Source organism: Lissotriton vulgaris, unplaced genomic scaffold (assembly GCF_964263255.1).
Source record: "Lissotriton vulgaris unplaced genomic scaffold, aLisVul1.2 SCAFFOLD_3243, whole genome shotgun sequence".
NCBI lineage: Eukaryota > Metazoa > Chordata > Amphibia > Caudata > Salamandridae > Lissotriton > Lissotriton vulgaris.
In genome coordinates this window covers 106,315-250,493 of record NW_028242589.1, presented here as the reverse complement: position 1 = coordinate 250,493, position 144,179 = coordinate 106,315, and the positions used below count along the sequence as shown (strand labels likewise).

Genomic DNA, 144,179 nt, shown 5'->3' with positions numbered 1-144,179 from the left:
GTGTCACATGAAATGGAAGATTTTTTTACACCGCTGTTCTATTGGTCTCAAAGTATGTGCTCTTTACCACCCAGAAAGTAATGGTATGGTGGACTGCTTTATACGTGTTTCTTAAAGAGACAATCTCTATGTCAAAACAAAATGGACTTGATTGAAAAATGAATTGAACAAAAGGGTTGAAGCATATAGGTTTACTCCACATGCTACCACTGGCTATTCACCTTTTATCTTACTAATAAACAACCCAATACTTTTGTGGCACCTTTCTAGGTGAACGTTGCTGAATCTAAAAAAAAAAGTTTTTCTTCTCAACTCATGTGGAAATCTAATGAAGAAGAGAAAGCAATTGCTAGAAAAAAAGATTGATTCTAGGAAAGCAGTGAAATCTTGTCATGGTTAGAGCACCTTTGGGAAGAAAAGCTTCAGGTCTATTTTGAAAGCCTCACAAAGTTATTAAAGTTTTAACAAATGCTATAAAGACAGAAGATTCCTGCATCTGGAATCTTAATAGGGTGGTTGTGTTAAAAAAAAAAAAAGAGTTGATGTGTGACAAGAATAAGCCTGACATAAATAAACTTCATTTTAATACTTCTACCAAGACTCCTATCCCTGTCCAAAGGGAACATAGAATAAAAAGTGTACCTTCTAGATTCAAGGATTTTAAGATGAACTTTTTAATATGTATCATTTAATCTTAAATTTCTTTTTATTGCGTGTTCTTTGTGTGGAGGGAAGATGTGTAACATCGTGCTCATTTACTTATCTCCTTTTTATGCTCTAGTTATGGTTTGATTAGCTCCATGGCAATGGAATGCTGATAAGTTCCTAGCAAGTCAGTTGCACCTGGCTGAAGCTAGCTGATGGATGGGACTTATCCTTTCTCTGGAATAAACTTAATCTTGTCATTCTAACATGAGCATTTATCTTGATTTTACAGTCAGCTTGTCATCTATCCATACTCTTGGACATTTTGCCACCTGGACTAGGAAGGGAGTCATAACCCAGTTAGATGGCCAAAGATGAAGATCCCAGAGGTGGGAGTGATTGCCAACTAGCGGAACCTCTGTCTTGTACCCATTAAATTCCAGCAAGTTGATGTTCATCCATGCTGAGACTTGGGCAAGACAAGTATCAAGGGTCTCTGCATTGGGGCTATCCTTGGCGGATAAGGATAGCACAATCTGTGTGTCATCGGCGTACGAGAAAAGTGTGAGCCTGTGGGATTTCACAATCTCTGAATACATTTAGATTGAAAAGAAGTTGGCTAGGGGTAGAACCCTGCAGTACACCGAGGCTAGATGGTGTGGTTTAGTATTATGTGAGTATCAGAAAATGTAGGTTGGTTATCGTCCTAGTTTTGTTCTTTTTTTTTAAAGAAGAAATTTGCAATTTTATCGCTTGGGGCTTGAGAGTGGAGTAGAACAGACCGTAAGAGCCTGATCAGAATAATTCCAAACTACCCCAAGTTTTAGGGCAGTTTTTTTGCCTCAGCAACTCCATCCAAATAATACTTGGCTCTAGCGGGGTAACAATTTTTCTGATAGTCATTCAAAGCCCTCCTACAGCTTTGTTTATCCTTATTGTAGGTTTTTGGCCACGCTCTTTCCAGACCTTTGTACACCCCTCCCCAAGTGGTAGTGGTTCTCGTACCACGGGGCAAGGGTTCTATTATTTTTCCTATGTGTAGTGGGGGCTGAAACATCAAAGGAGGATCTGATCAACGGTTCTAGGTTGCAAGAATCTGCTTCTACAGAGTGACTCAATACGGTACGATTGGCTTCGAGTAATAAATTTAAAGCAGGAAAATCCAACTTCAACCTTCTCTTGCGAGTGGAGCTCTTCTGACAGTTTTGAATATGCCCTCCTGAAAGAGAAAGAGGAAAGAAAGGGACTGCGAAATGGTCATACCATGGCAGGGTAAGTGGCTGGTTAGTCTGGATGTTATTCAGGTTTGTAAAAATAGGATTCAGCAAGTGACCACCAGCGTAAGTGGGGAACTTCATAATAAGCTGCATATCAAGTGCATCAAGATCATCTATTACAGATGTAGCTGTATTCCAGGCTGCATTATGAAAGTATATGTTAAGATCGCCCAAGATGGTGGAATTGGCACATTTGAGAATAAATGATGCAGGAGCTTCTGAGATGCTTGAACTCTAGTCGCATTGACAGGTGAGGGATATATTAGGGTTCCAGACATGGTGAAGTTATGGGCAAGTGATAGTGAAAAAAACAAGAGCTTCACAGTCGGGAATTGAAAGTTTATCAATTTTACATACATAGTGCTCTTTAAAAATAATAGGGATACCACTGCCTTTCCTATTTTCTCAGTACACTCTTGGGATTTGGTAAGAAGATGGCAGAGCTATAATCACACCAGGCCCTGAGGCAGAATTTATTCATGTCTCTGTAAGAAAGATTGCATCTGACCCATGGTCTGTAAGAAAGTTGAAAATGTCCCATTTATGCTTCCCTAGGGACCGGCAATTAAGATTGGCTTATAGTCTCCGAATCCCGTCAGCCGGCATCTTTTTAATTTACTAAATTGATACATATTACTTAGAGGAGCGTTCAGCCAGCCCACTTCATACATTGGTTTGTTGCTGTGTCGTCCGCCTTTTTCCTCCACCTACTAGGTCTTACATAATGGGACAATGGGTGAGTCTACTACAGCTATCGGAAGAGTGACTGCTTCTGTCCTTTTATGAAAAGCACAAATGCACATAAAATAGTTCCCTTCAGTGTCCGGGACTACCAAGGAAATGTACGCTTTCTTTTAACCAATTCATATATTCATGGATGTTGCTGGCTGTGGGCTCCGCTGTGCTCTTTTAAGGATGGCCTGGCTCACAGGCCTCTTTTCTTTTGAGGGCTGAAGTACACTCCATTAAAAAACACAATCTGTCTGCAAGGGTTCGAGGTAGGTGAGAATGCAGATGTTAAGCTTTTATGGGGTAGCAGCAATGCAGTGAGGAAATGATCGAGAAGCTGTCAGAACCTGGTTCAGAGTTCCAATAAATGGGGCTTGGCTAATGGTCCAAAAGAAGTCATGCCTCCAGGATGGTTTGGCTTGTGTAGATTTTTCCATTTTTTCTTAACCAGACTACTGTAAAAACATCAAACATTTGTGGGTCGAGTTTCTTACACAGAATTCCCTGCAAATATCAAAGTCAATACAAGAAAATGCGGTTCCAACACAATACTCATAGTTTATCATGTGTGTTTTTATCTCAGGGTGGTGTGGCCTCCAGGTGGTACCCTTCCACCCATTTCTGGAACATAGACACCTATGAGACCATGGTGACCAACCATAAATGTCCTACTGTCTTATATTCCCACAGTTCTCTCTATAAAATGGTTACTCACATACGTGGTTTAATGAAAGCTGAATGACCTGAAATTATGATTAGACTTTTTCTAGTGATTGGGGCCCCTGTCAGTGTGGTCTTCACAGGCTGACTGTGGGCCCAACCAGTGCAGCCCCCCTCCATGTGGAATCTGAGGTACTAGGGATTAATTGATCAGGAGCAAACAAACTGCCCACCCTCCCTTAGATAAGGCACTCTTTCGGTCAAATGTGAATAGCATTCCATCAACAGTCATCATTCTTGTAAGATAAAGGTAGCTTAGGTAACTAGGATAGCAGGAAATAAAATAACATTTTGTGGAAATAATTAATTGGATGCCACGTGTTTTCTCTGGCATAAATGCAGATAATTGAACAGTAAGCAGGGATAAGTATAACTCAAGAAACAAAGACGTTGAAAACCGCTTGCAACTCATCCCTTCTGTTGTTGTGTAATGGCTCTTTTGTGGACTCTTTGGGTGCATCTGACTTTTTATGTTTGGCCCTGTATTTACCCTCAAGGGCAGAGCCTGTCCTCCTTTCTAATGATCACCACATTGGGTCTCTTTGGGCACCCTAGTGCAAACCAAATGACCTACTAATAACAAATTGTAGAGCCCCTCATAGTTCTTTACTATGCTACCATTTATCTAGCCTTTCAGTGACTTTACAGAGGCATCTGCAAAGTCGAACCATGTCTGAATTGACCCCTTGTGTATGTCCCTGAATGTTGTCTGTACTCCTCTGGGGATAAACCAAATAGCTTGATGAGTGCGTCCTTCATGTGAGTATTACTCTGCCTCCTCATTGTCCAGTGTCGGCAGCCTATCTCTCCCTATTGCTGTAATCAGTTCCCACAATAAAGACCCCTAATATCCCCACCTTTCTCATCCATAGAGCTCTCCCATAGGATGTCAGACATTTATCTATATTATCCCCCATTACATACTTACAAACCAGGGGCCTTATTTATGAAGGCCTTGCGTCAGTTTTGCGCCGCCGATGCGTCACTTTTTGTGACGCACCAGCGGTGTAAAAAATGTGCCCTGTTGCGCCATATTTAAAAAGTGACGCATCTAGGTAGATGCGTCACTTTTTAAACCCCTACACCACATTATGCCTGCGTCAGGTATAATGTATGCAGAGGGGGCGTTCCCCCGCAAAAAGCCTCGTAATAGTGACGCAGTGAAATCTATGAGATTTCACTGCGTCACTTTTAGGACGCTGTTGCATCAAAATCTTGCGCCTGCCTCACAGCAGGCGTAAGACTGACGCAAGCCCTTTCACATGGGGCTTTCCCCATGTGAAATGACGCATTGCTGGAGTTGCGTCACTTTTGTGACACACTACAGCAATGCGTCACTTTTGCGCTTACAGATACGTCAGAAATACTGACGTATCTGTAACTCCTTGCGACATGATGCGTCATACATTAAATATGACGCATCAGGAATGTCGCAAGGAGTGCGCAGTGAAAAGTGACGCATCGCTGTTTTCACGCAGCGATGCGTCACTTTTCATAAATGAGGCCCCAGGAGCGTAACACAAGGCTCTGCATCCCCTGCAATGTGGAGGCCCCCCCAGCTGCAGGGGTCCCATCAGCACAATACTCAGGTCTGAGTGTTCCACATAAAATCCTGAGCGGGGGCCCCTCTGTGTATATTGTAGGGGGGCCTCTCAAACGTTTGTCCCGCCACTGTTACAAACAATAGAATTGGGCAACCTGAGATCATAGCCACTGCATGCATTCACCTCTGGGTCCTAGGCGCTGCCACCATGTCTCCTCCATGGCCATTTTTCTTTGATCTAGAGCCAGCGCCCCCTCCTGGAGCTCTAAGAGGCTGAGCTGGACTTCTAGGTCCTTGGGTCTCCTCACTGAAGTGGAGTTCTTTTCGCTCACAGATGTGGAATAATGCCTTGAATGAACTGGAGGGGCCGCTTTCCATTGTTCTCCATGTCGAAGAGATCATTGCCATCCTCATCCCCCCCTGTTGAGTGATGTCCTCTGAAAGTTGGACCTGGACTCTCTTGGCTTCCTCCCAGGCTCTATAGGCCTTCTCCAAATCTTCCTTCTCGGCAGTCGGTGCACAGCACTCTCAAGTTGTTTATCCTCTGTGTGGCCAGTATGGCCACTTCGATGTCCATGTTTTCCATCTTTGGCTCCAACGTTCACCAATGTTTTAAAAACATGTTGTCGACGTTGTGACTTTTTACTGCCAGTCGGTAAACTCCTGAAACACAGCACCTTGGATATACAGAACTTGGCAATACTCTTAAAACTTTCTTTTCAGTGTTGATGTGGCAGATTTTTCAGTAGTTACTAACTTATTGTCTGGTAAACACAAGTTCTGGATCCCACCGCAAGGCACCGTGAGGATTTGAGTGTATTATACACCTGTGGCCTGTGCAGGTAAGAGCGGTAAGGCTGGGTGGGGGTATTGGGTGGATTTCGACAGAAGATGATACAGGAAAATTATTTAATTTTCTCTCATCGTCCATCGAATTCCCCCAACCTCTCTTACCTGCATGAGCCGTGGCTGGTATTGTATGGTATGGTTGTGTGACCGTACCATGAAATACACTAGCAAAAACTGTCTTGAGTCAAGTCAGGCTCGTTTGCAAAACTTTTAGCGCAACCCTGGGTAGCTGTGGCTACTAGCAGCAAGGCTTAAACAAAGTAACTATTGTAAAGCATTTAGAAGCACCTAACTACGAAATAAGAAAGCCACACAACTCGAAAGCAATCCGACCCCAATTTATAAAAATAGTTAATATTTTTAGAGCTCAAGATTAACCAAACCCACTTTTAAGTAAATGCTAATTTCAGTACTTTTGCAACAATGGCAAACAATCATTGGTATCTGTGAAGTTTGGAAACTTTTGAAGTTTAGAAGAGTTGTGTTCCACTAATCTAGCCCAACTGGGACAACCAAATCCATCAGGGAGGTCTGGGGGGGAGGGGGGGGGGCACTAAGGAATATTTGGATAGCTACCTCTTCACCAAAGCATTCACCATTCCAGTTTTGAACTTTACATCATAACTGCCATAGACTTTAATGGAGTGGTCCTTATGCTGAGGATGCAGGAGAAGGTGGATGCGCTGGGTGTTGTGCGGCCAACAGGGTGTCCTTGAGGTTACTCCTTGGTCCATGGGTCAGGCAGGGCAACTTTGGCCACTGAGGTCTGGGTCCCTCAAAGTCCTTTTTGAGCCAGTAGAAAGCCACCTGCTGCTGCGCTGCAGCTCTTCGACCACAGCAGGATCAATGATTTCCCTCTTGAGTGACCAATCTGGATTCAGATGATACCTCAGGTACAACTTTTGGCTGTCAAGGATCGATCTGTTTGGGCACCCAGCGGCAGTCAGCAACAAATCTCCCGAAATGGTTACTGACTTACCGAGCTGGACTACATCAGCTCAGCGACAAATCTCCTTAAATGGATACTAACTTACCGAGTTGGGCTACTTCAGATGTTATGACCCTGATGCTGGTTCCAGTGGGTCATCTGACTGACCCATGGAGTAACGTCTTTGGATTGGGACTCAGGAGCATCTTTTCCTCGGGCCAGGAGCAGCATGCCCAGTTTTCCCTTTGCTAGCCCAAGGTGCGGCAGGTGCAGTCCAGCAGACAGTGCAGCCTTCCTTTGCTAGGTCCAGGGATCAGCAAGGCAGTCCTTCTTCGGTCCTTTCTGCAGTTCCGTAGTGATCTCATGCTCAGGGTGCCATATGTATGCCCAGAAAGTGTCCTGGGGTATAATGCAGACGCTAGGCAATAGGTTACCAGGATCCCTCCTGCCCTGTGTGACCTCCAGCAATGTGGGGCATCTAGCAATCCCAGAGTGCACTAGTCTGCCAACTCCCAAGATGCCTGAACTGTTCTTGGATGTTGGGAGCTTGGTAGCTCACCCCAGAGGTTAGGCTACCGGAGGGAACTAAACGCTCATGGAAATACACGTTTGGGAACTGATCTCCCCTCTCGGTTCTTGCCCCCGGATGTCCCGTAAAACCAGCAGCACAGTCCAAAATGGTGGGGTGATCATGCAAAAAGAGGCATTTCCTAATACTAGCCTTCATATCTAGTGGAACTTTCAGCTTCCACTGAGTCAGGCATTGGGGATACTCTCCTATCTGCCCTCCTAGAAGAGTTATTGCCTGTGGTTTTGTGGAGGCAAGGGTTTAGATGCTAGCCTGATACCAGGGGAATGCTTCCTTCAAGAAAACAAGCATTGGAAATACAATAGGGCTCGCATTAGGAAAGTTTGAGCTATTGGTCTTATAAATGATTTTTTTTTTATTTATGTGTTATTTTTTAAAATAGCTAAATTAATAGCTTTGTCATTTACAATGCCAATAGGTATAACTTTCGCAAATGTGACACCTATAGCATTTGTAATGCAACATGTTTTGTATTTACGTGACTTAGATGTATTGATATTACAAATAACAATGGCTTTTAATTTTTTAAAATAATTAATACTTAAATAATTTATTTAATTTGTAATGGCAATAGCTTAAACTTTTGTAAATAACTTTTGTGAAGATTATGTTCAGTGTTTTTTATTGTGAAGAAAATCCAAGAACAGAAGTGAAATATTAACATCTTTTTGTGATTTGTAATAAAACGTGAAAGCCTGAAAACAGCTTGAAACATTGAAAGAACATATTTGAACCAGTGATGCTGTGGTGGTGCTGAGTGATGCTGTGGTTGCGCTGAGTGATGCTGTGGTTGCGCTGAGTGATGCTGTGGCTGCGCTGAGTGATGCTGTGGCTGCGCTGAGTGATGCTGTGGTTGTGCTGAGTTATGTAAAATTCTTATAAAGCGCACATACACCCAACGGTTTCTTGGCGCTATTGGCATAAGGAGACACACAGGGAGAGGTAAGGGTAGCTGAACAGAGGAAAAGGGAAGACCTAAACATATGCTGAACGAAACAAATAGGTTTTCAGAAGGGACCTGAAATGGGTATAGGAGGGGGTAAGTCTAAACTCCAGAGGGAGTGCGTTCCAAAAGGAGTGAGCAAGAAATGAGAATCTAAGCCCTCCATGCTTCTTGCATTTAAAAGTAGGTGTCGTAAGCAGGGCCAGATGAGTGGACCGAAGGTTACGGGATGGTAAATAGTGATGGAGGAGGGAGGAGGGAGGAGATGAAGGCAGGGCCAAGCCCGGCCAGGGCTTTAAAGATAATACATCCTAATTTAAACTCACAACGCTTGGCTACCGGGAGCCAGTGGAGGGTTTTTAGCAGGGGGCGGACATGATGGTGCCTGGGCTGGTGGAAAATCAGTCTGGCAGCTTGATTCTTTACCAGCTGCAAATGATTTAGCTGAAAGGCAGGGATGCCAACATAGAGGGAATTGGCATAGTCTATTCTGGAAATTACGAGAGCCAGAAGTGCCAGAGTAAGGGCCTCCATAGTTGAGAAAGCGAGAGATCTTGCGAATCTTACGAAGATGAAAGAAGCCAGAGGAGACCACGGAGTTGATATGGGGCTTCATCGAAAGATCTTTACAGATGATAACCCTGAGGCTTTTGGCAGAGTCAACGAGGCAAGGAGGGGATCCCAGACATGTGGGCCAGAAGTTGGAGTTCCATGGATTAGAGGCATCTCCGATCAAGACCAGCTCGGTCTTGTCGGGGTTAAGCTTCAAATGATTTGCTCCCATCCAGTCACTAATGAGACACAGAGTGGACTGAAAATTCTGGATGGATTGGTCCGAGGAGTTGATGTCAAAGATCAGCTGAATGTCATCCGCGTAATTAAACCCGGTGACATTCATGCCGCATAGGGAACGAATAAGTGGGGTAAGGTACAAATTAAAAAGGTGAGGGGAAAGGGAATAACCCTGGGGGACGCCACATGTCAGCCCAACTCTTTCAGCAGAGAAGTGGGAGAGACGGACAGCCTGGTGACGGTCGCTCAAGAAAGAGCGAACCCACTCAAGGGCCAGCCCCTGGATGCCCGCATCCCTGACCCGGCCGACCAGAATATTATGGTCGACCGTGCCAAAGGCAGCGGACAAATCCAGGAGCACCAAGGCCTGGCTGGTCTTAAGGTCCGCCCCTCTCCGCAACTCCTCCATCACCGAAAGGATGACAGACTCAGTTGAGTGGGCGGGTCTAAAGCCGGCCTGTTGGGGGTCGAGAAACTGAGTGTGTTCGATGAATGAGCTCAGAGAGTTGGTGACATGGGCCTCCAGAACTTTGCTAAGGTAGGGGAGTAGGGAGATGGGACGAAAATTACTCATGAGTGGTGCTGTGGTGGTGCTGAGTGGTGCTGTGGTGGTGCTGAGTGGTGCTGTGGTGGTGCTGAGTGATGCTATGGTTGCGCTGAGTGATACTGTGGTTGCGCTGAGTGATGCTGTGGTTGCGCTGAGTGATGCTGTGGTGGTGCTGAGTGGTGCTGTGGTGGTGCTGAGTGGTGCTGTGGTGGTGCTGAGTGGTGCTGTGGTGGTGCTGAGTGGTGCTGTGGTGGTGCTGAGTGATGCTGTGGTGATGCTGGGGTGGTGCTGAGTGATACTGGGGTGGTGCTGAGTGATACTGGGGTGGTGCTGAGTGATGCTGAGTGATGCTGGGGTGGAGAGGTGGAAGAGATCAGCATAACAGCACAGCAGAAGAAAACATGGAGTTAAAGAAGGAGGCGGGTGGAAGAGAGCAGCAGATCAGCACAGGAGAAGAGAACAGGGAGTTAGAGAAAGAGGAGGTGGAAGAGAACAGCAGATTTGCACAGGAGAAGAAAACAGTGAGCTAAAGAAGGAGGCGGGGTGGAAGAGCAGCAGATCAGCACAGGAGAAGAGAGGGTGACAGATAGATAGAGGGAGGGCGATAGATAGATAGATAGAGTGAGGGAGGGCAATAGATAGATAGAGTGAGTGAGGGCGATAGAGTGAGTAAGGGCGGTAGATTGAGTGAGGGTGGTAGAGTCAGTGAGGGCGGTTGAGTGAGTGAGGGCGGTAGAGTGAGTGAGGGCGGTAGAGTGAGTGAGGGCGGTAGAGTGAGTGAGGGCGGTATAGTGAGTGAGGGCGGTAGAGTGAGTGAGGGCGGTAGAGTGAGTGAGGGCGGTAGAGTGGTAGAGTGAGGGCGGTAGAGTGAAAGCGTGAGGGCGGTAGAGTGGTAGAGTAAGGGTGGTAGAGTGAGGGCATGAGGGCAGCAGAGTGAGGACAGTAGAGTGGTAGTGTGAGGGCGGTAGAGTGAGAGCAGTAGAGTGGTAGAGTGAGGGCGGTAGACTGAGGGTGGTAGAGTGGTAGTGTGAGGACGGTAGAGTGAGAGCCTGAGGGCAGTAGAGTGGTATATTGAGGGCGGTAGAGTGAGGGTGTGAGGGCGGTAGAGTGGTAGAGTGAGGGCGGTAGAGTGAGGGCGGGAGGGCGGTAGAATGATAGAGTGAGGGCTGTAGAGTGGTAGAGTGAGGGCAGTAGAGTGGTAGAGTGAGGGCAGTAGAGTGAGGGTGGTAGAGTGAGGGCGGTAGAGTGATCAATCAATCAGGAGTTTGTTAAAGCGCGACTAGTCACCCGTAAAGGTCTCAAGGCGCTAGGGGTGGGGGGGTGGAGGGGGTGCAGGTTCCATTGCATCAAGGAGGGGGTCTGTCGAAGAGCCAGGTTTTGAGGTTTCTTGCGAAGATGGGGAGCGGTGTTGTCTGTCTGAGGTGGAGCGGAAGGGCGTTCCATGCTTTGGCCGCGAGGAAGGAGAAGGAGCGGCCTCCCGATCTGGTCTTTCTGGTGCGGGGGACCACGGCGTAGGAAAGCTGGGCTGATCGTAGGGTCCTTTGGGGTGCGTGGAATTTGAGTCGGCTGTTCAGGTATGCTGGTCCGGTGCCGTGGAGGGCCTTGTGTGTGTGGGTGAGCATCTTAAAGGTGATTCTCGCCTCAACGGGGAGCCATTGGAGTGTGCGCAGGTGCTGGGAGATGTGGCAGTGTTTTGGCAGGTTGAGGACCAGTCTTGCGGCGGCATTCTGGATGTTCTGTAGCTTGCGGATGAGGTTTTTGTTTATTCCGGCGTAGAGTGCGTTGCCGTAGTCAAGTCTGCTGGTGACCAGGGCGTGAGTGACTGTCTTTCGGTGTTCGAGGGGAATCCATTTGAAGGTCTTATGAAGGAGGCGGAGGGTGTGGAAGCAGGAAGATGAGACAGAGTTGATCTGGCGGTCCATTTTGAGCTCGGAGTCCAGGAGGCGTGCGTGGTCTGTGGGGGTTGGCGGGTTTCCGAGGGCGGTGGGCCACCAGGTGTCGCTCCAGGCGTCGGGGTTTGGGCCCATGATGAGTACTTCTGTTTTGTTGGTGTTTAGTTGTAGGCAGCTGTTTTTCATCCATTTGGCGACGGCTTCCATGCCTTCTCGAAAGTTGCGTCTGGCGGTGTTGGGCTCGTTGGATAGGGAGAGGATGAGCTGGGTGTCATCTGCGTATGACACAATGTTGAGTCCGTAGGTTCTGACGATGGGGGCAAGTGGAGCCATGTAGACGTCGAAGAGCGTCGGGCTGAGGGAGGAGCCCTGGGGGACTCCGCAGGTGGTAGGTGTGGGGTCCGAGAGGAACGGGGGGAGTCTGACCTGCTGCGTCCTGCCAGAGAGGAAGGAGCAGATCCAGTCGAGGGCCTTGTCCTGGATTCCTGCATCGTAGAGTCTGCGTATTAGGGTGCGGTGGGAGACTGTGTCGAACGCCGCTGATAGGTCGAGGAGGATGAGGGCTACTGTTTCTCCTTTGTCCAGTAAGGTGCGGATGTCGTCTGTTGCGGCGAGGATGGCGGTTTCCGTACTGTGGTTTTTTCTGAAGCCGGATTGGGAGGAGTTGAGGATGTTGTGTTCTTCAATGAATGTGGTGAGTTGGCTGTTGATGGCTTTCTTGATGACTTTCGCTGGGAACGGGAGCAGGGAGATGGGTCTGTAGTTTTTGAGGTCGGTGGGGTCCGCTGAGGGTTTCTTTAGGAGGGGGTTGACCTCGGCGTGTTTCCAGTCGTCGGGGAGCGAGGCGGTCGCCAGGGAGCGGTTGATGGTTTGGCGGAGCATGGGTGCGGTGGTGTTGGCGGCTCTGTTGAAGATGTGGTGGGGCAGGGGTCCGTGGGGGCCCCTGAGTGGATTGACTTCATTGTCTTCAGTGTGTCTTCGGTGGTGAGGGCTGTCCAGTCATCAATCGCTGGTTTCCGGGTGTCGGGGTGTGGTTGGTGAGGGTTCAGTGTGTTTGTTGTCTTCGTCGAAGTTGTCGTAGATGCTCTTGATTTTGTGGTGGAAAAAGATGCTGAGTTTGTCGCAGAGGTCTTGTGAGGGAGGGATGTCGGTAGACTCGCTGGTGGGTTGGGCGAACTCCTTGATGATGCTGAAGAGTTCCTTGCTGTTGTGTGCGTGGGTGGAGATTCTGTCTTCAATCGCTTTTTTCCTTGTTTCTCTGATGAGTTGATGGTGGGCGTTGGTGGATTTGGTGTTTCTACAGGCCTTTTCGAGGCGGCGGCATGTGCGCCTGGACTCTCGAAGTTCGGTGGTAAACCATCTGGCTTTCTTGGCACGGGTATTGTTGTTTTTCTTGAGGGGGGCTATGGTGTTGGTACTGTCCGAGATCCATCTATGCAGGGTTCGGGCTGGGGTTTTGGGGTTGTCGTTTTCCGCGATTGTTGGGGTGGAGTTGTTGAGTGAGGAGGTGAGCTGGTCATCGGTGATTTTGGTCCAGTTTCTTTGTGGAAGCAGGTGCTGGTGTCTGTGGATGGTGGGTGTTCTGAAGGTGAAGTGGACGCAACAATGGTCGGTCCATGGGAGTTCGGTGGTGTGGCTGAAGGTGATGGAGTTTCCTGTAGTGAAGAGGGGGTCGAGGGTGTGTCCTGCTGAGTGCGTGGGCTCGGTCACGATCTGGCGGAGTCCAATGTTGTGGAGGTTGTCCAGGAGGCATGTGGTGTTGGGGTCCAGTTGATTGTCGAGGTGGAAGTTGAGGTCTCCCAGCAGGGTGTAGTTGGTGGATGCGATGGCCTGCGGGGACATAATGTCCGTGATGGAGTTGGCGAAGGGTCTGCGGGGTCCAGGGGGTCGGTAGATGAGGGTTCCTCGGAGGGCAGCGGTGGAGCTGGCCAGTATCTTGAAGTGAAGGTGTTCCATCAGTTTTGTGGACTCGTCAGGGAGTGTGCTCAGGCGGAGGCTGAATTTGTGGACGATGGCGATTCCTCCTCCTGGGTGGGTGGGGCGGTCCTTCCTGGAGATCTTGTATCCCTGGGGGATGGCGATGTCCGGTCCCGAGGTGGTGTTGGTCCAGGTTTCGGTGAAGAATGCTACATCTGGGGTGGTGCTGTCGAGGAGGTCCCAGATTTCTGTGGCGTGTTTGTGGAGGGATCGGACGTTGAGGAGGATGCATTGCAGGTTCTTCGGTTGTGTTCTTGTGGGCGGGTTGTGCTGGATCCATGTTCTTGGCGGTGCTGCAGGTGTGCCGGCAGCGGTGACAGCTGAAGGGTCCATGGGTGTCGGCTGGTGATGCTAGCTTGCAGTTGTTGTTGCAGCCTGGGTTGAGTGCGTGGAGTGCTGCTGGGTCGTAGCGTTGGCGGGGCGGAGGTCCAGGGTTCCTGGTGCTGGTCGCGGACAGGTCACAGACGGGTGCAGACGTGCTTGCCTTTGACGCGCCTTCGGTGCACCAGCGGCCGCGCAGTGGCCGCCATTAAGTAGGGGTCGGGGAGGGCTGGACAGCTGGGAGGCGGGAGCGGGGAGGGGAGCTGGATTGGGCCGGTCGAGCTGGGGGGGGGGGGGGGGGGGGGGGAGGGGCCGCGGGGGCAGCAGCGGCGGGGAAAGGTAAAGGGAGGAAAGAAGGGATAAAGAAAAAAGGGAAAATAAGCAGAAATAAGCCACAAAAGAGCAGAGATGCAGAAAAGAGCAGAAAGGTGAAAGATAGAAAGGGTAGAAAAACGAGTGAAAACGAGTGAAGGAGCAGAGGGAGAGAAAGGGAAAATGGGCAGAAATAGGGCACAAAAGAGCAGAGGTGCAGAAAGGTGAAAGATAGAAAGGGGAGAAAAACAAGTGAAAACGAGTGAAGGAGCAGAGGGAGAGAAAGGGAAAATAGGCAGAAATAAGGCGCAAAAGAGCAGAGGTGCAGAAAGGTGAAAGATAGAAAGGGGAGAAAAACGAGTGAAGGAGCAGAAAGAAAGAAAGGAGACAGAGGTCCACTGGACCACCAGGGATGAGGCGCAGGGAAACCTGCGGGTGGAGGAGGGCCTCGATCACCAACACTCAAGAGTGCAGGGGCACCTCACTTAATGGTGGAGCTGCGAGGGTGGGAGAGCAATTTCACTGACAATGAGTCAGTGGTCTTGTGAGGGCAGTAGAGTGTAGTGTGAGGGTGGTAGAGTGAGGGCAGGGTGGCAGAGTGAGGGCGTGAGGGCAATAGAGTGGTATATTGAGGGTGGTGGTGTGAGGGCGGTAGAGTGAGGGCCTGAGGGCAGTAGAGTGGTATATTGCGGGCGGTAGAGTGAGGGTGTGAGGGCGGTAGAGTGGTAGAGTAAGGACGGTAGAGTGAGGGCATGAGGGTGGTAGAGTGGTAGAGTGAGGGCGGTAGAGTGAGGGCGGTAGAGGGTAGAGTGAGGGTGGTAGAGTGAGGGCTGTAGAGTGGTAGAGTGAGGGCGGTAGAGTGGTAAAGTGAGGGTGGTAGAGTGAGGGCATGAGGGCAGTAGAGTTAGGGTGGTAAAGTGTTAGAGTGAGGGCGGTAGAGTAAGGGCGGGAGGGCGGTAGAGTGAGGGCATGAGAGTGGTAGAGTGAGGGTGGTAGAGTGGTAGAGTGAGGGCGGTAGAGTGAGGGTGGTAGAGTAGTAGAGTGAGTGCAGTAGAGTGAGGGCGCGAGGGCGGTAGAGTGAGGGCGGTAGAGTGGTAGAGTGAGGGCGGTAGAGTGGTAGGGTGAGGGCTATAGAGTGGTAGAGTGAGGGCTGTAGAGTGGTAGAGTGAGGGCTGTAGAGTGGTAGAGTGAGGGCAGTAGAGTGGTAGAGGAAGAGTGGTAGAGTGAGGGCGGTAGAGTGAGGGCGGTAGAGTCCGGCCAAGGAAAACTAACAAAGGAAGCTAAGCATGCATGCAGAGAGGCGAGTGAGAGACTAGCGCTGCCTGCTCCTTAGGCATTAGAAAGGAAAGTGCGTGGCAGAAGTACAGGCTACCTGACTCTTCCCACGCACCCATTCAGTTGCTGGCCTCTCAGCTGAGTCTGCCAACTAGACAAACAAGAAAACTGAGACAACATATTTAAATAGCTAAGAAGGGAGTCAGAATAGGGAAGGGACTCGGGGGTGATTTACAGCTATGTTTGGCAATCCTACTCATTGCATCACTTCTGCCGAATGAAAAATAAGTGGAAATAATAAGCGAGTACAGCACAAACAACAATCACTACTAGAAACGCAACAAACTAGTTCCGAGAAAGAAGGGCTGTTTCCCACTCTATATAAAGGCAGTAGCTTCTGGCACAATACAAGCCCCTGTGAATTAGCAACATCTGGGTGTCATCTGACCGTGCTGGCAGCCTTCCAGCAAGGCAGCGCAGGAAAATCAATGAGGGAAAGCTAGAAGACATTCAACCAGGGAGCTGAAAGGCGGACCGAAACACGCAGACTGCATCTGCGGGTACACCACGTGAAATAATCAGAAAAGATCAGGGTGAAGAAAAGAGAGAGCTTGGTCTTGTTTGTTTGGTCAGCTTGCTTTCCAAGCTACAATACCAGTTAAAAAACAAAAATAGTTTCAAAACGGGACCATTACTGGGTATGAAATCTTTCCACCAGCTTACGACAGCCGTTAGTGAGATGTGGCAAGTAAAATAAGAATAGTTATACATTCTTTGCTGCTCGAGTATCTTGCATAAAATAGGCATGAAAGCATTATTTGCGCTGTCATCGCACGTTCTCTGTGGAGAGCTGCGTGACTGAAGCCAGTGAAGAGCTACAGGAGGACCTACAGTATTGGAGAGTGGCACATGTTTAACGTGTTTGTTCATGTCCCCTGTGGAGGGAGACCATGCGTTGCTTTATGAAAAAGCACCTTTCTGGTGTCTGCACTAAACGCCTCTTCGCCTAAGCAGCCACTGACGTTTTATCCTTTCATCAAAGGTACTGCCTGGCTGTGAAAAGACAATGTAGCATGCTTTTAGAGATCTCCAATGGAGGAATAATGCGTTACTATTGTAGGGGATCTCTTAATGGTACCGATAGCATTCGTGTTAACCAGCATAAAGCGAGACACGGCCTGGCGGCCGTGTAAAGTGAAAGTACGGCCGGCCTGGGCAGTGAAAGGGGAGGAGGGAGGAGAAATGCGAGTCACGGCAGAAGCAGCCTTTGATGTGCCGGCCGGCCGTGCAGTGAATAATTAGGGGAGGAGAAATGCCGGCTGGGGGAAGCTTGAGATGCCTGTGGGAGGGAGGCTGGTGGCTTTGATGTGCATGCGCTTTTTGCCAATGCGCTTGCACATTGGGCTTGTTTTTCTCGGGCACAGCAACAAATCGCCGAGATGGTTAAGCTCTCGTTAAGCCACAATATAGCTCGCCAGCTATGCGCAAGCGCATTAGCAGGCGAGCCCTAAACAATTTCAGCTTGTGTGAGAAGTTGGCCTAGCATATGATGTCCACTATTCTAGTGGCTAGTGGGCGCCTGCACCAGTCCAAACGACCCTTATTGATGGTATGTTTAAAGTCAACCTTTATAGAAAGCTATCCTAGTGGTAGCTGTGGAGAGCAGCCTTCAGGCTAAGACTTAGAGGCGAGTTAAGCAAGTTGTTTTATCCGGTTTTAATCTCTTGAATGATCAAATGAAAGCACACCACACAAGGTATATATAAAATATATATGTATTTAATCTAACCACAACCCCTCTGGACTCTTTATGAGGTCAGAGGTAAAAGTACAATACAAGGAACTTAATTAGCATACGATAAGTTGCACAGTATATGTTATGCCCTAGGGGCCTCACAAACCATATACTAAAATAGTGGAATAAGAACCATGTGAGGGTTAGAAAGCAGGCATAGGGCCTGTATAACCGCTGGAGCTATCAGGAACCACCCAAGGTAGGGACACAGGAGGCCCACGGGGGACGCGTGCAGTGTTTAAACACAGCCGCGGATCACCATTGACTTTCTATGGAGAATGAACAAGTTACAATTTTAAAGATTAAGGGCACTTAGAGGTGAACTATGATGAAACCCTTTTAGACTAGGACACTTCGAAAGTCAAGACCCACGGGAGCACCGGAGTACTCGTGTTACCTCACCCAGGGAAGCCGGGTGCATAGGTGTCTTTTGGTGTCTGGTTTCGTTGTCGATTCCAATGGAGAGCTACGAAGAAATGCTGCAGGCGACCAGAGGAAAAGTGTCCGGGTTTATCGGAGATGTGAAGAGCCTTAAAGCAGAGGGGACAGAGTCTGGGTCACTAGCCAGTGACCAGGATGGCGATAGGAAGATGCCAAACAATGTTGGGTGTTTTCAGGTGAAAGAGGTCAATCTTGACTCTTCAGCCACGAGGTTCAGGAGCTGGATTCGAGCTGTCCACAAAGGATGTCGAGTGCTGCAGCGTCGGAATCCGGATTGGACCCAAAAAGCCTTGGCAACAGCAACCCATGCAAGATGACAAGATTGGATTTGGTTCAGACCAGCAAGGTCTGGGGGACTCCTCCTTTGGAGAGGAGTCAGAGCACGTCTGGAGCAACCAGGAAAGCTCATGAAACAAAGGATCGCCTTCGTGGGGGCTCAAAAGGAATCTCTGTAGGGACCCAAGGGCATCTGATATTAATAAAAACAGTGGTCTCCAAAGTATTTACTTGGAAACAATGATGGCCAAATGGAGATAATTGGATCCGCAATAGGAGGTCTCGGTAAAAAGTTGCCTGATGGAGTCACCGAGCCTTATGGGAGTCTCCTAACTAGATATTCGAGACGGCATCTGCATAGACAGGAGTTGATCCATGTATCGCCAGCAGCCGCGTAGCGGAGTATGCGACGGAGTGAGATGCCCTTGGGTCCCTACAGAGATTCCTTTTGATACAATCCCGCGGCCCTATTTTGAAGTACACAGTCGCTTATGTTGCTGATTCGTCTTTATCCATCTGAAATACAGTAATGACGCTTCATCAATCATTCTCCACGTCGGGTTGATACCATAGTGCGGTCCCCCAGCTTGCCTTGTGGGAGTAGCAGTTCCCTCTCCGCCCTCGATAACAAGCATCCCTGGTTTTGTCCCTGTCTCCCGTCCTGATGAAGACCCCAATGCAAGGGATCAATTTCTGCCTGCCTTTTTAACAGGGGTCGAAATGTTGACTGCTTTCTATGTTTTTCAGCTTCATTCCTACAATTACGCTATTGAGTACATCTATGAAGCATGTTATTTTGTAGTATTATCATTGAACTTAGGTCATTGTTAATTTGAATCAGTCCAAGTGTCTTTGATTGATTGTAGCCTTCGGGCTTTGGTTTTTATGTCACTTACCTTTTCCTACACTCCCTTCACTCTTCCCCTTCCCCGTTTCCAGGGCACTTTACTAAAATTGTGAATGTTATATTTAGAATGTTTGCCTCAATAATTGGCTTAGCTACATTGTAAATAAAAACAATGTTAGCAGACTGACCGTCTGTCTTCACGATTTTTCTAGATGGTTTGTAAATAATTTTCTGTGTGTTTACTGGGACCCCTCTTTCTCAGCATTATACATACCCAGGTCCCAGTGAAAATATTGGGTGAACCCCCTTTTTGCAATCTGTTTAACTTTAACCGGGTATATCAGTGTGTACATGTCTTCTCCCTCTAGAAGGGTGGAATGCTACCCCCACCGCCAGAACTGGCAGGGGGTAGTATTCCAAAGTGTTTGACACCAAACACGACATGTTTTGATAAAGCCAACCCAAAGTTAGTATTAACCGTGAGGATTGTCATGCACGTATGAGTATATTGTATGGCTATATCATAGAACAGCTATAAGGAGATATTTCCGAAAGCTGCAGAGGGGCTCAGCTCATGCTAGGGCATCCACTCACACAAAACCAAGCACTCTGCCTTCAGGATTGTAGGATCGTCAAGGCCTGCCATAGGAGTTACTTATTGGTTACTATGTGTCTATATGTAAAGGTAGCTATAGGTATACTATATCTAAGTAAGGGGTGCTTACACCACCTTACCCAGGTTGCAAGTGCAGACCTGTGGTGTCAGTTTGGAAGGCTAACCAGGGGTGGCACAATACATGCTTCAACCCCTGGTAGGCCTCTGGGGTACCTATGCCCTGGGTACCTAAGGTACCATATACAGGGACTCACAAAGGTGACCCAGTAGCCAATCTGCTATGTACCTAAAGTACATGGTATCAATTTAGAAAGAGAACAGCTAGGCTGTGGTCCTGATTAGCAGGGCCACAGCCAGACTAAAGTAAAAAAACGAGTGAAACACAGCAAAAAGTGGGGGTAACCATGGGAAGCCGACCCTACTCTCCTACAGCTTGTGTCTAGTGGGCCTTTCTTGGGCAGGTTGTGCATGTATATGCCCTTCCACCATTCTTGGTGCACAGTAGTCTTACCGTGCAGTTGACGGGGTGCCCAGTGCTTAATTCATTAAAGAAGAAGTGCCAGGGTCCAAAATTTTGCTCAGAAGCCATTGGCCTCCCCTATCAAATGTGAGTGCCAAATACCACGGCTACGTAATGTTATTTCCATCTCATGCCTCTTTTATCGACCACCTGACACTCTTCTGGTATTTTACATTCTTGCTCGTTCTTTTAATCCCTATTTTCTTCCTTTTGTCACTGTTTTTCCAAGATTTTACCTTCATCTTTCTTTTGCGTTTTTCTCTCTCTTGCCCTGGGTTAAAGTGCTGGTTGCCAAAAATGAGCGCTGGTGAGCCCCACCTGCAACCACCCACTCAAATTAAGCACCGCAGCAGCCCACATTTCATTTATTACATTTTCAAATTAAGTATAATTGGGATCTAGTGGGACTTTCATCCTCACAACGTTTGAGGCAAGCCGCTTCCTTTTGCCAAAATTGGAGCACAGCCCCAAGATAATAAACTCCTAAATCCTGCTCCATTTTACTTTTTTCAACATTTATTGTCCCTCCTGCCTAGTGGAGATTTCAGCCCCTTACATTGAGGAGGCAGTTTGAGGGTAAATCCCCCCACCCCTATTCTGCCCCTAGGAGAATGGAAAGCCAGCTAGTGCTTGTGGCTACGAAAAGCCTATCCCCCTGGGAGCTCCACTTCATTCAAAGAAACCCTGGCAGTCTACGGATGGATTCCTGCTCAAGGATTACCCTCCTATGCAAACATAATTGAATAAAAATAATCTCAGGCTGCAGTAGATTATTTTCCACTGCACCAAAAGTTGGGACCTGAAACTAAGAAGGCCTTTGAGACTTTCCCTAAGGGTACCTGACTGTGGCCTCTACATCGACAGCGCCATACAGATAGCATCCATAATGTTAGGTGATCTTACCCATACCATGCTTTGGACAAAAACCTGACAGTAAGTCGAGAAACAAGTTGGTGGTTACTTAATGAGTTGAAAGTTGTGAAATGACCACTGATTGAAGGGCCTTTGTGATCCACAGGGGCCTACACATGACCAGCATCTGTTCTTTTGAGGGGCATAGTTATGTAAGCTATCTTTGGAAATGTTCTCAGAGACGAATTCGGAAATGACCAACATGGTAATGACAGGAAGAAGGTAATAGTGAATATGTTTGAAGAAAAAAGGCAAGGTTCTTGGTGATACGCCTTACCAGAGCCATGGTAAATGTTGTGTGAGCATTTTGTAGGTTAAGAAAGACATCAAATAATTTGAGAGATGTTTTTGGGGAAGCAAAGCAGATAGGCTTGGATTAAATTATGCTGAATCAACATCAAAGTAACAAGGTCCAAATAGGTATTATTTTGGAACCCAATATGCAATACTATATTGCCATATGCATAACACGATATGACCCAAGTAATCTATATAGAAATGTTTATCTTACCAATTATATATATACATGCACACACAACATAGGATACAATTAAAATATTTACAGATAGTTGCTCAGTGTAGTAAATGAACACCCGCCGCTCAAAAGTGATAAAACACCATGTGCGGTGGTGCATGTCCTATGTCCTTGCCGTTGGGTATGGCTGCTCTAGTGACTTGCTCAGGGAGACGGTTCGAGTTCCCAAGGTCAATGAGGCTGACAGCATAAAATAATTAATACAAAAAATTAAGGTGTGTTACAATGCATGTAAGGAGAAGACCTCTATTATGTAGAAAGCTGGCATCTATTATAATGCTCCAAAAATGGTTGTGTGTACCATCAGGCAGTTGAATTGCAACAGACCATAATGATGACCATAGACCATGGCTACCTCAGTTTAACCCACCTTGGGGGAGGTATTAGCCTAGAGGTGGCACACCTACCTGACTAGCTAATTTCCCCGCCTGTTACGGTTCCAAAGGGGGTCGGCTTCCTCTCCTGTGAGGGGAGCCAGATTCGCATTTCAAAAGCGGCAGCTCTTTGAAGCTTGCCGGCCTAGGGAGGCTAATCGGCAGGTCACCCTGTGGGAGGCGGTGTGACACCTTCTTCCCAGACAGCCTTTTGTTCTGGGTCTCCTGAGAGCAGAAGGTTCTCACCCTAGAAGGTCAGAACAGTGTCTCTGGTAGCAGAAATCAGTCAGTGGGCACACCAGAGGAAAGTAGGTTTTAGGGGGCACCACCAAAGTGTCCTCTGTGTGCATGTATTGGTAAATCTAACACTGGAATCAGTATGGTTTACAAATATGAGATGTTTGATACCAAACATCCCTATTTTTAGTGAAGCAATCATGTAGTGGGGAACATGTTTTCACCAGTGTCCAGCACATATTCTAAAATGGCTTCCTTGTTCACCTGCACTGGCAGTAATGGGACTGACCAGCACAGGGGCATATCCGCACATGCACTATGCCCTCACATGTAATGCCAAGCACCCTGCTTTATGGCTGTAAGGCCTGCTGTAGGGGTTGCTTACAAGTACTACATGAAGTGTGCGTGGACCTGGCACACAGGGAGGTGTGTCAGGTACTGTTTTCTCTTCTGTCTGCACCAAAACATGCAGCCTGCAATAGCAGCCCTGCATGAATTTGGTGAGGGGACCCTCAGGGTGGCACAATCTGTGCTGCAGCCCTCTTTAGTGCCTCAGAACCTTTGTACCAAGGGTACCATTTACTAGGGAATAGACGAGGGTGCTAAAAGCATTGCCAATTGGAGGGGCTATTGTACGGTTTTGGGAAAGAACACTGGTACTGGGGACCTGGTTAGTAGGAGCCCAGTACACCTCAGTCAAAGTTGCATCAAATACCAGGTAAAAAGTGTAGGGGGTGGGTACTGCAACAAAAAAACAGTTTCCTATTAGAACCCAGTTAGCATGGAGTGGGCCTTGGCATGACCTTGCTAGCAGCTGTCCAGGGCTGAATCAGCGTTCTAGCCAAAAAAACATGCTCCATCAAAGGACATGTCCTGAAGATAAATAGCTGGTGCAGCAGAGCCCACCAGCCATGATGACAGCAAACAAGGGCCCCACGGACTGCACAACCATCATATTCAGGCCACAGGAGACAATTTGTATGGCTGCATCCTATATATCATGTACCAGTTCAGCAAACACAAACTGTTGACGGAGGTGGTCCGGAATATTTGGAACCCCCAAGTAGGTTATCTCCTACAAAGCACAGGAGTAACAAGCCAGAAGACACATTGCCATAGTCTTTGGGGAGCCTGGCTCACCAAAGACTAACTTCTTCCACGTAGCTTCAATCTGCCTTGACTCCCTTTCGGAAGCAGTGGAAGAAAAAAAATCAAGGTTCTGTTTAAAAGAGACAGAAGCCTGACCAAGACACTCTGATGAAAGGTAACCCATGAAGAACTTCAGGTCACTCAATACAGGACAATGGCAATGGGCAACAGTTATGGGGTGTTAGTTGTGTGATAGGGAAAGTGGTATAGAATGTTTGCTATGTCATGTAGAATGTGGGGCATTGAACTGTGTGGAGCTAGCAGTGTATGGACATGCTGTGCCATTCCTCACCAGTGGGTTATTACCTTGGAACTCATCGTTATCGGCTTCATCTCGTCTTTACAATGGCAATCAGTTTTTTGTATGTGTCAGTCCACTGCCAAGGAAGAATATGGGAAAGCAGCTTAAACGTGTTAGACTACCCTACTTGTGAAGAGGAAGTCCTGCAGCGCCTATTCTGGTTTGGTTAAGTGTGTATTCTACAGCTGGGTTGTCAGGAGTGAGTTTTATTAGGCGTAGCACTTGCTCCAAGGTACAGCATTCTAGTTCATGTCCTTACTGTTGTGGTCGTTGGCAAGTACACTCGTGTGGTATGCACAAGACTCTGGGTTATGGTTTGGAGTTCTATAACTCCTGCACGCATTTGAAGTGCTTGTGGAGCAGAGTATACGTCACACACCAGCCTGTTGGAGTGTTCAAGGTCTACACATGACAGGAACAAGCTTGTGCAACTTTTTGATTCACTGGAGAAGCTTGTTTGTTTCATACAAAAGAGAGGAGGTCCATCATTGCTTTGATGAATGGAAGAAAGGGTTGTACAGTTGTGGAGGCAGGCTGCATGATTTCCATTAGGAGGCTAACTTTGTTTCCTACTGCTAAGGGAAATTCTAGAACTTCAGCAACCTTGCACAACACAGACCTAACTGAGGCCAATTCCTAAGGAGGACTTCCATAGAGCACTTCAGGCCCGACTTCGACTTGTGAAGTATCCAGGCCAAGGGCATTCTGCAGTACCAAACAATCACCTTCGTCCATGCCTGTAGGTTTTCCTCACTGCTGCCATCTTAAACATGGTAGACTATGTTCAGCATTTGGGTGTGGTTAAAATTGGAGCCAAAAATGTGTTTCGAGATGACTCAAGAACTCATCGCGAGGCAAGGATCTGCCGGGTCTGGTGGCTCAGTGAACTAATGCGTCCACTTCATGGGCCTGTGTTTGACCTCACGGTCACAGGTTCTTATCCCGGTGGGTCCACTCAGCCTTTCATCCATCGGAGGTCAATAAAATGAGTACCATTGAGTTGGGTATCAATAAACATCTGTTATTCAGCACCAAGATACCTCTGTGTGAACGTGTGATTTACATATACACGTTATGTTATGTTATCTGTAGGAAGATTACTCATGAACCCCCTCCTGTATCCTGCATCTAAACCTGATCAAATGGCATTCTTCAGAAAATATGTCACTGTCTGTATCAGATCTAAAGACGGTACTGATGACGGTGGCAGAGTAGCTGGTAAGGCTTTGGCGGCAGAAGAGGTACTGCTGATGGCAGAATGGAGTTCGAAAGAGGCAGAGTAGAGCTGACCAGTGCTGGGATGGAGCTGCTGGTGGAAACGCAGTGGATATGCTGAAGATTCTCTAAATGCAAGAAACAAGGAAAAATAGAAAAAGGAGGCACCAATCTACACTATTTTTTCAAAAATAAGAGACAATCAATTCGCCTATTTCTTTGCCATAAATTCAAAGTTGAATTAATCAGACATTCGGGGCATCACCACTCGCACAAGGGGACATGATTACACATTCTATTCTTTGTAATCAACCTAAATTCTTTTTATCTCAATTCTTATTCTCTTTTTTTCTTTTCTCTAGAGTCGAGCCGCATAAAAGGGAGCTAGATTGGAGTTGAAAAGGCCAGCATTGCCTGGCTAAAAGCCCCAATATGAGTTTGGGAAACTCCAGAAAAGGATTGGTGGCTTTGACTCTGAAAGTGGCACTTGTGTTCTCTTCTCCAATATAAACTCAGAGGAGGATGTTGAGGCCTGAGTCGGAGAACACCACTGCTGGCTAGAAGACATTTGCTTCGAGTGAGACCGGCAATAAGGAGTAGAAGAATCCCTCTTGTGGCGGTCTTCCAGAATGATGTCCTTATCCTTGGAATCATTCCATTCCGAATACCTACCTGTCAACACGGAGCTGGATCAGGTCCTGGAACAGAACCTGGAGCGGCGATGGGTCCGGCAATTCATTATGAGCCCACGCCACGAATAGCTTCACTTCTAGCTCAATGATGGTCTTGGCATGCATGAGATCACACTTCTCACACAACCCAGTTTCATGTTTGGACTCCAAATATTAGAGACTGGCTTCACAGTGTCCATGGGCAACACCTACTTGCTGTAGGAATTACACTGTTTAAACCTTGAGATCTTTAACAGAGACACGGTACAAAATATCACATTTTGAGGAATCATTCAAAGGAGAGCAACTCCAGACCTGCATTAAATGATTTATTTTCAATTTCATGTAGCGCGGTTATGGCCAGAAGGCATCATTACTTACTTTACCTCTTCCAATTTTAAAAGAGTTTTTCGTCTCTCTTTGTCTGATCCACTTTCTGTCTGACCATTGCACTTGAATTTCCAGCTGTTCCTATAGTGGAGTAGCTTTCACCCTAGGAAGGGACACCTACTCCACTAGCAGATGCTCAACAGTCATGCAGTATGTCTGAGGCAAAGGGCAGTGCTAAACTATTTTTGCTGCAGAAGCAGTGCATGAAATATATTGCAACTCATGCCAACATCCACAGACGAGGCAGCCACCACTCTCATCCGCTGCAAATATAAAACAAAGGACGCAGTAATATTGCACAAACTAAAAATTATTTTATTTTATACAGAAATAATGACTATATTTACTTATTCATGTATATAATATATATTAAAATATTTTTACAGACCTTGGACCATGGTCTGAAACTTATACTTGAATTTATATTTAAATTACAATCATAACAAGGCACGGCCTTTTATTTAAGCAAAAGAAACCTGGATGGCAATTTAACCAAGAACAGGGAACGTTTGTAAAAATAGCAGCATCCAGAATTTCCAGTTGTAAAGTTGCAGACTGGGAAGCTTGAGAAATCCTTCATTTTTTGGCATCAATCATCCACACATGAACGCTACGAAAGTTGTTGGCCTGTGACGTGACTAGAAAGAGCGTCTGTTAGTGAGGTGGTCACTGGCTGCACAATGAAAATATCTCTTATTAAATATTGTGAGGAGGTTTGGTTGGGTTTGCCTTAGTCACCTATGCCACCATTTTTATTCGACAATGAACACTAGAGACACACCCAAAAACAAAGTGTATGTTTGTGCAACAGTGGGTACAGTTGGATATGAACATGCTCCGAAAACAATTGCACTTGGGACAATAAAAAAATGAAAGCATTGTTGTAATTTAGAGATGGTTTCGCTTGTGTGCTTACAAGAGGAGACAAAAACGAGTGTTCTTGACAGTCTATGAAGAGCAACTCCTCTAAAAGTCACCTCTTTCTGATTGAGGCACCTCAGCTACTACCATAACTTTAGGATCACATGATGAATGTGGGTTTCCCAAGAACAGGTGGTGATGTCCCAAGTTATAAGACTATTTACTTTATGTTCTACTTTTAGTTAGGCAGGCATGAGTGGTGTTAAATTACCACCAAGCTGCAAAAATATTCTGGAATGAGAAAGGTCCAGCTCTGCGGCTGCATAGTATTACAAACTCAGTAAAAATACATCATGTGCCAATAGTGAGTCAGGCCTTATTACACCTTCTTCTTTCTTACCTGCGTAACCACAAAATTCATGCTTGCATTTGCCTACATTAGTTGCACCCAACATAGATCCTTTCGGCCTAGAGTCATGTCTTATTTTGAAGATAACAAGAGCCTATGCAAATGAGTAATTAAATTAATTTCATTTGAATTTATGTTGCTAACCTGAAAATCTGGAACAGATCTAACTAAATTCGACAAGACTGAATGAACTCTACAAACAAGTGTTGTGCTAAATGTTCGACTGGCCTGGGTTGCTCGGGAAAATGAGTGATCTTCCAACAGGTTTAAAGTATCTAGTTGGTTCTAACACGTTTGCACAACAGACTTGTCACAAGTCTAGCTCCAATTTCCAGCGTTTGCCAGACATTGAACTGTTAATCCAGGCTTTATTTGGCATACGTTTCTCTAACTTCCTGCAAAGCTTCCATGGCCTATAATCACGCCAAAGTTTCCATGGTCAAGGGTACATATGCTTCTTTAAAAACATTTTTCCTCTACTTTGCCCAACAAAAACTCTTTATATTGCTCCTATTTGTTAAAAATATTTTCCAAGCATTTGCGGTTTCCTTCAGATTTTTGATGGCACGTCGAAGTTTGAAACAGGGAGTGCAGTGTGCAGATACAGTAGAGGCAAAGGTGCAAAATTAACCTGCACTGTGCTTCCTAACAAGGTAATACAATCTGTTGCTTTGCACCTTTCTCTCTGTAATTAATCTAAATGCAATTTCTTTAAAGTCTCTAATGTCTTTTTACGAGGCAAGGGCAGATCACAAAATGGAAAGCTACCTGAGTTTGGAAACTGCCAACAAAAACATCTGCCACAAAAAAAGGGTTTTACTGTGAAACTAAAACAGTATGGAAAGAATTAATAGTAAGGAACATATCTAAACAAAAAAAATGTATGTGCTCTTGAAAAAGAGAAACTTCTGAAGGGGGTCAAAGCGAACCTAGATGGTTCTTTTCCATAGGAGAAGTAGCCCTACCATATATGGTTAAAAACTACAATTGAGTTTTAGGGAAATGCCCTGGGAAGGAGGCATTTTCCGCATCTAGCAGTACTGTAGCACCACAAGTTGGAAACAGGCCAATTTTGTACTGTGGGGTTCCCAGAGAACCTACACAGCCTTTCATGACACAATCCAACCCTGCTGACCATTAAATTCCTAAGGGCCTCATTTATGAGAAGTGTCGCATCGCTGTATGAAAGCAGCAATGAGACACTTCTCAGTATGCCCTCCTTCCGGCACGAATGATGCGTCATATTTACTGTATACCACATCATGTTGCAAGGAGTGACAGATACGTCAGTATTACTGAAGTATCCATCGGCGCAAAAGTGGCACATTCCTGGAGTTGTGTCAGAAGTGTGACGCAACTCCAACAACGTTCCTTTCACTTGGGGCAAGTCCCATGTGAAAGGGCCTGCGTCACCCTCACACCTGCCATGAGGCAGGCGTAAGGTTTTGACACATTGGCGTTCTCAAGGTGGTGCTTTGGAATCTCATAGATTTCATTGCCCTACTCTTATGACCCTTTCTTGCAGGGGAACGCTCACCCTGCATACATTATACCTGACGCAGGTATAATGTAGCACAAGGGTTTATTAAGTGACGCATCTGCCTAGATGCTTCCCTTCGTAAATATGGTGCATTATTTATGCTGCGTCTCTAAATGTGTCGCAACGTGGCACAAAAGTGACACAGGCCTTCATAAATAAGGCCCTAAGTAGGAACTGACAGCAGCACAGCAAGAATGTAGATGATGACACTTTTCTGCAGTCACGAGTCAAACATGGTATAAGAAGCATTAATGCATTTCAAAATAAAGCATATGTAGGGCTGGTTGGAGACCAGTGGTAACACAAAAAAGATGCAATAACGTTCAAAATATCTGTGGAACACTGCAGTTGGAGACAAGGCTGGTATTGCGAGATTTGGAAACAGGGCATCAAGTTTAAGAACTACATTCAAATATACATAACTATCAAATCATTTTTCGTTTCTCTGTTATGGCAAGAATAAAAAAAAACATGAAAATAGTAAAATGCTTCTGTCCAAAGTCGGGTAAAAAAATAACATGCCAGTGATCACAAACACATGCCTGGTGATTTCCCCACAGAATTGAAGCACGCTCATTAAATCGCCCAAAGGCCTTCAGAGGGGGTTAGAGACGCTGGAAAAAGTAGGGCTGCCTCTGCAGTGTAGAACATTACTGCAACAGAGCCAAACTGACTTGGGTTGCTTGGCCTTTGACAATGCCAGGGCCTGAGAATCCAGACAGGAAATGGTGAAATGGAGGGACTTCTGCGATTTCCATTGCAAATGTAACGTTTTGTGTCATAGTTCCTTACTTGGGACAAATCATACTAGAACCAAAGACATGCACCTGAGCATTGGGCTCTGTGCTAGCCCAATTTAGTCCATTAAGGAAAATAGTTAATCCTGTGCGCCTCTTCAACGATTTTTATAGATGTAAACTTTCACATGGTATACATTCCAAAGCTGGCCAAGATATATTGGGTACCTTGGCCCAGGTGTGTCTCAAACGAAGTCTCTCATTGTGCACAAATCCTGTTAATCGCACAGCATCTAAAAAAAATAGGTCTTTGATGCTTATGCCTTAACATAGAAGGTGTGCTAGACCGGTATACTTGAGAGAACCCATGCATACTCATTGGTATTAGGATAGTCTAGTAACCTGGATATCATGCACATAGAGGCTGCAATAGGGGGATGCGCCCACTCTTCCAGAACATGGATGAGATGATTTCCAAGGCCCTCAAAGAGTCGCCACGCCTTCTTCCTCCAACATAAAATGTATGGCTTTTCTCACTATACGAAAAACACAAAGGTGCATCACAAGTGAGGCACTAGAAACCAACATCGGGCAAGGCCAGTTCTGTGATTGGTCTTTGATGTGTTATTTCGGCAGCTGATGTGTTTGGTGAACACAGGAAATGAAGCTTTTGGAGGACGAAGAAGGTAGACCTTAATTAAAAGGCGGTGCTGCAGTCTCCTTCCTCTGTGACAGTATCTTCTTGCTCGCCAGCTTTCAGCTTTGTAAGGGCTGCATGAATCCGGAAGAGGGTCCGTGATTCCATCGAGTAATTCTTATAGTTGTTTCTGGAAAAACAAAAACACTTGGAAATGAAAATGCAAAGAACCTTGGTAAGAAAGCGTAAACCAAAAAAGGTAACTGTACAAAAAGACGCACAAACTCCTATTTTCGGAACTTTCGACTGTATGGAATACAGTTTTACTAATTGGACAAGAAGTCAGATTATGACCTGCATCACCCCTTCTATAGGTTGCAAGTTTTACAAGGTACCCAACTTGCTCACTGCGAGAATCCAGCTTATTGGAATTCATTTTTAGTGGCATTCGGTACAGGCTCCACCTGAACACCAACTCTCCATAGTAAATGCAAAACCCTCAACTTCTACTGAGTTGCCTTCCCTCAAATGCACTCCTACTCTGTCCTCCACATCCCAATGTGACCACAGCCCTAGTATCCTGCTACTGCTTCTCAAGATCTCCATTGTCGCAACCCAAACTGCTTTAGTAGCTCAGGCCCAACTATTCTGATACTCAATAATCTCCATTAAGAAAATAAATTAGTTGCTTATGACCCCTACACAGCCTGCTCATGACCCAGCTGTATCCAGTTCTGCGGGTTTGCGAAACCTCGCTACAAATTTCCTGTATGATGAGAAGAGAAAACCACTCGTGTGTAATGTAGCACTAAATGAATATCCTTTTAAAACAGTGAACTTACTTGGCCCGCCTCAGATTGTGAATGGCCTCCTCGCCACGACCTTGTTGTATGTAAAGAAGGCTCAGTTCAAGCAGAGCGTTGGGGATCAAGTAGTGGTCATATTTTATCTTCTTCTCACTGCAGCAAGAGGGAAGGCAGGAAAAGGGTTGGTTGACAAGGTGTACACATACTCCCATTTCGATTGATCCCATACCTCTACCCACCCAGTCTCACCGCAGCTCCTGACCCAACTTAAATCACAGACACGCCACAGTGAGTCCATTGAAATTGGCAGCTATTTTGGGCTTTCAAGTGTGCAACGTAGTACCCTATCCAGAAGCCAAGGTACTCATACTTGTTTTATTTTAAAGTGTCCACGTTTATCAGTGATGTAGGGAGGCTGGGAGCCCAGTCTGTGGTTAATTCCGATGTGGAATTAGTAGGTATGTGGCTAATTATCAGAAGACTCCAGCACTGGCCGTCCGAGGGGCTTGCTCGACAGCCATCTCCATAACAGAGCGTAGATCAGGAACTTGGTCGACACAGGCTTACATGGCTGAAAACCAGGGCTGAGCCAAGATGTCCCTGCCTGCCTGTTAATATGTTATGTTATGTGGTTTTGTAAAGCGCACAGCTGCCCCAGCAAAGGGGCGTCCCGGTGCTAATAGCCAAACATAGGCTTCGCTGAACTTACTTTCTGCCTGCTTGCCCTGCCTCTTGAGAGCACTAACCTCTGACTTGCTTTGCCCACCTAGAAGACTAAAAGAAAACTGCATAAGATTTCAGGGAGCCCCGAGAGGCCTCACATCTCTTCCTCCTGTAGGCCGGAAGCACAGTTTGAAGTTCCAGCAGACATTTGTCACACCAATTCCCTTCGTTCATCAACTGCCCTGCAGGTCAGAGGCCCATGATTAATTCTCCACATCTAGTGATTATGGCTGTAGGCAAGAATCTAGGAGTCAGGGCCCTGGCTCAGCCAAATTATTTTCTATCCTATTTGCTAAGTCAAAGAGGCACCATAAGATTTAAGTGTATATTCTCTCTCCCAGAGAAACACAACTTAATCATCAAGGGACCGCCAACAACTTCCATCTTGTACTCTTCCCCATAAAGCCCTGCGATGGGAATAAAACCCTGCATGCACTTTTTTACAAATTCCAACAATGCCATACAAACTACAGCTCCCAGCAGCACTCTGGAGCAGGCGGGTGGATGGGATCAGTGTGTCAGGCTTAGACGTTGAGTGTCCCCAGTCCTGACCCAGGTGGGACTCCATTAACACCTGCTTGGTATTCAGTGTTGGGAATATTCTTCTACACCCTATGTCCAAAACTGTGCTAACACACCCGCTAGTACAGTGGTTTGTGAAATATCTAAACACTCACTCTTGAACCTCGCTCTGAACCAAACTAGTCTTCCTGCTTCTTTATTATGCTATCCATTCAGGTCCAGTTTCATGGTAATCTTCACATTTTGAATCCTCCATCTATCCTTCCACTGTTAGTTCTAATGAACACTCGAGTCTTTTGCAGAATCACTTCTTTTCTCGTTTGTTTACTTCGAATTAAAGTAACCATGGCGCCCATGGGCTGACACCCCGATGAGCGGGGAGACAGATGGACCGAATGGGGCACTGAGAGGCGAGACGATTTTTGATGTGTCGCAAAAGTTCAAGCAATTAATAAAGATGCCTTTATATTCTGCATTTATCTTGTCACATTTGTTGGGCTTCTAAAACTCAGTGCCTGGATGCAATGCAGCTCTACAAGCATAACATAAAACATGCCCTCAGTTTATAATACCCTTTCACACCTAACGGAGCACAATAACCAAAAGCTGGAAAAGCAAAGGGAAAGAAACATAAAATATCCCACGCCTTACAAACAGAAGCAACCTGTGTCTGAGTCATCATGAACCAAGGATATCCAGATTGTAGGAAGCAAGACTGTCTCGGATAGGTGCTATGTGTCCCCTCGTAATGTCATCTTCGTAACCTCTGATGGCAATGCCCCGGAGTCAGCCGTCTTTTTGTACAGACGACCACCTATTGAAAATTCATCCCAGTACTGGGCTCGAGAAAAGTAGGTGTTCAGTGGATCACTGCACAAGATGACTCGCATCCTGGTTAATGTTCAGGTTGGAACAAGAGGGAGAATTGAAAGCGACCCCTCCCCTGTTCATGGGGTATAAATGGCCCAGTTGAAATTGAGAACTTAGTCAATTGAATCAAAGCAAGCTATTCCACTAGAATCAAAACGCCGGCTGATTCATGTGTCCAAGAGCACAATGGAGGTTGGCCCCCTTGCAATCCCCCCGACCCCTGGAGAGAAACTCCGACTTGTCCTGAATTCACTCAAAGTCCCTTTGTGTCTAAAGGACCGTAGGGCACGAAAGAGGCCTAGTGCTTTACGCTCCTGACCCCCCAGCTCTACCCTCACCTCTGGTGGATGTAGTTGAAGCACTGCTCGGCTTGGGTGGTGCGTCCAAGATGTTTCAAGCACAGCCCTTTCATGAGCAGCACGGAGCAGCAGTCGTCGTGCAGGTATTCGTTGGCTGTCAAGAAGAAAGAGATGGGAAGTGAACTATTCCTGAAGCGCTCCTTGATCTTTCAGCTGGGAGGATTACTTTTTAGTGTTCGCAGCAGTCTGGTATAAAAATGTTACCATCGTCCAACAACCTTCTTTCCATCCTACCCAAATTCATATACGCCCTCCTTTGGAGCCAAGATGCACCATGGAAGCATTCTCCAAAATCGCCACTGAAGTCGGTCTTACTGTGATCGTCCACTGTGAATCAATTCTACGCTGTTACTAGGGTGACCAACTGGCATTGCTGCAAATTCAGGACGGTGAGTGTAAAAATTCAGGACAAAGGGTCAAAATTCAGGACACAAATTCAGGACAGGAGGTCAAAATTCAGGACAAAACTTCAGGACAATAGGTACGTTTTACAGACACATCAGAGGTCGCGCAATAGTATATAAGTAAGCCCAGCCATTTTCAAACATATTCAACCATTTGCAAACCTATCCATCATGTATCCTTCCATCTATCATTTCACTCATCCATCCCTTCATCCATCCCCTCATCCATCCTTTCACTCATCCTCCATTATCCATCCATCCATCCATCCACCCTTTCACCCTATCCATCTGTACACTTATCCATCCACTCTTCATCCCATCCATCCATTCACTCATCCATTCAGCCATTTACCCTTTCACCAATCCAGCCATCCTTTCCCTTACTAATCCTTCCACCCATCCACTCTTTTAGTCATCCATCCATCCTCCCTTTCTCTCTCCATCGAACCTTTCACTTAGCCTTCCTTCCATCCATCCATCCACCCACCCATCCATCCATCTACTCATCCACTCATGAATCCATCCATTGCCCCTATCACTCATCCATCTATCATTTCACTCCTTCACACATCTATTCATCCTTTTGTCCATCTACCCTCCCTTTCACTCACTCATCCATCCTTACACCCACCCTTTCACTCATATGTCCATTCATTCACCCTTGCACTTATCAATCCATCAATCCATCCATCATTTCACTCACCCACCTACCCCCATCATCCACCCACCCACCATCCACCCACCCACTCATCCATCCTTTCACCCACCCACCATCCAATCCACTGATCCATCCTTTCACCCACCCACCATCCACCCACCCACTCATCCATCCATCCTTTCACCCACCCACTCATCATCCATACATCCTTTCACCCACCCACTCATCATCCATCCATCCATCCTTTCACCCACCCACTTATCCATCCATCCATCCTTTCACCCACTCTCCATCCATCCATCCTTTCACCCACTCATCATCCATCCATCCATCCATCCATCCATCCATCCATCCATCTGTCCTTCCCCTCATCATCCATCCATCCCCTCATCATCCATCCATCCTTTCACCCACCCACTCATCACCCATCCATCCTTTCACCCACCCACTCATCATCCATCCATCCATCCTTTCACCCACCCACTTATCCATCCATCCATCCTTTCACCCACTCTCCATCCATCCTTTCACCCACCCATCATCCATCCATCCATCCATCCATCCATCCATCTGTCCTTCCCCTCATCACCCATCCATCCATCCCCTCATCATCCATCCATCCTTCCCCTCATCATCCATCCATCCTTTTCCCTCATCATCCATCCATCCTTTTCCCTCATCATCCATCCATCCTTCCCCTCATCATCCATCCGTCCTTTTCCCTCATCATCCATCCATCCATCCATCCTTCCCCTCATCATCCACCCATCCTTCCCCTCATCATCCATCCATCCTTTTCCCTCATCATCCATACATCATTTTCCCTCATCATCCATCCATCCATCCTTCCCCTCATCATCCACCCATCCATCCTTTCACCCACCCCCTCATAATCCATCCATTCCCTCATCATCCATCCATCCATCCTTTCACCCACCCCCTCATCATCCATCCATCCACCCTTCCCCTCATCATCCATCCTTTCACCCACCCCCTCATCATCCATTCACCCTTCCCCTCATCATCCATCCTTTCACCCACCCCCTCATCATCCATCCATCCACCCTTCCCCTCATCATCAATCCTTTCACCCACCCCCTCATCATCCATCCATCCATCCATCCATCCACCCTTCCCCTCAACATCAATCCATCCATCCTTCCCCTCATCATCCATCCTTTCCTGTCATCCATCCATCCTTCCCCTCATCCATCCTTCCTTTCATCCATCCTTCCCCTCACCCATCCATCCATCCCATCCATTTATCCTGCCCCTCATCCATCCATCCTTCCCCTCCATCCATCCATCCATCCTTCTCCTCATCCATCATCCTTCCCCTCACCCATCCATCCATCCCACCCATTTATCCTGCCCCTCATCCATCCATCCTTCCCCTCCATCCATCCTTCCTTTCATCCATCCTTCCCCTCACCCATCCATCCATCCATCCCATCCATTTATCCTGCCCCTCATCCATCCTTCCCCTCCATCCATCCATCCATCCTTCTCCTCATCCATCATCCTTCCCCTCACCCATCCATTTATCCTGCCCCTCATCCATCCATCCTTCCCCTCCATCCATCATCCTTCCCCTCATCCATCCTTCCTTTCATCCATCCTTCCCCTCACCCATCCATCCATCCCATCCATTTATCCTGCCCCTCATCCATCTATCCTTCCCCTCCATCCATCCATCACCTCATCCATTTATCCTTCCCCTCATCCATCCATCCTTCCCCTCATCCATTCTTCCTTTCATCCATCCTTCCCCTCACCCATCCATCCATCCCACCCATTTATCCTGCCCCTCATCCATCCATCCTTCCCCTCCATCCATCCTTCCTTTCATCCATCCTTCCCCTCACCCATCCATCCATCCATCCATCCATCCATCCATCCCATCCATTTATCCTGCCCCTCATCCATCCATCCTTCCCCTCCATCCATCCATCCTTTTCCTCATCCATCATCCTTCCCCTCACCCATCCATCCATCCCATCCATTTATCCTGCCCTTCATCCACCCATCCTTCCCCTCCATCCATCATCCTTCCCCTCATCCATCCTTCCTTTCATCCATCCTTCCCCTCACCCATCCATCCATCCCATCCATTTATCCTGCCCCTCATCCATCTATCCTTCCCCTCCATCCATCCATCCATCCATCCCCTCATCCATTTATCCTTCCCCTCATCCATCCATCCTTCCCCTCCATCCATCATCCTTCCCCTCCAGCCATCATCCTTCCCCTCATCCATCTTTCCCCTCATCAATCATCCAGCTACCCTTCCACCCATACATCCAGCTATTTACATTTTCTCTCCATCCTTCCCCTCACTCATCAGTCCATCTATCCTCTCTCATTATCCATGTATTCAATCTTTCATTCATCCATTCACCCTTTCACTAATTCATCCAGCCATTCACACATCCCTTCACTTACTTACTCGCCCACCTTTCCATATTAATTTTGAGCTGAGCCCTTTTGAGAAGAGGCCCATCAAGAACTTCACCCTCGCTGCAGGGGCCGTTCCAGGACTGGGACAGAAGCCACCCAGGGCAGAGACAGGATCCACCACAGGGGAGGACAAGAGCCATCACAGGCGGGGGTGGACTGGAGCCACAACATGGGGGACAGGAGCCATCACAGGCGGGGGTGGACTGGAGCCACCACATGGGGGGACAGGAGCAGGAGTCATCACAGGAGAGGGAACGTGATCCACCAGGGTGGGCACAGGGGTGGGCATGCAGTATTCTAGTATCATCTTGGGCTTCTCGCCCCCTCCTGCACAAGACAACGAGAAGACAGGCTCTCTGACCAAAATGCCATCCCCCACTGTGATATACAGTACTTACAGGAGATACTCTAAGAGAACTGATTGAACTGATTGTCCTCCATACTTTGTTAATCAGTGTGGGTGCGATTGTGCCATTTCTTTATTGTATTACATTATGCATGTTTGAAGAACTGAGGTTTGCTTACAAATTAGTGACAGTAATTAAGCTCGGTGAAGAGAAGCAGGTGCTGCCTCGGTGTAATCAGGGGTGTAATCTAGCCGAGTCTTGGATGTTTGGGGCCCTGGGTAGAAATGGAATGTGTGAGCCCCCCTCTAAATAGCAGATACAAGACGCATTCAGGGCTGTTTGCATGTGAATGGATGCCCCCTGCTCCTGAACCTGCAGCCCCTCCCTCTGTCACCTTCGAGCACCTCTTAACAGCTCATCAAGGGCTGGAGGTGTGAGGGTTGCCCTCCCGCTGTGCCTATACAGTGCTGCTGGGGGTCGGAGCTTTAATACAGCATCGGAGTCAAGAAGGGAGGTGGGGGCAAGCTGTGCCCGGTTAAAATTACGGGCAAATGGCGTCCGTTAAAGAATCCTTCACGGACAACGGACAGACAGCCAAAATTACGGACTGTCCGTGAAATTTACGGACGGTTGGTCACCCTAGCTGTGTTACTAGAGTCTATCTGCCTTCAGCAGCTGCTACTTACCCTCCCTCCCCTCCGTTTGTGTATCAAAGCCTCTGTTTACACGTTCAAGGATCAAATCCTATGTCATACCTTAACTGACCACTGGATGTCACCACTGCACCAATATTGCAGTTTTTCTTTACCAGGCCATTTTCTTTTTCAGTGGAAGTTAGCGCAATCAATGACTTGGTAAGGGAATAGAGACACTGTGATCTTGACAGAAATTAATAGAATTCAAGGAACACTTCTGTCGGCTTGCGGTGTCAGTGGCGTAAACAAAATTATGAGACCCCTTGCAGAATGTTATCAGGGGCCCATTATTCTAACATATCACAGATATTCATTAGCCTTGGGCAGAATGGGGGTTCCCTGAACGGTGGGGACCCCCTGCGTCGCAGGAGCCTTTGTTACATATGCTGGAGTGGAGATAGAGCAATCGGGCGAGGCACCGCAGACCCATGAACCGCACCATTTTATCTGTGTAAAAAGAAGCTTTAATGAAACAGGTGCGGGTCACATCAAACAACCTGGCAACTGCTTCACAAATCATCTACAAGCTTCACTATACATTCTGGGCCTCATTTATGAGAAATTACGCATCGCTGCGTGAAAGCAGCCATGCGTCACTTCTCAGTGCGCACTCATTGTAACATACCTGATGCGTCATATTTAATGTATGACGCATCATGTCGCAAGGAGTTACAGATACCTCACTATTTCTGACATATATGTAAGCACAAAAGTGACGCATTGCTGGAGTGTGTCACAAAAGTGACGCAACTCCAGCAATGCGTCCTTTCACATGGGGCAAGCCCCATGTGAAAGGGCCTGCGTCAGTCTTACGCCTGCTGTGAGGCAGGCGCAAGATTTTGACGCAACAGCGTCCTAGAAGTGACGCAGTGAAATCTCATAGATTTCACTGCATCACTTCTGTAAGGCTTTTTGCGGGGGAACGCCACCTGCATACATTATACCTGACACAGGTATAATGTAGCGCATGGGTTTACAAAGTGACGCATCTGCTTAGATGCGTCACTTTGTAAATAGTCCGCAAAAGGAGGCATGTTTGACGCCGCTGATGGGGCACATAAAGTGACGCATCGGAAGCGCAAAACTGACGCAAGGCCTCATAAATGAGGCCCTTAATATGTATCTACCAACCAACACCCCCTATCTTAAACCCAAATGTGTTCTTTCTGGATGTACGTCCTAAATCAATCTCCCCACTTTCATACGTACAATGTCATAACTCTGGCCTTCCTGGCCAACAGCTCTTGACCAACTTCTTGAACTTGCCATGACAATATCCTTCGAGCTGATCTGCGTGACCAGTAGCAAAACCAACCTTGCAAGCAAAAACGAACCTAGGGCCTCATTTATGAGATTTTGCCGTAGGTAAGCGCAGCAGGCCTTCCTGCTGCGCTTCCCTACGGCAAAAGAAAAGGGCAGGAATGCGCCGTATCTATCAGATACGGCGCATTCCTGTCCCTTTTCCCTGCACTGGCGCACAATGGGCTGCCTGCGCCAACGCAGGCACCTTTGCATCATGTTGCAAGGGTGCCTGCGTTGCGGGGATGATTATTTTTTACAGGAAGGGAAACTTTTCAGTACAAAAATAATCACAGGAGGCTTTCCTCTTTCTATGTGTGCTGCAGAATGCAGCACACATAGAAAAAGGAAAAACAATGAGAAATAAAGACATTTCTCCCCGTTGCGCCTCCCTTACATCTTCCCTGGGGAGGTGTAAGCTTTTGGAACTGCCTCAGATTTACGATTTCTCGTAAATATGGGGCACTGTCAAAATGCCATGGATGTTGCTGGGAACGCCCCCAGCAACACCCATTGCACGCCCCTTTAACCCCTTCGCTGCTGGCCCGTTTCCGCCGCTGTGCGGTAAACAAACGAACAGGGCGGGGCCGTGACGAACCCCAGCCGTCATCAGCACCGCGGAGCGTGACGGTTGGGGTTCGTCACCAGCATACAAGGGGTTAATGCAGAACACTACGTTAAAGGGACTGATATGTAACAGGCAGCATTAAGCCAAAAAAAGTGGCTTAGTGCTGCCTGATAAATATTACGCAGGCTTCTGCGCCACGGAACGTCACAAAAAGTGGCGTTCCGATGGCGCAAGGGCCTCATAAATGAGGCCCCTAAAATTTACCAACCTGCCAACCTTATAGCACCTGCTCACCAGCGACAACTTATACAAATCAATAAATCCACCCTACACCATTCCAGTCAGGCACGAAAAGCAAATGTCATTTAACATGTCCACTGGAATAATGCAATTCTGCGTCCACTGACTTTTATGCAAAATCATTGATTTGCCGTATTTGCCACATAATCCGTCATCTGCAGATTTAAAAAAATGGTTTCTAGCTCAATGGAACCAAAAGTTACTCAAAACATTGCAATATGTGTTCGTCTGCAGTGGAAGGCCCTTTAGAAATAATAACTGGTCATCTTTTAGTTTCTTATTTCTGTATTTGGTTGTTAAACTGGTCCTAATGAAGTGAAATCTTTGCCCAGACAGTATTACCGTGTGTAAAAATTACAAAATAATGAAGTAATACTATCAAAAAATGAGCAGCATCATGCCGCAAAATGTGCCTTTTCATGCTGTATAATTTAGTAAACCTGCTGCATAAATTGGTGATTCTCCGACGCATAATTTCCGTGACCCTGCATATAACCTCAATCCCACCCACAGTGGTCCACAGACCGCATCACACGTCCAAACAGCCCAGGGGAGAGAGCTCTTTCATCGCCTCCACCCAAGCCCCAATGTAGTCCATAAAGGTAGAAGTTCAATTGAAGTTAAAGGTTTTTCTTACGATCTTTTTGGGGCAGATGCAGTGAATTTCTTCTCCTCTTCGTAAACATAAACAGACTTGTTGAGGAAGTCACACAGAGCAGCCACATTCGTTGCAATGGACTATTTTAAACTCGTATTTTTCGATTCTGCGGATTGACAGATCACATACCACCATTGTCAGAAGGAAGGTGCTTCAGAGACATTTTCTATCTTTTTGAGAAGACTATGGTGCACTGTTTTGCGCACGATAAGGAGACAGGAGTTGACTTCGTTAGTAGTCAAACCCAATCCCAGTTTCAAGTCCGTGTGCCTCCGAATGCAGGGGCAGACGGTGGACGTGGTCTAACTGGAGCTAGTAAAAAAGGACAATTATCTAGCTTTTCAATTTCAAACAGGATTATTTTCAAATATCCAGTTTCCCTATGCATTGTGGTCCAGTTGTAATAAAACCAAAGTCCATGCTTGCTTTCTCGAACATCTCTCAAACCTATCTCCAGAGAGTTTAGAAGGCACCCCGAAACGCTACAAATGGCTGGGATCATGGGGCTTGATTTGGAGCAAGCCGAGGTGCCTGAATCTAGCCTCAGTGCATCTGGTCAATGAAGTCTAGCCCACACAATATGGTCCCTCTAGAAGCACGGTTAGGTGGACTTGATTAAAGGCATAGCTCACTGTTCTAGCATGGCGATGTAACAAAGAAGATTCTCGTAGTAATCTCAAACTCAGCGTATTTGTGAAACGATGGTGTGGTAGCAACTGGCTCTTCCACCTAACCCAAGCCCTAACACAGATTACATCCTTCTTTTCGGGAAGAATAAAATCCGTGGCCTTGGGCCATTATGAGTCCTCTCCCTGTCACTTCCTTGTGGAGTACCACAGGGCTCTTCTATCAGGCCCACACTATTTCATATATATGTTACAGAACTGGCCAATCTTATCAGATCTTTTGGTCTTTCTCTGACCTCTTACGCGGACGATACCAGATAATTCTGTCAGCCTTCAGAAATGGCGATAATATGGCACCCCAACTCCACAACTGCATGCTAGCCGAAGGGTCTTGGGTGAGCTCACATTGCCTAAAATTGAACTCTGGTAAGACAGAGGTAATCCTTTTCGGAAACATTTCTCCAATATGGTCCCCAGTTTGGTGGCCGTTTGAGATGGGGCCTTTGTCCATGCCGGTGATCAAAGCAAAAAACCTTGGAGTGATCATTGATGAAAAACTTAACTTAGGGCCGCAGGTTAACACCATCTCCTACCTCCAGCTTCTATATACTTAAATCCCTAAAGAAAACCTTGCCTTTCATCAAGGCCCAGACTAAAAAGACAGTCATTACTACCTTAATCCTATCTAAATTAGATTACTGCAGTGGTCTCTACCTGAACATGCAGCAAAAACATTTCAATAAACTTCAGACAGTGCAGAATGCGGCGGCCAGACTTATCCTAGGAATTCCCAAGGTCCACTCAGTGGCCAAGGATATTAGAAACCTTCATTGGCTTCCTGTAAGAAGTCGGATTACATTGAAGGCCTTATGCATTACCTCTAATGCGTTTCACAGTATAGGTCCTCATTTCCTTAGTCAATCGTTTAAATGGTACTCTCCAAACAGACTCCTTCACTCATCTGTGGCCAATCTTATGATGCTTCCCAGAGTCCGAAAGACTAACTGGGGGGTCAGAAGCTTCATCGCAGGATCCACTAAACTATGGAAAAGCTTACCAACCCATATAAGGGATTTGCCCACACTGACTGCCTTCAGGGAAATTCTTAAAACATGGTTATTTATTAACTAGGGCTGGATCTATTGATCTATTGCTCAGGATAGCTAGCGCCAAGACACCTTTGGGTATTCGTGTGCTTAATAAATTGCTATAAAATAAACAATATTTACTGAGAACCGCTTGTGCTTACAACATTCTATGATGTGCATGTGGCACAATTAATATCACTACACTCTTCCTTACAAATAACAATATTGCAGTTTAACGCAAAATCATTTAGACCTTTGGGTGAATTAATCCGTCGGCCTAAACGTGTAACAATAGAGCCAGTATCAGCTGCACATTTGTAGCAGTGTTCTTTGAACTGCATTCTTCTTGTGCAACATTTACACGTGGTTTACAAAAATTGGTAGTCATGTTTCCCGTTGGCAAATTCACCATTATCAACCATATGACTGCAACTTCCATCTTGTGTCCTTGTGCTCAATATATATATTTGGATGCTACAATTTCTATTTAAAGTCCACCTCTTCCCTTCTTCAGTTCATACAGCATTTCCCTCCCTTTTTCTTACTCAGCCTGCATCATTAAACTTAGATTCACCATTTGAACTCCTACAAGGTTTCCTTACTCTGACAAGACAGCCAACATATATATTACCTTTGATACCATGTTTACGGTGACCACAGTTTGGTTGGCTTTCCACGCAACGTTTAATTATGTCGTTTTCAACTTCCTGTCTCCAATCCGATTCACTTTGGAACATGTAAAACCGCTCACTTCACGTATGTATTAATAATCGACATAACACAGAACACATCTCTCTTTCTCTAAGTCGATAAAAGGGTGTTTTTAGAGTGGTGTGGAACTAATAGGCCAAGTCATAGCTTGAGGGGAATCAAACACATTTTAGTTGTTGGAAAGAGCTCACTGCTAATCCATTGTGCTTTAACCATGTGAATTCATATCCCATCCTTGTCGCCAGTGTAATAAAGACATTAATCTAGACAATCATCATTGTTGAGCTGAGTGTATTCGTGAAGTGACTGTGTCAGCAGCTGGAGATGCCCAGCAGTGGAAGCAACCTCCAAGGTATAACTAGCAGACCTACAGAGCACCACGAGCTCTTGCAACATTCTATGATGGCCGTTCGATAGGAACTGCATCACAACGCACATCTCGTAGAGCCTGCTCAGTACGGCGCCCCATCCCCTCCGTTGGCCTCAACTGTTTTCCCAGCATACTGAAATCGTTAAACAGGTACAAATGCTTTTGCTTACCTGGAGAGCCTTGTAGAGCACGCTCTGTCTGGCAGAGCGTCTCCAGTGTCTCCTCCGCCAGCTTTGCCTGCTTGCCCAGCACAGTGAAGCCATTCCACATGTACATCATCTCCTGTGGAGAAAAGAGTCCACGCACCATTAACATCCCAGAGGAGGAAGTGTCGCTTGAACCACTGGGCTCAATCACCCAAAAGGACCTCTTACCAGAGCTGGCACTGGGAGCCGCACTGGGTGGTTGTCCTTGTATCGTCTTGCTTTCCGGATGGCAAACTTCTCTGTCGGAGGAGACTTCCCGGCAATCCTCTGCTTCAGAGATGGCACAAGTCTAGACATGGAGGAGATGACGTGTTAGTGCACCGGGACTGGCCTTTACTGGTAAAGTTGCATGCTAGCCCACTAGTAACATGTCAAAGCATGAATCAGGTCAGGATTGGGGTGCACTTCCAGATCTAAGTGTATGTTTCAGTTGCCTTTGTTGATATGTACTGATAGATGTGTGTGGATGACAGTGCTTGAAATGAGGGCAAGGACTGAGGTGAGTTGGCAAAGATGAATGCTTAATTCAGAATAGGTTAGAGTGAAACACAATTTGGAGTGACCAAACTGCTCCCTACACAGTAATCACATGGTCTACCCTGACAGCAACACTTCTTGAATTGGGTAACATACCTGTCTAGTGGCAGGAGATTTTTAGTACATTGTCCCCCCAGTACCTGAAGAGCTCCACCTCCTGCTCCCCAAATGGGCGGGATTCTTCGGGGGGCAGCATGCTCAGGAAGGCAGCCTTCATATAAACGTACATTGCCTGAGGAGGGAAAAGAAGAAAGCATTGCTAGAGCTATCAACCAACAACAGTAAGCACTGCAGAAGCGCTGCAGTAACTCCTGATACTCTGTAAGCAGTCTATGGAGGCCATAACACTCAAACGCCCTACAGTGACAAGCATGCATGGTAGGAAATCGTGGTGGGTTCAGCTGCCTGCGAGAACAGTGACCACCTACTGGCAATAAGCGCTCTACTCATCAACAGCCAAAGCAAAAATCTGGATGAGGCGAGAGAATGTGGCCCAAAGGCTAGGTCGGTCGAACTCTAAGCTGGGGAACCGGGCTCGAGTCTCGGCAGGGCCGCTTAACATCCTGTGATTCTGGGCAAATGACAATCTGCCTGTGCCTAAAATTAATGTGTCCGTCTGTAACACAACTGGTTCTCATGTAAAGTGCTCTGATACCTTCAAGTCTTGTTTGCGCTATATAAAACAAAAAAAATTACGAGGCATGCATAAGTTGCGGAGAGGCATATGCTGCATCAAGAAAACATATAGACCAGCCATCCAGCCCTCATCTACACGTTTCGACACATCACCATCTACATGAGATCAACACTCCAGCTGTTAGACACTAAATCATTCAACATATAGGCAATGAAGTTAAAAGGCAGTGCACTACACAGCCTCGTGAATTTGGGAATCTACTTGCAAGTGGAAAGTTTGGTGGTGGCAGATGCTGAAAAGCGGTGATTAGTTCCGGGTATTTGGTCATGTTAAGGGGTTGTATTGAGCTAGATTCACATTTTGAAGGGTGTTGGACTCTAGTATGAAGGATTGGAGGCACAGTGTGGGTCAGCGTACGTACAGCGGTAAAGTTTTGGATAAGGGATCGTGCGATGGCTTTGGATATGGTGAAAAGAAGTTGTGTTCAAGGTGCAAGCTTTATGATTGGTCAGGAACAGAAGTCTGAATAGGTCCTCAGATACATTCTGAAGCATCATATAAACTGCAACAACACTCCTGGCCCTGAGCACTCATGGGCTCCACAATTCCCTACCAACAGCTGCCTTTCTACAAGGAAGCCCCCTAAGAATACTTCTTATTTACTGCTGCAACTTTAGCCTGCCACTGCACTACATGCTGCAGATGCAGCCACCCCCAAATCTGTCTTTCACACTCCTGGCCCACTAACTGCTTCTCAGTACTGTACATCCTGACAAGCTATTACCTTGGACCAGCGGCTCTCCTTGCTCAGAAGGTCTGCATAAAAGTAGGCCATTTTCCACATCCCCTTATAAGCAAAGCACCACATCAGTTCCCAGTAGCACATGTGGTGAAACTGCTTCCATGCCTGCTGGGCAGCACATCCTTCCTCAAAGAGAGCAATGGCCTAGTGTGAGACACAGGATGTCATTGTTAAGCCTGAGAAATATCATATAGATAACTGAGAGTGAAAGCAAGACTAAAACAAAAAGAATGCTGGGATAAAGCTACAGAGAAAGCCGGGTAAACAAAAGCCAGAATCAACCGACATTAAAGCACATACACGAAACAGAAATAAGGCTAGATTAGTCCAGAGAAGGCACAGAGGGAGAAAACTAGGATTAGCCCAAAAAACCAGAATGAATATACGCTAAAGAGATTATATGTCCATATTAAAGCCACAAAGCCTATGAGACCCTATTGGAAGCTGGTCTATTGTGTCCCTCAGAATTTGGGGACTTTTTAGTAGAAATCGAATACGCTGCAACAAAATATACTAAAATATAATGCAATTTTACAAGAAAGTGTTCCAGCTTCAGCTACTAATACAAAGCAGGTATGAACCAGAGAGGAAGAAGGAAAAAAGAGAACAAGCGTAACTTATAAAGGTCACCAGACCACATGAACTAGATGAAGCATGAGCATGCAAGAGTGCACAGATATCCATTCCTGCATCTCAGGAGATCAGAGTTTTGATCCCACCATTTCTTTCGGGAAGAGCACTTACCTCATCAATGTTGCCTTTTATCTCTTCTATTCTCCCAGCGAAGAACAGGAAAATAGCGCTCTGAAAGGGGATGAGACAAGGTCCATTAAGTCCTACCAAGAGTCCTACTGTACAGAAATCGTTGAAAGGAGCATCGCCAACACTGTGTAGAAACAGATTCTGGCATCTTGCTTACCACTTACATTGTGCCATTGTAATGGCAACCCTCAGAAATGTTGACATGGTTGAGATGTCTAAAAAAAAAAAAAATCAGTGAACTCCAAAAAGAACAGTTTAGCCGGAACTGCCAAACTAAGTCCTCCCGGCGAAACCGGTCCTGGTTTGCTTGTCTTATGGTTCAGGAAGGACCTGCTTCGCAGTACGGATGGAAATATTCTCATTGGATCAGGGTCAAGACTGATTTGCAGATAGCAGGGTCAAAAACTGAGGTGGCATGCTGTGCAAAATAACAATGGATGGGGATGTGGCCCAAGTAATTACCTTTGGCTAAGATTAATTCAAGCATTCCATCCATCACTGTTTGTATACTTTAGTGTGTCACCCTAAGTGGGATGGGTATGTCCAGATGTGGGTCCTGTGCACACTGTCACTGGAACCAAGCTGTACATGGATGATAAGCCTATAAATTAGGGCAAAACCAGTCCTGGGTTGCTTGTGTTCTGGTTCACAGAGGACCTGACTTGTTTGTGAGGTGTGGTGGCTGGGCCTGTTGGCTATTGGTGAAATGAGGGTTGGATGGAGCCCAGGTTTACCCTACTAATCTTGGGTTCCAGAGTACCATGCTACTCGTGGAAAAAGGGCTCCAATGCCTAGTCAGAGGTCGTAACCCAAATATACATACCTATACAATAACATTTTTCCCGTTAACCAGTTTTCTAAGTTTCTATATTTCTTTCCTAGTCTTTACCTCTCTAGTTTTCACCTTGCCCTTCACATTATTTAATTTGTTCTCTTATGGAGTATTTTTTTCACATATTTGTAAGCCATATGGAGCACCAATATAATAATCAATGGTTTGATTGGTCTCCGGTAATAATGTTCACCTTGGCATTGTACTACCTGAATAAAATGTATTGGGACTTAAAAAGAAGGGGAAAAAAGGACGAGATATCATGCTCATAGGGAATCCATGAACTTTCGCTCCAAGAAAGCATTTCTCAAGTCAAAATACCTATAAAATATAGATCACCGGCACTTTGTGAACTTACTGCCATTACCATTTACAAAATAAAACAAATCAGAGGATTTTGTGTCACAGAATTTGGGATGATGATCATCAATGTAAATGGACTAAAATCCTCAATGAACAGGAACAAATATCTATAACAACGAATGTTATCAATTAAATGCATTGCCAACAGTTACCATTCAGGGTGACAGTAAATAAGACAAAATCTGTACTGCAAATGTAATTGGTCCTTTTTAAGGAGTCAAGAAAGGAAATAGCGTCAATGTCGCTGTAAGCAAACCAATTGTAACCCTCCCATGTCTGACTAAAGCCAGGAGTGTACTGGAAGCTGCTGTCACCAAATGGGAACATTTAAAAGAAACCAAGAAATATTAGTAAATTTGGAACGCTGACAATGCAACTTCAAAAATATATTATTTTGCCAATTAACTATTGATCGTGTAGTATACAACGTACAATTTTGAAATGTAAGAAATTTGTTGAACCCATATTTACAATTTTAATATCAGTCTAAGAGACCAGAAAATTGTATTAGTTTTGAAAATGAAAAGACAATTTAGAATGCTGTTAGAATTTATCATTCATGAGGACATTTGTAAGAAGTTAAAAAAGTAATTTCTGAAATCCCTGCTATTAATATTCACTCATGCACACACATCCCCATCACCCCGACGGCAATACCACCTCATCATTTCGAAATTCTGCCCCGTAAACAAAACATGCACAGTCACTCCAATGAGTAACAAACCCCTGCTTAAGGTAAAAAAAAATAAAAGTTGGTTAATTTGTTAGACTACGAATTTCAAATATAAAGTGGTAAGCAATCTGGAGCGTTCTGTGCGTAACAACCAAGGAATGGTGGCAATCCTACATCAAGGTACTTTAGTTCCTCAGATTCCCCAGCTCCATCAGCAAAATTCACAAAGTGATGTTCTACAATAATCCATGACCACAAATTCCAGGAGAAAAAAAAAACTGTTTACCTTAAACCAAAAACGATACCACTTGCTATCTCCCAAACCCGATTGGCTAACATACCTCTGTAGCTACAGAGACCCCTTTAAGTAATGCCTTCCTGCTGCCTTACCGTTGGGTAGCGGGTGAGGTATGGTTTGAGCAATGCTTGCGCCTCAGACTGGCTTTCTTCTCCGGTTCCTGTGAGAACACCAGAAGACATTTAAAATTACATCAATGTTGACAAGGACAGGCATTTGTCAAAGCAGGAAATTTCCATACGCAAAACAAAAAGGAGGGGGGCGTGAAGGAGGAGAAGAAAGAGAGTCAAGTTGAGGCTAAGTGGTGGTACGAAGAAGAGTATTTGTACAAAAAGAGAACACTGATCAGTGCAGATGGTTTGAAAAATAAATCATTTTTCAAAGCTCATTGCTCACGTTCATCTGCATATTGGCAGTATTACTGGTCAGATATAGTGATGTTTGTGCAACAAACATAATGCAATAAAAAAATCTAATGTATTTTACGGTAGTGTCATTTTAAATGAAATGCATAGGAAATTCCCTATTTAGGTAACGTCACACAGAAAACCAGAGTTCTGTAACAATTAATGTTCAATTTGGTAACATTGACAATTGAGTACATTACGTTACGTCAAAACAACATCTCTATTGTACACAGAGGTGAGCGAGCTGTAAAATAACAAGGAGAGTCGAGCCAGATCCGAGCAAAGGAGCGGCTCTGGCTCTAAGAGCCCTTAGAAGAGCAGATCCTTTAAACTTTTTGGTATGTAAATCATGCAACAAAGATTTTTAAGTGCTTTTTTAACACACACCTTAATTTGTCAGATTATTTGATAAGTATTTATAACAAGTTATAGTTTTAAACAAAAACTTAGAAATATTTCTGCCACGACCCCGATGACAATGCAATTAGTAGATTAGGAGTCAAGTCAAGTGTCATATGCCCCCTATATTTGGCCTAGACTCTTATTATAGATGGAGCAACATTATGGGCTATTAAATCAAACACAAGTGAGATTTTTCAATACTGCACACCCTAACTTCACATTTGAAGGTGGCCTCATATGTGATAGTGACCAAAATGGAGGCTCAGTGAAATAAAGTGTTTGCATAAAATCACTCTGCTTGGTCAAAGAGGTAAGCTGGGTTTGATCCAATGTTTCCCAGTTTCACGCTGTGCAAATTAGCCACTAGATGAATATCTCTATAACATCAAAGGGTAATGCTGTGCCCTTAATTCTTGGAGGATAACATTTAGAACATGAGTTGCAGGCACAATCCATATTTTATTTTGTGAGGTTGACATTTTTTTCTCTGTCATCCATCTGCACAGGAAGACACACCGCAGTATTTCCCAACATCCATCTGCACAGGAAGTGACATCACTGGATTTCCCATCATCCATCTGCACAGGAAGTGACATCACTGATTTCCCACCAAAGCCATCTTTAAAAAAAGTATTTAAAAGAAGAAACCAAGCAAGAGGACTTCAGTTCCCTTCATTCATCTGCACAAGAAGGGCCACCACTTAATTTCTCATCATTCAACTGCACAGGAGGTGACATTACTTCCAGTCTTTTGCCTACTTTAGTCAAGTCTCAAGGTTGTCCCCTTGCCTGGGCGTTCCCATGAAAGGCAGACACAGTCAAGGTTGCCTTTTGAGCCGGGGCGCTAGGTGCCGCACGAGCGGACTGGCCGCGGCTTTCTGAGGCTCCCGCTGTCCGGCTAATGATCCTACAATTATGCTGGGCTAAATGACCCTATGGGCATGTGAAACGGCGTGATATACCTGGCTGAATGTCCTGAGATATCTTCGCGCTGCAGATTTGGTGAGAGAAACGAGACGCGAGCTAGGTTTCAGCCACTCGACTAGTGGTGCGGATCTAGCTGGCACAGAAGGTGGTGCCTGGCAACGGCGTCTGAGACAACGCGGGAGCCGAGGCTTTCATGAGGTGAACGGGCCGCGCACCCAAAGCGGGCTGAAAGACTGATCGGATTTGCCTGATTGCTCGCAGAGACAGTTGCGGGAAGCAGATAAACACGCCGACGGCCCTGGCTGAGAACTCGCTGCCTTACATCAGATCACAAGTAAGGAGTTGCTGTCTCGCTCTGGAGGTGGGCTGCGGCGACAAAATGGCGGCGATGACAGCGACTCAGTGCTAACAATCTGTCGGAAGGTCAGAATATCGCCCCTACAGAAGTGTTTACGGTGTCCCTGCATACGCTACAGGCCTTCGCTGGATAGCGACACTAATTGTTGCATGATAACACTGCTGAGTACTATCGCCAAACCCCATTGCCGGCCGGGCGCTATACAGGCTGCGACTGTGCTGTGTACTTCTGTGTTCTTGACTTCTGTATGCTGCCGGACGGATCCTTGGCGGCTACTATTATCTTTGGAGACTATCGTATTGGCAGGGATGCGGTGCGGGCACTGATAACACTTGAGATATTACTTTACTGTACTGCGCTAATGGGCCATTTCCTCTGAGACTATCGCAAAATGGCGGCGGCTGCCGGGATGGCCTGAGAAGAGCGTGAGGTCTGCTGTCCCGTATTCCTGGACGATTAAAGTTCGCTCAATGCACCTGCTCACCTTTTTTTACCCTGAACCGGCAAAACTCATTGCTGGATGCACTGAGGAGCAACGGACTACTCATATTACCGATCCTTTGCCATAAAGCTGGAGGCAAGAGAACCCTTGTTAATGTGCCACATAGCTTCGGGCTGTCGACGCTGGACTTTGCCCTCTCTACTCATCCGATTGGGGGTCTGACGCTCTGGTAGTCCTACTGGCGTACCTGCTGCTACTTCCCCTGTGAAACTGGCTACACTTCTCGGAGGCCCTCCTGCACAGCCCTATACCGCCTACTTATTGCAGTACCCCTTTGCAATCAACACATCCTCCCTGGCCACCCACTTCCATAAGTTCTGCTGTTTCGGGAGGGTGCACTGGACGCACATACATCGGGCAGTGGTAGGCGCTATTCACACGGGGCGAAATGGGAAGACCGGACCCCAGGCAACCTCGCATCACCTTCGACAATAAAAAAACGTCCAAGAAGCCACCTGAGGTTGGAGAGGAGCAGGCTGAGGAGACGGCAGGTGCATCATCTCAATGCCCGGATTCTGAACTGCGTACCATCCTTACAGAAATGCGACAAGGTTTCGCAACTATAGCGGACAAGGTAGATACGCTCAAGACTCGTATGGACAGTATTGCGCATAAGCTGGATACTCATGAGGGTCGACTCAAGGAGGTGGAGTAGCGCATTTCTGACTCGGAGGACGTCACTGAGCAGCTGAAAAAAGCAGTCACACAAATGGACAAACTAATGTGCATAATTGACGCCAAGAACGAGGACATCGAAGCACGCAGCAGAAGAAATAACGTCAGAATCTTAGGTATTCCCGAAAGCACCAATACGGGGCGCCTAGAACAATATGTCGAGAGGCTGTTGAAGGCGATAACCGACGAAGGTGCTCTCTCGGCTCAATTCATAGTTTAACGAGCACATCGTTCCCTGGGCCCGAGACCACAGCCTGGGATGACTCCAAGACCCATCATAGCGCGACTGCTTAACTATCGAGACCGCGACGTGGTCCTCCGAGTGGCGCGGGAGAAGAAGCAACTCAACTATGAAGGCGTCTCATTCACCATCTTCCCGGACTTTACTGCTCGGGTGCAGGAGGAGCGTCGAAAATGTACTACTGTGAAGCAGAAGCTACGCCAGGAACAAGTGGATTAAAGGCTCTCCTATACCCGGTACAGCTGCGCATCACACACCAGGGGACACAAACCTTCCACACCACGTCGCAGTCGGTTGACAATGTCCTAAAATCGCTAAAGAAACGTAAGAATGCCCAGACTGATGCTGACGAGATTGATGAGGAGTCGCTGTCTGGAGTGGAGTGAGAGCGGTCTGGTATGTTACCACAGACCCCTACTCTCTCGATGCTTCGGTGATCCCACCGCTGCGGTGCTGGCTGAGAGATTCCTGGAAGCTCCAAGACTGTAATGTATACTTGTTATGATGTCTGTTGACTTACGCAGTTGTATCTTTGCATACGAAAACTTGTATAATTGAGGGGATCGCGGCTGGTGTACTCATAGTATGCCGGACACCCCTGTTGACATTGGGAATCGCTACGACCTGCCGATTCCCTCAGTACCAGCAGGGTTGCCGTGTGCCATCTAGATGGTTACCCCAATGGGAATACCCCTTTTGATCTCTGGTTACTTCTGTTTATAGGGGGAGGGGGGGAAGGTTTGTTGCTGGCATGATTGGTGTGCAGCAGTGGGAGGGGGGGAAGTACTACTACAGGATGTTCTTTGTTTACAGAGGGGGTGGGGAGGATGAGTGTTCCAAATAGGGGTCTGATTATTCGTTGGAGAGGTAAACATAGCACTGCATATACAGCACACCACAGAAGTATATCATATCCCGAGGAATGGCAGGGACAGGGAAAGACTTTCAGTTGAGGTTTATGTCCTGGAATATCAGGGGCCTTAATGATGCTCGGAAGGGCCGGAATGTCATCGCATATCTGGAGCGCCATCAGGTTCATATCGCTATGTTGCAGGAGACGCACTTGGCTCCACACACCCACACGCAATTTGCCAGTAGATGGGCGAATACTCGTTCCTTCTCTTCTTATTCCACTTATGCTAGGGGTACTGCTATCCTGATTAAGCGTACAGTGCCGTTTGTAGTTCTGGGGAAGGTCCTTGATCCAGCTGGTCGATATGTCATTTATGGGGACGGCTTGGGAGGGACACGGTCACCCTGGTAAACTGCTATGCCCCCAATGTTGATACACCTACATTTTTCACGGCGCTTTGGGGTAAGATTGTAGATATAGGCTCCCTACACATCATATGGGGGGAGATTTCAATGTTGCACTGATACCTACACAAGATAGGGCAGATGGGGTCGCAATTTATAAGACTAGAGCTAGGGAGGCTTTGATGGGGATAATGGAGGAAGGGGACCTGACAGATGGATGGCGATCTCTATCCAATTAGTCAGGAAGGTACTCACTATACATCGTCGACAGGCACATGGGCCTGACTGGATTATTATTTGTTGACCAGGGGGCTCCTTGCGGGCTTGGACCGAGCAGCACACTTGCCCAGAACAAACTCTGACCACAGCCCGGTCATGATTCACCTGCATATGCCGGGGTGGGATAGCCCCAGACCGCAATGAGGTTGCAACCTGCGGCCTTCTTATTATTATTATTATTATTATTATTATGTTTCTTATATAGCGCCTGAATCGACCCCCGAAGGGATATCTCCGCGCTTGCCTTGGGAACCCGTCCTGGCTTTTCCCTGTGAGATAGCCCCTACAGGGCATCCCCAGGGTGAAAGCCAGGCATCCCGCCGCAGGGGGGCCGTTGTGGAGATTAAGCAAGCTTAATGCCCAGAGTTGCAGAGTGTGAACCCATGATTAGGTCAGGCACCGAAGCGAGAATTATCAAGTCCATGGACATTTGAGCTCAAGACCCTGCCGCATCGGGTATTGAACCCTGGTCCCGGGTCTGACCTCTGCTTCAGGGTCTGCCTGCTCTAACCAGTGAGCCACACTTCTCCTTACTGGATGAGGTATTTAAGATGGAGCTTGGAGAGGAAATTGCTGATTCTTTCCCTCGAAATAAGGGCTCAGTCGACAATGTCGAGGTCATTTAGGAAGCCTTCAAAGTGACGGTCCGAGGTTACAGTATATCGAAAAGCTTTGGGGTTCTGCGGGATATACAACGAACGATACGTACCCTTGACCGCGAAATGAAGGAGCTAGAGAATCGGATGGCGGGGAGTGAAGTGACACAGACACACGCCGAATTCCGGACTATGCTGACGCAAAACGAAGAGGAGGCCGCGAGAGAAGCCAAGTTCAGGGGTAGGCACTGGTCGGCAAGAAAATACGGTGAGGGTGACAGACCTGGAAGGGCACTTGCAGTCCTAACCCGCAACCCACACTTTACTAACACTATTCTTGAAGTCAATAACTCGGAGGGGCAGGCAGTTAGGGACAATGAGGGAATATTAAATGCTTTTGTGTTACACTATACTGCATTATATACCACCAACAACTCAAGGGATGTGCAGTTTGACGATTTCCTTGGTGATGTTGCCCTATGCTGGCTCAGCGATGTCCATTGGACCTTCTTGAGCGCACCTTTCGAAGTAGACGAAATTAGAGAAGCAATAATGTCCCTAAAGAATGGAAAGGCTCCAGGGTTGGATGGACTCCCAGCGGAGTTTTACAAGACATATATCAATATCATGGCTCCTGTTCTTCATGAAGTATTTGAGGAGTCCCTGGAAGTGGGAGTTCTGCCACGCTTGATGCAGGAAGTCATGATCACGTCCCTCTTAAAACCAGGTAAAAATCCAAAATCTTGTGATGCTTATCGCCCATTATCCCTGATAAATTGTGATGTAAAGATTCTAGCCAAGGTGCTGGTCACTCGCCTGTCCCTCTTGATGACCAAACTCATACTGCCAGATCAATCTGGATTTGTCCCCGGGTGATCCACCACCCACAACCTGCGGACCTTGTTCTCATTGATTCGGACAGTGGCCCTGATTTCCCCGTAGCGGCAATTTTCCTTGATGCCTCCAAGGCGTTCGATTCGGTTGAATGGAATTATCTTTTTGCTGTGTTGCAGTGCATGGGATTCCCTAGGCTGTTCATCTCCTGGGTTCAACTGTTATACACACAGCCAACTGCAAAAATACTTATCAATGGCCATTTACCAGCCTCGATTGATATTACACGCGGAACTAGGCAGGGGTGTCCACTTTCCCCCCTCCTATTCGCGATCGCCATAGAGTAGCTTGCCTGTTGTCTCCGTCAGCTACACCCAAGTGGCGCATTTTTCGCTGCTTCCAGGGTCAGATTGCTGTGTCGCTGTACGCTGATGACATGACGTTATTTGTTACTGACCCACTACACAACTTAAATCCCTTGTTGCGAGAGTTCGTCGTCTTTGGCAGATTGTCGGGGGGTACAGATAAATTGGAATAAGTCGCAGTTCTACCCTCTCACTGATGCAGTGTCAGAATTTTCCCTAGACTTTCCATTAGAATGGTGCCACTCAGATCTCCGATACTTGGGAATACAGGTTTCCAGAGATAGAGGAGACACTTCGGCCTAATTATGGTGTTGCTATCACCAAATTGACCACCACTATCGATAGATGGCTCTCCCTCCCCTTATCTATGGCGGGCAGGGCCTCCCTCATTAAAATGGTGATGTTACCCCGTTTTTTATATCTTTTTTAAAACATTCCCTACTACCCTGGTGCCTTTTTTGTCAAAACATTAAGAACTGAATTTATCCGAATGTTCTGGGGAGGTAACCAGCTGAGGCTTCGGTGGTCGGTACTAGCACAACCATATGACAAAGGGGGTTTGACCTTCCTGATTTCGAAGCTTACTATATGAGTGCCCAAGCGCACTACGCCTACTATTGGATGATACCCAAACCCTGTATGCCTCAGCTGGCAGCGGAAGATTGGGTGGCAAATCCTCTTCCCCTGAGCGGCCTTATACAGGCCCCTGTTACGGCCATAGAACCACCATTCATGACTGTCACATGCACAATAGATGCGTGGCGACGTATAGCAAAAATATTGCGCTGTCCCTTACTCTATTAGGCAAGGATGCCCTTAACTTACCATCCTAAACTGGCGCTGCTTCGGGAGAAAGGTTTTCAATTGCTGTGCCAACGACTTAACGTGCAAAAGTGGGGTGACCTTTTTGCTGATGGTCAATTCAATACAATGGATTTGTTTTTCAAAAACCACCGACCTACTCCCCTTGATATTTTTTATTACATAGGGCTGCGTCAGGGGAGGGAGGAGATTCTGCCGGAATACCCTCAGGAACCTGCTAACCTAGCTCCGTTGCATTTTATGTTGGGATCACAGGATTGCTCGCACCTGGTATCGGGCATATATGGGCATGTTAGGACACAGCGACAGGGATTTAAAGGGTCTGCCCGATTACATTGGGGGGGAAGACTTGGCACTTGAGATCACCGATGAGCAGTGGTTTTACTGTTGTAACATTACGGCTAGAATATCTGCTAGCTGTAGACTCAATATTATCCATTAAAGGTTTCTACAGAGATTGTACTATACACCACTGAAAATATTCAGATTTCACTTGTCTGTTGACAATAGATGTGAGCGCTGTCATGCGGAAGGTGCTGGTTTTCTTCATTTGTCTTGGGAATGCCCTGGTGTTAGGGATTATTGGCAGCAAGTACATGAGGCCCTGGAAGCCATGGTGGGAGAAACCTTGGATGCTAATCCCCTATTGATGTTGGTTGGATATACACTGCCTATACCTAGGTCTTATAGAAAATTTCTTGATATGGCCCTCTTGCTGGCAAAGAGGAGGGTGGCATGTCGGTGGGGACGGGGAAGGGCCCCGAAATTCAAGAACTGGCTTAATGATGTCATATATTTCCAAGAACAGACTGCTATTTTTGCTGAAACACAGCCACTATCCAGCAGATCGAAAGACATATGGGGACCTCTGACCACCTATCTCATCTCTCGTGGCGAGAAGGACGGAGACTCTGCATGCGATGAGATACGTTGTAATGGCGGTGGGGATCTGGAAGCTTAAATGCACTAATAGAACATGATGCCTGTTATTCTAGATTCTACTGCAGCCATGTTTTTTAAACTCTGTACATCCATGGGTTACTCCCTGCTTTTGATATTTCTGGATTAATATGCCACGCTACCCTTCTGAGGTATATCATTGAATGTTTTCTGCCCTGGACTACGATATATGTCACCATGATTGCTCTGATATATGTTAATGCTTTTCTGTCCTGATCTTAATACTTGGTGATCGCTTGACTTATTGCTGTATTATCTCATGCTCTTTCTTCTTTATCACCTTGTATGGAGCACAAGCCGAAATACCCCTGTATGATTGTCCTTATTGTGAAAATGATAAAAATAAAGGTAAAAAGTTTCCTTTTGAGCCTATAAGGGCCAGGAAGGGCCATGGACCAGAGACCTTGTTCCACTAAAATGTGCAAGGTAATATATAATCATGTGTGTCACCCAGTGCCCATTCTGGAACTCACTGCAATCACGTCCAGATGTAGAGGCCAAGACTCTCATATAGCTTTCGCAAAACACAGAGACCCAACCCTGTACACATCCACTAACTACCAATCACCCTTAGACTACAGAACATACATTCCAACTCATGCTCAGCAACGATCACACTGTAGTGCTCCACATACTAACCCTAGCATACCCAATCACATATCACAAGCTTCACACCCTCTTCATCAAAGAAACATGGTTTCACACATTCTTGGCGTCTTTCTTTCTACAGGCCACAGCATCCATCAGGTGGACCACACACATATGAAGGAAGGAGGCCTTGCTGTCATCTATGAGTCCTCCTGGTTCTGCACCAGAGCTAAGCAAGTAACACTCAACTCCATGGATCTGCTGCCATTCGATTTCTCTCTGCAACTTAAACTGCCAACTTCAATTTCATCTACAAGCGGTACAAGGGCTTCATGGAAAAATCCTCAGATCTCCTCACCACCTTGTCCATCCAACATGCCCACACTATCCTCTTGGGTGATTTCAAACTTCCCAGACAACTCAATCTTTAAAAAAGAGACACCCCTCTCAACCTCATTGATAAACTCAATGTCGTACAGCATATGACACATACAACACATTCTAAAAGCCACTTCTTTGACTTCTCAATATCACCAACAATCCAATGCAAACCAGCCACACCCAGACACTGGACCAAACACTCTACCATTCCTGTCTTCTTGCTTGAGGTCCTACCAAGAAATTAAGGTCAACAAAAAGCAGAAAACCAAACATTCAGATCCTTCAAAAACTTCTCCATGGACTACCTAATGCTTGAAATCAACTCTCACCCTATCAACTCCATGTCTAATGCCAAAAACCTTTTAAAGAACTTCAACAACTTTTTTAGTAAGCTATTTGAACATTCACGCCCCAATAACAACACACAAAGTCAAATCCTTCAGCACCCTGGTATTCTGTGGATGGATTGTTTATTGTCAACAAGTTCTTCAGACAGGAAGGAAAATGGAAGAGAAACAGAACTCCCAAGGACTTCTTGATACTGAAGTTCCTTTGCTCAACACGCAGAGAGCTCATCACATCAGCCAAAGCAAAGTGCTACACCAACAACATCAATAAAGCCACCAACAGAAGAAGACCACTGTTCAACACAATGAAGCACTTCATCAACCCCTTGCGGGACCCACATATTCCTTGTTCCACAGAAAACTGCAATGACATCAACTTCTTTTGTGAAATATTATGAAGATCCAACAGCATATCGGAGACAACAAAGCATGCTTCAATTCTTACACCTATCCCTTCTCATAGAATTCTGCAGTGGTAAGCCTTCAATGTCATATCTCTTCCTGATCATGATGACATACTCAACTTCCTCGACGATTATGTCCTACTATTGTTCTTCCTAAAAACTCTCTCTGAAGATGCTCTCTTACCCCTGCTTACAATTGTCAATTCGCCCCTCAGTGAAGGTATCTTCTGAGAAGCTCTGAAGACAGGCCAGATCCTCCCACTCAAAGAAATGTACACTAGACACTGAGGACCTCACTAACTACAGGCCCATTACACGCCTATCATTCATCAGCAACATCATTAAAAACCATCTTATGTATGACTACCAGTTTGGCCTCAGATAACCCTGCAGCATGGAGACCACTACCTTAAACATAATAGACAATGCCCTCTTGACCACAGATGAGGATGACCGATACCTCCTGAAATTGATGGACCTCTCAGCTGCCTTTGACACAGTTGACAATCCAACCATCATAAGCACTGCTTTTCATGCCCTTGAACTTGCATCTAGGTAGGGGTAATGCCAAACTCCAAGTCCTCCAGATGCTACACTGGTACCCCTTAGGGGCATCCACCATGCTACAGCACATCTCATCCAGGGCCTGAAGAAATATGATGGCATCACTCAAATCCTGCTTGAACTTTATTAGCTCCCCTTTTTAAAACAAGCTGCATCATTACAAAGGTACCAGCACCCCCAGTTATCTTGCAGACAAGCTCAGCACCTCTCATGTATCTTAACACCCCTCCAGTAAGGATACCATCAGATTACAGACTTATAAGTGTAAAATACAAAACAAGACAGAAGGGCTTTGCCCACTATGCACCCAGGATCTGGAACAACATCCTTGTGCCCATCTGGACTGCCTCAACACTGCTCCAGTTTAGAAAGAACTGAAGACTCACCTCTTTAAAGAACACTACGTCACAATGCTTTAACCATCCTCAGCCCAGCTCCTCTTACTTGTTGACTTTATGTTGGTCATTGACCATGCACACCACTCCGCTGCCTTTTGACTAGGTTCACACCGTACAAATACCACATACATACATTCATAGCGCAAACCTTGCCCAAACAGATAAGAGTACCTTACAACAGACACTGACTAGGTTACACTTTTTTTTACTGCACAGGGAGGGTTGCCAAGAGTCACAGAATCATGAGCTGATGCGGGATTCAAACCTAGTTTCTTAGCTTACTTAGTTAGCTGCTGTAGTCAAAAGGCAACTTCACCCTTGGTGAAAACTTGGCTCATTTTAGGTTTGAGGTTCCAAGAGGACCTTGAGCTGAGCCAGAGCCAGGTATCTGGCATGAGCTCTCAGTGGCTTGGACAACTTCTAATGTGATTTTCCAAGAATATAAAAGTGACTTGGAACCAAATAATGAGATTGGGATAATCAGAATGTGTCAGTCCAGGGCCGTTTTATGACCTGGTAGCACCAAACTTGGCTCTTCTTTTCACCACCAGTCCAATCACTTGTTTCACTAGAGCACCATGTGTCCCTGTTCTATGTCTGTGAAAGATACTTGCATTGTGGTTATTTGTGCTACACATGGGGTGGTGTGAGTTTGCATATGTGCACTTTTGTATGTGTTTTGAACTGCTCCTAGATATGTGTTCAGGGTGTGGGGGAAGCTTCCGCTGCAACTATCTATAGTGAACATCTGAGTGTGAGGGCATCACACACTTGTTCAGCCTGTAAGGGAAGCTTATGAAGACATTAGCCATATTCTTTATATTCTGCACTGCTACTCTGGCTGTAGAGTATGTGCCGGGGATACAGGGGGTGTGGGTCGATTGTATGACTTAGTCTCCACATGCCTGTACAAGAGAAGGGAGTTCTAATGCTATGCACAGCTCTTCCTTGCATTACGCCATTTCTGTGTATGTGTTAAAAGCTGCATGGACTATGGACGGCTGCCTTTACTCTACCTGTTCTGTGTACGTGGGGAATCCTGAGCGGTCACCGACCATGATATACCTGTTCTGTAAGGGAGGCTTGTGATCACTGCTTCCTTCACTATACAAAAGCCAACGCAAGCGGCCTTGTCAATACTGGTGACTGTTGCCCCCATACGTCATAACCCCACCCTGCATGGAGATTGGCGAGCCACTGAAAGATTAAGTCAGGCTCAAGCGGGAAGCCTCTGTGGGCTTAGCTCGAGGTTCTGTTGGAATCTCGAGCCCATAACGAACCAAGCTTTTGAGTGGCTTCTGCCTGTTATAACTCAATCTACCCAGGATGTGGCATTACAGCCAGAGCTGCCCACCTTGGAAATGGGGGAACCAAGTTCGAGTCTGGGCGTCGGCTCAACATCCTGTGATTCTGTGACAATCACTTACTCTCCCCCAAGCCTTTAATAAATTACTGTGACCTTGTGTAATGTAACTGGTGTTCAGGTAAAGCGATTCAATACCTTCGGTCAAGTTTGTACTATATAAACGCTACAAAAAATGCAAAAAGATGTCCAAACAAAGCATTAAGATAAAAAAGAAGGGAAGACAAATAGATACCAATTTAGTGAATGATTTGCACCAACTAAAACAAGAAAAATTGGATAAATCGTGGCTTAAATTATGCGATCCCTTAGCCAAATATTTCCTTCACCAAAATTATTTTTTCTTCATTATGAAATAAGAAAGCACTTTCAAATATTTGAGTTCAGAATACCAGTTGTTCAAAACCTTTCGTGTTCGATTTAATGGACTAATAATGTTGCTCCATAATGATCTGGGCCATGTACTTGGTTTACATGATAATTGGCGTGCCTCTTAGTTTACTAATGGTTCATGTTTAACAACTATCACTTTCAATAAGTACTTGTCAGTGTAGTAGTATAATGTGACATATTCATTTCAAAGCTTCCACCTTTTAATAAATACACTTTTTTAATTTTGAAGAGCCTTTATCATGTTTTATATGTATATGATGTTTGTTCTAGGATTTACATAGCAAACATTTTCAGGGACCGGCTCATGCTCTAAGAGCTGGCTCTCACTGTTAACTTGTTGGCTCGCCCACCTCTACTTCTGTATGCGGTAGATGGAGTCTCACCTTTTCCCTCAGGTGCTTACCAAGTATGAAAGTGAGGAAGGTGTAGTAGCACAAGAGAAGCATCACGCAGAGCAGAGACCGCAGGTTGGAGGAGGAGGCTCCTTCGTGCAGACGAGACAGGCCATATTCCTGGAGGCAGGGGAAACCAAGAGCAGGGGCGTGAGAGGTGGGAGGCTGCAGGTGCGCCTGATGTGCAGGTAAGAGAGGCTGACAGAGGTGAGGAGGCAAAAAAGAGAGTGAGACCTCAAGTGTGAATGGAGGGACAGAATGGACAGGACAAAAAGCGGCAAGCAAAGAAAGTGAGAGTGACGGTCGCAATAAGAGGGAATGCGTACACAGAGACTAGTCGGAAACTTAGGCATTAAGTGAAAACAACATAGAAGGAAACCAGATCTAGAAAGAACAGTTCAAAAGAACACAAGAGGAACTGGGAAAAGGTTTATGGTGCCAGTTGAGAAGGTCTGGCACGCACACAGCGAACAGGCAGGAGACAGACGGCTTTATACCATGTCATGGTCTTACCTTGTCTCCGGCAAACCCAGCAAACTCGAGGAGCTTGAGGATCCGTGGAGGGAAAAGGGACAGAGTCTACAGAACAAACAGAAAAGAAAATGTTCAGGCGTGAGTAGAGGGAACAAGTAGACACCTAGTCTTCTGGAAAGAGGGTCTTAAAGGAGACTGTCCTGCTCACTTCTCTTCTGGCACCTGGGGAATCCTGGGAAAAGTGAAGTGTGGACCTGGTGGTGCAGCGGGTCAATACAGATTCCCAGTCATGTCCGAGATATCCATGCTAGGGTCAAGGGTTGAACCTGTGCAGTCCCAGGTCTTGAAAAACACAGACCCCGCTGGTGTCCACAACGGACTTACCGGAGGCCCATGATGTGTACCCTCATCGCTTGCTTCACTACAGACCCATCAGACTATACGATGCCCTTAGTTGCCCCCACCCATGGCCAACATGCAAGGACATGTGCAGTAGAGCCCAGAGTGGAGGTTTCACAAAAGAGAAAAAACTCAGACTGCCTTTCCAACAAGTTGAGTCGAACAGGCGAGGTACTAAAAACAAGGAGTGAGCAACTTAAGGACCACATTTGCTGCAGGACACAGTCTAGATGTTGTAGTGTCAGTCTGGGGATAGTCACGAGCAGTGTGTTTTAGAAAGTATATACCACTAGTGCTGTGAAATGCAGGCACAAATTAGACTCCAGCTTGGGAAAGGGGATGGAAGGGAATGCTCTCATATTTCATGGGAAAGAGTATTTTCCAGGTGAAAAATTATTTTACCATGGAGAAGAAAATAAAAGAAAACACGGAAATTACATTGTGTAAATGTCTATTTTAGTTGAGTGTTTGGGAACGGGAATCTACTCCACATGGTGGCTAGATAGGTGCATTTAGGAAAGGGTCTCCAAGCTTGGTGTGATTTCAGCAGGTGGCCTCTTGTTTATTCAGCTACATGGGGATATCATTGTTGAAGGCTCCAACCCTTCTTCGATAACCAATTACAGGCAGTGTTCACCCTCCATCCTATGAATCGTCCACAAGGTATTCCATGGTAATGGGACCAAATTTAACTGATAGTAACTACTCTGTTAACTCCCCTGCTTTTCCTTCCATTCATCATCGGCACTCCAGCTTCACAGTACTGCCTTTTAATAAAATCACACCAAGAGGATGCTCCCTCTCAGTACCAGGAGCTCCCTCTGGAACAACATTCTCCATCACTGATCATCAGGCAAGCCAATGAAACCAAAGGTCTTCCCGCCACCAAAGTGCGAGCACCCACTTGCAATCCACACACCAGAACCTGACCTCACGCGTTCCAAGGCAATCACGCCTCAGACAGAAAACACATAAAACACCCCTAATCCACCAGGACAACAGCATGTATGCTTCAGAGACAGTACTTTGCATAGCATGCCACATGGGAATTAACAGTATTCTCAATAAAGCACAAGTCAGATGGCTACGCTTTGGATTCTTTTCATGCCTTTTGCTGCAGTTTTCATCTCTGTGCCATTGTGACTTTGAAGTTCTTCCCCTGACTTCTGCAGTGGGATTTTCGGTGGGGTTTGCAGTTCAGTAATCCTTCAAATTGAATAAATGTGATTTATCACGATTTGACACAGTTTCATGATTATCACAGGTACAGGCTTGGATACCACAGGACCCCATGGAAGCAATAAAATGGGGACCTGCTCCAGCGTAGGTAGTACAAGGCATCCTCAACTGGGGAGCAGGTGGTCCCTCACACATCCTGGGCCATTGTGCCACTGCACCTGCTCTACTAAAGGCGGCAATGCCTCTGCTTAAACCCACCATACGGTTGCTGCCGCTTCTGTACCTAGCTCTGCGGCACATTATGCCCGGGGAGCCTTCAGCTTGCTCAGATTTGCTGAAGATCATTCAGAAAGAGTGGCACCATGCGAAGATGCCCAGCTAAGGGTCAGCCTCAAGTGCTTCTGCATCTCATGTCGCCAGGCTTGCCACGGTGTCCTGCAGTTGGACTTTAAGTTTCTACATACACCGTTAAAGGAACAAACCTCAAACCCGAGTCATACATCCATGCAAGTGAACCACCATCTTGTTCTGCAAAAATGACAAGACCATCTATGTAGCACATTGGCGGAGAGGTATGCTGTCACTTTTACACCATGTGCGTCTTGCAGCACACCACATACATGCAGGGAGAAGTGAAGGCAGATATCTCACGAGGATGAACGAGTTTCACACAAATCCTTTCCCATAACACATCCTGTAACACAGCACATTGAGCAATTCCATAGAAAGAGGAAGATGCAATTTTTGAACCAGGCCATGTTAGTGTTGTATCTGTCTGAGGGAGCTAGGCCTATAAGAAGAGGCTTCTAAAAAGTACCAAAATCCCACACCACACAGTGCTTCAAATGTGGGCAGTGTTCAGGGTGCCACGAGGATCTGACACGGGATGGACGAATGGTAACACCCTAAATTTCATGACTACTGCGACAGGAGAAACAGTATGGATCACAACCAACGGTGTGGGTGAATGTCAGGCCCTCAGTGCACTTACTTCATTTTTTGTAGAATCCAAGAGCAGTTTTCTGTTATGCAAGTCCAAAATATATATCTAGGAGTGGACAAGCTGAAGTTGGAGAAGCACTTCAATCTCAGAGGATTCTTTTTTATTTTTTTATTTTTTTTTAAATTAGTTTTGTGTACAAGTACAAGGTATTTTCCATTACACAGGCATGGACAGTTAAACAGTTACAGGTGTCCATCCCAACATTTCAACATGAGAAATGATAGATCTGTTGTTGGAGAGTGGGGGAAGAGTCCTCTGTTACATTTGTCCATCCAAAGTCTGTACAGAGATGGACCCTCTGTTGGACCCGGCCTCGTGGCGTGGCCCTCGCTGACCCCCATAAACCCAGAACGACGGACAGAACTGATTTCCGTCCACCCCGGACTATACACGGGACTCCTACATCGGACCTAAAACGACCTCTAGACCGCGTGCCTGCACCCACGTATGTGACCATCAGACTCCATGTTTGGCCCCCCCGGCCAGCCGGCCGCCTTCTTCCCTTTCGGCAGCCTCTGGCCGCTCCCGGCTGCAGCTGGGCGTGCGCGTCCGGCGCGCCCCGACCCGCATAGGGGGTGAACGACTCACCAAGTACCCGAAACCAAGGCTTCCATCACACCTCCGGCCCCCTCCAGAGGAACTGGTTGTCCTCACACCTCCGAACCATCCCTGGGGGCTGGTTTCGATCGCACCTTTTGGCTTCCTAGCGAGCTGGCTCCAGGCCTTGATGAACGTCTGGGATTCCCTGGACGCATGGTCCAAAAGCATCAAAGACACAGCCGCCCAGACCATCAGGCGCCTGGCCCTCGGACCTCCGGCCTCCTGCCTCTGAGGGTCCGGACATCAAAGAGCTCCTGCACTATAAGACAGCCTGCCTCCCATCTAGCCGGCAGTTGTATCCTGGACAAGAAAGCCCTGCTGATCTGATCGCGGCTGACCTTGAGGAGAACAGACTCTGACCCACCGAGCCCTGCTGACGTCGTCGCGGCTCATCCTCGAATCTACGGAACTGAACCATCGGAGCCCTGCTGACGCTGTCGCGGCTCCCTCTCGAAGAGTAAGACCCGAACCATCGGAGCCCTGCTGACGCTGTCGCGGCTCCCTCTCGAAGAGTAAGACCTGAACCATCGGAGCCCTGCTGACGCTGTCGCGGCTCCCTCTTGAAGAGACAGACCTGAACCATCGGAGCCCTGCTGACCTCGTCGCGGCCCACTCTTGAGAACGAGAGACACTTGCTACCATCCAGAGCCCTGCGGACGCTGTCGCGGCTCTACCTGCCTACGAGTACGACGGAGTACTCCTGACCAAGCCCTGCTGACCTCGTTGCGGCTTGAAGAACTCTCTGGTCCGGCTGGACCATCGACGCTACCCTCACGCCCATCTTGAATAAGAAGTGAGTAGGACAGAAAGTCCCATCGCCAGCCCCCGTACCCCCCAGTTCGAGGATTGAGAACTGTGCGCAGGGTGCGTGGCGTGCCAGCTGGCCCTCTAAGACTGTCCCGCTTCCCCGTTCCCTTGGTACGAGACTTTCGCGATCCCTCGATCGCTATGTATTGCTCCTTATTCTTATACTGATAAAGTTCATACTTGATAAAGATTCACGGTGTGGTGTCCGTTCGTAAGTGTGGTGTATCGACAGTGTGTACGATCAGTCCTCCCTGGCGGGGACTCCCCCTCGATAAGACTCGGCAGTAATTGTGGGAGAGGAGGTCTCGGGTGGTTAGGAGAGTCATATTGACCCCTGGGGTCACCGCCTTCCAACATTGGTGGCAGCGACGCGATACGAACCTACGTCTGAAGATCGTACCACTGACACACTACCTGAACCCACACGCAGCAAACGCACGAGAAAGAAAGAGCAATAATGACGTCCACAGAATCTGGTGTGAAAACGACATTCGATAAAGACCTCTTGGAAGACTACACCCATAGAGAGCTAAAGCAGTTCTGCAGAGAACTGAGTATCCCGAGTACCGGACTAAGTACTAAGGAAGATTTCCCGAAAGAGCTAACCGCTTGGGTAGAGTCCGGAGCACCTCTCCCCCCGACCGAAGACGAGGGAGGGAGGCCACAGACCGAACCCGGTACACCGGCCGGTGAGAGAATCCAGCAGCCGACCCGGAGCCCAGCAACCGGGAGAGATCGGTCATCGGAAGAGATGGCCGACCAAGAACGTGACCGAAGCCATGAACTCGAACTGGCGTGCCTCAAATTGGAGGGCGAACTCAAACTTGCAGAGAAGAAGTTGGCAGTTGAACAGTTGCGGCTCCAGGGAGAGCTAGAGGAGAAGAAGCTCCAGAGGGAGCATGAAGGCCGGAAACTCCAGCTCGAGCACGAGCACGAGCGCAGCCTCAAAGAACTAGAGTTGAAAGCCAGAGCAGAAGCAACCGGATCACCGGGACTCGGAGAGCAGGTGGTCCCCAAAGAAACGAAGATGCACATCCCCAAAGACGTCGTGAAGGAGTTTTACAAAGGGGACGACATCCAGCAGTGGTTCAAGGCCTACGAGGTTGCCATGTCCGCCCACCGGGTCCCCGAGAAGGACTGGGGGGCCGACCTGTGGAGCCGCTTCCTCAGTGAGGGAAGAGACACCCTGCTGGACCTACCGAAAGCACACATGAACGCCTACCCCCACATGAAAGACGCTCTCTTATTCCGCTACGGCCTAACGCCAGAAATGTATCGCCAGCGGTTTAGGGAGTGCAAGAAGATTCCTGGCACCACATGGGTGGACTATGTGAACTACTACACCCGGGCCCTAGATGGGTGGATCAAGGGCAGCAATGTGACCACCTTCGAAGGCCTAGTCGACCTAGTCGCTTATGAGCACCTGTCCGCCAATTGCTTTGTAGAACTAAGACAGCATCTCCTGGACAGCAAGCTCGCCAATCCACGGAAACTGGCTGTTGAGGCCGATCGCTGGGTGGCCACCCGAGTCCAGAAGGGGCCCGGGGGAGACCCCCCACGGAACAACCAAGGATCTTCCCGCCAGCGGGGTGGGGGAGGTCGAGGCAAACAGCAAGGATCCCAGTCAGGGCCCCAGCGTAGTCCCCCCAGAAACCAGGCCCCACGCTCTCCTCCCGTGACGAGAGCCGCCCCGAGCGCAGGACCCCCGGGGCTCCGCCCCAGCTCCACCTGCTACAAGTGTCAGCAACCCGGGCACTATGCCGGTGATCCCCGATGTCCCATGACCCAGAAATCCACTCCCACTGGCCCCTCCACCAGACAGATATCCTCAGTGGCCCTAGAAGAGGAAGAAATAGAAGAACAGGGGGAGTGGGAGCCCGCAGCCATGGTCTTAGCCTCCCTGGGGAATAGCGAGATGATCCCAGGAGATTACCTGCCCGACAACACAGAAAAGTATCGCCAGACAGTTAAGGTTAATGGGCGCAGCATAGGAGCCCTTAGGGACACAGGAGCCAGCATCACGTCTGTTAGATACACGCTAGTCCCTGAGTCCATGATCATCCCCCACACCTCCTGTAGAGTGATAGCAGCTGACAATTCCGTCCGCACCTGCAGGATAGCACAGGTCCCGTTTGAGTGGGAGGGAGTTTCGGGCGATCTACGGGTAGCGGTCCGCACGGACATGCCTGTAGACTGCCTCCTGGGGAATGACCTAGAGAGTTCCAAGTGGAAAGAGGTAGAAAGAAGGACCCATTTAGAGATGTTGGGTCTGCCCCAATGGGCCTGTGTGAGCACCCGAGCCATGACCGCCAGAATGTCCAACCCCGGGAACGAAGAGTCAGAGTTCCCCAGTGCAGCCCCTGATGTCCCCGAGGGGAGCGAGCACCCCCCGGTCCTCGACCAGCCCTCCACTGAAGGAAGCGAATCCGACGAAGGTCCCCTCAGACCCGCCGTCGAGCCAGTCCCCACCCTAGCAGATATCCCCGAGTTGGCCCAGTGGCGCCAAGTAGGAGGACCGTCCCGAGAGGAGTTCTGCCAAGAGCAGACCTCCTGCCCTGCCCTTGAGGGGCTCCGGCGACAGGCCGCAGCCCAGGCCGCTGTAGACCAGTCTGGCTCCCATTACCTTTACTGGGAAAACGGCCTACTGTACAGTGAACAGAAGACCGCCGAACTAGGGTCAGCCCGCGTGCTGGTGGTACCCCTACGTTTCCGCGGCCTCCTCCTCAACCTGACCCACGATGTGCCCCTGGCGGGACACCTGGACCAAGATAAAACCTTCCAGCGGTTAGTGACCCATTTCTACTGGCCCCACATGCGGGCCGATGTGGAACACCACTGTAAGTCCTGCCCCACGTGTCAGGCTAGCGGCAAAAGCGGAGGCAAGCGCAAGGCTCCCCTCCAGCCCTTTCCAGTTGTCAGTACCCCCTTTGAGAGGGTGGGGATCGACATCGTCGGACCTCTGGACCCCCGGACCTCCTTAGGTCACCGGTTCATTTTGGTTCTGGTCGATCACGCCACCCGATACCCCGAAGCCATCCCCCTCCGGACCGTGACAGCCCCGGTCGTGGGCCGGGCCCTCATGGGGATCTTCTCCCGGGTAGGATTCCCGCGGGAAGTGGTGAGCGACCGAGGCACAAACTTTATTTCTCGGTACATGAAGTCCCTTTGGCAACAGTGTGGGGTGTCGTACAGGTTCACCACCCAATACCATCCCCAGGGTAACGGCCTGGTTGAGCGGTTCAACCGCACCCTGAAAGGGATGATCATGGGTCTCGAGGAGCCCTTGCGACACAAGTGGGACGTCCTCCTGCCCTGCCTCCTGTTCGCATACCGAGAGGTTCCCCAGAAATCCTTGGGGTTCAGCCCTTTCGAGCTGCTCTATGGGCACCCCGTCCGGGGTCCCCTCAGCCTGGTCAAGGAAGGCTGGGAGACAGCCCCCCCGAGCACAACCCCCAATGTGTTCTCTTACGTCCTGGCCCTCCGGAACCAGACGCGGAAGTTTCGCGAGCTGTCCGAGGCCAACCTGGAGGCCAGCCAAGAGGAGATGAAACGCTGGTACGACCAGAATGCCACTCTGGTCGAGTTTCAACCAGGCCAACAGGTTTGGGTCATGTCCCCAGTGGAACCTTGTGCCCTACAGGACAAGTGGACTGGACCCTTTAAGGTGATAGAGAGTAAGAGCCAGGTCACCTACCTCGTTGATACGAAATCAGCCAGGAACGCCCTGAAAGTCTTACACGTGAACCGGCTCAAACCCCACTTTGTGCGTTCTGAGTTGTGATTACTCCTTGCCACCGACGACGGAGAGGAAGAGGAAACGGACCCTCTGCCATATCTACTGTGTACAAAGGAACAAGATGGCTCCGTAGAGGGAGTGAGTCTCTCCTCCTCCCTCACCCCCATGCAGCATGAAGAATGTCGCAACTTGTTGGGACAATTCTCAGACCTCTTCTCCCTCACCCCCGGCGTCACCAGTTGGTGCGTCCACGACGTGGATACCGGGGACAGCCCTCCGGTACGACACAGAGCCTACCGAGTCCCTGACCGAGTTCGAGCCTGCATCAAGGCCGAAGTCGACAAAATGTTGGACCTAGGAGTGGTAGAAGCCTCCGACAGCCCATGGGCTAGCCCCGTGGTCCTGGTTCCGAAGGCAGCCGCCCCCGGCACCGTTCCCGAGCTGAGGTTCTGCATAGACTACCGCGGACTCAACGCAGTCACCCGAACCGACGCACACCCCATCCCCCGAGCCGACGAACTCATTGACCGCTTAGGGTCGGCTCAGTACCTCAGTACCTTCGATCTCACCAGTGACTACTGGCAGATCGGCCTCACGGAGAGGGCCCAAGAAAGGTCTGCTTTCTCCACTCCAGATGGCCACTTCCACTTCAGAGTGATGCCCTTCGGCATGAAAAACGCCCCCGCCACCTTCCAGCAACTGGTCAATCAGGTCCTGGCCGAGTTGGAAAGTTTCAGCGCAGCATATCTCGACGACATTGCGGTGTTCAGTGCCCACTGGCCCGAGCACCTGCACCACCTCTGGGAGGTGTTGGACGCCCTGCGCCGCGCCGGGCTCACCATTAAAGCTAGCAAGTGCCAAATAGGACAAAGCTCCGTAGTGTACCTCGGGCACCAGGTCGGGAGCGGCCTCGTACCCCCCCTCCAACCCAAGATAGACGCTATCAATGCCTGGGAGACCCCCACGACCCAGACCGAGGTGCGGGCCTTCCTAGGACTCACAGGGTACTACCGTAGATTCATCAAGGGTTACTGGAGTATTGTAGGCCCCCTCACAGAGTTGACAGCCAAGGCCAACCCCAAGAAGGTTAGTTGGACCCCCGCCTGCCAGAAGGCATTCGAGGAATTGAAACAGGCCATGTGCACCGCTCCAGTACTACAGGCCCCTGACTACTCCAGAGAGTTCGTGGTCCAGACCGACGCCTCCGAACATGGCCTCGGAGCCGTGCTCTCCCAGGTGGACGACCAGGGGATTGATCATCCAGTAGCCTTTATCAGACGGAGGCTACTACCCCGGGAGCAGAGATGGAGCACCATCGAGCGAGAGGCCTTCGCAGTAGTCTGGGCCTTGAAGAAGCTGAGGCCCTACCTATTCGGTACCCACTTCCTGGTCTAGACCGATCACCGTCCTCTCCGGTGGCTCATGCAGATGAGGGGAGAGAACCCTAAACTGCTACGCTGGTCCATCTCCCTCCAAGGGATGGATTTTACTGTGGAACACAGGCCTGGGGCCGACCACGCCAACGCCGACGGCCTGTCCCGCTTCTTCCGCCTCAGTGAAGAGAACCCCCAAGAGGATGGGTAGTTCTCCTCGTCTTTCAGCTGGAGGGGGCGCATGTTGGACAATGCCTCATGGCGTGGCCCTCGCTGACCCCCATAAATCCAGAACGACGGACAGAACTGATTTCCGTCCAACCCGGACTATACACGGGACTCCTACATCGGACCTAAAACGACCTCCAGACCGCGTGCCTGCACCCACGCACGTGACCATCAGACTCCATGTTTGGCCACCCCGGCCAGCCGGCCGCCTTCTTCCCTTTCGGCAGCCTCTGGCCGCTCCCGGCTGCAGCTGGGCGTGCGCGTCCGGTGCGCCCCGACCCACCCAGGGGGTGAACGACTCACCAAGTACCCGAAACCAAGGCTTCCATCACACCTCCGGCCCCCTCCAGAGGAACTGGTTGTCCTCACACCTCCGAACCATCCCTGGGGGCTGTTTCGATCGCACCTTTTTGCTTCCTAGCGAGCTGGCTCCAGGCCTTGATGAACGTCTGGGATTCCCTGGACGCATGGTCCAAAAGCAGCAAAGACACAGCCGCCCAGACCATCAGGCGCCTGGCCCTCGGACCTCCGGCCTCCTGCCTCTGAGGGTCCGGACATCAAAGAGCTCCTGCACTACAAGACAGCCTGCCTCCCATCTAGCCGGCAGTCGTATCCTGGACAAGAAAGCCCTGCTGATCTGATCGCGGCTGACCTTGAGGAGAACAGACTCTGACCCATTGAGCCCTGCTGACGTTGTTGCGGCTCATCCTCGAATCTACGGAACTGAACCATCGGAGCCCTGCTGACGCTGTCGCGGCTCCCTCTCGAAGAGTAAGACCTAAACCATCGGAGCCCTGCTGACGCTGTCGCGGCTCCCTCTCGAAGAGTAAGACCTGAACCATCGGAGCCCTGCTGACGCTGTCGCGGCTCCCTCTCGAAGAGACAGACCTGAACCATCGGAGCCCTGCTGACCTCGTCGCGGCCCACTCTTGAGAACGAGAGACACTTGCTACCATCCAGAGCCCTGCGGACGCTGTCGCGGCTCTACCTGCCTATGAGTACGACGGAGTACTCCTGACCAAGCCCTGCTGACCTCGTCGCGGCTTGAAGAACTCTCTGGTCCGGCTGGACCATCGACGCTACCCTCACGCCCATCTTGAATAATAAGTGAGTAGGACAGCAAGTCCCATCGCCAGCCCCCGTACCCCCCAGTTCGAGGATTGAGAACTGTGCGCAGGGTGCGTGGCGTGCCAGCTGGCCCTCTAAGACTGTCCCGCTTCCCCGTTCCCTTGGTACGAGACTTTTGCGATCCCTCGATCGCTGTGTATTGCTCCTTATTCTTATACTGATAAAGTTCATACTTGATAAAGATTCACGGTGTGGTGTCCGTTCGTAAGTGTGGTGTATCGACAGTGTGTACGATCAGTCCTCCCTGGCGGGGACTCCCCCTCGATAAGACTCGGCAGTAATTGTGGGAGAGGAGGTCTCGGTGGTTAGGAGAGTCATCTTGACCCCTTGGGTCACCGCCTTCCAACACCCTCCGTGAAGAGGTCAAAAACAGTGGCAAACGAGGCGGGGATGGGGATTTCTGGGAACAAAGGGGACGAGGTAGGACCCGTAAAAAAGTGGAATAATAACGAGTGTGCCAACAGTGCCAGGGGGAGTGCTTATTTTGAGCCAGTGGTTTCCGGCACTTAATTGTCAAAACCAACCCTTATAACAGCAGCTATGTGGTAGCGCTGTTTGTGTTATTTACTGATTAGCAGAGCAGCCATTATTTATCAACTCAATATACAATAAAAACAACTAATACCTGCCAACCAAGCCCTTCTCATTGTTTTGGGGGCCTCAATAGTCTGAATTGTCACACTTACACTCAGTTACTGTCATTAGCAGCGCTGGCATAGGCAGTGAGTGGTGCAAGCTGCAGTGGCCGCCTGATGAGGGCCCTGGCACTTACTAATTTTTTTTTTTTTTTTTTTTTACAAATTAAGCACTGACCAGGGGCTCTTATCAGAGATCTGAGATCAGCACAGTAGTCTGTAGAAAGACTTTTTTGACAAATCTGGCAGGTTAAGTAAGAGATACGAGTCGGAGTAAACTGGAAATATAAATAACATTGGGAAACATGGCCCATATCATTGCCTTAAATCCACCAGAAAGGTGATTTCCAACTGGACCTTACCAGGTTAAATGCCCCTACGCCCAGGGCTATCCCGCCCTCCAGGTGCACATGGGCCCGTCCTTTGGTGAAGTGGTTGGACTGCATGAAATTGTTCAGCTCCCTTTTGGAAAAAACAAAATGGATTTTATTATAATTGCAAAGCAAAACTGAGAAATAACACATTCGCTCAACGGAGCATCAAAAAGAAACCCTCACTTCGCAAAACCCTAGACCAGCCATTAATCACGTTTTCATGCCACAATCAGGCATACTCTGCTGCTGAAGGAAGGAGGGGATAAGGGTGTAGGTGGCGGCAGACCAGCAGAGGTTTTTACGAAATAAGGCGAGGCTTTCTAGGCATCTCAGATCCTCAAGGCGAGAGTTGCACAAACAATTCAGCATTCTTTATTTGCAGTGGTTTAGAATGTTTGAGATTCCAGTAGCAATAAGTTTCTATTTCTGGGATTTGACACCTCCAGGCATTTTTAGGATGGAGTGGACACAAGCAGTTTGCTGATCTTTAAGGGCCTTGAAGGTGAAGCAGACAAGCTTGAACTTTATTCCTTCCTTCAGAACCAGCTAATGAAGTCTTCTCAATACTGGCTTTAGATTTTCTAACTTTTTGGAACAAGATACACATTTAGCTGCAGAATGTAGTAGACCTTTAGGAGTGCCAGGGAATGTGTAGGAGCTCTCTTGAGTAGGGCATTCCCACGGCTCATTTTGGACACTACAATGGCTTGACCTAGTGCATGAATGGTTGACGCTGTGCATTGAGTGAGGTCTGTATGGCGTGTAGAAGTGCACGGCTGCATGGAGAGTCACCTTGAGGAAACCATGCACCTTACCTGTATAAGAGGAAACTGCTGCGCAACCGGATTCCTCCTTTGATGAAATGAACCATGTTTTCATCCTGTAGGCATTAATCAGAAGTAGAGTGAGATTAGCACACAGAGGGGAACAGGGTAGCTGGGAAGCAAGAGGGGGGAGAAGACATCGCCAAAGAAAGGGAGAAAGCAGCACAACGACAAGAGGGCAGACAAATGAACTCCTTGAGGCCATCCAAGAAGGACTATAATGCAGATCGCCCCACCACCATGTGCGGCAGATTACGTTTTGCTTCTACAGAGCTGTTGATCTTCTGCCCTTCTTTACCCATTTTCTGCCTATCGATTTTGAATGGGCGAGGGGCTTCAAAGTCAATGCCTCTTATTATATGCACTGTTTGAAAGCATTACAGGAAGGCTGGAATGGTCAACGTACGCCAGGCTTCTCCCAAGATAGCTCGCCCGGCTACTGGTAGCTCTCCACCAACCTGTAAGTAGCTCTCCTGTGTCCAGCCCAACCTACTAAATTAGCAGCTATTGCTTGGCTGGATTAATATATGTATACCAAAATAGAAAATTGTGCATTCTGGATGAGCAGGAGTGTATTTTCGTAACTCATTCGATTATATTTGAAGAAAAATGGTTGAATTCCCAAAATATACTGAAAGCTAAGTGATAGTATTACCTTATTGCTTTGGCCATTCAAGCAATATAGCTATTACGTATTGCTTATGTAAAGGCATTCCAAACAGATAAAACCATTTTTACTTTACTGCCTCCCTGCCTGCTGCACTGAGGTGATCATGGGTAGTAAATATGAATGTGTGGCTACTAATGTATTCTTGCCTGAAATGGTCACTATTGCACTAAAAATATTAGTAGCTAAGGATGATTTTTCATTGATCATAAGTAGCTCTTATTAGAGAAAAGGTTGGAGACCCCTGGTGTACACCAAAGTTGTTATCTAGAGTTCTCAACATTTTACTTGAGCCTTAAAATAGTTTAAGAACTTTGGTACTTCCTGCTAACAAACAAAGCTTGTACCTAAGAGTGTCACAGTGCTGTTCATCAAAAGGGGGAATATCAACCTACGGATGTATAATTTTGCTTCAGAGACTAAATAGCTCACCCAGATGTACCAAATTAGGCAAGCATCATTGAAATTCTAGGTGTTGAAATAGAGACAGTGGTGGTTCTGACACAAAGATAGTTAGAAGAATAAATGGCAAGAATTAGGTGAAAGCATTAGAATGGGAAAAAGAGTGTGGGAGACCGAATATACAAGTAGTGAGGAAGAAGTCAGACAGCATATGGAATAAGAAGGTTTGATAGAGGGGGCGGAGCCGGACCGGCGACCAAGATGGCCGCTCGGGGTCCCGGCTCTGCCGGCCTTCTTCCCTCACCGCCCGAACTGGCCGCTTGTCCCGCGCAGACACGGAACTCTTGTGCGTCGGAGGGGGCGCTGAGACGAGGCGCCTAACTTCGGGGAAATTCCGAGCTCCGGGGACGGAGATGTGGTCCTTTGCACGGTGCGGCCTGCCCGATGCCAGCAGCCGGGACCTCACGCTGCACTGCTTCCGGCCGCCAGTTGAACAACAGCGGCCACACGGACCCGGAAGACTCCGGCCGCCCATCATGGAGGTCAGCCCGACCCCCGACAGCTTACTCCCAGCGCGTGACCACTGGAGCCTGCTACCCATGTGATGGACCGTCCCTCTGTGCCGTCCGCCCCCCCCCCCCACCCCCCGGAGCACATCTCATCGGCAATGGGACACTGGAAATTGCTCTTTGTTTCCTTGGCGGTACAGTGTTTGATCTGTGTGCATTAATCCGTAACCTACGCTCCAGTTCACCGGAGCCGGTGGAGGTAAAACGCTGCTATGGTATTTCTTGGGCTCGGGGGGCCTGTATGTGCCTTTCAGTGGGGAGTGAGGATGGCATTCGTGCGGTACATTAATGTTGGGGCTCTGGTGAACTACGCTCCTCTATCTGGCGGGGACCGGCGACTTCGAAGCTTGTTTGAGCTGCGCCTATGTGGTGATTCCTATGGAAGTGGCGCCTCGATGGGTACTAACTGGTCATGGCGATGGCTGTGTGGATTGAAGACCGGGGGGTAGTAACTGAATACCCCATGTGTGCCGAAGGGTCACATTCTGGACGTGGCGTGAGGATGTTCCCGGTGGCCTTTGGACCGGATGGCCAACCCGGAGCCGGCATTAGCTCTGTAAGTCACTCTTTGAGGGGCACATGCTACAGTTCCCCGTGAAGGAGCCGCGGCCGGGGGTGGAGGTGGCTCCACGGTGGCTGAGAGGCGACTATGCTTTTTAAGAGACTCCCTGGCAGTTCTGTGTGGGTCGACGAAAGGATAGCTGGCTCCGTGTGTGAAGATGGACGGCTGTTGAGCGAACCGCGCCATGGGACATCGCAATGACTCTGGTTTCTCCCGGACTGGCTTGCGTGCTCCAGTTGGAACTTTTCTAGCCCGACCCTGCATTACATGAACGGTGTAATTTGTGAATCGAGTCTGGTGGGTCTGTGGGAGTCGAGGGCGCTCAGGGCGCCATTGTTGCTGTGTGGGGAGATTTACATCTTCACCGTGTGGTTTGAGAATGCTGAGCGACTACTACTATCCTGTTTATGTGGGTGCTCCCGATGTTATGGCTCTACTTCCGTAGTAGTTGAAACGCTGTGTAGCGGTGGGGGGGGGTCGGGGAACCCGCAACGGGAACCCTCCACATATTTTCTTTCTCCTACCGTGGGGTACTAGTTAACTTCTTTCCTTTCCCCTTTTTCTTTATTTTACCTTCGTGTGCGTTGTAGTCTCTCTCTCTTTTCTCCTATTCTTTCTTCTATATTTCGGGGTCACATACCCCGGCGACAGGCACGCTGCTAGGGGGGTAGGCCGTAGCCATATGCAGGGGTGCAGGGTGGGGGGATGGGGGAGGGGTGTTGTTGTTTTTCTTCCTTTCTTTTTCGTTTCTATGGCCTTCTTTATTTTTGTTGCTCTTGGCTTGTCTTCCCTTTCCTCTTCTCTCTTCCTTTTCTTGGGATCTGCGTGGAGATAATTCTCCGCATGTTCTTCTTATTTCAGACAATGAGGGTGGATTTTTAAATGCCTTGCTTACTACGGCCTGGAACTGTTTTGGTGGGAGAACTGCATTGCTTATTGATTATCCTGGTTATGTATTGGAACGCAAACACCTTACCTACAGTATTCCTGACTGTGAATATCCTGCCTATCGGACATCCCTTGATTTGTTATGTCTTAAGTGTAATGCTACAGATCCTGCTCTTTCTATTTTAAACTAAAAAGTAACCTTCTTTAATCCTGTTACCTTATGGTAATAATGCTCTCCTGTGTTACAACCGAGTATTTGAGGAGCGGCTCCTTGTACTGCAATGGACTAATTGTTTTGTTTTAACCTCTTCTGTCTTGATGGCCGACCATGGTGGTCTGAAATGCTTTTGATTGTAACTGACTTAATGTTTCACTTCGTTACTATTTGTTTTGTAATCCATGTACTTTCATCATTCCAATGTAAAGCGCTCTGATACCTCAGGGTGAAGTCAGCGCTATATAAAACCTCTTAAAAAAAAAAAAAAAAAAAAAAAAGTACCAATAAAGGTTTACCAAAAAAAAAAAAAAAAGGTTCGATAGAATTGGAGAAACAAAACACAAATGCAGACAGAGGGCAAGAGTTTGATGGTGCTCACGGAGTTTTATTTGTAGGACGCCTGGAAAAAGATGCTTATATTCTGGATTGTTAATGTGAATCTTTCCTAAACGGATTCTGTAAAATTATAGACTATGTTTAAAAGCAGGTCATACTGTATACTACGCTCATTCTTACTTTTTAAATTTCTGATTTAAATTAATATCCAGCGATAGATTCTTGTCCTTTGCTAAGTGAAGGGCCAAGTGTTTTTTTAGACCTTCAATTTATCTTTAAACATTGTTGATGACATCAATTTGGGTGTCAGACAGTACATTTACCAACTGTGAAATCTCTGCTTAGACCGAATTTTCTTACATGTCATTTTTTTTCTTTTCGTTGTTTTAATTTAAATGTTTTCAACCGTGAAAGACAAGGTGTATCAGATTCACATGAGCAAGAAAAAAAAAGAGCCATCCCTGGCATTTCAGTCATTTTGATCTTTAGGAGTATATGGTACGGATCGCACATTTTACTAGTACACTACACTTCCCAGTCACTTTTCCCCCAGCTCATCCATCCCATAATTATCTCTAGTCATTCTTTTAAGCAGGCCTATTAGGGTAATCAGACTGTTTGATAAAATGTGAACATCCCGTAAGATAACCTTCATGGGCCACTCATCGGCTAGTGCCCACTTCACTAAGTCTTTTTTCCATCTTGTAACATCAGGGGCCTGAATTGCCACCCAATGTATGGCAATCTGTCGTCTCACCAGTACCATGCCCAACGCCTCCAATCGAGTTTTCGTTTTAAATCATTTTCGCCATAGCACTATACCTAGTAAGCATATTTTCATAGACCCTTCCAATGCTAGCCCTGCAGCATGAGTCAGGATTCAGAGCACTTCCTCCCGGAAGTTTGGAATTAGGACCGGGGACACACCCAGGTCACATGGAGAACGTCTGTAGAGGGATGCCTGCATCTTCCACACGTAGCAGGCATAGCAGGCTAGATACCTGGTCATTTTTAGGTGTCATGTAGATTCTATGTAAGTAGTAAACCTGTACTAGTTTGAAGAGTGCATTAGGGGGATACCTCTTTATCTTTACCCCAAGCCTTCTTCCAGTTGTTAGTTCTCCTGGGCAGTCAGTGCTCCAGCGGGCTCCAGTTGGGTCAGTCCTTCTTCCTCTATCAATCACTAGTGGCGCATGTAGGTGTGTTATCAGTCGTCTACAGCCGAAGAGTTCCAGCAACCCCAGCATTATTTTGTGCTCTTGATGCTTATCAGGAAATGTGGTCCAAATCATTTGGGCAGTGTGCGCTAATCTCCAAACTCTTTCTGAGCTTGTCTGAACAAGATTATTTGTTTTTGAGAAACAGGTCACCTGCATGTTTGCATCCCCCTTCCCGCCATGCATCGAAAGGCATGTCCTTTTGCATATTATAAAATGGCCTTAATACCCTTAGCGGCATGACCTTTGCAAAAGGAAGCCTGTAGAATATTTTACAGACCACTTATGCCACACATCTGCCATCAACCATATCAAACACAGTAAAATTTCTGGGCATATGGATTAGCAGGAACTTACAAGAGGTGTGGAATTTAAACTTTGGACGTGCCATCACCTGGCAAGAGGAGAAAGTCGCACTGTGGGCTTGGCTTCCGCTGTCCCCAGCCGGAAAGATAGCCCTAGCTAAAATGATAGTCCAGCCGAAATTGGTTTATTTGCTAACATTCTAATCCCTCTCACGCATGCCTTCTTTCGGTCCCTTAAGACTTTGCTGGTTTTGTTGGCGTCAGCAGGCGGGCAAGCTCGAGTATCTTGGGATTTTGAGCCCCGGACATGCAACTGCATGCCTGGTGCACCCAGGCTCAGTTCCTCCACCGCTGGGTCCATCCAACTCCTTTTCAGCCCCATGTGGCCGCGGAGACTGACGTGGCAGCGCCTGTTCCACGCCGTGTGGCTCTTTAACAGCCCTACCGACGTCCTTGATATTGCAAGGACACTGTGGAGACCATGCGATGGGAGTGGAACGAATTGCGGATGAAAGCGTGCGCTCCCATATTATATGCCCAATCTATACCACTAGCGCACAACCCAACACTGCCAAATAAAGGGGACAGTATTAGTAAGAATGTGGCACAAAAGCTGAACCTACGTACGTTTGCTGACCTGTACCCCGGTAACACATTCCGCTCGCCCCAGTTGTTGAGTAGGGGCAGGCAGTGCCCTTTGCAAAACTTTTTCTCTTTTATAAGCTTCGGGCAGCCTGTCGCTCTCCGCCATCCATGGCAGCACTCGAAAACTTGTTAAATTCACCCTCGCCCGGCAAACTTGTCATACGACTGTACACACACACATGCCAACCACAGCACCCCTGATGAAGCCAAAAGCGCTTCAGGCGTGGAATAGCGAACTCCTCGTCCCGCTCACAGAAGCCCAATGGTCGTACTGCTGCTGTCAGCTCACTGAGTTATTCCCCAATTATAAACTCTGCTCATACACTCTAAGTTCCTCCACGCTTTTACAGAGCACCTATAGGCTTATATCGCATGGGGTTGCAAGAAGACGAGGGAATCTGGATTCGTGGTTATATCCCAGCCTCCTTTCTTCACATGGCATGGGACTGCCCACGTCTGTCGTCTTTCTGGTCCACAGTGTTTACATACATCAGATCACTGGTGTGGCTGCGACTCCCACTCCTCTGCTGGGCCTTTTGATCTATGTAAAAGACACACCCATTAAAGTTTGTAAACTTCATGCATTGCTTCTCCTTTTTGCCAAACGTCAAGTTGCTGTGCATTGGGGGAGAAAGAGGGTGCCTTCCATTAAGGAGTGGATCAGGGATGTCTTGTATGGCCTCTCCCAAATGACAACCTTCTGGGAATTTATGCTTCCAACCTCCAGACACAGAGACATTTGGGAGCCATTCCTCACTTGGGCTCGGGAGGGACAGGGATCGGATGAGAACACAGCAAATGATATGGGTGAGGTGGGTTAGATAGGGTGAGGAAATGTTGTTCCATTCCTTTTTATTGACGGTCCACCAGCTATGTATACTCTATGGGGTGTCATCCTGGGGGTAGGTCCGCACTGTCACATATTCTATTCCCGACTGGATTTGCGATGTGGTGTTTGTGAGAAGGTGGCCTGATATGCAGTGCTCACTATTCTAGTGATCACTATGTATCAGTCCAACAACCCTTATTGATGATTGGTTGTAAGTCAACCTTATAGACCAGCTATCCTAGTAGCGTGGATACGAGCAGTCTTCGGGCTAAACTCTAGAGGGCGTGTTAAGCCAGCTGTTATACCATCACATATACCCCTTGAACACCAAGTGAAAGGACACCACACAAGTGTTATGAAAATAAACAGTGTATTTATTAGAATCACAACAGCCCTGTACTCTTTATGAGGACAGGGTACTAAGCACACAACAAAACTCTTACGAAAATACTTGAGTTCGCACTATTTACACAAATGCCCGAGGGGCACGGAAAACCATATACTACAAAAGTGGAATGCAAAATTACTAGCAGGTAAGTACTGTACTAATAGGCTTTGGAATCGCTAGGACTTGACTACTGAACCTTCAGATTACTAATAGGAGGCCTAGGGGACTCGGGTGCAGAGTGTGCACTCTCACGCGTGATGCGGGACAAAGTCTATGGTAGCTAGATTTCACAAAGTTAGTGTTCTCGGGCGAACCCGACCTGGTAGGAGGAAAACGAAAGTGGATTCTGACCCTTGGATAGTGAGGCTATGCTGGGGCACCGAAATGCCTAAGTTACCTAGCCCAGGGGCTGCAGCTGCATAGGTCTCAAAAGACGTCGGGAATCCTCCTAGACGGACCAGGAGCCTGAAGGAAAGAAGTTGCTGGCAGGCGACCAGTGAAGAGAGTTCGAGTGATCCAAGCCTGGATCGAAGATGGAAGACACCTGAAAGCAGAGGGGACCAAGTTCGTGACTACTAGCCAGTAGTCAGGTGGCACCAGGAGGGCACCGGATGGTAGTCACCTCGACTAGGTGAGTGGGCGACGCCGTGCTCTGCAGATCTCACGGACCAGGAGGCGTTGTCGGCGACCAGGATGGAGGAGCGAGCTGTCCCATGATGGATGAAGCTGTCGACGTCGCTGGACCCAGGATTAGGGCAACAAGTCTTGGCAAATTCAAGCCCACGCTGTGGACTCAAAATGGCGTCTGGAGTGGACCAGGAGGGTCCGGGGTGCTCCTCTTTTGGAAGGAAGCAAGGGCCAGTCTGGAGCAACCAGACCAGCAGCAGTGATGTCGTCGGGCGTCGTTAAGAAGGCCACAAGCCAGCGGGCTCGTAGCCAAACAACGCGGTGAGCAGCAAAAAGCAGAAGGGCCCCGCGCAGATCGTGGAGATGCTGGGAGGCTGAACTTCGGTGCTGTAGCTGCTCAGGGTCGGGGCTTCTCGGACCCCAAAGAAGTCGTGCAGTCTTGAAGATGGCCGGTCCCTCGAGGTCTCGTCGCACCCACGGTTCTCAGCTTTGCTGTAGAGGTGAGTAGAGGTCAGAGGTGCCAGGGAAGCCGGTTCTCGTCGAGCTGGGCAGTCGGATTCCGGAGGAAGGACTTGCAGCAGACCGCAGTGTTCTTAAGATGGTGCCTGCGGATGCAGGGTGACTACTCCTTAGTCACAAGGGAGAATCTTAAAGAAGAAATCTTGAAGTCCTTTCGTAGAAAGTCGTGTCTTGATTCCAAAGATGATCTAATTTGGAAGGGTCCCCGCTCCTGCCTTTATCCTAAAGAAAGGGGTGGGTACGCGACTAGGTCCTGCCCTAGGGGTGGGACCAGGAAGGGGGGTGGTTACACCCCTCTCCCATGCCGGACTTTCCCCAGGCCAGGGGCTGGTGTGCCCCTGGAACTGGTTCTAGCCGGCAGATGCGTAGTGAGCACCGGGGTGCCACTTGCAGTCACCTTCCTGTAAAGCCCTGCCTACCCAGGATACACAAAACCCTGTCTGGGATGGTGCTAGCACCACCCCTGACAGGAAACCCTTTGTCCAAGCTCTCCTCGCTGGAAGGACTCCCAGCAGCAGGAGGTCAGACTCGTGTCTGTGGTGGCAGCATCCATTTTGTAGAGCTGAGGCTTCAGTTAACTTTAACCGGGGTTCACAGTTACACACATGTCGTGTCCCTCTAGAAGGGTGGAATACTAACCCCGTCGCCAGAATTGGCGAGGGGTTAGTATTCCAATTCGTATGACACCTTACTCGACATGTTTTGATAAAGCAATACCAAAGATAGCATTTAACCGCGAGGATTATAATGCACTTAAGAGTATATGGTATGCGTTATCATGGAACAGCTATTAGGACTTGGTTCCGCAAGCTGCAAACGGGCTCAGCTCATGCCAGAGCACCATTTCACACGATTCCAAGCACTCTGCCTTCAGGATTGTCAAGGCCTGCCATAGGAGTGACTGATAGGAATCTGTGTGTCCATTTTAGGGTTAGATATAGGTATACTATATCTATAGCAAAGGATGATTACACCACCTTGCCCCAGCTGTCGTGCAGCCAGTTGTGTCAGATTTAGATGGCCATCCAGGGGTGGCATAATACATGCTTCAGCCCCTGGTAGGCCCTGGGTACACCTATGCCCTGAGTTACAGGGTCTGATAAGGTGGCCCAGTACCAATTGGAAATGTACCTAAGGTACATGGAATCCATTTTAGAGAGAGAGCAGTGGGCCTGGGGTCCTGAATAGCAGGGCCCCAGGTCAACTAAGTCAGAAAACCAGCAAAACACCAGAAAAAAAAGTTGGGGGTAACCATAGTCAGGTATCTACCTTCCTACAGTGTTTACCTACATATCTCTGTCTCCACAAGTGGGTTGGGCACAAGCGGTATAACATATGTCCTGTGTTGATGGTGCAGCTCTTGATTCGATTATTTATTGATTGTATACTGGCTGATTGTTTAAGGAGTTTTCTTTTTCCCTTGAAATGCCAATAAAAAGATTTTTTTTCAAAACCATATCAAACACAGAAAGTGTCTAGGGGCTCAATTTCCTATTATAAATATCTCTGAGAAAGTGTGAGGGTTGTGCCTACCCGCTAATAATGAATTCTCCCAGTTAGGGGCCTTATCAAACCAGCTTACTGCATGCTGTTATTGTGATGCAGTGTTGTATATAAACCGTCAGACAATACAAGTCCAACCATAAGAGTTTCAAAAGTTTCAGTAAAACCAGGGTCCTTGTCACAGTCAATAGTGACGGGCATAGTAAGTTTTCCAAGCAAGTTAACTTTGTGGCCAGTATTGCACACATCATATTCTGCAACACCATTTTAGCCAAGGAGATGCGTCTAATTATAGAGACTGGTAATGTCTTACAGTAGTCCACAGAGTGGTCAGGCCAACAAGCAGCCTCCCAACATTTAGATTGTACTGCTCTACTGGGTATCTTATAGCTTATATCCCTAGGTACAAAGAGCTGTCTCTCTTCCATTGTAATCTAAAGCCAGGTGTCAGTCGACCGAGTCTACGCAGTGAGAACAATTTTGATTTAGCTCTGTTTGCGTGTAGCTAAGAAACCGCTACAAACTCAAACAGTTATTCAACAACGGGGCACAGACCTGGCCAAGTCTCGTAGACAGAGCAATGTGTCATCTGCATACATTTTTATAGGAAAGACAGGAGGGAACCCATAGACCACGTTAGGATGGGTGTATCATGTAAACAAAAACAATTCCCAACAGGTATTATTTAAAGGCGGTTTCAATTGTGTATGCCACAGGCATTACTAAGAACAGAAAACAAGGAGTCAAACGTTTTGAAGGCGAGGTGGTATTATTCACCAAGGACAAAGGGCATTCAATATGCATATACAGTTAAAGACAGCACTGTAAAGATTAGATCTTGTGACAACCCAGTGGCACTTGGTGCAAGGTGCTATATACAGTTTTAAGTGAGGTAAAAAGTGCAAGTGCTTTAAAAACAGCATGGGTGGCGCATAATTAGAAGTATATACATCAATTAAAGCTTCAATTACAACACAAGTTTCAATCACTTGGAAAAACAGTTATTTTCTGGTAAGAGCTTTAAGTGCGTTATGCGTCATATGATTCGGGCTGTGTGGTCGACGGCGTTTCGATCCCCTTGGATTGGGATCCTCATCAGGACGGGGTTGTCGATGAGTACAGTGAAGAAGCCAAGCAAGGATGCGTGGCTGGCGGCACACGGCAGTTGAAGGGGCCGGTTGCTGGAAGTGGAGCGTCCTAGGTCTGCTCACGTAGTTGGGCAGCGTCTGACTGAAGGAAGGCACAGAAGGCAGGGGCTCATCTGGCGTGGCTGATCGGCAATGAATGCGGGTCCCGCATTCATTGCCGATCAGCCACGCCAGATGAGCCAGATGAGCCCCTGCCTTCCTTCAGTCAGACGCTGCCCAACTACGTGAGCAGACCTAGGACGCTCCACTTCCAGCAACCGGCCCCTTCAACTGCCGTGTGCCGCCAGCCACGCATCCTTGCTTGGCTTCTTCACTGTACTCATCGACAACCCCGTCCTGATGAGGATCCCAATCCAAGGGGATCGAAACGCCGTCGACCACACAGCCCGAATCATATGACGCATAACGCACTTAAAGCTCTTACCAGAAAATAACTGTCCAAGTGATTGAAACTTGTGTTGTAATTGAAGCTTTAATTGATGTATATACTTCTAATTATGCGCCACCCATGCTGTTTTTAAAGCACTTGCACTTTTTACCTCACTTAAAACTGTATATAGCACCTTGCACCAAGTGCCACTGGGTTGTCACAAGATCTAATCTTTACAGTGCTGTCTTTAACTGTATATGCATATTGAATGCCCTTTGTCCTTGGTGAATAATACCACCTCGCCTTCAAAACGTTTGACTCCTTGTTTTCTGTTCTTAGTAATGCCTGTGGCATACACAATTGAAACCATCTGCATACATTGACAGTATATGGGACGCATCAGTGAGTCAAATGCCTCACAGCCCAGATTCCGATCTAAGTCGACAAGGCAGTGGTTCGACTGCGAACAACACTGAGGACAAGGGACATCCTTGCAGAATTCTCCTAAACAGCTACCAGGAGTCAGAGACAATGCCCCGGGTATAGACCCTTGCCATGGGATCCGTGTACAAAACTGCACAACTTTAACACAACAAAGACCAAAGCCCATGCGGCACAAGAGTGCCCACATGTATAGTCATCCAATAGTGTTGAAGGCTCTTTCCAGATCTAGGGCTTTCAACGCTAAGCCCTCCTCCTAGAGTACATGCATAATGTAATTCAGCTGTTTTATATTACTTCCTGCTCTCCCCAGGGATGAACTCCAATTGATCTGTGTGTACAAGTGTGTTAATCATCAGCAGCAGTCTAGTCGCCAAAAACCCAACACGGAAGCTTAACATCAGTGCCTAGCATTGATAGCGGCCTGTGGGAGAGGAGGCAAGTTGTGTCCCTCCCCCCCCCTTAGGAGTCAGCATCGTCACAGCTTCTCACTGATGGCAGGAGGACTCTGCTCTATCTCACCTCCATTAAAGTACCTATCACTTCCACAACACTGCAGAGGGAAGAGCCTGATATAACTCAGCTGGGAGACCGTCATCTCCAGGTGTCCTCACGAGTCATGCCCACCTATGCCTCATTGAGCTCCTCCAGCTCAAGTGGGCTTTCCAGGCAGTGCCATTGTTCATCAGTAAGCCAAGGCAGATCTACTGCTAGGAGATGGTCCTCAAGTGTTTGCTCAGATACAGTGTGGGAATGAGCAAATCCCATCTGCAGGTCATCTGTGCAGGTCTCATTTATCTGATCTCTAGCAATCCTATCTGGCACTCCCTCTCTAACATAGGGTCGGTATGTGTGCATGTGTTCTGTCTCTTGTTAGTGACCAGGCTAGCATTTTTCAAGATTTCTGTCCCTCCTGTAACAATAGCAGCCAATATTGTGTGTGTGTATGGTTCTCTAGTCTGATCCATGTCCTCTCAATCTGCCTTCGGAGCTGAACAACTCACCAATTCACAGAGGCACATCGGGCCAGGCATCAGCATGGTTGTCTACTGATTCCTGATCCTGTTCCAGGTCAACAAGTGTCTGCTCCAGTCGCCTCTGCAACCCAAAAACCTGGGATACACACTCCCCCTTCAAAACCTCTTTATATGCCACCAACTGCAGTGCCCGGCTGTCTGCAGAGCTATGATTATCTCCGAAAAACAATGTAGTGTACTTCTTAACTTGATTAGCAAAAGCATTGTCAGTCAGTGGGTCTGTTTGCAACTTCCACATCGGAATTCCGGCTCTAACCCATCTCAGCATCACTGTGATGAGTGGTGGGGAGTGGTAAGAGAGCTAACAATTTATTGCCCGGTTTTTATAAATGTCAAGATCTTCCCTATGACCCAGCACGTAGCTGAGCTATGTGCACGTGCGAGTAATGAGAGTATGCAATGCATGGAATGGTAGTGCCGCCAGACCTCCAGTAACTGTAGGTCAACCATCACCCCACTCAGTGTTGTCTCCATGTTTGGTTTTAGGCCTTTTCTCTGAAGAAATGTATCCTTCTGCCAGTCTAGGACACAGTATAAAGTCCTCTGCCTATATGATTCTTGTACCCAAGTACAGAACAATTTGCCTGATCGATTCAGGGAAGAAATGTTGATCACCTGCATTTGGAGCATTGGTGTTTATTAGGCAAGCGTCAAACCCATCTAGCCCTCCAGCAACAATCACATATCTGTACCTAGGGTCAAAGAGTACCTTTCGTTCTGCTAAGGGGACCCCCAGAAGCAATCTGCGTCACCACCAATCTTGCACAATTAGTGTATGTGGCTGTGAACATACTCCATCTTTTCCCAAGTTTCACCACCTCCTCTTTAAGCAGGTGGGTCTCCACCAGAAGTGCAACTCGCACCTTGTATCTACGGAGATGAGAATACGTTCTATATCGCCTGGGGGCAAATATTGAGACCTCGAACATTCCACGCCATCAGCACTCTAGCTATCACAGGTGATAGTGTTCAGTGAGAGCTTCCCTCGTGGCCAGGCCACTGCAGTAGGTGTCATCTCTGCTACCTGTACCGTCCTGACTGTAGGTAACGGCTCCCGTTCCCAATAATCCCTAAGTCTAACGTGATGCCATCAGTTAAAAGAGCCACGAGACAGAAAGAGAAAACACATGGCGGCAGGAATTGGCCAGCCAGGGGGTGCCTCAGACCGCACACCCTCAGCTGGCAAAAATGCGCCAGCGCTGGACCCCTGGAAGGGAGCGATGTGGGGTGCGATGTTGTCCCCCCTCCTCCAAAGGGTGAGGGTGCAAAGTACCAAATGAGCCGTTTTCGCTCACCAGTCGTGTAGAACTGTACTTTCCTGACATCCGGACTCCCAGGATACATGGGGGCTTATTTACTTTTAACATGGGAAAAAGTGATGTACCGCGGCGCAAGGAGCTTGTACATAAGCCTCCTGATGACTGTCCATAGCCCGTGCGGTCCCTTAGTGCTGTCCCACAGGGCGGTGTGGCAGAGTCAGGGTGAACACAGGGGCTTATTTACACGCCCCTTGCGCCGCTGGTATGTCACTTTTTCCCATATTAAGAATGAGACACCAGCGGTGCAAAGAGCTTGTAAATAACCCCCGAGTGTCTCGGCAAGATCCACATACTCTTAGGCACATATTTGCAAGACCCCTGTGCCACCGGAGCGTCCCTTTTTTTGACGATCCGGTGGCGAACAATGCTGAGCCATATTTACAAGGCAACCATTAATTATAATGGGGTGACCCAGTGACCCTCAGAACCTGGGTACTAAGCTTTAAAACAAAAACAATGGTTCTGTCGGAACTCAAAGCAATTTCTTTGTTGCGTTATACTATTCTAAACGTTTCTAGTGCATTTCACATTAATAATCATGGAAATACTGTATACGACATTTGTTTGAGTTTGAGTTTAAAATATTTCTTAAGCGCGTACACCGAGCGGTTTCATGGCGCTGTGAAGTACTAAAACCCAGCGGGGGAGAAAGACAGGATCACAGAAGGGGTTTTAAGGTGAGAAGGCTTGTGTAAAAAGAAAGGTTTTAAGTGCCTTGCGGAAGAGTGTGTACTGGGGGCAGGATCTTAGGTGCGCCGGGAGGGAGTTCCAGAAAGCAGGAGCGAGAGTGAAGAATTTGGAGCCTTCCCATTTTTTGCGTTTAAATCGGGGAACTACGAGCAGTTGTTGGGTAGATGAGCGTAGATCCCTGGGAGGAACATAGGAGTGAATTTCGGAAGTGATAAAAGCAGGGGCAGAGCCGGACCGGGCATTAAAAATGATGCCGCCCAGCTTAAACTGGGCTCTTTCCAGTATGGGGAGCCAGTGTAGGGACTTGAGAAGGGGCGTGACGTGGTGTGATTTGGACAAATTGAATACCAGGCGGGCCGCCTGGTTCTGGACCAGCTGGAGACGTCGCACGTTTTACGCGGGCATGCCACAGTAGAGGGCATTGCCATAATCGAGGCGGGAGGTAACCATCGCCAGGACTATGAGTTTGAGTGCGGAGGGAGAGAAGAACCGAGAGACTTTGCGGATAGTGCGGAGGGAGAGAAAGGATGAGGATACAACAGAGCTGACTTGGGAATGTAGGGAGAGTTGGTCATTCAGTTTGAATCCAAGAGTTTTTACAGAGGAAGAAGGAATGGGGGGGCCTAAGGAGGGGGGCCAGAAGAGAGAAGACCAGGGACTAGAACAACCACCTGTCAGCACCAACTCCGTTTTGTCGGGGTTTAGCTTCAGGTGGTTGTGATTCATCCAGTCCTGGATGAAGATCATAACAGACTGGAAATTGGATATTGACTCGGGGGAAGAAGATAGGGAAAAGATGAGCTGGAGGTCATCCGCATAGTTGTAGACGGAGACCTCCAGCTGTTGGAGGGCGAAGATGAGAGGGGCGATATACAAATTAAATAACAGGGGGGAAAGAGAGGAGCCCTGGGGAACCCCGCATTGAACCGCACGGAATTCCGCCGAAAAGTCACCCAATCGCACTGCTTGGGTGCGGTCACGCAGGAAGGAGGACAGCCAGACCAAGGCCGAGCCTTCGATTCCCGCCGCTCTGACACGGGAAAGTAAGATGGCATGATCAACCGTGTCAAAAGCGGCGGAGAGATCGAGGAGGACCAGGGCCTGATGATGGTTGGTGTCCATACCCTCTCTGAGGTTGTCAAGGACCGATAATACCACGGACTCCGTGGAGTGTGCGGGCGGAAACCAGCCTGCCTGGGGGCTAGAATCCTGTTCTCCTCCACGAAGGTACTCAGTGTTCTGGTTACATGGCGTTCCAGTACCTTCGCCAAAAAGGGTAAGAGTGAGATGGGGCGATAGTTAATAAGAACCGAGGGGTCGGCGCCAGGTTTTTTCAGGATGGGTAGAATAACGGCTGATTTAAGGGGTGAAATGACAATGCCCTGTGATAGTGAGCTATTAAGAAGGGTGAGGGGTGGCAAAACACAGGAAAGAAAAGAAGAACACACACCACAGTTCTGGTTGTTGCAAGGATTATCTTATTTTTTTATCTTGCATGAGTTAATCCAAGTTTAAAGAGGTAAGTTGTCCAAAAACAGTAATAACTGGAATTACAATTTATCTGATGAGACTTCGTATGGACGGATTGGTAGTATAACGTTATACTACCAATCCGTCCATACGAAGTCTCATCAGATAAATTGAATAATCGTGTTGTTTGAGACCACTGATGTAAAATGATGGACTGGTGTTATTTTATGTGTTTCTACGTTATTGTGTCACTACATAGCCACATAATCACTTATCACTACTACTCACCTTAGCACTTCACCCTAATTGTAATTCCAGTTATTACTGTTTTTGGACAACTTACCTCTTTAAACTTGCCACCCCAAATAATAATCCAATTTCTTACACCTGGAAACAGTTTTTGCTTTCATATCCAACCACCAAAGCACAGTAATCCACATTTTTAGGTGTCCTCCTGAGTAAATTTCGATGGCTTAGGTCCTATGTATCTATACTATCAAACATCCAAGGTATTTTAAAATGTTTATAATGACGGTAAGCAGATACTAAGCTGAAGTTCATAGACCGCTGTCTGGATTTGTTAAGTAGAGGGTTCTGTGAATTGGATAATAGAATATTTTTAAATAAACAATTTTTTTAGGTTTTACATGCACAGAGAACATTCATCACCAGGGACGCCCAAGGGTATCATCACTTGCCCGACCCCCTAACGTTCCCCAAATCCTCCAGAATTCCTAGGAGGGCATGTTTGGGTGTTAGTTCAAGAGGGTGGCTCAGGATCCGGGTCAGTGAGTTAGTAATCTGTCTCCAGTAAACCAATATCGTGAGACATTACCATGTCACATGGAAACAAATCACCTTGGTGGTGGGGGCAACCAAAGCAAGTGTGGCTGGGCAGTTTCCCATTGTGCCATAATTTCAGGGGGGTTAGATATGTGCTGTGTAGATAGTTGAGCAGGATTAGTCTGAGGAGGGTGAAAATTACAATTTCACGCGGGGTCTTGTGAGTCAGTCTCCAGTTAAGTTCATCCAGGGGGCCAACCCATTTCTCCCATTTTAGCCTCAAAGAGAGGAAGACATCAGGGCGTTGTAATGAGGGTGTGGTATATGCCTGAGACGCCACCCCTGCCTGGTTTGCCCATCAGCAGTTTAGCCTCCAGCAGATTGCACATGGGGAGCTCATCGCAACTTTCCTTGTACATGCCAAGGGCATATCTGAGTTGCAAATATTTGTGGGATTTGGTCTTAGAGAGGCACATTGAGTCTGAAGGTCTTGGAACGATCTAATGTGGGACCCCTTCCAAATGTCTCCCAAGGTCATAATGTCTATCTTGTCCCATGCCTGGAAGCCTTGAAGGCTGGAGGTGTGATGGAGTTGTTGTCCTTTCCACAAGGGGGTCTGCTGGGTAAGCTGATTATGCCAGCCCATTAAATACAGTGCAGCCACCCATGTCAGGAAGACCAAGGTGGGACAATTCGGCTCGGTAAGCAGGATTGTTCCACCCTCCTGTCAGCCATTCATTAATCACAAGCAGTTGAGTTGCCCTGTAATACACCTGGAAGTCCTTCATTCTCTTGCCACTGTCATAGGTCGATTTGGCCCAGACAATGTGGAGTGGGTGGTCAGCCTATAAAAAGGCCTGTACTGTGTCTGTAAGGGCCCTGAACCATTTGTCCACAATTGTCAACAGAAAAATCTGAAGGACGTATAAAAACTACAGGAGCAGTGGCGGCTGGTGTAAATGAACGAGGGGCCCTACTAGCAGCAGGAGGATACAAAAGAGAGATAAGGAACACTATGAAGCAGTTTCATAAAATTACTTACTTCTTCATGTTCCCGTATAAAGCAATTTAGTTTAGGGGGCGTGGCTAGCAGCCGATGAGGACGGTAGCAGCCTAGCGAGGCTCCCGACCCTCCGCCCGATAATCCGTGGAAAACATCCTTCACCTGACCTGGGATCCCCGCGCAACTCCGGGAGATCCCAGGTAATATACCCTGGTCTGCTCCGGTTCGGATGGTGTGCCGGTGGAGCCACTGCAGCAGTCACAAATCGACGGGGAAAGCCCGCGACACCGAAGCACAAGATGGCGGCATCCTCGGAGACGGCAGCCGGGGAGTAACTGCAACTCCAGCCCCGACGCCCAGCTGAGAGGAGGAGGAGGGACCGTAAGAGGCTGGGGAAGAGGTCAGGGCCGGCTGGCAAACCCCTGACCCCCGGCTTTGGGGAGACCGGTGCGGCGCTCCGTGCACGAGCGGCGCCGGTGAGGCTCCGCCCCACACGAGAGACAAGAAATCTACGCCCAGGCTTTGGGGGCCTGTTATCCCCGCGAGTGCCGAGGAGCGGCTGGGGATCTAGTCCGGCGGCCCAGGCGGGAAGAGACAGCAGTGTCGAGCCCTGGTGAGAAGAGGTGCGGAGACGGGCGATTCCTGCCCCCCGGCGGCTCGACCCTGCCGCAGACGGTACCGGAGGCGGCCGCACCGGTGTTGCCGCGGGTCCGGGGCCTGGAGGAAAGGAGCGCCTGGTGGAGCCCGCTCACCCCCAAAGGAGCAGACAGCGGCCAGCCTCACCCGGAAAGTGGGGCGGACATCCCGAGAACAGGAGTTGGTGAGTGGGAGCACTCCGGGAGAGTGCTCCGACTGCCCATCCGCAGCGCGTCCTCAGAAGGAGAGCCCCGGCTGGACTCCCCGGCTTCCGGGCCCGGGAAGACTTTGAGACCCAAGAGGCGGACGCCTACCACTGGGCCGGCGGGACACCGGGAGTGCGGTGCCCTGACACAAGCTGTGCCCCCTTAGCGGGCGCCACTGAGGAGGAAGTCGGGCAGGGGCTGAGTAGCGGGAGGTGGCCCATCCTAGCTGCGGGCCCTCCAGCGGGCCTGCTTGACAACGCGGCCCCCCGGCTTTTGGGCCTAGGCTGGACCTGGACCATAGGGGCTATCACAGACCGGCAGTGACCGGAGAAATACCGGAAGCCCTGGATGGAGGCTGGGACCTGCCACGCAACCAAGCTGACGACAACCGCCACACCTGCTACTGGAGATTGGCGGGGGGTGAAAAACAGTGACCTAGCTGCTGGCCAACGGTCTTAGTGGGGAAACTGGACTCGAGGAGTGGCGACGGCGTGGAGCGCATACACAACACTGGAAAAGTGGCAGCACGGAGCAGTCTTCACCCATCGCCTGGAGGTACATTTGCGTGGTACCTGCTGGGACTGAGCTGTTGGTGACCCCATAGCCGGCACGTGCCTTGCACCCCTCATTACCTCACCGAGGACCCGGGACACCGTCGCAACAGTGGTACATCCCGGTGCCCAGCATACGGTAGTTGCACCGGGAGGCAGACCCGGCCGGGACCAGGGACCACAGCGGAGGGAGGGAGCTGATTGACCCTGCGGGGAGGAGAGCTCAAAGAAGGAACCCGGACTAGATCCCGCCTGATTGGCACCCGACGAATTTATCACTGCGGGAAGATCCGGCCGCCCCTGCCTATCCTTGAGAGCCCAGGCCGACATCGCAGGAGTAAAATGGGGAAGCCAAAGGGAGCAAAAGGAGACGGAAACCCCGCCACGGAGACCCCGGAGGATGCCCCACAGTCCGCGACAGAACTGCAACAGATGCAGGACCGGATCCTAGAAGCTATCGCAGCCACGAAGGAAGCATTACACCAAGACATTGTGCAGGTGTCGACGGGGCTGGGGCTCCTGCGGGCTGACCACGGGAAGCTAGCAGATAGGGTCAAAGAAACGGAAAACACCTTGAAAGATATCGTGCCAGCACACAAGTCGATGGAGGGGAGGCTCACGGAAGCGCTGGACCGCATACAAGCTTTGGAGAGGCGAGCAGAGGATGCAGAAAACCGCAGCCGGCGGAACAATGTGCGCCTAGTGGGCCTTCCAGAGAAAAAGGAGGGCACAGATATGGTGGGCTAATTGAACGAATGGCTAAAGACTGAGGTGGCCCCGGAGGGCCTTTCCCCCTTCTTCACACTGGAGCGTGCGCACCGAGTGCCGGCCAGGCCCCCGAAACCGGGACTACCGCCTCGCCCAGTGGTCATCAAACTGCTACACTACAAGGACAGGGACTGGCTATTGCAACAAGCCAGAGATGCGGGTCCCTTTCAGGTGGACAACAGCAGAGTTACACTGTTCCCGTACTACACATTCGAGACCCCAAAAATGTGCGCCTCATTCCTCTCCATCAAAAAAGAACTGCGCACTGAAGGCATACAGTACTCGCTATTATTCCCGGCCAGACTCCGAGTAGTAGTGGATGAGAAAGCTCTGTTCTTCCCAACAGCGGCAGAGGCATGGGCCTGGTGGGACACTTATAAAGCAGGAACGGATGGAGCCCGGTCCACGGCTGAGGAGGAACGCCAGAAACAATCAGTGAGGAAATCGAGGAGGCTCCGAGGGCGCAGGCAGGGGTCCAAAAGACCGACGGAATCCCAAACAGAAGGCGAACGGAGGGCAGCACTGCAGGCAGTGAAGGACGTCTCGGGATCGGCGCTTACCCGGTCAGAAAGGGAGTCGGACTCAGAGGGCCAAAGAACGGGCTCGGAGACTGAGTTGTCGGAGCTTGGCGGCGTGAAGGGCCCGAAGGTCACGCCGCAGACGTCAGAGGAAATAATCGGAAGTTGAGGCCTGGACATGGTAGCCTGGCGGTGGTGGCAGCGATTGGTGTCGCCTCTACGAACACTTGAGCAGACCGCTGTTAGACTGGATTATCGTGAGCCATAATGCGTATTACGGGGCGGGGGGATGGGGACTGCGATTGAAGGTACCAGAGGTTAGCTCACGCTCCTCAGGGCCCATAAGGCCTCCGTAGTACAGACTACGGGCTTGGAAGATTTGAGAGCACGTTTGCTCAACACAGTTTGGATGGGAGCAACTCTACAGCAGTTAGGTCCTGTTCTGGGGGGGGGGGGCCTGGAGAAGTTGGGGTACCTCAAGGCGTAGTTCAGGGGGGGGAGGGAGACTGTTGGGGGTGGGCGGGGATAGTGTCAAGTCTGATGTCTGGAATCAAATCATTGTTGAACTAAACCGAACACAATGGGACAATGGCTAATGCGGGATCGATAAAATGTGTGTCTTGGAATGTGCGGGGACTGAATACAATGACAAGGAGACACAAGATCCATTCTTATCTAGTCCGCAGAGGAATACACATAGCATTCCTACAAGAAACTCACCTCACAAAGAAAGAGGGAATGGCGCTACAGCGTAGATGGAGGGGGCACCTGTTTCACACCACGTATTCTGCCTTTGCTAGGGGGGTGTTAATTTGGATAAGAGCGGGTATTCCTTTCCAAGTAACTAGACACATAGTAGACCCGGATGGGAGATTTGTGGCAGTTGAGGGCACACTCAGAGGCCGACACATAGTGCTCAGTAGCATCTATGCACCGAATGTAGACCAGGCGACCTACTTCACAAGGCTCTTCAGGGTGCTGGCCAGCTACCTCACAGGCCCTATACTGATGAGGGGGGACTTCAACTCCATAGCAGATACCACACTAGATAGGTCGCACCCAACGCTGCACGCATCCCCAGTACATAGATTAGCTCGATGCAGGTCGGAGTGGCAAGGGGAGATGGGACTTGGCAGACGTCTGGCGTGTACAACATCTTGCAGAGCGGGACTACTCGTTCTACTCCAGTATACATGACCTCCACGTCCGCCTTGACACCTTCCTGGGCTCTCGGTCGGTACTTCCGGCGGTGGTCCGGACTGAATACTTGGCGTGCACGATATCTGACCACAACCCTCTACTACTAACACTAGATTGGATGAATGAAAACTCACGGATTCCGACGTGGCGGCTACGAACGGACACGCTGGATGACCCACCCTTCCGTGAAGCACTAGAAGATAAGATCTCACAATACTTTAAGGAGAACGAGGGCACAGCTTCATCCAGAGCCATGGAGTGGGACGCGTTCAAAATAGTAGTACGGGGGCATTGCATAGGGAAATTTGCGGGGGTACGCAGATCACTGTTGGATGACTTGGATAAGGCTGAGAGCAAGCTGAGGAAGGCGGAGCAAGAGCGCCCTAACCGCCCTGAGCTCCAGGGGAGGGTCAGTGAGGCGAGGGAAGCAGTGGCTGTGGAGGTGGAGCGCCTTCGTAGCTTCGATTATAAAACATACTTAACAAAGACTCTTGCTGAGGCGGACAAAACTGGAACACTCTTGGCTTGGCTAGCAAACCCCAATAGAAGCAATCAGACGATTATGACCCTGAAGGGGAGTGAAGGCAGCACCTATAGCACACAGCCGGACATACTGGACTGTTTTCGATCCTATTATGAGAGGTTGTACAGGAGTGAGATAGGGGACCAGAAAGGGGCAATAGACGCTTTTCTGAGCGACCTGCAGTTACCGCAACTGGAAAAAGAACAGGCTGAGACCCTAGGCGGCCCAATAGAACTCGCAGAAATAAGAGGAGCGATAAAGCGGATGGCGCGTAACAAAATACCAGGGATAGACGGATTACCCTTCGAATTCTACGGGAGATACCTAGAACAACTGGCCCCAAGGCTGCAAATAATATATAATGAAGCCAAAGATAAGGGCAGACTCCCCCAATCTATGCGCGAAGCCATAATGATTCCTTTATTGAAACCGCGAAGGGAAAACACAGACCCAGCATCCTACCGTCCGTTATCTATGTTAACAACGGACTACAAAATTTTGAGTACAGTGCTGGCCACCAGGCTGTTGACCCACATGCAAGACCTGGTCCACAAAGATCAATCAGGTTTTATACCTACACGAAACACGACACACAACATCCGTAGGCTACTCAGGCTAGTAGACGACCCACCACCGGACGCGAGGGCCCCCCTCGTACTGGCTGTTGACATAGAGAAGGCCTTCGATAGCCTGGAATGGGAATACCTATATAGGGTGATGCAGGGTTTTGGCCTGGGTGAGGGATATATAGGCTGGACGAAAGTGCTGTACTCATCGGCGAGAGCAAGGGTGAAAGTCGGACCTTTGGTGTCTGACCAGTATGAAGTGAATCGGGGCACCAGACAGGGATGTGCACTTTCTCCCCTGCTGTTTGCGCTCGCGGTGGAACCTCTTGCGGCGATGGCTAGACGGGGTGAACATTACAACGGGTTAGAATTTAGAGGGGCCCGCCACTTCATTTCCTTATATGCAGACGACCTTCTCCTCTTTCTAGAGGATGCTGAGGTAGCTGTGGAAGGCGCAGAGAGACTGCTGGCGCGCTTCAGCGATATATCAGGCCTACGGGTTAACTGGGCAAAAACCTGCCTCTTCCCCCTGCGGAAGGAGGAAGTGCGCCCCCCGACCTGCCCGATGCTTCGCTGGGAACCAAACTGCCTGAGCTACCGGGGGTGCATATATACCACGAACCTGCGGACCTACTAGACAGTAATATAGGGCGCTGCATCCGCGCATTGCAGAGTAGTATGTCCTTCTGGGCCGCCCTGCCTCTCTCAGTGGCGGGCCGGGTATCACTCCTAAAAATGGTAGCCTTGCCGCGATTGTTATACTTTTTCCGGACCCTCCCTGTATGGATTCCAGGAGCGACCTTCAGACGGTTAAGGTCGACGATTGTGTCCTTCTTGTGGGGAACGGGCAGGCGTAGAGTGGCCTGGCGTTCCCGGATTTTGAGCTCTACTACCTGGCTGCACAACTGCAGTTCTTCACACAGGAAGTTGCGAGGGTCTACCGCGGCCCGGAGCAGGAGAGGGAGGGTGGCACCCCCCGCCACGTCCTGGCTTACATAACCCTGCAGCAAAGGTTAGTGCTCAGCGGGCTATCCCAAGAGGAACGGACACTCCGATTGTGCTGGAACCGCTCGCAAAAGCGAGCTGGACCTGGGCACCCGTATGCGCCCGAGATCCCACTAGGCATGGTGACAGCACTCCCACATGGCGGAGATTGGTCGAGACTGCAACGGTGGGAAGAAGCTGGATTACAGATGATAGGGGATCCCTATGATGACGGAGTACTAACCCCGTACCAGACTCTGCAGGAGCGCTACGACCTCCCGAGGGGGGACTATTTACTACATGCGGCAGTGGTGAGAGCCGTACAGGCGCACTGGGGGGAGGGACTGATCGAACCCGTGACAACGCTGGCGTGCCAGTATACAATGATGGCAGCAGGTACATTTAAGGCAGTTACGTGCCTCTTTTCCAGAATGCATAGTGAAACCCTGCAACCTCTCACGCCGCTGAAGAATAAATGGGAGGCACACCTGCAGATGGAAATCCCAGATACGACGTGGTCCCAACTGGTGCGAAGGGCTGGAAAGAACACTAGAAATGCGCGTTTCCAACTGATACACCTCTATATCCTCCATAGGGCCTACCTTACCCCGAGCAAGATAGCGATGTACTTTGGAGCGGCAGACGCAGCGTGCCCCAGATGTAATCGGACAGGAGCAGATCTGGTGCACATGCTGAGGGGCTGTCCTCATTTACAAGTTTACTGGAGGGAGATAGGGAACACCCTGAATGAAGTAGCGGATAGAGACCTGCAGTACGACAATGCGGTCACTATTTTACATTGGTTCCCACACACACGCAAGAACAAATTATCAGGCAAATTCATTGACATGGGCCTACTTATAGCGAAAAGGGAGCTGACCAAGGGGTGGAAGTCGAAGTCGGGGCCAACACACCGGAGGTGGCTGAATGAATTCTTGAAGTGGGTGACAGCAGAGAGCACGACCAGATACCAGCTGGCCTGCCGTAGATCAGACGAGAAAGCGCAGGAAGCAGCGATGGCCTGGGAGATATTAGTGCAGGCGTTGAGGGATAGCACAGTGGAGGAAGAAGGGGAGGAGGAGACAGAGGACCCGGCGGCCCCAGCAGAGATTGCAATGATACCGGCACCTGCACCAGACACACACACACAGTAAATAATAAAATGCACCTAAGTCCCACAGCATAGACACATATCCCAGCACCAGGCGTAGACGTAGACACTGGGGGGGGGGGGGGGGGGGGGGGGGGGAGGCTTCCCGGATTCAGTGGAGGACCAAGAATGGAAATTTGACAAAGAACAGAGGGGAACGGGGCGAAAAGACAGAAAAGCAGAGGGCGGACGGCTCCGTATGTAGACCAAAGCAGGCAGCCAAACCAAGAGAGCATCATGTTAATGAGTGACGCCGCCCGACCTCCGGGATGTGGGCTGAATGGCTGTGTGCAAAGCATCCGGGAGGAGACAAGTGAGCAATGAGTCTGCACGAGGAGATCCTAAGTTGATTAATGTACACTGTATTTGATTCTGCAATAAAAAATGTTTAAAATAAATAAATAAAAAATAAAGCAATTTAGTTTATTTGGAGGACGTGGATGATGTTAGTGTCCTCCTGCGCATGTGCTGGCCGGACGAGGACTATTGCTTGTCCTCGAGGTCCAAGCGAGGAGAGTGAAGTCAATTAGAGGTGGGTGTGGCCACACCATGCAGCAGAAGCTAGATTTTAATGAGGCGTTTATGCTATGGCCCAGGGCAGGGTAAGCAGAGCTCTATTCGCGTGCAGGGTAAGGGGCAGTACAGTGGGTGGCACCAATTGAACCACTCCCTCTCATCCGGAGTACTGTTTATGCTTCCTAATTGGATAATGGAAGCTGAGCGCATGAGCTACGGAAGAGATCTGCTGCACAGCTCCAATTTCGGGGATAATCAGCGCACTGCAGGTGTGCTGTAGTCCATGTGTTGGCTGTTTATCGCATAGAGGTGACAGTGACGCCAGCTTTGGGTCCACTTCCTGCCTCCCGACAATCTAGGGAGAGGTAGACAGGAACCTTCAGGAGATGCTTGTGTCAAGGTGAGGTGGTAAGCATTATGCTAAAGGCTCCTCGCCGGCATTAGGCTGGTGCAGCTTGTGATAGTTTGACGATCCTGCGCAATGGACCCCACCAACATCAACATCAGTGCCAGTGCCTTACTTCCTTCTTGTTGGCCTCCTTTGACCCCCTTCAAGCAGAGGGCCGCTGCCTGATGAGGTGTTAATCTGCCCGCCGCACCGGATGATATGGCACTCTTTCTACTCATCTCTTTTATCCAGCTGCTTCATTGCAACGCCAAGGTGCGCTCCTGCGAAGCCACATTTTTTGGTCAGCTCCCTAGCTGGAGGTTGGTTGGTTGTAACAAACCACATCCCACGATACCCTTTTACGCCTCACCACTTTGAAAAATCACTGGCCACAACTGCGGGAGGACCATAGTTTTGAAGATGGCTACACGGCCGAATATGGTGAGAGGCAGGGCTGTCCAGCGTTGCAAGTATGCTTTCATCGCTGATAGTAGGGGTGTCATGTTGAGGCTCCAAGTTAATTCGGGAAATCAAGACATGTAGATTCCAGGTATATGAAGCTTAAGTGGTTAATGTGTATGGAGGATTGCCATAGTGTATTAGCTGTGTCTGCCTGGATTGGAACCAACAAGTATTTACATTTGTTTATTCGAAGCCCAGAGGCCCCTTCATAGAGTTGAAGGAGTTAGAGGCACAGAGATTCAGTGAGGATGGGGTCAGCTAGGAAAAGGAGGACATCGCCCGCGTACAGTGCTATTCTTTCATCTGTTGTGCTCTCCCATTGCCCGCTGCCTCTGTATATAGGTTAGAGATGATGGATCACCACCTCCCCTTTTGGCCCAAACACCGCCCACCATCCAGGAGACTCAATTGTGTTAGCAAGGTGGGCAACCCATCCCGCCAACGTCCCTCTGCGCCAATTGGGACTGGGGAGCCTCGAGAGCCTACCTCCACCCTGCAGGACCCAACCCTTCATTGTTCCTTAGGTTTTGCCACTTGGACTGTGAAGGAGTCGTGGTTCCGAGGGCATCTTGTTCCATGATTCATCAGAGTCGCCTTTCTGCAACCTCCGGAGTTTCAAAGAAATGAAACCAACCCTCGTGGCTAACCTTGAGTTTCGCCGGGAAGATAAGTATGTATTGAAGTTTGAGGACTTTAAGCTTTTCTTTCCCTCATCAAATGATCTCCGTATTTCTGCGTCTTACAGGTATAGTCAGGAAAGATAATTATTCGGGATGACTGAAATGTTAGATGCTCCGCTTTACAGGTCTCTCAAACATTTGCGTCTCTGTCGCAAATAATTAAGGATACAGGCGATGGGAAGACGCGTGGGGTACCCGGTGGGGGCTCTTGAACCAATAATTGTGTCAGGTAATTGCAAGCTTAGACTTCTCAGATCTAAGAGTAAAAGTAAAAGACACAGGAAAGAAAACTTAAGGGGCGTGAGGAGACCTACTCCATCTTTTTTTGAGAGTGCCATTTGGGGCACTGATATGCAAGGTTTTTTCCCACCCCAAACAAATGTATTGATTAGTGACTGTAATTGGCCCAATGCTTTCGGTGGTGGTGCCATGGGGATTGTTTGGAAAAGTTGAAGGATGCAGGGGAGAGTTGTCATTTTTACAGCAGCAATTCTCCCAAACCAGACCAATGGTAGCCTCATCCAGCTGTCTAATGCCTTTGCAGTGTGTTCAAGCAAGGTCGCATAATTTAGGGCCACAGTTTGTGAGATGGTTGGGGCGAGCCAGATGCCCGATATGTCTTGCTGTGTCCATTGAAATGGGAACTGGTGCCCGATACTATCCACTACAGCCTGAGGAATCGACAGGTTCAAGATATGTGATTTATTCAAATTGACTTTAAGGCCTGCAGCATTGCCAAATTTATTTAATTCTAGGAGTAAAGCAGGCAAGGTGGTTTGAGGGTTAGTAAGCAATACAATCTCACCATTAGCATATAAGCTGACCTTGTAAGTGTCTTTCCCAAACTTCAGGCCCTCAATTTGTGTGTTGTCCCTCAAGCGTTGCGCCAAAGGCTCCATGTACAGAGCAAATAGCATGGGGGACAGAGGGCATCCTTGACTTGTCCCCCGGGAGATCGGGAATGTAGCGGAGATTGACCTAATCACTCATACAAAAGCCCTGGGAGCCCGATAAATGCAGTTGATCTATTTGATATAGTTGTCACCAAACCTGAAATACCGCAGAGAGTCAAACAGATAGGCCCAGCTCACCCTATCGAATGCCTTCTCGGTGTCGATGGATAAAAACAGCTCATGCCTGCAGGATCTTTGCACACTATCCATAAGATGAAGAAGGCCCTTCGTATTATCGCCCCCTGTGTGGTAGGTATAAAACCTGCCTGGTCGATGTCAACTAGGTCTGCCATCAGAGGATTTAGGCGAGCTGACAAGACACTGGCGAATATTTTCGCACTGATATTTAGTAAAGAGATGGGTCTGTACGACCCGCATTCCATAGGATCTTAAGAGTGCTTTAAAATAACAGAGATAGCCGCCTCTGACATGGAATCTGTCACCGCTCCTGTCTCCAGGAATCAGTTAAATAATTTAGTCAAGAAGGGTGCCAACTCCTGACAGAAGGACTTGTAGAACAGGGCCGAAAAGCCATCCGGGCCTGGAGACTTTCCAATTTTTAAGCAGGAGTTTTTTTAGATTACCTCTTCTATACGTATGTGTTGACCGAGCTGCTCTGCCATGGATTTCGGCAAGGGGGAGAGCGCACAGTTCTCTAAGTAGGAGAGAGGGTCTAGTACCGGTGGGTCCTGCCCTGTATAGAGAGTGTGGTAAAAGGATCTAAAGGCATCTACTATCTGCAAATCTGCACGGACCTCCTCTCCAGATGGCCATTTGATCGCCTGAATCATTGATGTCTTCGTTTTAGCCCGTAACCGCTGTGCCAAAAGCTTGCCACATTTGTCACTGCTAAGATCAAATTTATTGCGTAGTCTGAGAAGAGCATGCTCTGCCCTGTTGAAGTCTAATCTTTCCAATAGAAAGCCTCGGGCACCTCCATCTCCGCTACTCCCTGCCCTAACTCTTTTAGTTATTCTCTCCGGACCTTATTCTCTGCTGTGGTTGCAATAAATTCTCCTCTCAATACCAATTTCAAAGCTTCCCACACAGCCGACAGGGACGCGGTACCCACATTATTAATCTGTAGGTACTCTATTAGCTTATTTTTGATTGCGGCCACAATCTCTGGGGAATGCAGGAAGCCCTCCCTCAGGTGCCATCCGGGGGGGGGACGGGGGGGGGGGGGTTGTCTGGACATATTGTGCGTGAATGCTAACCGTAATTAAGGCATGGTCAGATAGAGACCGAGGTTCAATAGAAGCGTCTATTAACCGGCGTGCCGGTGAGTTGAAAGCAAGAAAGCGGTCTAGTCCAGCATACGATTTGTTGGCCGCAGAGTAATAGGTATAATCTTTCACTCCGGGATGCTGAGCTCGCCATAAGTCCTGAAACCCGTTGTCTACCAACCACCCCAAACCTAGGGAAGAGAAGGCCCCAGCTTGGATCGGCCTCTGCCCCAACCGATCCATGTCAGTGTCCATTTCCAGATTAAAATCACCCCCCACCAGTACAGCTGCATCAGGGGATGCCGCACCTTTGCTAAGACTTTGAGAGTAAACGATTCTTGTTGAGTGTTAGGAGTATAGATAGAGGCCAGTGTGATGTAAGTGAGTATTCTAATCGCCAACAGGCATTCCCGTATTTCTGTGAATGTAACTACAACCTTACCAGGAAAGTGTGCTCGGATTAAGATTGCCACCTAATTTTTCTTGGACGGGCCAGAAGACCAGGATTGCTGTAGGAAGCATTGTGTGGGAGCATCATGTGTGCATCATGTGTGCACACATGATGCTTCCCTAGAGAGGACGTGAGTCTCCTGCAGAAGACAAATATCCCCACCCGAATTTTCTAGCAAAGAGAGGATTGAGGATCTCTTCACCGGGTTATTCAATCCTCTAACATTGAGGGTTACCACCTTTAGATTCCTTCCCATATTGGAAGAGTATGGTTGCTACATCATCTAACGCACAGTTTTCCCTCACTGGCCTCCCAGAACACCATGGTCAAGCATTATCAGTTGGGGATAGATCGGAAGAGCTATAGTGACTGGTGCGGAAACCCCAAGAAAGAAAGATAACAACATTAAAAAACAAAGAAATCCCCCCCATTAACCTTAATATGTGAAACATAGAGAGACAAAAGTTCATCTGCAGAGATCCAAGGGGGTCATGGCACAGCCGCTGGCTCGTATGGCAAGATACCTCTTTGTCGCCGAACAGCGATTATGTCCTCCATCGGGGATCATGGACCGTCCTCACGTGTACCCTCGGCTGCACTTCAAGTATCCCATTCCAGAGCATCTTGACCAGCTAGTTCAAGGGGACATCGGGCGCTCCAAGGGCTGGAACAGTGAATTGAGTACCGCCTCTCTTTCTTTGGCCATCGTTTCTGGGTCTGGTTTGAGCTTAGAGGCGGGCCCACCGACCTTCCAGCAGCGTGAGAGCTTCAGCGCAGAGTGCTCACGAGGTCCACCTTCATGCTCTGCCACCGAAGAATTCGCCAACACTTCTAGTGCATCTTTGAGAGAACACAGCTGCCTTAGTCCCCCCTGGTACCTAAAGATGATATGGAAGGGAAGGCCCCTGGAGTACGAGATTCCCTGTTCACGGAGGTGGGAGGTTACAGCTCTAAACTCTTGCCGATTGATCAGGTAGATACTGCTAGGTCCTGGAAGAGTGTGGGAGTATGACCTCGAAATTGGATGGGCTGGTAATCACAGGCGTTGCGAATCAGCTGCTCTTTAAGCTGAAAATCGTGGACGCATACGAGTATATCCGGCGGCGGGACTCTTCCCCTCTGGGCAGGCTCACTCCCTGTACCCGGTCCATCTATATATCTTTAGTCTCATCACCACCCAGGACATGTCGAAAGAGGGCTAGGACGTAAGACCTGGGATCGCCTTCCTCTGCCCACCAAGGAACTTCCTGGATCCGTACGTTGTTTCTTCGAGAGCGATTCTCGAGGTCCTTGGCGTGTGCCTGTAGGTCCAAGTGCTGCTCCTGAAGACAGATTAGGTCTTGATGCATCATGTGGATTTACTCTTCCCTGCTTGTGTCATGCTCCTCTAGAGTGCCCACGTCCTCTATATCGCGTCTAATCTCCTTCAGGTCTGCGGAGAGTTGGCCCTTCAATTCTTGAATGACCTCTTTGAGGGAGGAAAACAGCTCTGACAAATGCCTTAGTGGCTGATCCATCGCCACCATTTACTGCTTCTGATGGGCCCTCATCATTGTGTGTGGCGCTCATTGAGCTAGAGGTTCCAGTCTGCTTCAGCAGCATTTCTTTCAGAGTCCTGTCCTTCTTCGTGCGAACCGCGCCCATTATGGTGAATGACTCCTGCTGGTGCTCCTTGGATGACCGATCGTCTGTCAGGTCCTGTGGCAGCCCGAGATCTTTCCACTCACGTCGCCCTTGGTTCACTCTCCAGGGACTTCCAGGGAGGTAGTGGGTATTCTGGACACCCCTCTGTGAGCTCTCCATGCTGTGTCCAGAAAGAGTATTCCAGGCGCGCCCACACTCCAGTTAGTAGCCGTCCCACTAATCTGAGTCCTCAGCCCAGAAATACCACAGGGAAGGTGATGTCTCTGATGCCAGGCTCCACCTTATCGTGTGTTTGCTTTCAGCATTTTTATTTTACCTACAATGTGGCTTCAGAGAGTTCCAGGCCTGCATAAAGGAGGAGTCTGTTGCAGTTCAGGCCCGGTGCCAGCACTGGGACGAGTGTTGCTAGTGCTCCATACTCTTTCGTCGGATGACTGCAGGCCGCTAGAACCCTCCGCCAATGTTGTGGTAGACTGCTGGTAGGATTGTTGAAAGGCAGCGTTTATGTGTTTCAGGGTAGTTGAGGGCGATGCTCTCTCTGTTTGCCGCAAGTTTCTGTCCCTTGGTCCGTGCTCCCCCACATCCCCTGTCTCTAAGATCTAGCCACTCATGGAGATCCGTTGTGGGGAAGAACCTGCAGCTTTCAAGCTTTACAGCAGGCTCAAACCGCTCCCATCCACCAGGGGCTGTGAGGCACAGTGAGCAGTAGCTGTAAATGCCGTCTGTTAATCCACCCCTCACCTGGGGGCCTCACTAGACCAGTAGCTCCGCCAGCCGCCCTCAGGTCGCAGTGTGTCCGCCAACAATCACCACTCCGCGCCGCCAGGTCCTTCAGCCGTACTCACAGTTTCAGGCGGAGTCTGCCATGTGCAGGCCACTTCAGAACTCCTCAGGCGGCCACAGCTCGCCGGGACCGGCTCAGCTCTTTCACTGGCACCGGGGTCTGTGGGGTGCAGAGGAACCTGTCTACAAGGGCCACCTGGTGTTACGCAGCTCGTCTGGGGGTCTCGCTAAGCCTGTAGCTGCACCAGCCGTCCAAAGGTCAAAATATGGCCGCCTCCCACCACCGTTCGGTGCTACTGGGTCTCAACTCCACAGACCCAATCCTTCGAGGTGTCTACTCAGCGAGGGCCCTCCCGGAGCTACCCAGGCATCTACAGCTCTCCGCGGCTGGGCTACAGGTGCAATGGGGATACACAGCACCTCGCTGCGGCAGGCTCCGTATCAGCACTGCAGGCGCCCAAAATGCCAGCCACTGTGTCGCCTCCGTCGGTCCCCCTCTCCATGATCCCGGGCTCTTCTTTTAGGAGTACTGCCCCCCACCAGGTGAGTCACTGCAAGCTCCCGGTGATTGATTTGGCCCCGTAATCGCAGCGGGCATATACCGATCTACTTCACCGCTCTCTGCCGTCCTTCACAGCCCCAGCTCCATTGCGTTCAGCCGGGTCCCCTCTTCTGCAGGCTTTTCATGCAGGCTAGAAAGGTTGTGGAATGCCACCAAATTAACTTGACCCTGATGCTCCTCGCCAACACCCTGATCTCCCCACACGAGAATTAGGACTGCAAATGGGCAGCAGTACAAGGCTAAGGAGTGGCGATGCCAGAGGAACACAATTGTGCGTCCTATCCAGCCGCCATCTTGGCCACGCCAATTTCATCACTTTAGATTTAAAGAAATGGATGTCGTCCTCAACTGCTGATATTCCCTCTGGTGTTTCAGTGACCCTGTGGGCAATGTTCCAGAGTTCCTAAAGAATTGACATATCAACTTTCACCTCTGCGTTCTTATTCTCAACAGCTTCTCGGAATGCCTGGATGGCTTGCAGCATGGTGTTTCAGTCAGTTGGGTTGGAGGAGCCCTGAAATGGAGGGCGAATTGTCTGCTGTCCTGATCCTCCCGGGGCGGGCATGAGGTCTGCCCTTTCTCCTTCCCCATTTTGGGTGCCAGCAGATGAGGCGGTGTCCCTATCTAGTTCTTAAGGTCCTTGTTTGTCAAGACAGTCACAGTCACCAGGAGCCTTACTCGTCCTTCCTCCTCGTCACTTCCCCCTCCCTGTTTTCCACCTTTACTTTTCCTTGTATCCCCCCTTCCCTTGTCCACCCTCAGCCCTCATCCCCTCCAACCCCCCCCACTTCTGCCCCTCCCTCTCTCTTCCTTACTAACCTAACTGACCACTAACCTCCCTATCCTGACTCTGCAATTTTCCGGCTCTCTTTTCAATTTGTGCCTTATGATATTTTTGATTATCACTTCCTACACATTTTGGTGTGCTTATTTCCCATACTTATCATTTTGAAATCTGTCAGGCGGAGACTTATATGTTGTTTATATACATTGATGCTATGTATTTTCCCTGTCTTATTGACCTTCTTGTCTCAAAAAATCTAAAGCGCTCTGATACCCCTGGGTCCAGCCAGCGCTATATAAACCCTCTAAAATAAGCCTCTAAAATAAAACTCTAAAATAAATAGATCGTCCGAGGGACTGTGGCAAGGTGGGCCCTGGAGTCTTTGTGGTCAGCACGCTGAAGGGGAGTTATGACCTTCCAGTTGTTGTCTCTCCAGGTGGAATTATCTGGGCTGTCCTCTGTTGCCAGCCAGTGTCTGACCCTTTGGTCAGTCACTTTGCAGTTCACAGGCCCCACGCCCAGGTATGAGGAGATACCTCAGTCCACTTGCCCCTAGTCCATCGTGTACAGCACATGCAGCTGAGGAGCAGAGTAGGAGTCGCTCAAACAGACAAAGGTGCCCCCTTTGAACGTCGCATGGTGCTCCTTCCCCACCGAGAGGGGGGGGGGTTACTGCCTTGTTCCTTTACCCCTCTGACACCTCAACCAGGGCCCGAGGGGAAGGCGTCCACAGCAGGGTCAGGAGTCAGGTGCTCGCCGGGGGAAGACACCCTCAAGGTTGCAGGACGGCCATTCTGGGCTCCCACCCTCCGCAGGAAGCCGACTGACTGTGAGGACTGTGGAATTGGCCCGGGAGCTCCTTCAGAGTACATCCGCCATCTTTTTTCTTGCTCGCCACACCCCCCAATGGGAGAATTTTTAATACCTAGAATATTGGCATTTGCCCCTGCTTAGTGGTTTCAATAAAATGCAGAGTATTGCTTTTGTGAGAAAATTCTAGATATATCTAATAATGATCAATTCCAGTTACACTAGAGTACTTTCAAAGTATCTCATCAGAAAACAGCTGTATTAAAAAGAATTATTTTTTATATGTTGATCAGAAGGAGTATAGTCTGAGGAACATACTTTAATGGAGTCACAGTAGTTTGACTTTCTACCCCAACTGATTTATGAATCTATTATTGTAAGTGGTGGCTTTCGGGCAGTGCAACTGGGGCCACTGCACTGGGAGCCAAACTAGGCAGGGAGCTGCATTTTGAAATATCATATGGGGTTAAACATACCTGCTGCAGAGTTCCTTATATGCCCAGCAATTCGATGAATAATAAAAAGATCAAGGTAACTCTGGTGATTAAAATACCTCCTGGAGAGATCTGAGTTTTCGCTAGTTGCAGTTTTGACTCATCATAAAGTAATGTTGCAGGTTAATGTGCCAGCTGCAAAGCACGAGTAGCATGCAGATCACAGAATTACATTCTATTTAGATACCTCAGTGGGTCAGTTCTTTTGTCACAGAGATCCTTCTGTTACTTGCATTTCTTATGTTACAATCCTACTAATACATCACAGTGAGCTACCAACTGGCATCAAAGAGCTGCATGCAAACTGAAAAGTATAGGCTTGGAACCTTATGATTCCTCCATCTCTTGCTATTCTAAGTTTGCTAAACAGGGTTTGTTTAGGTAAAAATTATTTTTTATTAGGAAAACCAACCCCTGCCTTTGTGTTACATTTAAAATTCTGAGTTGGTGCTTCTCCAGACCAAACATTCTTCAACTATAATGCCTACCAGTATGAATGACGTGACTCCTACGCCTTGTATTCCTCACTTATGTTCCTATACTTTTATTTATACACTTGTTTGATTTAATGATTCGGTATAATGTAAAGTGCTCTGACATCCTACATTGGTATGAGTAGAGCTGTCAAAGAAATTAAATAAATGTGAGAGATGGGCTAAGGAGAGATAAGAGGCACCATTGGAGAGTGGTAGTGAGGAAATCTGTGGAGAAGGTCATAAGGGGGACCAACAAACATTGTCACTCCAGGCCCCACCAGCGCCTAATTGTTGTGAAATATAAATGGTGTTTGTAGAGAGCCCATGCTTTTTTGGACCTTTCCATCGCTGGTGCAGAGAAGGGCGCAGTATAAAAATATAGGCTACCTGCTGTTGATGCAACAAATGTTAGTATGAAATTGGGTTATTGGTTGGGGGAGACGAAAACCCTTCTCAAGCAACAACCACAGTCCTTTTCAAGGTAAATCACAAAAGCCACTAAATTAACCTGTGCTTAACCCTCTGGTAGCTTGGTACAAAAGCAACTTAACATAGATGTACTGTGTTAAGTATTTATGCAGCACACAAACAGCAATAAAGTGAAAATACAATACAATAAAAATCCCTCACCAATTTAGAAACATAGAGACCATTTTTATAAATCAAATGATGCAAAAATTAAATAAATCAAATCTGTAGAATGGAACTTACACGTGTTTAAAGTTTTTAGTGAAAAAAGCACCTAAAAGATCAAAGCCCCAACCAGGGGTATCTGGTTGTGTGGTACTGAGGCAAATTCAAAAGTTAAGGCCTACCATGATGGAGCCCGATTCGGGTACACGAGGTGGATTGGGCCTGGTCTCGTCTTACCTTCAGACTTAAAATAAGTTTTGATAAAAATGTTCAGGAGAAGGTAGAGTTCGGCAGGGCAAGGCATCAGGTTGTGTCCGAGAAGGAGCCGGTGCAGAGCAATGGGCCAAGGTCTCAGTGGAGCCTTGGACAATGGAGGGAAAAAGCTTGAAGTGGGAGAAGACATATTTCCAGGCTGAAGAGGCTGGTTTAGTGGATGGGAAGCCCATCGCTGTCGAGCCCGTTGAGGATTTTTACCTTACGACTTACGACAATTTTTGGGAAGTCGAAAACCTCCAGCAGGACAAAGCTGCAAGCCATAGCCGAAAAGGGCTCCACAGTCACTCAGAGGTCCTGCTGAACAGGATTTACTGCTGCGGAGAAGAACTTAGTGGGAGCTACTGTGAAGTCAGGCCAGATGGCAATTCCCCTTCAGCAGATTGTCTGGCAGGTAGGTCTTAGTCTTCTATGTATTCTCCATGCACTTTTTGGTGAACATTTTTCTTAGTCTGACCTTTTTGGGTTCGGCAGGGGCAGCACCTCTAACACTACTTCTAAGGGTCCAGGACCTGGGGGCATCACTTGGCGGATTAGGACTCACTTCAGCAGAGGCAATGTGCAGGGCTCGTGGTATCTGGAGCATATATGTCCCTGTAGGTTCACACAGGAGGGCAGCCAACTAGCCCTTGCAGTCACTCTGGTAGTATTGGGTTCAAGGAGATGGTCCTCACTCCTTAAAGCAGCAAGGCAGTCTTTAGGTTGAAGAACAAGGCAGCCCTAAAAAAAGAGGGCAATCCTCTGGTAGCTACAGGGCGGTCCTCTGAGGTACAAAGTAGGCTTCAAGAAGCAGAACAATCTTCTGGATGACAAGACAGTCCTTCTGAAGTCATCCATAGGTTCTGGAAGGAGTGTACTGAAGAAATGTTCTGAGGCTTCAATATTAATACCATGTGCCAATTTTTTGGAGTGGGGTGACATCCTGGCTACCCCCACATCTGGTTCTGGAATGCTTTTACCTTCCCTTGCCAAAGCTCCAAGTAGTCGTGGATGACAAGAGACTGGTGTCAGGTTCCTTTGGATATGTGCTGGAGATAGTCCTTTAAAATGTAAGTGGGGCATGGAACAGCTCCGCCCCACCCATCCTGCAGGACAGCTCACCCTGCCAACACCAAATCCTCCTTTGGTTCACCGTGTGGGAGGAATATATAACGGCCAACTGCCAGGCTATTCAGTCATGCGACCTAGGAATAGGATTATTCTAGTATAGAGGTTGGGCCTAATTCCATCAATTTTTTGCTCCCCATGCCATTCCAGTTTTAACCGAGCCATATGCAAATCAGTCTTGACCCTTCGCCCAATGGGAACAGTCCAACCCGAACTGCCAGGCCAGGTCCTCCCTGGACTGGAAACAAGCATCCTAGGACCAGTCTCAGGGGTTCACCCCTCATCAGTCAGGATAGCTTGACTCCAGTGGTTTGGAGAGCCCGGACCCACATCTGGGCATTGTGACTTAAAATCCGACTTTACCATTAAAGAACCTGATGAACAGGTTTAATTACAATTCATTTGAGTCTAAAGTTGATAAACCTATCTATTCCCAATAAAAGGTTATCACGTATTAAACGCAATAGGGGGTAACACAATGTTATCAAATGGGAGAGATAGGACTTTCAGTAGTGAAAAGCACATTTACAGATTTTTTATTACCAGGACATGTAAAACTTAGTAAAAAGCAAGTTCTACTTTTTAAATACAATACACCATTCCATATGGGCTGGTTAAGACCTCCCTTACAGGTGATATAAATGTATTAAAAGGAAGGTTTAGGCCTGGCAAAAGGTTTATTTTGTCAAGTTGAATTGGCAGTTTGAACAGCACTATAGGCTCCAACGGCAGGCCCGAGAAATGTTCAGAAGTGGTAATTAAGTTGGTGCATCAATGTGTGCTGAAGGCCCATTAGTAGTAACTTCCTAGGCACATCTAGTACCATATACCAAGGACTTATAAGTAAATTAAATATGCCAATCAGGTGTAAGCCAATTGTACCATGTTTTAGGGAGAAAGCATAAGCTCTTTAGCACTGGTTTGCCATATTACAGTGCATAGAGTCCTAATGCCAACAAAAACAAAATTAAAAAAACAGGAGGAAGGAAGGAAAAAAGTCTGAGGGAAGAGCACACTAATGATAACAGGTCTAACACTATTGTACTCAAAAAGCTGCAAGTTGTGAGCATATGAAGCCAAGCTATAGCTCCAAACCTAACAGGTTCTGGCATGACGCTGCCCCTCAATAAGGTGGAACTTTATGTATAATTCCAGCGGCCCCTCCCAAGACTGTGATGTATTACCTATGTGCTGATCTACACAAAAATGCCACTCCCAAACCCAGTGTCACTCCAGCACCTTCAATGTCATCCCTTTATGTGTCAAGATATTTACATTTCCACCGTTCTTAGTTTGTAAAACAATGAGTGCCAGTACCCAAACCTGTGCTCAGAAGCGATGCACCGAATACAAAGGCTGCATAGTCTTCAATCCAACTTATGTCTCGTTACTCTACTGCGAGACCCCCCCCCTTTCTCTTTATCTCACTCTCGCAGGTCCCTCCTTTCCCCTTTGTGTATTTTTCTCTCTCTTGGGCTTGAGAAATGACTGATAAGGAAAACTAAGTGCCAGCCCCAAAAATGAAAGGTGGTCCCCAAAAATCCACAACATCATATTCACACTCCTCCTTGGGTACAAGGCAACACATTTTACCTCTCCAAACACCGCCTGCTCCCCAGAGTCACCAAGACTTTCCCTGCTCCAGTTACCTGTAGGAAGGTCAGGGCGGCTCTCTGCAACAAGCACTCTGCGTAGCACACCTCGGCATGCATCTCCTCTGAAAACAAGAATATATTCTGTAATTAACATGGTTTGAGGTATACTGCGTACACCCACATTTTTTTCCCATCTCTGACCTCATTACTACCCTAAGCCGCCCGGGAACAGGATACCTAAGCTCTTGTGGTTTTCACCTTCTAAAACTCAAACCCTCCAGTCTCACATCTTGGCCCTCAGTCTGTCTGTATGGAGGTCTCAATGGCCATAGAGGTACACATCTTGGGGCTCACCCCCAAATCTCAGGACGCTTTAATCTAGAGATTTCTAGTAACAGATGCATAGCTGTAATTGATTCAGCAGCCCCAGAACACAGAGATACAAGGGGCTCATAGCACAAGTTTCTTTAGTCAGAGCTTACTTCAATTATGGCCAAATCTCCCTAACAATTCACAGGTGATTGGGGGCCCACTTTCCTTGGCCGCATTAAAACCTGTGGCAACTTTGCTATGACACTACCATCTACAGAAAACGCAATGCACTGAAGATTTGTGTGGAAATTATTCATGACCATTGGCGGCTTTGCCCATCCTTGAACCTAAACTGCTGATCAAATGCACCCAAAAACACTGGTTCAATGTGCTGCACATGAAGACGAAGCTCAACTGAACCACAGATACCACTCTAAAGCCACAGGGCAAGCTGTCTAGTGGCAACACCAATCGTGTCCCTACAACAGATGACTCCGCTCACAAACTTATCAAGAAAGAACTTCTGGTCAAGAGTCTAAGGCATGAGTAATAATTATCTGAACTGTGGTTCTAGAATGTAAAATGATTATATCACATTCTACTGAATGATCCAGCCTCAGGGACTTTTTTGGTAGGCGTATGGACATGGTGACAGTAGAGGGCTGGTTTATGGTTTATGCACCCCCGGTGTCTAAAGGCTGCCCGAGAATCACCTTCTGGCTGAGCATACAAAAGGAATGGCTAAGCTTTAAACTCACCTTCTGTGAAAGACTCGCCGTTCTGTTTATGAACAAGACTCGAAAAGGACACCATTGCCGTCTTCTTTCGGAACCTGGGCCGAAAAGAGAGAGAAAACGAAGCAAGGTCATACATTTGATTTTTAGAAATTAAGAAAAGGGACTCTAGAGGGATCAGGATTATTGCATATGGGCAGCCATCTCTTGGGCCAAGGATGGTGACTACCTACACAGGCAGGAAAGCTGCCAGATCCAACCACGAGACCCAAGGCCGACACACTGGGGCGAAACCATGACCCAATAAGTACCATGGTATCCAAATGGCTGCAGTCAGAGTTGTACACTTCATAGCACTGAGAAATCCAACTATTTAATTTTTAAAAATGAGCTTCCCCTAGTTCGATTTTGCTCTGATCAGCCGGTTTAATTTTTTTTACTACTTTTTATCTTATGTACTGCCAAGAAAGATTTTTTATTTTAAAATATTAAAAGATGTTCAGACCCATAGATTCATGGACAGTGTCTTTCAGGAGATGGTGGTTGGTTTGATGTTTTATTCAGGGATGTAACAGACGTATCAGCAGCGGCTCCCCCGCTACGGCGCAGGAGTGTCGCCCCACCGCCAGCTGCCTCAAAAACTATAATAAACATGTTTTATTTTTATTTTCCTGCCGAGTGTTCGGGGGCCAGGCCAGGGGATGACAGGAGGAGTGATGGCCACTGGAAGCTCTCTCCAACCCCAGTTGCATTGCTGGGTTGGAGAGAGAAGGCATAGGCTCCCAGTCGACCCGGAGCACAAATCCACAGCGCTCAGGCTAATCCGGAAGCTACTCTCATGCATGAGAGCAGCTTGAGGATTAGCTGCAGGGCAGTCTGGGAGCCTAGGCCTGCGGGGAGAGGAGCAGAAGTGCGTGACACGGCCAGCCGCAGAGACATTTTTTTTATTTTGCCGTCCCACGACCCCTTGGCCCCCCTCACCCGCTCATCCACAATGGCCGCTACTAAGTGACATCACGGATGTACATCTCCTAAAGTGATATTATAGACTCACGTTCACATCATGGAATGATGTCACATGCTGAGGACTGGTTTCTACAGTGATGTATGGCACAAGATATGACTGGTACCTGCTGTGATGTAAGATGTCAGGCATATGTCCAGTCCCTGAAGCAAGTGCAAGTAATGACATGCGTTTCAGTAGCGGATAGTGTTGTGGACAAGTGGCTGGGCGGACAGGGGCATAGGGGTTGCGAGACGGCAAAATAAAAAAAGTATAAATAAAAAAAACTTACTTGCAGCCGTCCACATTGCGCTCTTCTGCTCCTCTCCCCGCAAGCACAGGCTCCCAGACTGACCTGTGGGCAATTCTGAAGCTGCTTGCATGCATGAGAGCAGTTTCAGGATTGGCCTGAGAGCCCTTGATTAGTTCTCCAGGACAGACTGGGAGCCTGTGCCTGCTCTCTCCAACTCAGCAACGCAGCTGGGGTTGGAGAGAGCTTCAGTGCGCATGACGGTTTGGCTGACCTGAGATGGCTGGCCAAACTGTCATGCGCACCGACAACAGAGCCCAACACTCCCCCTGTAATCCTCTGGCCCTGCCCCCCAAGACTTGCAGGAAATTAAAAATAAAGTGATAATAAAATGTGTTTATTCGCTTTTTATTTTTCCTTTCCTGGCGTTTTTGAGGCAGCTGGCAGGGGGTCGACGCTCCTCCGCCACATCAGAAGACCCGCCCCTGATGTCACTGCAGGACAGACGTCACTGTAGGAACAGTCATTGGCAAATGACTTAATTCCATGAAGAAGACATGACTGTGACGTCACTTCAGGAAAATACATAGCCTATAAAAAGCCCAGAGAGCAGTGTAAATGCTACAGAGCAGTAATACAGTAACCAATAGGAAAGGTGTGTCTTGGGAGATGATGGCAGTGGCGTATTGGTAAAATATTCTGTCCTAAAAAGGTCTTTCGTATGGATCTTACCTTTGGCAAACCTCCTGTGCTTCTTTCATAGTTTGCCACGCGTGCTGAATGTCCTCGTGCTCAAAGGTCATCATGGCCCGCATTTCCAAGATGGATGCATAGACGAGTGCGTGGTACATGCTCTCCTTGGCCCTGGAGGAGAAAGGCAAAAGAAACAAGATGGCCAAGTCTGCACCCGAGAGGTGGTAATGAGAGACCATTCTAACGAGGGGACAACAAATCACAAGCTGGACAGAGCCTTGAAAGTCCAATCCCTAAGGACCCGTCCTTAAAGACTCGACCAGCTTGCTGGAGGGAAAACCTCTATGGAATCGAGAACCACCCAAGAAGGAGTGTAGGGTAAAGCGGCCTGCAAGCGCGTGATATTGTTTTACCTTTGAAGCTTGGCATTTAATGCCCGATCAAGATGTGCCACAATCACTTTTGGCGCACACGCTGACCACCTGACTCTAGTGCAACACCTGCAGAAGTCTACTAAAGCACTTGGGAAAATGGAGGATGGTGGTAAGGCAACAGGAGCGGTTCAACTCAGGTGAGCCTTTTTCACCAGGAGAGTTCTTTCACCATGACCCATGGACACTTGGCTGTTTCATACAAGAGACACAAGCTTGCAACGAAAGCCGTTTCGCCTCCCAGGCTATGGGTGTGTGCCACGTCTTTAAAAACGTCAACATCAATGAGAGGCCGTTGCAGTGCATTGACACAAAGTCTCTGAACATGGCTGTAATCCGTGATTTTAGTGTGTAATAATGTGTACAGCGTATGGATCCATTCTGAGTAACCGAAGCAGCGCCGCACTGGCATCAAGGAGGGAGACGTGGCCTCGACAGACAATCTTCAGGTAAAGAGGCATGACCTCGAGGCTGGTGCAGGCGCGCGCATGGCCAGGTGTCAGCTGCCGCCGCTGCCAGGCCTTCTAATCAAGGAGCCGCTGACATCCGGGAAGGGGCAGGCTTACATCACACAGTGCAGCTGGACTGCAACGTTCACTGCAACACCCACGATACCTACATGGTTGGCAGCACTCGCTACCCTCACGCAAAATAATTACAATGTACCAGGAGTCACATGACCCGGAAGCAGTCAGGAGCAGAGCAAGCTTTCCTCACAAACAATATTCTAACAGTCTGGAGTGCTGCGTGGCACGTTTCCCTTGCCCCAGGGCCGCTCTAGGCTCATGGTGGCCCTGGGCAGGAAGCGTAGGTAGGGGGTCCGGATGAGGGGGTCCGGGCGGGACGGAGCGCGCAGGCCAGTAAAGAGGGGAGGGGGTCAGGGAGTTTAGAAGTGGAACAGAGCCAGAGGCCGCCAAATCCCTGACAGGGGCCACCACGCAAATATGTATCCATCCTCAGAGGATTAATATATTAAGGATATATATTGGAGTGGTGGCCCCTGGGGTTTGGTGGCCCTGTGCAGGTGCACAGCTTGCACATGCCTAGAGCCGGCCCTGCTCGCCCTCAAAACAGGCAGAGACATTGTGGGCCCCAGCCTTTCCGGGGCCCCCTGATAGAGACAACTTTGTTCTGCAGAAAGTCTTGCCCGGATGACCTTGAATAATTCTCAAACAGATTGCTTTAAATGCATCTTCCTTTAATGTGTTTTTAGTGTGGGTGATGTGGGAGACTCTTATATAGACAGTTTGCGGAGAAATTAGTTTGTTTAATTCAGCATCCATACAAAGGGTACCATTACGATGGCGGGCGGAGAAAGTCCGCTCGCCACCGTAACAGTATGCGGGACCGTCCGCCAGGGCTGCGACGGTCTCGCACCTGCAATTAGGATGCCACCGCCACCATGGCGGTGGCATCCCCCATTCCCAACATTGTGGCAGGCGGTGCTCACAGCACCGCCGTCCACAATGCTGGGAATGCACGTTGTGCATTGGCATGCACAAGGTGACAGGCACTGCGTGTTCCCTGTCACTTTGTCCATGCCACTGTAGGGGGGTACCACAGGTACCCCCCAAGTGCACACCCCACCCCCCAACACCCAAGGGGCCCGCAACGGGTCCCCCTAAGCGGAAACCTGCAAGCCACCATGGAAAGGCTCATCTCCGCCCTTATAATAATGTGGATGGTGGTGTCTTGCAGACACCGCCACCATAATATGCCCTTTTTCCACCCGGCCGACGAGTCGACCGGTGGAAAAGCGGCGGAAAGTCTTTCCGTCCGACGAGGTACCCCCCAGCAATACTAATATGGCTGGGGGTCATTCAGGCAAGGAAGGCGGGCGGATCGTCCTCGACGGGCAATCAGTGGCTACTGCCAGCCTGGCGGGGGCGATCCGACCGCCATCCTAATGGCCCCTGCGTTTCTTCTAGATGACAATATGGCCTCAAAGATGAGAAATGGGAGGGTGTCACAGAGATTATTTGCAGTAATAACAGTGAGCCGCTGCTGGGGTACAATTTGAAAAACACATCGCTATCCCTGAATATTAGATACAAACACATTTAGAATTTGGGCGAGTGTGCCTGTGCACTGTCAGGGACCTAGCTAAACAGGGATTAAAGAGCTGCAATTGAATATAATTTGAAAGGAGTTCAGAACAGGGGCCCCCAACATACATTTGGCGCAGGGCCCCCAAAATCCTTAAGATGTCCCTGAAAACCTGTACAGACAGCCGAGGCTGCAGGACTCCCAAGTGCAACGTTTCTTCGCACTTTAAAAGCACAGGGAGTTCTAGCAGGTGAAGCGTCCCTTCCTCACACAGTGCTTGTACAATACACGCACATAAGTGAAGCTTCCATCACACAGAACATATGCAGCGCGATAGCAGCGATGCAAGCTTTCTTTCGTACAATAAACATAGTTCTCGAAGTGCAGCTGCACATGCTTCAGTGTCACAGAACTGTTCCCCTACCCTATGAAGGAACATTTTAGAAAATGCAGCAACAAGTGATGGAAATTCCATATCCTTATTTTTAACGGACGGTAGGATGACATCCACAGCGGTCTCATTTCGTGATATTATCAAGAAAGAGGGCTTAATTAACCCCTCCCCTGCTGGTGACAGAACCGCTCCGTCATCAGCCGCGGTCGTGCTGTGCTGATGACGGAGCGGTTCCGTCACGGGCCGCTCGGCACGCCTGCGTGGCGCGGATTCCGCGCCTGCGCTGAGCGTTCCATTGAGCAGGCGGGGTCGTGACGGAACCGCTCCGTCTTGAGCACAGCGCGACCGCGGCTGGTGACGGAGCGGTTCCGTCACCAGCATGGGCGCGCCCCGCAGCCCCCTTAGCGATGCGGCGGAATAGCCGCCGCAGCGAAGGGGTTAAGAGTCCCAACAAGCGGTATTCCCGCGGAAGGGTGCGGGGGGGGCATGAGAGGGACTCCTCTGTGCAATTCAGAGATACCTGGTGTTCCCGCACTTGGGATTGTCAGGTGTGTAAACACCTGGCCTGCTTCCCGCACACAGTTCTACCCGCTCTGAGGAGGGGGAAAAAGTCAGTGGCAAGGGACACGGAATCGGGAAACCCCCGTAGTTTCAGACTCCGACGGGTTACAAGCCATTCCAGGGCTTGCAACGCCTGATTGATGGCTGGAAACCATTATTTCGGGCCCTAGGATCTTTTAATGCATTTTCTGGATAGCTCCTAACAAGGGTTTTAATGTCAGAATGACAAGCTCTTTAGTGCTTTAGGCAATGGAAACTACATCACCATGGTTTGCACATATGGCAGTGTAAAAACAAGCCAGCAGGTGACGCTTACGTACAGGGGTGTAGCTTAGTCAGTTAGATGGGGTTGGGAGGGGTTTGAACTCCATATTTCCCAACAATCACGCTGGCACATTCTCTGAGAAGCAGGGCAGGAGGGGTGTTCAAGGGGCAGTGGGAAGGGAGAAGAGTGCAGCTTGGGAGTAGGTACTTAAAACTCAGAGACTCATTTATGAGGCCCTACAGGCACTTTTGCGCCACCAGAACGTCACTTTTGTAGACGCTCCGGTGGCGCAATGTGCCACAGCATATTTATAAGACCACGCAAAGCCACTTTACGTGGCTTTTCATGGGATTATAAATATGCGCCCCTTTCCCGCAAAAAACTGTGTGAAAGGGGCGTTCCATGGGTGTTGCTGTGGGTGTTCCCATCGAACACCCATGGTTTTTAACACTGCATCAGATTTATGAGAAATCATAACCCTGGGAATGCATCAGAACCAAATGCCACTCCAGGGATGGCGTTAGGAACACGCAACGAGGAGAACAGTTTTAATTTCTCCTTGTGCTTTCCTTTTTCTGTGTTTGCTGCATTTTGTTTTGACGTAGGGCAGCGCAGTAGGATTTCTTACGGCCCTGCCCTACGTCAAAAACTCATAAATAGGGTCCTCAATATTTTGTAAACTAAGCATTTTTAGACATTTAAAACAGACGAGTGTGTGTATTTGTCTGCATGTGTATGTGAAAATGGTCTAGTTAGGATGAGGAACTAGTGTATATGGAAACAAGCACGGCAGTGTGTCCATTACACACTAGTAAAGAGTAATACAAACTACCATGGAGATTTTGGCTGAACGTCCTGGGGGTGGGGAAAAAGGCATGCCAATCAGTGTTTTACAAGTGGTTAGGTGGGCACCAATAAAACAGGATCGTTCTTAGTGCTAACTTAATGTGAGATGTTGTAACCAGGAAGACAGAGCTTGCTTTTGACTGGTGCTATTTACAATGGCTCATTCCCTTCAGAGCAAAAATTGTGCTCCAAAATGCACCATTTGGTACCGTTTTCCCCCAAAGGGTTCAAGAGGAGAAACTCCTCCACCCCTCTTTTGGGAGGATCAGGCTCGCTATGGTGTGGCAGGATCAATTTTCAAGTTTTTTTCCATTTGAAAAAAGGCAAGGAGGAGACAAAACTATCTCCATCAATAGAAGCCAGGGACAACAGTCATGCAATCTCATCCGGCAAATAAACATTTGATAGGCAAAGATTTAATAAAAATGGATTGAAGAGGTTTTGAGAATAGGAAATAATAGGAAATAAGTCGAAAACACACACAATTTACTCATGTGACTTGGATTTTAACAACACACATAAAAAATAGATCTATAGAAAGGAGACCAAGATCAAATTCTGAGGGTTAAAGAATATTGCCCCCCCCCCCAAAAAAAGAAATCATAAGAAGAAAAGGGATTATTCTAAATGGGATTGAAAACATTCCAGCTATGAAACCCACACTGTTTTGAAGTCCTCACTAGCACAATGATACACCTTTGCACATATTGAAGGCTACAAAAATCAAACGAAGTATTTTAACAGCAAAGAAAATGACATATTTATCCTGATGAAGACTAATACAGATGAACTAAAACATAGGGGTGTATTACGGACCACTACTGTAACAGAATGCGGGACTGTCGCAAGGGGTGCGGCGGTCCGCACCTGCAATCAGGATGCCACCGTCACCGTGGCGGTGAAATCCCCTATTCCCAGCATTGTGGCGAGCGGTGCCCGCAGCACCGCCCGCCACAATGCTGGGAATGCATGTTGTGTATTGGCATGCGCAAGGTGACAGGTACCGCGCGGTGGCTGCCACTTTGTCCATGCCAATGCAGGGGGGTACTATAGGTACTGCATGCCTTTCCATGGCTGCTCCGCCGCCATGGAAAGGCACATCTCCGCCTGCATGCTAATATGGATGGCGGTATCTTTCAGACACCGCCACCATGTTAGACCCCTTTTCCGCCTGGTCGACTCGTCGACGGGCAGAAAAGAGGCAGACAGTCTTCCCATCCTCCGTGGACCCCCCAGCCATCATAATATGGCGGGGGGTTATTGATGCAAGGAAGTTGGGCATATCACCTCGCCGGCCCAGCGGGCGATCCGCCCACCATCCTAATAGGCCCCTTAGTGTACAAAATCGATAGATCAACTTGCGAAATACCAGCTGAAATATGAGAACCGTAGAAGCCTACGTATAAATGAGATGTATTTGATTGAAATGCCACTGATATATAGATTCTCCCTCAATCAGAATTTATCTAGGGAATTAGTTTGATGTGTGAATGATGGGACGTGATGTCTATGTCTTAAAAATGTTAATATAGGTGTGTCATGTATTAGAATAGTGATTGAATATTTGCCACTAAATATAAAAGTGATTCATTTTGATATTACAATAGGAATTAATGTGTCATAAATAATTATGCACCATTGTGATTCCCAACTTTGTTATTAATGAAGAATACGGAATTATGAAGAGAAAAAGTAATTAAACTCAGAGATATCAATCTGTTCTTAGACAATATCAGTGTCATTTTTGAATAGCTGGTTCAGTTTGAGCCATGGCCCAAATTGAATATCAATCCAGCCCAGGAGCTCCGCCTGCCCCCGTTAAGCGCGCTTGTCGTCTGTACATACCTGGGTCGAACCCGGTCCAGGCTTTCAGTGAACTTGTTGCCAAGGAAGAGTTCCACTGCCTGCATGCACTCATCCAGGGAGCTCACCAGGTCCAACGAGGGGCAGCTGTGGAGCAAAGCAGGCAAACATAAGTTATACTACTGAGGAGTACAACGAAGGGGGCTTATCAGGCCCACACCCATAACACAACAGCAACTCCTGACTCATAACCAATTGTGGATCTCAATTAGAAGTCGATGCTGCCTTCTCTGGCTAGCACTTTGCAGACCTCCAAAGTTTCAAAGCTCCACATGAGTGGATCATCCTGGCCAGATTTTCAAGTCTGGCTGGGTATTTCAGCTGTAGCCCTACCTTATGTTATCAACAGAAAAACGGGTTTAAAAAGTACTTCTAAAAGAGGGGCTTTGTCTCCGTCCAAATGTTAGTTACATTAGCAATAGATTTTGATTCAGCAGAACCTGCACACTTCTACTGAAGATAATGCTTGTATTGCGATTTTGCCTTGAGGGACATTTTATGCTCAGTACAACAGGACCGAGTGGGTTATAGTGACAAGTCATTGATCAAGGCTCTAGGCAAGTGATGCTCATAGTAGGCACTCCTCGCCTGTATGTGCTCTCCCCGGGTCATAATCAGCACTAGCCTACTGTTCAATCAACTCAGCACTAACATTAAAATATGTTATATAAATGTGCAAGTGTTTATTTAAATATGAAGTGCTGTTAAAGAAAGGAATTATCTAAGGTGTCCTGCAAAGTTTAACTCTAGGGACACCTTCATTCATAAAGACATCTTGCAGCAAAAGTGTAAAAATATGGTAAATTCTTCAAAATTCAGTGTATTTTATTAACACACAGGACGGTTTCACATCAGTTAATTAGTAGATCAGTTTATATCAGTGCATCGAGAAGTATTATTTTAAAAGTGATCGTTTTCAAACATGAATTTAGAAACATTTATGATTCCCACCGCATCCGACAGCAATGCCCACAGTGAACTAAGAGGCAGTTTACCCTTTGGGTGGCGTAGGTTACTATTATGCATGCACAACATTATAGTTTGATAAATCAATTACAAGAAAGCTTTTTACACAGTGCACATCCTGAAGTTATGTATTTCGAGGTCCTCATATATGTGAGAATGAAGAAAAAGGAGGGAAAGTGAAATAAAACTATTGCCTAGGACGATACAATTTGGTCAGGTGGGGAAGCTAAGATTGGTCCTAGATTTTCTGTTTCCACATTGTGCAATTCAATTTAGCCACTCGATGTACATGCTTCGCTTTCCCTATAGTCACCTTAACTCCACCCAACTCCACCCCAACCACCACAACTGCCGGCATCAGTGCAGCCCTTGTCACACCACCCACCAAACTTTTTGGCCCCTGAGAAAATGTTTGCAAGTACCCATGCTCTAGGCCTAATCTGCTTATTATGAAATGTCACAACAATAGCAGTAGACTTGACTAATTTATTGCAGATAGCATATGTTAAAGCCAGTAAGCCTTTAAGGGTAGCTTATCGTTACACTGTTTTAACCCCTTCGACGCTGATGACGAGCTGGGCTCGTCATGGTGTAGCCCGCTCGCACGCTGATGACGAGCCCAGCTCGTCACGTAACATGCGGTTTTGAAAATCTCAGCGTAGGAGCAAAATTCCGCTAGCGCGCATGTGGTTAAAGCTTGTAGATCAGTATTTTTTTATTACAGGGGATATCATGAATTACCATAGTAGGCAAGGGTTCTGGTGTAGGTTACCTCAACACCAAAAGATTTGCACCTTGTTAATCCTTACAACTTTGTTTTAGGAAAGGTTGTATATTCAGTCAATCAATCAGCATATTGTTTTGCCAACTGTATTTTTGTATAAATTTGTACTTTTATGATTGTAAACAGATAGTTGTTTTGTGCACAGCTTGTGCTCCATACAGCAAGCTTGGGTTTTGTGCGGGGACAAGCCAATGCTAAAGGTTATAGGTCCGATTGATACCTTGAGAAATGTTATGTATGGTACCATTGGTCTGATCTATTTATTACAAACATGTTATGGCAAATGCAACAAGCCAGACTTATTTGGTGTGAAAGTAATTTGTTAAAGATAAACCTTTCTAGGAGGATTAATATTACCATGTGTTACGCCTGTCAATGGGTACTGCTTCACACACATTCTTATGGAGTATTAGAATAGGTAAGGCATCTGGTGTCGGTTACCTCTCTTACAAAACCCTCGGGTAAAAGATTTGCATAGTGAGTATCTTTGTTAGGTCCTTTTAGCAGGTGTTGTGAATGGTGTTGCCAACACTTATTGTGGTCATATGTATAATTTTATGACTTTATACTTGATGGTAACTTTGCAGGAAAGCTTGTGCTCAATATACTAGATCCGAGTTGGTTACGGTGGTAAACAAATGATAAACTCCATACGCCTAACTGGTTCATTAAGAAATGTTATGTGAGGAGCCTTAGGTCAAACCTGTTTATTATAAACAACTACAACATAGTCTTGTACAGTTAATTCCTTATTAGCAGAATTGACTCCACTTGTCAATACTCAGCCTAAGAGGTACCAAAGTGTGTATGTTATGGAGAATGTCAATGATCTCTACGCTTTAAATTATACCCTTTTTTATAATAAGATAAAAGACAAAATGATAAAATGGAAAAATCTTCCAATATCAATAATAGGCCGAGTAGACATAATTTGTATGATGATTTTACCATTATGTCATTTTCTCTTTTTAGCTATTCCAAATGAAATTTCTTAAAGAAGTGCAAGGCCTATTCTCCGCTTTAATTTGGGCAAATAAGGTTTCCAGACTTACAATGGATGCCCTTTTTAGACGGGTAGCAGAAGGGGCACTAGCTCTCCCTGACCTGAAAGAATATCACTTTGCGAATTTTGAACATACCATATACAGAACAATGAAGGTCTTAAATATTAATAGATATGCTAATTATTTTTTTTAGATCTAATTCAAAAAGAATATCTAATCAAAAATGGTATGGGTTTAATAAAAACCCTCCAAAAAAGTCAGATATAAAACTCTACAATGGAGTATTAGGCGAAAAAAACTGCTTTTTGGTCATTATACGATCCCCAATATAAATGGAGAAACTCTCCTCTCTGACGTAACAATTGGTCAAGACCTATTGCTAGATCAGGCGGTTATAGCTAATTGGAGAAGTCAGGGCTTTTGCAAAATAGGGGACTTTCTAATTGGGGATGGGAAAACCTGGACTGAAATAGAGCAGTGTATTAAACATAGTAAAATAATTTTACAATGGTCGTATGTCAGGGTTAGACACTTTTTGCAGGAACTTAATCCTATACATATTAATGAGGCCAGTAAGCTAGAAGGGCAACTTTTAGACCCTACACGCCGTATACTGATTAGCGGCTGGGCCTCCCTCTTACGAGCTCCAGCAGCAGGTAAATTATATCAGAAAGCACAGAGAAAATGAGAAACCCAGGAAGGGCTGCAGATCTCGACCATAGCATGGAGTCAGATAAATAAGTTCAACGACTCTCTGCAGAAAGCGGCCAATCTAAAACAAATGCAATATAGTGGCTGCTTTATCCAACGCCAGATTTTCAGCATAAAATAAACCCTCAGATCTCTGCAAACTGCTTCCGCTGCAATATGGATGGAGGAGGGAAGTGGACACATATAATCTTGAAGTGTCCGAAGCTAAATAGATTTTGGAGAATTATTAATCAGTACTACTTTCATATTGTGAAAGTACCGTAGGTGCTAGATACCCAAACAGTGGTTCTAATATACTCTCCTGACTTACCAGCTACTCCACTGCAAAAAAAAGCTTACATATATTTTGGTTCTGGTAGCCGGGTCGCTGATTCTTCAAGGAATGTGAAAGAAATTATGTGAATTCTCGCTTTGTCTTTTTCAGAGGCGTTGCAGAGGCTCAGGTTCAGTGACCTACACAAAACCCTTCCCCTCTCAATTGCCACACCTTCTTAGAAGCACTTTGATAGCTATGTGATAATATGTTAAAATAAAATTGTAATGCACACTTTCATCAAACAGTTTCTTAGAGCTAGGGAACAGAATGGGAACCAAGCCAATGCACATTAGGAAAGAATAGAGTCTAATAGGCTTGCTCAAACGGTCAAGTTTTAAGCTCTTTCCTGATTTTCAAATATTCAGGTTGAAGGCATACCAGTAGAGGCAGGTTGTTCCAAATTACGGGCACTTGTACAGAGAACCTAACACCACCCATCCTTTTCGTGTTGAATTTTGGAACAGTGAAGAGCTTGGAAGAATAGGAGTGTAGTTTCTTAACTGGAAGGTATTACACAATTCTAGTTTCTAAAAATTAAGGGCCCTTATCCCAAACAGCCTTAAAGATGATGCATCAGGCTTTGAAAATAATCCTTTATTCCAGCAGGAGTCAATGGAGATCTCTCAACAAAGAAGTGATATGAGAGTTCCTAGGCTGTTTAAAAATAAATCTGGATGACCGGTTTTGGACTACAATCTACGCAATTGGTTTTTAGGAGGGTCGAGATTTAAGAAATTGGCGAAATCAAGCAAGATGTAATTAATGCCATAACCACTATGAATAAGGCATTGTGAATGAGGTACCTGAAAATCTTTTTTAATTTCCTTAGAGTCCAAAAAATATTTTGAAATCTCAGAACCAATCTGAGGTTTCAAGGTGAGCTCACTGTCAATAATGATGCCCAAACTTTTTGATGAGGTTTTAGGGTCAGGGTGATTTCTTTTTCAGAAGACCAGGCAGAAGAATTCCATGTATTAATTTTGTTATTCAAGATGACAGTTTTTCTCTTTTCAGCATAAGGCTTTTGGAAATTGCTGCCCATCCAGTCCTAGATGAAATGCATGACGGAATGGACATTTCTCTGGGACACAAGAAAACCATCGAATCTAAAAAGTCACTTAGAGTCTTCAGCAAAGTTACATAGTTTACAATTGGTCTCACATAAGGCTTGAATTAGGGCGTTTAATTTGGATGTATGACGGTACAATGCGTACCGTCACAACGCATACCTTTACCACGCGGCCGTGACAACGCAAGTCGTTACCACGACTTGCGTTGGGGGCGCGGGTTTCGAATAGTATAATTTACTATTCTAACACCAGTCCCCGTGGACCCTAGGGAAGGTGTTGGGATAGAAAATTAACTATTTGTAATCCTTTAGCACCCTCCAGCGCAAGTCGTGGTAACGACTTACGTTGTCACGGCCGCGTGGTAAAGGTACCGCGTTGTAAAAACATTGTGGTAAACGATGTTTACCGTTTAATTTAGATGTTAAATAAATGCAATGATAAAAATAGTGAGTGGTATAGTGGCACTTTATCTCCGGCGCCACTCCCCAGATGTAGTGCTGCTGCAAGAAACCCATCTCATGGGAAATACCTGCAAATGCCTCCAAAAGGGTAAATATATTCTACTGGCGTATGCTCGCTACACGCGGGCTCCAGAGGGGTGGCGATTCTAGTTTAAAAAAACACCTTTTCGGGTGACAAGTAAATGGATGGATCCAGAGGGCCGCTATGTGACGGTGCAAGGTTCAAGGTTCATTTATATCTTTGCAGGCCAAGACAGTTTCAAAACACCATCCATCAATGTACAATGCTTAGAGCGTTAAACCACACAAGAAAGATGATTTAAGGTAATTTATTTTTTTGCCGCACCCCCCAATACACAATGGGAGAAACCTCAGGGCCTGTATAAGTGAGGATTCATGTCCTCATGAATTACCAATATGATGGGTACCCAGTTTGATAGCTTTTGGGCAATCCTTACAACAGAAGCCCACATACTGGTAGGACATATAAGTTGTGATGTGAAGATGTTTTTCCAAAAGTATATGCGTAGACATTTTCTAGGGGTGATACCACAATAAGATGTACTTGAACATTGCTTTGTCAATCTTGGGGATATAACAAATGTAAAACGCCAATGATAAATGCCGATAACACCATCTAACATAAGCTGATCATGCCTAAAGCAATCTTTATAGTGACAATAACATGTTACCTTATGCCATATACTTATTGAAATGTATTTACCAACAGGATCTATACATAAAGGCAACCATCCAGTGCCACTGTAGGAGAGTCATAAACAAGATTACAAGTCTTGATAAAGATGGCAATCATCTAAAAAGGCCATCGAAACGCGTCGACGCATACTAGTGCACAATTAAACCACCAAACTCGCCCCAAGAACATCGAAAAGAAGTCGGGTTTTGGTTTGAGTTAGATTGGATATTTAATGTGCATATTCTAATGACAAATTGTGACTGTCTGTGTTTGTTTAATTTCTCTCCCACCAAATGTCTGTCCTATATGTCTTTATATAACTTGAGCAGGTCTTTCTTTCGATTAATTGGTTAGTAATTTTGCATATACATGTTCCATTCATGTTTTTTAACAGATTTATGTGATGATGTTTTTTATTACTTCTGCATAGAGTTGTTTAACTCTATTTTTATCAAGTGTCGTGTTCACACAATTCGGAATTGTTAATTGTTTTAATAAAATATTTTTTATATTTTCATACAAATATTGTTGCCATGTTTATGATTTAACCTGTAGTTATACTTGTGTCCAAGACTAGTATTTGGGCTTCAATACCTATTGAACTGAGCCAAGGGATAGTCTTATTCATACTGTGTGACAGTACCCTATTCCCCTGGTTTTAAGGGGTCCCTCTCTAAAATCTGACAACTAAAGTACAGTTCGTTGAACTGGAGAGTGTGTGCATTAGTACTCTGGTAAATATAATTTTAGTCTAGAGTCCTATAGATAACACCCATTTGGGTGTACGGGGTAAGCAAACAATGGATACATTTAAAACATTCGGCTTTACCGAAGACCAACTCAATAGATTATTGAACAAAAACCCTCAATCAGGAGGTAATTACGTGACCGATAAAAACGGACATGAAGAACTAATTAAAATCCTAAATTTAAGGAAAAAACTGATAAGGACCGAGCTACATGCCGAATTCCTAACGGGGTATCTAAGAGCAGGAGTGATACCACTAGGCCTCAGGATAAGGAATGAACCGGGGCTCTTTACCGACAATGAAAATTTTTTAGAAATTTGGACCCACATTGCCAACAGATGTAGTAGAGACTGGCTAATTTTAATTATCGAGACAGCACAAGAAGTAATGGTCCTCGAACATAAACAAATTGAAGAATTGGAGGCTAAAATTAAAAGTAATACAACAATAGAGGATATCAAAAAGAAATTAGATGAATTAATACAAGAAACTGAAGGGTACAGAGAATATTTAACAAATAAAAAGGCAACCAAACTAAGAAAAGATATTGAGAAATTCAGTGCAGAAACAGTGTACCCGTTTCTCAATAAAGACTACTACACGAGCAGAAGTGAGCAAAGGTGGGAAAAGCCCCAATACCCGAGACAGGTCTATTCCAGAGGAGGCAACAACAGGAGAGTAACTTTCTCCGAAACCTCAGGCTCAAGTGATGATGAAGAACACATCAATGAACTTGGAGGTAGACCAATGTCCAACTATCAGAGCGAACCCCAACATTTTTTGGGGAATCGCCAGTACAGGGGCCAAAGGAGCTACCGGAATCACTCGAGACAAGAACCCACGAGGAACCCGGCCCCTCCGAACCAGACAACCCCCAACTTTCTAAAAACCAGGAATGCCAGATACTGGAGGTAGATGAATTCCCGATAATAAACCTCTCGAACAAAATTCTGTCTAGAGAGGAGCAAGAAGTACTTAAATTAGGTTTTAGTTTTGCACCAACAGCCTACCCAAATAAATTTGAACTAGAAAAAGACACAAAAAGCTTTTTTAGAAAAATCAGACTCAACAGATTCTTCTCTGACAAAGAGTATGTACCAAAACCCAATGTAACTGGTTTCAAACCAAAATCAGTCTTCACACCCAGCCTAAACCAAATAGACAAGAATGTAGAATTATTCGAAAAAATAGTAGAAATTGAAATTAAGAATATAGTTAGTAACACACAGAGACAATGTAACAATTTGCCAAAATGTCAAAGGGAAGCCCTCAAATCACTGCAAGAAGATGAGTCCATAACGATCAAACCTGCCGATAAAGGCGGAGGTGTAGTAGTTTTTAATACAGATGACTACAACTCACGTATGAGAACCCTTTTGAATGTGAGAGAACACTACATCCCAGTCCATAACAATGTGATCAACAAACTTAAAAGAGATGTATCCACATTCTTAAATTTTGGTAAAGAAAATGAATTAATTTGTGACGAAGAGTACAGATTCTTGTACAACAGTGACCCAACAACACCGGCAATATATGGATTGCCTAAAATTCATAAGAATGTAAACGACCCTCCTATGAGGCCCATAGTGAGCAGTTTGGGCTCCATATTAGAACCGCTTAGTAAATATGCGGATTTTTTTCTGCGCCCCATTGTCCAGAAACAGCGGTCATATCTGAGGGACACAGCGCATGCGATTGCGGGATTCGAGGGGCAGAGCTTCAACAAGGTGACCCAGATCCTGGTCACCTTGGACATCGAAGCTCTGTACACGAATATACCCCAGAATGATACAATAGAGGTTCTGGCCTCTATTTTGGAAACTGAAGATCTCAAGGGAGGTAATATAGAATTTATACTTGGTTGTGTCGAGTTAGTGTTGAAAAACAATGTTTTTCTATTCAGAGATGAACTGTTCCAGCAGGTAAAGGGGACCAGTATGGGGGCCACATGTGCCCCCAGTCTGGCATGCTTGTATGTCAGCCATTTTGAACGGAAACATGTATATAATGAATTGGCACCGTTCTTTGAAAATGTGACCCACTGGCATCGTTTCATCGACGATATAAACCTTGGAGACAGGAACCTGAAGTTTACTGCAAATTACAGTAACAAAAGCGTAAATTTCTTAGACATAAAAATTAAAGAGAACGACGGTCAATTAGAAGTAGAGTTATACACAAAACCGACCGATAAAAATACTCTCTTACAATATAAAAGCAATCACCCCAAAGCCCAGAAAAATAACATCCCATTTGGGGAATTTTTACGCTTACGACGTAACTGTACAAATCTAACTGATTTTTATAAACATGCAGAAACCATGGAAAAAAAACTCCAAGACAGGGGTTACCCCAAGAAATTAATTAGACAATCATTAAAACGTGCTAGGTTTTATGACCGGGACAAATTATTAGATATGAACAAAGAAAAGACTAACAAAACCCAAGACAGAATAGTCTTTGTAAGCCAATATTCTAACATAAGTAACAAAATTAAAAATATAGTATATCGGAATTGGAAAATCCTCAACAGTGGCCTACCTGCACCACTACCCAAACCACTTTTCTCGTTCCGCAGAAATAAAACCATTAAAAACAGACTAGTGAGAACCTACAAAAATCCTTGTGAGACCTTCCAAACCACCTTAACAGATGGTGCAAAGGCAAGAGGAAACTATAAGTGTGGATCCTGTGCAATTTGTCCTAATTGCATTGTGACCAAGAAACTAATCTTCAACAATAAAACATTAATACCCAGAAGTTTAAACAATTGCAGGAGTAAAAACGTGGTGTACCTGCTAGTTTGTCCCTGTGGCTTAGGCTACGTGGGAGAGACGGGCAGGGAGCTACGAATCAGACTCCTAGAACACAAATCAGCAATTAGGAATAACAAAGAAAATGCACCACTAACACAGCACTACCAGGAGAAAAAACATGGCTGTGAAGAATTCACGTGGTACATACTTGAAAAAATAACTGTCAATAGACGCTGTAATGGCTGGATTTTCTGTTTAGATGGGATCAGCCCCCAGGGGCCCCTGTGACCCAGCCAAAACGTACTCACCTTCCCTCCTCAGATCGTATTCACAATGAATAGATATACAGATATATACAGGTCGCACCTAAGGATGGGGAATGACAATATATGTATGTACGGATTTTCTACAATATCTTATTCACATCAGTTGGTCTCGCGGCCACCCCGACCCAGACCGTTCTACCCTAGGGCAGATCTGACACACAATCCGGTGTGTCTACACATGGGCCTGCAGAACCCAATGCTCCCTTTTCCAAACTGTTCGCAATCCGGCGAAACTACGCGCCAGTATCCTCCCTGGCGTTCTCACTTATTCAAGCCACAATCCAGTGGGTATCCACGTTGGTCTCCCCCCCCAACGTTCTCACTAACGCCGCATATCAACGACGACCACATTCCTATGAACAATTATTGGGATAATATTTCAGCGATCTACTCGGGATAAAACTACAATAATAACTTTGAATATAGTTCCAGATTGTATAGTGTACTCCCTGCTCTTGGCATCAAAGGTCCACTCACTCCCTCTTTATTCAATCACCATTTACCTGATCGGGATTTCTCATCCGTTCACTTAAACAGCTTTCGACTAGGAATGTAGTTTACCAAGATTGAACACGAACACCAGGTACACAATAATTCTATAAGAATTAGGGTATTTATTAACAATAGACACAAATCACATTACTATGCAACATGAATTCTGCAAGAAAAAGGTAAAGATTAGAGTGCACATTCTATTAAAGTTAGACAGAGGTCACCTTATTAGTGGGAAGTCTGGACTCGGCAGTCATCTAGGTTCCCTTCTCGTCTCTGTATCCTGGCTCGCCTTGCAGTCACCCTCAGCCGTCACAAGTACACGTCTGCACCGCTAGGCTCAATCTCGTCTGCTTCCCCTCAGGACACCGGAACCTTGCTGATTATTAGCTACCGTCTCTCTCTCTCTCTGTATCAGTGCGCTCCGCGCTACTTCTCGTTCAGTCTTTCTCAGAGAGTTTCGGTCTTAAATCTTTCTCCGACTTCAAAGATGGCGACTTGTCCACCATGAAAATGAGTAATGGCAGAGATGCTAACGGCTAGATGCCGCCTACGGACTAACTGACAAACTGACTAACACCTTCGCTAATATCAAAGCCCGTTCCTTCATGGAAATTCACGGCCAGTAACCTGCCGCCCACCAAATTCTTGTACCTCCCCGTACCAAGGACACTTTCCCAGCCGGCCGGCCTGAAGTTGTGTCTTCGGAGTGGAGAAAAATACATTCCTTCGATAAGGGTCAGCCTGAACCGGTTCTCTCCAAGCGAACAACAGCTTGAAACTAAAACATTACACTTCACCTAGAAAGCCTTCTCGAGCTACCAGGCAGAAAGCAAAATGGAGTCTGTCTCGTTTAAGGCCTACGGAGCCCACAATATGCATAGCTCCATGGAAAATAGCCTAGCATGTTAGCAAATGAGCAAATCATGACTAATACTTATATATCTATCCCCTAACTTAAATTCATAAGCCTTACTTTAAGGAAAATGGTACGAAAATGCCCTAATATATGTAAGACAGGGTCCCTGTCTATCGGCCTAATCCCTATACTATGGGGGTGATAGGCTGGAGTCACTCTCCATCATTCTCCTTCTCCAAAGAGCTAGCAAAAAGGCAGCCATTACAGACGCGGAGGTAGCATTGAGGCCAAAAGAAAGAAACGAGAACAATGGTTCATATGCTATCTGGAAACCATTGAGAAAGGCCTTAATTCTAGGGAGGAATGGATGAAAATTATTTTGAACCTATAAGACAAACCTCCATTAAATTTGTGACACTCCTCTAGACTAGTATATTGCTTATCTTGGTCGACTTAAACAAGGTGGCAGCCTACATGATCAATACACAGGGTCCGACTTGGTTCAATGTAAACTAGCTGTGAAGTACAGTGTGAACCATACAGCGAAGAAATATTATTATTACACCCATGATGTGCAGTGGATAATTACATTAATCTTTGTATAAATAGAACGGACAGCCCAAGCGTAGACAAATAGATGTGTTCAAAGCAAAGCCCTATGTTAATAAATACTATTCAAACGAGGCTCGCATTCACTGAAAACGAGGCTTGTAACGCGGTAGTATTCCGCCCGCGCGTTCCAGTTTCAAACAATATGGCCCTTCAACTCAAAACGAGGCTTGAAACGCAGCATGATTCCACCGCGAGGTATAGACTCAGATAACATTGACTCTGCATAAACTTGAAAACCTGTCCTACAGAAACGTAAATATCCAAAGGACACTTGCCAAGATAAACGAAAACTGTTTCATTAGAACAAAAATTACAGGGCTAGAATGACTGAGACTCTCGAGCATGATACACAAAGCGCAGCCAAAACGAGGCGCACTTTAAGCTAATACGAGGCGTGGAACGCGGAAGTAAATCAATCCGCGACGCATCAGGTATAAACAAGATCCCGCCCTGACACGGACCCCACACAGCTGGTTTTAATTTAAGATATGCCAATTTCCTGCCAATAACGGAGTATAAAAAAGACTGCCACCGCCCACGAGAATTAGCACTTTCTCGGAAGACGGAAGACAGAGCACAAGCCAGAAGCCACACGGACGGGCGGGACGAGATCAGACACAGAGAGACAGGTATGGTCCCACAACCTTGGGAGCCTCGCACTATAGAACGAGAGAGCTAACTAAATACTCTCCCCATCTCCATTACCTCTTAGGCACGCCAGGCTTTTCTGAGAGGGAACCAGGCACTCTGCCAATACCGCCCGATCCCAAGACCCCCTTCTTGTTATTAATAGGTAAGATCCCCTGCAAGCTCCTTATTGAGAATGACTTTCAGTACCCCTAACAATACCTACATTTATTTTAGAACACGAAGCAAACAGAGGGTGGCCCCTGCTAAAACAGTAAACAGCAAGCGGAGAGGGACGGAAGTACCAACATTTCTTCAGGTACTTTTGTACATCTAACCACTTAGTGACCAAGAGACCATAGAATTAAAATATAATTAATAACAACACCATTGTAAAATAATACCTATATTTGGTGTACAGGTGTGATTGCATCCATGCCCCCATATCTCTCAAATCAGGAACAAGAATGTTCAATCAGGACTAACATTTTTCAAAGGGGATACTACTTCCAGGTAATCTAAATGTTTCAAATATCAACCTTGACATAGCTCTATAAATAGAATATGTGAATCCAACACTTGGCAATTTATATCTTTGCAGGCCAAGACAGTTTCAAAACACCATCCATCAATGTACAATGCTTAGAGCGTTAAACCACACAAGAAAGATGATTTAAGGTAATTTATTTTTTTGCCGCACCCCCCAATACACAATGGGAGAAACCTCAGGGCCTGTATAAGTGAGGATTCATGTCCTCATGAATTACCAATATGATGGGTACCCAGTTTGATAGCTTTTGGGCAATCCTTACAACAGAAGCCCACATACTGGTAGGACATATAAGTTGTGATGTGAAGATGTTTTTCCAAAAGTATATGCGTAGACATTTTCTAGGGGTGATACCACAATAAGATGTACTTGAACATTGCTTTGTCAATCTTGGGGATATAACAAATGTAAAACGCCAATGATAAATGCCGATAACACCATCTAACATAAGCTGATCATGCCTAAAGCAATCTTTATAGTGACAATAACATGTTACCTTATGCCATATACTTATTGAAATGTATTTACCAACAGGATCTATACATAAAGGCAACCATCCAGTGCCACTGTAGGAGAGTCATAAACAAGATTACAAGTCTTGATAAAGATGGCAATCATCTAAAAAGGCCATCGAAACGCGTCGACGCATACTAGTGCACAATTAAACCACCAAACTCGCCCCAAGAACATCGAAAAGAAGTCGGGTTTTGGTTTGAGTTAGATTGGATATTTAATGTGCATATTCTAATGACAAATTGTGACTGTCTGTGTTTGTTTAATTTCTCTCCCACCAAATGTCTGTCCTATATGTCTTTATATAACTTGAGCAGGTCTTTCTTTCGATTAATTGGTTAGTAATTTTGCATATACATGTTCCATTCATGTTTTTTAACAGATTTATGTGATGATGTTTTTTATTACTTCTGCATAGAGTTGTTTAACTCTATTTTTATCAAGTGTCGTGTTCACACAATTCGGAATTGTTAATTGTTTTAATAAAATATTTTTTATATTTTCATACAAATATTGTTGCCATGTTTATGATTTAACCTGTAGTTATACTTGTGTCCAAGACTAGTATTTAGGCTTCAATACCTATTGAACTGAGCCAAGGGATAGTCTTATTCATACTGTGTGACAGTACCCTATTCCCCTGGTTTTAAGGGGTCCCTCTCTAAAATCTGACAATCATGGAATAGGAAGACAATTTTTTGGGTCAACATCTACGTGCCGCTGAGACTTCAACGAGCGGTCCTCGACGAGGTGGGGCACCTTCTACTAAACTCAAATGCAGCCTTCCATATTATAGGGGGGGATTTCAATGATGCGAAATGTGGGACACTAAATGGGTCTGTGGGCAGGACTTACCTCGGAGGACCCACAGATCTTGAATTATTTTAAAGGGTCAATGGCTTGGTCGATGTATAGAGGGCTCGGCATCCCTGAGACTGCCAGTACTTGTTCCTGTCGGGTGCACATGGGACGCTCTCCAGGCTCAAATATCCATTTCTCCCAAAGGTGCAAATCACATAGGTACAAGAGGCGGTGTATCTCTCCCAGAGTATATTAATAATTAGCTGCTGCAGGCCATTTGACGTAATCCGGGCTAAAAGATGCCCAGAATGGGGAGGCTGTACAAGTGGGCACTGCAGAATAGGGGAGTGGTAGGTGCCCTGTGAGGCAAGTCCAAATTCTATTTTGAGGAAAATGTGGAAATTATGTCCTTCCCCGTAACACTTTGGGAGGCGTGCAAAACCGAGCTCCATGACAAAAAGCAGAATGATGTAGCCTACTGGAAGTAACAGAAAGAAAGGGAGGTGCAGGGATTGGAGTGAAGGCTCCCTGAGTTAGAGGCAGAGTGGATGCAAGGAGGAGACCCCTGGATATACCTCCAGTTGGATGCACTTGTGGAGCAGTACCATAATCTTGCTTACAATGCAGAGCAGGATCAATAACTCAGCGGAAACTATACAAGACTGGTGATAAGGCAGGCCATCTCTTGGTGTGGTTGGTACGAGAGAAGAGAGGGCACGATAGGTGGGTGAGGTGCGCAACAAAGAAGGTGAGATAGTCAAAATGGATAAGGACATAGCAGAGACGTTTGCTCGTTACTATCAACTGCTCTACAGGGCTAGGCGAGATAGTTCAGACACAGATATTGAGGCCTTCTTAGGGGAAGTCCCGCTACTACTACTTGATGCGAACAACTGCAAGACACTGGAGGGCGACATCCATGATTGAGGAAATAGGGGAGGCATTGGGGGTGATGAATCCAGGGAAGGTACATGGGGCATGTGGTCTCCTGGAGGACCTGTTTAAACGCCTTGCCCCACTTCTCAAACCGCACCTTCTTAATATGCATCAGGCAGCTAGGAGAGAAGGCCAGCTCCAACCAGATTTCAATCATGCCAGCATTGTGGCAGATCGCAAGCCAGATAAACCCAAAGATCACTGTCCATTGTATAGGCCTATCTCTTTCCTGAATACAGAGAGTAAGGTGTTGTCCAAGATGTTAGGTATCAGATTAGATAGAGTTATCACTTTCTTTGGATCAGACAGGCTTTATGCTGGGCCAAGCCACTTAACTCTACCTCAGATGGCTTCAGGTGGGGTTGGATAGAATGAGGAGTGGCAGAGAGGCTAGAGCCATACTTTCATTAGATGCTGAGTAGGCCTTTGATTCTTTATGCTGGTCCTATCTCCATGCGAGGTTGCAGTGCTTTGGGTTTGGGCCTAAGCTCTGTGAACAGGTCGCCCTACTCTATGGAGCCACTACGGCAGCCGTGAGAGTGAATGGGGTGGGCCGGTTGTGAACACGGTCCCGGAAGCGAGACGGGAGCCTTGCGTACTCGCATCAGACTCGTTCATGGCTCACTCTCGCCGTTTTTTATTGAGATTGGCACACATGGGTTATCGGACACTGCATCCATACAGTGTATGCAGTACTCAACTCTGATAAACATTTTGCAAAATTGACCCAGTGAATGGGTCATTGGTCATTTTCTGACACACTGAGTAAAGACTCACTGTTGTTGTTTGGGACACTGACCGGTGCTGACCTGTGCTGCCACTTGCCTCTGCCTACCGGTGTTTGGGGGCAGCCACCGCCAGAGAGTCAACGCGGACTACAACACCAGGCATTACTCGCGGCGCGCACGCCGCTGCAGGGTCAATTAAGCGCCAGAAGGCGCTCAAAAGGACCACCGGACTCCCGCACCGCGGGAGATCACTGGTGTTGTTTGGGACACTGACAGGTGCTGACCTGTGCTGCCACTTGCCTGGCCTACTGGTGTTTGCGGGCCGCCGCCGCCGCCAGAGTCATCGCAGACTACAACTTCCGGCATTACTCGCGGCGCGCACGCCGCCGCTGCGTCAATCAAGCGCCAGGAGGCGCTCAAAAGGATCACCGGGCTCCCGCACTGCGGGAGCTCACTGTTGTTGTTCGGGACACTGACTGGTGCTGACCTGTGCTGCCACTTGCCTCTGCCTACCGGTGTTTGGGGGCCGCCACCGCCAGAAAGTCATCGCGGACTACAACTCCCGGCATTACTCGCGGCGCGCACACCGCCGCCGCGTCAATCAAGTGCCAGGAGGCGCTCAAAAGGACCACCGAGCTCCCGCACCAAGGGTCGCGCCCGGGCCAAGGGCGGGCCCGTCTAAGCCCGCCGAGACCGGGCTGGGCCACCTTATTGATATTTTAATCTGTGTAAGCTGTTTTTCTGTTTGTTGGTATTACCATTGAAATTGCTTTTTACACTGTTGTTATACAGCTAGGGTAATGAGTAGAAACAAGCGTAAGGGAGGAGGGGGGCCTGGTGTAGTGGGTACACTGGATGCATTCCTGTCGCGGGCTGAATCCATTTTAATTCACAAGATTCAGCTGACAGAAAGAAGACTCTCTTTAGAGCCTCAGAGTCTCTCCATTGGAACATACCAATTGTATTACCTTCTGCATCTGAACACACTGAAGTTACAGTCTGACCCCCCAACCGAGTCAAACTCCCTTGAAGCGTCAGCAAAACAAGCCCCCACTGCTAGACTGTTTAGTTAGCACTTCTCCGATTTCATGTGATTCCATCGCCAATACATTACCCGCCAGTTAAGGAATTCTATAGCGATAGGTTGGGAACACAATCCGAAAAAAAGGAAAGTGCCCGCCCTCCCTAAAACAACCCAACAGGTATCCAAAATGGTAAAATGGAAGTCTGTGCCTTGTGGGCGCGTGGGAGGCTTGAATGATGTGATTATTCAGATGCTTGCACAGGGAGAAGCATGGTTGCTTTTTGGCATCTTGTGAAATGGGGCAGGGGAGATTCGAATCGGGTGCCAGAAAACCATGTATCTCCCGTGCATTGGGTATCCTATTTTAAGACCCAGTTTGCAATTACATAACCCTCCCAGGAAATGTATGAATTGCCACTTTTTGAATCTTTTTTGTATTTTACTAAAAAAGAGGTGGAAACAGCACTTAAATCAGTCCCAAGAGGCAGGGCACCCGGGATAGACTGTATTCCGGCTGATCTGTTACTTCACGATATAGATTTCTGGACACCCAATATCCAGCTCCTTATGAATGCCATCGCTAGTGAAGCTACCATGCCCAATACTTGGTCAGGAGCAGAAATCCTCCCGATTTTTAAGAAAAGTGACCACACAGCTCCACCGATGCAGCCACCACACAGCTCCACCGACATAGCTCCACCGATGCACCCACCACACAGCTCCACCGATGCACCCACCACACAGCTCCACCGACACAGCTCCACCGATGCACCCACCACACAGCTCCACCGATGCACCCACCACACAGCTCCACCTACACAGCTCCACCGATGCACCCACCACACAGCTCATTGATGCACCCACCACACAGCTCCACACATGCAGCCACCACACAGCTCCACCGACACAGCTCCCCCGATGCACCCACCACCACCAATGCACCCACCACACAGCTCCACCGATGCACCCACCACACAGCTCCACCTACACAGCTCCACCGATGCACCCACCACACAGCTCCACCGATGCACCCACCTACACAGCTCCACCGATGCACCCACCTACACAGCTCCACCGATGCACCCACCACACAGCTCCACTGATGCACCCACCACACAGCTCCACCGATGCACCCACCACACAGCTCCACCGATGCAGCCACCACACAGCTCCACCGACACAGCTCCAACGATGCACCCACCACCCAGCTCCACCGATGCACCCACCACACAGCTCCACCGACACAGCTCCACCAATGCACCCAACACACAGCTCCACCGAGCCACTCACCATACAGCTCCACCAAGGCACCCACCACACAGCTCCACCGATGCACCCACCACACAGCACTACCGAGGCACCCACCACAAAGCTCCACAGATGCACCCACCACACAGCTCCACAGATGACCCCACCACACAGCTTCACCGAGGCACCCACCACACAGCTCCAGCAAACGACCCACCACACAGCTCCACTGATGCACCCACCACACAGCTCCACCGATGCAGCCACCACACAGCTCCACCAATGCAGCCACCACACAGCTCCACCGATGCAGCCACCACACAGCTCCACCGATGCAGCCACCACACAGCTCCACCGATGCAGCCACCACACAGCTCCACCAATGCACCCACCACACAGCTCCACCGATGCACCCACCACACAGCTTCACCTACACAGCTCCACCGATGCACCCACCACACAGCTCCACCGAGGCACCCACTACACAGCTACACTGATGCACCCACCACACAGCTCCACCAATGCAGCCACCACACAGCTCCACCGATGCACCCACCACACAGCTCCACCGATGCACCCACCACACAGCTCCACCGAGGCACCCACAATACAGCTCCACCAAGGCACCCACCACACAGCTCCACCGATGCACCCACTACACAGCTCCACCGATGCACCCACCACACAGCTCCACCGAGGCACCCACCACACAGCTCCACAGATGCACCCACCACACAGCTCCACAGATGCACCCACCACACAGCTCCACCGATGCACCCACCACACAGCTCCACCGATGCACCCACCACACAGCTCCACAGATGCACCCAGCTCCACCGATGCACCCACCACACAGCTCTGCCGAGGCACCCACCACTCAGCTCCACCGATGCACCCACCACACAGCTCCACCGATGCTCCAACTAGGCTCCACCAATGCATCCACCACACAGCTCCACCAATGCACCCACTAAGCTCCACCGATGCACACACCACTCAGCGCAACCACAGCATCGCTCAGCGCAACCACAGCATCGCTCAGCGCAACCACAGCATCACTCAGCGCAACCACAGCATCACTGGTTCAAATATGTTCTTTCAATGTTTCAAGCTGTTTTCAAGCTTTCATGCTTTATTACAAATCACAAAAAGATGTTAATATTTCACTTCTGTTCTTGGATTTTCGTCACAATATAAAACACTGAACATAATCTTGACAAAAGTTATTTACAAAAGTTTAAGCTATTGCCATTACAAATTGAATAACTTATTTAAGTATTAATTATTTAAAAAAATTTAAAGCCATTGTTATTTGTAATATCAATACATCTAAGTCACGTAAATACAAAACATGTTGCATTACAAATGCTATAGGTGTTTGAGAAAGTTATAACTATTGGCATTGTAAATGACAAAGCTATTAATTTAGCTAGTTTAAAAAAAAACACATAAATAAAAAAAAAAATCATTTATAAGACCAATAGCTCAAACTTTCCTAATGCGAGCCCTATTGCATTTCCAATGCTTGTTTGTTGTTATACTTCACACTATTTGGCAAGCGCTGGGTCAGATATCCTGTGAAAATCAGTACCCCCATTTTGTCTGCAGTGAATGGGGTGTTGTCTGAGCCATTTCAGCTGGAAAGGGGAACGAGACAGGGGTGCCCACTCCTCTCACTCCTGTTTGCACTGTGCCTACAGCCCCTGGTGAGCAGGGTACGATGTCGAGCAGAAGCATTGGGGTTTCTGGAACTGGCGAGGGAGCTCGAAAAAATCTCACTGTGTGCAGATGACATATTACTCTACCTCATGGACCTGGCAATGGCAATGACTGTAGTCCGCTCGATATTTGACAACTTTGAGCAGTACTCCAGTTAATGCATCAAATGGGATAAATCAATCCTATATAAAATGGTAGACTGAGGGGCTGGGATGGGGTGGTTGGACGGATCTGAACCTCGAGGGATAGGTTTAAATTCCTGGGCATAGAAATTTCCACTGATAAAATTAGGTTCCTGGAGAGAAACCTAGGGAGAGTACTTGATGAATTTAGTGGAGACGCATGGAGATGGGGCAAATTGCCATTAATGAACCAGGGAAGAGCCTCTCTATATAATTTAACTTGCACAAACTGCTGTTATGGGTTCCAGAACACACCCTTTGAGATACCAGAGCTTTACTTCCTCAAACTTTACAATACCTTGAGACGGTTCCTATGGGCGGAGACACCGCAAGGACAGCCACGGCCTGTGGAGGTAGTTTCGGTGGGGCGGAGAGGCGGGGTGGGGGAGGGGCAGGGTGGGGGGCGCTAAAAACCGGAGTATGGATAATTGAAGGTAAGTAAACAATTTAATTAATAAAACAAATTTCGTAGCGCGCCCTGCATCACGTTTTACGATGCAGGGCGCGCTACGAAATTCGTTTCATTAATTAAATTGCTTACTTACCTTCAATTATCCATACTCCGGTTTCTAGCACCCCCCACCCTGCCCCTCCTCCGCCCCACCGAAACTCCCTCCACAGGCCGTGGCTGCGCAAGGATAGCCTTACTGACTTTATACAGGACTTGGTATAATGGGTGACTAGCCTTGCCAGACATCAATTATAGGGGAAATGCAACTCCAAGTCATCAATGACTGGGGGGGTTACACTCATAGTGTCCCAGTGATGCGTGTTGAGAGGGCACGGATGGAGACAAACACATAGGTTCACTACAGATATGCCAAAAAGGGGAGGACATGTTTGCCCACACTGACGAAAGGGACCTTGAAGGTTTGGAATGATGCCCAGAAGGCTACTGGATGGCAAGGGAAGTTAATGATGCCACCTCACTGTGGGAATGTACGATCTTAAAAGGAATCCATAAGCCCACAAGTTTTCAGAAATGGGAATTGCTGGTTATCGCGACCCTGGTTGACATTCTTCATCAGGGAGAGATGAAATCCTTTGAACAACTTCAGGATGATTACCAATTGGCCCCCAGCCAGAGGTATAAGTATCTGCAGTAGACACATGCACTTCGGAAAGAACAGATTACTTGGGGGGGATGTTGCGGAGTACTCTCTCCTGGAAAACAGGGTGTTACAG

The 144,179-nt window shown here is 47.7% G+C and overlaps 1 protein-coding gene and 1 long non-coding RNA gene across 2 annotated transcripts; one reads left to right on the top strand and one right to left on the bottom strand.

Moving 5' to 3' along the window:
- Positions 1 to 27,915: 27,915 nt before the first annotated feature.
- Positions 27,916 to 122,944, bottom strand: LOC147668900 (tetratricopeptide repeat protein 39A-like). The gene is made up of 17 exons (XM_086948369.1): positions 122,843 to 122,944; positions 116,494 to 116,625; positions 114,533 to 114,606; positions 113,517 to 113,584; positions 74,580 to 74,644; positions 73,753 to 73,852; positions 62,342 to 62,407; positions 61,840 to 61,948; positions 48,466 to 48,533; positions 46,190 to 46,249; positions 45,428 to 45,589; positions 44,147 to 44,238; positions 43,638 to 43,758; positions 43,434 to 43,545; positions 33,062 to 33,176; positions 30,645 to 30,761; positions 27,916 to 29,992 (listed from the first exon to the last, which is right to left on the bottom strand). The coding sequence occupies exons 1-17, from the start codon at positions 122,905 to 122,907 to the stop codon at positions 29,863 to 29,865; spliced, it is 1,656 nt and encodes a 551-aa protein (XP_086804495.1). The 5' UTR covers positions 122,908 to 122,944; the 3' UTR covers positions 27,916 to 29,862.
- A 12,183-nt stretch (positions 122,945 to 135,127) lies between these two features.
- On the top strand, positions 135,128 to 136,864 carry LOC147668899 (uncharacterized). Its single transcript, XR_015303783.1, has 6 exons — positions 135,128 to 135,295; positions 135,379 to 135,459; positions 135,531 to 135,612; positions 135,715 to 135,806; positions 135,895 to 135,971; positions 136,378 to 136,864. It is a non-coding gene; the product is annotated as an uncharacterized LOC147668899 (long non-coding RNA).
- Positions 136,865 to 144,179: the final 7,315 nt, after the last annotated feature.

Coding starts and splice junctions, on each gene's coding strand:
- LOC147668900 (XM_086948369.1), bottom strand. CDS start 122,907: ATGCAGGCAGTGGAACTCTTCCTTGGCAACAAGTTCACTGAAAGCCTG. Junction 116,626..122,842: donor CTGGACCGGGTTCGACCCAG/GTATGTACAGAC, acceptor TTTCTCCTCCAG/GGCCAAGGAGAGCATGTACC. Junction 113,585..114,532: donor CGGCGAGTCTTTCACAGAAG/GTGAGTTTAAAG, acceptor TCTTGTTTTCAG/AGGAGATGCATGCCGAGGTG.